This window comes from Rissa tridactyla, chromosome Z (assembly GCF_028500815.1).
Source record: "Rissa tridactyla isolate bRisTri1 chromosome Z, bRisTri1.patW.cur.20221130, whole genome shotgun sequence".
In the NCBI taxonomy this organism is placed as follows: Eukaryota; Metazoa; Chordata; class Aves; order Charadriiformes; family Laridae; genus Rissa; species Rissa tridactyla.
In genome coordinates this window covers 62,726,066-62,870,244 of record NC_071497.1, presented here as the reverse complement: position 1 = coordinate 62,870,244, position 144,179 = coordinate 62,726,066, and the positions used below count along the sequence as shown (strand labels likewise).

At 42.2% G+C, this 144,179-nt stretch overlaps 1 long non-coding RNA gene across 2 annotated transcripts; it reads right to left on the bottom strand.

Moving 5' to 3' along the window:
* Positions 1 to 66,007: 66,007 nt before the first annotated feature.
* Positions 66,008 to 126,380, bottom strand: LOC128902188 (uncharacterized). Of its 2 annotated transcripts, none has more exons than XR_008463676.1 (4): positions 126,280 to 126,380; positions 124,252 to 124,343; positions 123,249 to 123,351; positions 66,008 to 67,495 (listed from the first exon to the last, which is right to left on the bottom strand). It is a non-coding gene; the product is annotated as an uncharacterized LOC128902188 (long non-coding RNA). The 2 variants fall into 2 exon arrangements; XR_008463675.1 differs by lacking the exon at positions 66,008 to 67,495 and adding an exon at positions 119,289 to 119,657.
* Between the last annotated feature and the right edge of the window lie 17,799 nt (positions 126,381 to 144,179).

Sequence of the window (144,179 nt, the reverse complement as noted above, 5' to 3'; positions counted from 1 at the left end):
GCGGCACTGCTGCCTTTAAAGAGGACAATTTGAGCTTCCTAGCCCTTGCTACTTTCCATGAACCCTTCATTTTTAGTGAAAGCGTTTCCCTCTTTCATACTCATGTTTCATCAAAAAGCTATTTTCTATTGCAGAAATGGAGAACTGGGGTCAACAGTGGTGCTCGTACAGTCAAAACAGGGTCTGTCTGTGCACCACGACACTCTAGTACCAACCAGGGTGCTCAGTCTACTTCTGTGGGACCCTGCATGGGAGAAGGGGACCTCTGATGTCCCGTACCAATGCGATCCATGTTCCAGACGCTTTTGCCCTGTGAAGAGGAGGAGGAGGGACTGCCTCCAGCAGGCAGCACCCGGCTGCTTGGCTGCTGGTCAGCACTGTGTCCCTTCCCTCGGGCAGCAGCAGCTGCCTGTGCCCCAGCCCACTGCCAGCAGCAGAGAGTAATTCTCATAGAATCATAGAATGACTTAGGTTGGAAGATTGTTTAGTTCCAGTCCCCCTGCTGTAGGCAGGGACACCTCCCAACAGACCAGGTTGCTCAAAGCTCCATCCAGCCTGGTCTTGAACACCACGTTGTACACGAAGCTTTGGAGGCTGAGCTGTTCTGTAACAACTCTCTCTCTAGCACAGAGAATCTGCTTCGCCTCCACTGCACAGATATCCTGTCCCTCCCCATCGGTGGTGAAGGTCTCTGCTGCTCCAGGGATGCTCCTGGTGTGCCATGGTGGGCGGGGGCTGTGGGGACAGGTCTCAGGGAAGAACTGTACCTTATGGCTCCCACATGGTCTGCTGGTGTTCCTGCCAGCTCCCAGGGCCACTCTGCATCCCCAGGAGGTTGGGCTGGGCATGGAGCTGCAGAGAAACATAATTTGGACAGTAGCTGAATTATAATTCAGTCCCTAGCTTGTCCCAGGGAGTAAATTGTCCTTCATTCTGGGCTAGAGGGTAAATCCGCAGCCTAGTCCTCAGCGAGACCAGAGAAGGGAGATAAAGCAAACCAGATGTGTGATTTCCTGCGTCTCTGGCATAAACCTCACATACAGAGGGGTTGCTCCTGGAGGCAGTTATTACAGTTATACTGCTGTTGAGAACAATTATGTTTTCATCTTGATACAGCCTGAATTCTGTTGCAGCACACAAGACACCACGTAACGCAACATGTCGAAGCAGGAGCGGTGCGGCGGCCGCACCGGTGTGGCAGAGGGGGGCAGAGCAGGGAGGAGTGGTTCTTCTGTGGAAGCCGGCCACAGTGCTCTGCAGACCTCACCATCCTGCCCTCACCCTGGGCCTGCAAACCGTCCCATGGGCCAGTGTACATCTTTTCCAGCCACTCTGCCAGCTCTCCTCTCGGGACATTGTCCTGACCCTAGCGTGTGCCGAGCTGCAGCAGGAGTGCTTGCCTCGTGGAGGTGTCAACTGCCAAGCTAACGGCATCTTTCTCACTGGGTACTTTGAAGTGGGTGTGATGTTTTTCTACAGCCTCTTTTTACTTCTTAATTAGGTTGTAAACTTGTTAGTCAGTTCTTCAGCCTGGACCTCCACCACTCCTAGCAGGACTCTGGCCTAGGACTGCCACATGTGCTTTAGGGGACTGGGTGGTGTTTTCTCAGATAGCCGCTCTCCAAGTCCTACAGTCATCCATTTGTGAATCAGTCCAAGCACCACTCTTTCCTTCACTTTATCTGTCTGGAACAGAGGAATCTGACTGCAAATCATCAGAGCAAGCAAGAATATGCTTGATTTTAAGCATGGGACAAGCACCAGTGGAGTGGAGCTGACAATGTGACTGCTCCCATGTTCTGCCTCTCAGAGAGCTCTATGGGGCTTCATACCCTTGCATCTGTCCAGGTCCTCAGCACAGCATTTCTGAGAGGCTTCATAGCCAGCCCGTTCATCCAGGTGCTTGCAGGTGAAATGCACAAGCCCAGCTGGAGCTCTGTGCCTATGGGCGACTGAAGGGTACCGAAAGGAGCATTGATCCCTCACTCCAAGTGGCACATTCCCACCCACTGCAGTGGGAAAGAGGAGCTGGGAACATCATAAGCCCCAGGATGTACATGATAAACATCTCCATACTCCTCTGCCTTTCCCCTTCGCTCTCCCCATAATCCACTAGACACCCCTCCCAATTATTTGAAGATACTGTTTTGGGCCTGGTGAACGTATCAGCTGAACAGAGAAATACACTGTGACTTACTTATTTGATTTGTGTTTAACTCAGTGGTAGTATAAATCATTCACCATGCAGTTCCAAAGTGCAGTTATCAAAATTTATGTGTCCATTTCATGTGCTTGCAATGATTGCAACGCATATGCCACCATGGTATGGTGCAAGTCCACAACAACCGCACTTGGCAGCAAGCATCCTCATGCATTTGTAGGGCCCCTTGTGCTGTGGTTGTTCACCACACTTTTATTTCACGGGCTCAGAAATGGAGTTCTTGTGTTTTGGGGTTATTTTTTGTGGAGAGACTAAAATTTCAACTTTTTACAGGGAATGTAGGTTTTACTTCAAGGCTGTGTTTGCAGGCTACCAGTGCCATACTTACAGTGTGGAATTACAATAAATTGATTCATCATTATACTGTACTCTCCTTGGAGGTGGTGTTTTGTTGCCCTCATTTCTTGGCTTCCTGGAGTAATTCTGACCCTTGCACCTACTTCCTTAATTGTTAATAGTTGGTCAGCATTAACTACAGCCCAGTAACACAGTGATCATGAATAATTTTTGTGTATCTCGAAAGTTTAATGTATTTCAGCATGATGGATTAGCCACCTGAGACTTCTTATCAGAAGCATGTGGTTTGGATTTGCTATCCATCACCTATCTTTCTCTCTCGAATATTTGCACTAGATCAGCAGAACAAAAATCATCTGTAGGAGACAGAAAAGATGAACAATTCTTGAAGAATATTAGCAAAATACTCAATTAAAGAAGATATTTCATAGTAGCCAATTTGGACAACCCATGAATCTTTGAGTTTTAGCCTGGAAAATCTGTGAAAAGCATAGTCGGCTTTGACACCTACGATCTCTGTGGCTTTATCCAGTGCTGGCTTCTTGTGGCTGTGGTATAAACAACAAAACTCTTTTGTTGCACCTTGTTGTACAGATTTTTTAGCAGAGACAATGTTTAGTCAGCCACCTGTACTCTTGAAAAGAATGATTTTCAGTAAACATGCTTAAATAATGTTAGCATCTATCATAAAATGAGGCAGCATGTAAAGACAGATTAGAGCACTGCAGAAAGAAACAGAACCATATTTTGCAAAAAGTAAATTCTGCACATACTTAAAGCCCTATCTTTTAAAGACCCCATGTGCTTAAAGCTAACGGCTCGTTTGAATTACTTGTGAATATGAGCAAACCAGTGAACTCTGTAGAAGAAGTTATTTTGGCTTTTAGCTCCCACTTCTTATTACCTCATTTCCAGAGGCTAATGAAAAACTGTAAATATTGCCTGGCTGGGTAATATGTTGTTATGGATTAGAGATTAGCCAAGTGTATGGCCAGATGATTATAAGTCATCAAATTACTACTTGCCTGTTTTTAGCCCACCCTAGTTGTGAAGCTAAACTTGTTATTTAAACCATGAAAGTGGCTCCAGAGTTTTATCCCCTATGAAAAATGGAACAGCAGTGTTTGGGAATGGTCACTGTTCCCCAGGGAGAAACAGGTCCGTAGCCAGGGAGCCAGGGGGCAGTGCAGCAAGGCAAACTAGAAGGCTCTGACCATGGGGAGAGAGGTTCCACAATGGCTTCACTAGCAATATTGGGAGTAGCTGAAAAGGGGAAGAGAAGGCAGGCACTACACCATGGGAAGATTGATGGGGCTTTGCAGGGGATTTGGTTGTTAGACGTGAATTTTCCCTGGTTTAAAAACACCCCTTCAGCCTCTCACTTACATATCAAGAACGTCTCAGGACGTGGAACATAGAGACCAAACAGCCATCACCAGATGGATTTTCCCTAAGGGGCAAAACCCCGAGGCCTGTCATGTCTCATCCCAGAGCTGCAGCTCAGAGGAAACTGGGCACCCCACTGTCTGCAATGCTGTGAGAGACCTTCAGACAGACCTTCCCAGTTACTCCACATGGGGTTCAGACACGGGGAAAACACCAGAGAAAAATAAATGACTGCACTTCATCTCACCCCTGGTGGCCATTGTCTAACTGAACTTCACCAGTGGTAGATGGGAGGTGAAACTCAACTTGCTGGACTCTGATTCTTTGAGTGTTTTGCTAAACTAGCTGAAATTACCTCCCTTGTACTGTGGGCTAAAGTCTTGCTGGCTTTAAAATTAACTAAGTGCTCAGACATATTTCTCTGACTTTTATATTAACTCTAACCACTTCTTTAGAAGAAAACCTAGGACTGTAGTCAACTCTTAGAATCATAGAATCATTTAGGTTGGAAAAGACCCTTGGGATCATCGAGTCCAACCATCAACTCCACTCCACAAAGTTCTCCCCTACACCATATCCCCTAATACCACATCTAAATGAGTCTTAAATACATTCAGGGATGGTGACTCCACCACCTCCCTGGGCAGCCTATTCCAGTGTCTGACCACTCTTCCTGTGAAGAAATTTTTCCTAATGTCCAGCCTAAACCTACCCTGCTGCAGCTTGAACCCATTCCCTCTTGTTCTATCACTAATTACCTGTGAGAAGAGACCAGCGCCAACCTCTCTACAATGGCCTTTCAAGTAGTTGTAGAGAGGGATGAGGTCTCCCCTCAGCCTCCTCTTCCTCAAACTAAACAGTCCCAGCCCGTTCAATTGCTCCTCATAAGATTTATTCTGCAGGCCCTTCACCAGCTTCGTTGCCCTCCTCTGCACTCACTCCAGCGACTCGATATCTCTCTCGTATTGAGGTGCCCCAAACTGGACACAATACTCAAGGTGTGGCCTCACCAGTGCTGAGTACAGGGGGACAATCACCTCCCTCCTTCTGCTGGTCACACTATTTCTAATACAAGCCAGGATGGCATTGGCTTTCTTGGCCACCTGGGCACACTGCTGGCTTATGTTCAGCCACTTGTCAATTAGAACCCCCAGGTCCTTTTCTGCCAGGCAGCTCTCCAGCCACACTTCCCCAAGCCTGTAGCGATGCATGGGGTTGTTGTGGCCCAAGTGCAGGTCCCGGCACTCGGCCTTGTTGAAGCACATTCCAGTATCTTAGCGCTTCTAGATAGCATCTGGTACTGATCATGGTCAGGTACAAAACACTAAACCATTTAGACCACTGTCTGATCTGAGTTTGATAGCTTTTGCTTTGCTTAAAACAAAAAATTCCAGATAAACCTTTTCTAAGCGTTTCCATATTATGGTAGTTGAATTGTTCCTGGAAAAATTTTGGGTGGTGATCTTCCTTTTTAGTATTCATACTATTGTCCAGCAGTGAATGATGGCTGATTGCCACTTCCATGTTCATTACAGCTTCCACTTTTACTACTCACTACTTCTGATTCATTGTTTAAGTTCATGTGTCAGGCCATCACAGAACCTGTCAATTCACACATGGCAAAGGCATCAGCAGATAGCAGCTGGAAGTAGACATGTGAAAGTACAGTTCACTGAAGTATCTCATAGCTTGCAAGTTTGCTAAATGAACATGCAAGCTCTTAGTTCGCAATGAGCTCAGTGTGGGTGTATCCATGTGATGCCTTGTTTCAGCAGGAGTCTCTGCTTAGATCTATTTCTGAGGGTTTCTTTTCAGAAACCCTGGGCTTATAATTTGCACACAATTCAAATCTTCCTGCAACACTTCATCTGTTCCGTTCCTTTTACAGCAGCCATTTGGCCAGTTCCTGCCATCACTTTGTCATGCTCATTCTTACTCACTAAAATGCACTAAATTCCTCATTGGGATGAACCATGCAAGATGGAAGGATTTTTAACCTACTTCATTTTGATCATAGCCAACAAAATCTGTGGATTAAGTCTAAAGTAATCAATTTCTTCTCTGTGTGACATCATATAGAAACTGTTATTCCAGATGTGCAACGGCAAACGTTTAACAAAATGATATTCCTGAAACAGACTTCTTGTGACTTTGCAAATGCATTCAATGGCAGCCTTTTTTCAACCTGCTTTATCAGCAAACGAAAACAGCATGGAAGTCTCTATGTTTCGGCCAATATTCCTCTCTGGAATCTTCCTTTAGGCCGTTAAGTGTTTGTTTATGACAGATATGTGCAGCTTGAAAATATTCTTCATCTTAAAGCCATTCTGTGTTACCTTTTCTGCACGTTGCCATTGCCTGCAAAGCCTAATGAGCTATAATTTTCTTGAACTGCAGCTTGCCGCCTAAGGTCTGGTATTTCTATCTTTCCCTCTCTCCCTCATTTTGGGTTCTTCTTTGATGGTTGCACTTTAGTCAGATTAGCAAAAAAGATAAAGCTGCATTTCTACTAATAAGCCTCCTGGAGTCCCAGCCAATTGGCTGAAGGGCTGAGGATGTTGAAAATACATATCCAATTATGATCTGGCTGCAGTCCCCATTTGGCTAATGTATCAAATGTCAGTTCCAACTGAAAAAAGCACACCCTGTCACTAATGTTGTTTTATACATAGCACAAAGTGTACTCTTGAGAAACAGCCTCGTCTTCTGATACACTGCAAAGCTTTGTCAAAAAGCATGGAAGGATAATCTTTCCAAAATGCAAACCTAGACATACAGGAACATACAGGCCAGCATATTAAAAACCATGATTGCATCCATGGCAGGGATTTTTCAAGATATGCAGCAACATGTGCCTGAATATCACAGATTAGCATCAAAATCAACATTGAGAACTGTTTTCTAATTGCAGAAAAAACACTAATGGCACACATGTGTTTTATGCACCAGGGAACAAGGCAAGAGTTCAAGAGTATAAAACTATGGACTGGGGGAACTGTGGTTAAGGTAAGGAAGCTGTCCAGGCAGTATGTACTATTTTATTCCTCTACTTCCAAGACTCTCTGTTCCAAGCTGGGCTGGTGCACTGAATGCTAAAGAATCAAAGTCTTTTTCAGTCCCTTAAGATGCCGTGACTGTTTGCTTTTCCATTGCCTTTCCCCCTTTCTACTGCAAGATTTCTATAATGCACTGGAGTTCTGTGTAAGAGTGAGTCAATATTATTGTTTAGTTTTCCAGGATGAAAGACTGCTGGATAGAAAAGATCCTCCCCTCGATCTGTGGGTTGCGCTTAGTAAACATTTATTTTATTTTTTTTTTTTATGTCTTGGAAAGGAGACAGGGCTGTGGTTAAAAAAGGTTCTCTTTCCTTTGGTTGCTGGCAAAAAAATGATAAAACAACTATAAGCTGAGGCAGGAGAAACAAGAACATGTGAACATGTTCCAATATTTTAGTCCCAAATCAGTCAGCTATAAATAAATGCATTAAATCTTCAGAGAGCTGGGCTCTTTAGTCATTTGTATACCTCATAAGCATAGTTTGCTTTTGCAAACACCAAATCTCATGTACTTTTCTGTTTGATATCCACTAATACTTGAGCACACAAAGTACTTCATTCCACAATACATTTACGAGAAACACAGCACATTAACAGAAGAGTGCCACCACCAAAAAAATCCACTTTCTGGCCCTAGTAATTCCTATGCATACATTCATTCAAAAGAAAAAAAGAACACTGCTTAACATCAAGCAGTGGCAATGTCTTCCTCACTCTTGAAAAGACATGTTATTCACTTAAGCCCAAATATTTTGTCACCTCCGAGTGCTATTTAGGACACGTGCCTAAAAATTGTTGTGGGCTTGCATCCTACATGGATTTCCATGCATAGAAAACCAGCTGTCAGAAATACACAGCCCTTTTAAAGTCCTGGCTTTTGAAAATCAGTCCCTAGGCAAGCTGGCTCCCAGACAGCACATGGGATGTGAGAGGCAGGGGCGGTGGTGTGTGCTGTGAAGATGAGGGTGACCTGGGGGATAGGAACAGGTTGCAGGACCACATCCAGAGGGACACTGGTGGAGACTAGGTTCTGGGTTAGTTTTTCTCGCATGCTGTCTCCCAACTGTGCACTTGCACCACTGCTGGATCCCAGGGGCCTTGTATTCTTCCTTTTCAGTACCCAGCAGATAACCTCCAGGACACACATAGGGAAATCCCAGAACCTACTACCATCCCATCCCTCTGGGCAGCCTCACACAGGAGGAGACATGGCTGGAGGGTTGCTCAGATTTGATTCTATTGACATTTCCCTGACTTCTTCTGCTACATCTTTTTAGAGCCATTGGCAACTATTTCAGTACCAGAGGTTAGGCCTGGCCAGGGCAGAGTTTTGTCACTCTAAAAGGGTTTGAGGAGAGCTTAGCTAGCTAGTTATGGTTTCAATTTGTCTTTCTAAAACTAGGCCACTAGGGCCTGGCAAATGGCCTGGAAAAGTCTATATAGACCTCGTGCTGTCAGCTCAGTTTTGCAGATCTCATTTCTGTCTGGCAGATTTCAGGCTGCCCAGGGAGAACTTTGGCCGGTGGCTTGTTAGTGCTGAGGACATTTTCCAAGTGGGAACAAAGCCAAGTTATCGTGAACTTTACTAATGGAGGATGGAGCATATTGGCTGTAGGTTGGAGATATTTTTCCAAAGGTGAAACCAAAATCCTGAGCACACGAAAGGGAAAACATTGCGACAGAGAGCATGAGATCTAAACACGAATGCTTGGTCAGGCCTCCGGTTTGTTGGTGGCACTTTGCACCAGGATGAGGGAAGCTCATGCACCTTTTTTTCTGCTTCTGGTTCTCATTGAGTTGGCCAGGCAGAGTCTCTACAAGCCCCAAGTGGTGGGAGGGTGCTTGGGTAGCTGCTCGTCGTTTTGGCAGCTGGTGGCTGATGCTGCTGAGATGGGAACCAGCAGCAAAGGGCCAGCCTGGCTGTGACTGGGTAAGAGTCAGACTCACAGACTTCTAAAGCCAGGTCTCTGGTGAGCGGCAGCCTGCCCCACAGGTTGGGAGCAGCTCTAACGGAAGCCATGCTCGGATCTCCATGCCTGAAAGAGTGGTCAGTGTGACCTTACCTCCTTTCTGCATTTTTGTCAGCAGGAAATTTCTCTTCCTTGTGGCGATAACACACTGCACTTCCTTAATTTTCCAGTGTACTGCCATAAATTTACAATGAAATACGTATATACGATGTATTACGTTTTTCTTTGACAATTAGATGAAAAATATGTTGTGCACATCAGTCACTGCAGGAAAAACCGCTTGTTTCCTCTCCTGAGTATGAATGCATGTTGTAATCTCCACAACTAGAGCTGTACACATCCATACAGGAGTTTTGTGAGAAATTCTGAGGTTTGAGCACCAAGGGGCAAGCAGAAATTATGCGTGGAAACTGTCACTGGAGGCGGTGTGTGTTATACACAAGCCTGCACATGCAATAATTGAAATATCTATGACAATAAAAAAGAATTCAACATTGAGCTAGAAGCAGAACAAAATCCCCAAATTTTCTTAGTCTGGGATGACACAGATTTAGAGTTTGAATTAATTCATAATCCATCATTAAATTCTTGACAAATGTGCTCTAGGGTAGCCCAGAACAGCCCTGAACTCCCATTACTAAAAAAAAAAAAAAGAAAAAAAAAAGAAAACAAGAAGCAGTTGTACATTTTTTGCATTTCTGGCTGCAAGTTAAATGTTGGTTACTTCTCAGAGTCCTGCAGGTCCATCTTACTTCAAGCAAACAAACAAACTAAAATGCAGGTCTTCGGAAAGATGTGAACTTTCCTATTCAGCTCCATAACTGCTCATTATTTCTGGTATGTTGTTGTGGGAGCTATTAATGACCCGTTGAATTAAGTTACCTAATACTTCAAAGATAATGTATTTAAAGACTTTTTGAAGAGGTTGTGACATCTTTACTACTGTCAAAATACCTTGAAAGCCTGTGGGTGAAAGAGCTACCTTTCATTTGTTGCATGAAACTCCTTTCAGGAGTCGTAAAGAAAAATCATGCTGCGATTCACTATTAATCCCACTCTCACTTGTGTTCTCTGGGAAATAATAAAATAGACTTCTGTGAAAGCACTGAACAAAGGAGGAGAAATAGTCACTGCATTTATATCACATCCTGGGCCCTTATTCCTATGAATAACATTGTTGAGAATGTAATGGGAATGAGCCAAGAGGGTTCAACAGAACCGAAAGGGGATGTTATAGAAAGGCCTCTGAGACACTTGCACTGTATTTTAATGTCATGATATAGAGAGTCCTGAAAATCTCCAATAGCATTTGCTAGGAAATTATATATGTGATATAAGAACAATTATAGTTACCTAAAGAGTACTTCTGGAAAATTATTGGTTCCAGTTACATTCTCCAGGACACTTTATAACTGAGAAGGACTCACAGCATCTGCTCCAAAGGTCAAATATGGTCACTGAACTTCAGACAGGGACATATTTATATACATTTGTAAGGTACATAAAAGACATTTCTCCATCTGCTTAGGCTGAGGACACAAAGGAAGGTATCGTGATGTTATGCTGATCAAGACATGAGCATGCCTGAAAATTAGCAGTGTCTGTGATTCTGTCTGGTGTTCTAGGGTATAAATATACTTTGTGTACTATTTTCACATGCAATTTTATACATTTGAAGGCTATAATTAAATTTAAAAATAATGAAAAACTTATTTGAATTCAAATTAGATAGAAACCATACCTTAGCCTTGAGCTTTTTCTTCCTGAATTTTCCTGCTTGTGGGTTTTTGTTGTTGTTGTTGCTGTTTTAAAGACAGAACAAAAAGACAGTGGAAAAACACTACATCTGTGTTTTAATGGTAGCGTTTGGATTTCAAAAGGATTTGGATGGAATAATGATGGTGTCAGAGATGTGATGTCAGGGGCATAGGGAGAGAGTTTTTAAAAGTTCCCTGCTTTAAGGAATGTCTCTGTGGAGAAGACGGAGCCTCTAGTTGGGCCAGTGCCTGGGAGCTGGGAGAAAGATTCTGCCTCCTGACACTGCCCCAGCCTCCCCATCCGAGCTGGGTGCGTCACTCGGAGCAGGCGCCCAGCACTTAGCTGAAGCCATCCTCCAGATAGGTATCTCAGCTAAGCTCGTTATTTAGATCTCCTCTATCATTCAGGCAGACAGACAGGCATCTCCAGAGTACGATTCAACCTATTTTAGGATAGTTGTCCAAGAAAGGAGGAATGAATCATGCCCTGGACGTACCTGTCTTTCTTCATTGACTGGAGAGAGAGCCTAGATGACTAGCTCTGATTAGATGCCTGATGTTGGGGGGTAGGTGAAGTGAGGTGAGCTCAGTACCACCATTAACCTTTCTGCACCTCCATTCGTATGTCTGTGAAACAGGCCTGCACTCCTCCCACAGTGACACGTCCAGGAGAAGTCCTGGAAACATCGTGTATGGCAGTCATGAGGGCCACATGAGCCTCTGAGAGGGCTCTGATGGGAGACATCTCTGATACTTAAAATGGGGAACACCTTTTTAACCAGTGAAAATGTCCCAGGTGGGAGGAACTTTCAAAGCACAACAACTATCTCTGGAAGAGGTGTCTATCGGAAATGCATCTCATGCACATGGAGAGAAATGTATCAGCCCTTGCACACAGCATCCATATTTCTGTCTGGCAGGTGACTGTTGCATTAGAAGTAGAAAATTATCTGAAGTAGCTTAACAAATGGCCTTCTGAGGAGGAAAGAAACCATATTCTGGAAATGGGAGAGGCGAGAAAAAACTAACTGCTCAAAAATGTTCAACCTATAGTGGACTGCATAGAAAAGTTTAACATGGGGTCCCACAACCAGGAGGAGAGGCAAAAGAAATGTTCATCACTAGTAAATAAGGACAAAGTGAGGTGCTGCCCTGTGTAAGAGATTTAGCATTGCAAGGAACTGCCATCCTTTGAAAAGCCATCGAACTTTCTGCACAGCATGCCAGGCTCGCAGATGCCCACTCCCATGAGAGTGTTCAGGGCTTACATACTTTGAGGGCTCTGTTCACAGCAGCAGATAACAGGCATAAAAGATGCTGAGATATGTCCTTGTACCTGGAGAAGATACATCTCTTGTGTTAAAAGGGACTGTGCTGCAAGGGATGCTTCTGTCACAGTCACCCGTGACAAGATCCCCATCCTCCTGCACACTGCCATCATGTTGGAGATGTGATCACGTGGACTTTCACACTTCCCATGCACACCATAGAAGATCTGAACCTGCAGGACATCCCTGGTACTTCTGTCGATCTTGGGCTCCTTTGTAATGAACACCACCAAAGTGTGGTAGGAGCCAACCCTCCTTTCTTGTAATTGGGAGATGGAAACTGCCCAAGTGACAGAGCTGGCCAAAGAGCAATTTGGAAACAGGCTTCCAAGCCTTTTGATTTCCAGTCCATATAATCATACTGGAGAACAGAGTATTGTCTTTCTTTGATGTGGACTCATGTTTTTACTCCAAACTATGGATCCCAGTTCTGGTGTAAAGTATTCTGAAATAAGAAAGCACTATAAAAGTGTCAGCATGAATTAGTGCTTCTCTTGCTCAGGCTAAGACAAGGATATTGAAGAATGGCTTAACGGCTCACCAGTTCTGCCTATCTTTTTCACCAGGTTAGCAGAAATAATTGTTGAACTCCGAAGCAGAAGTGCATAGGTCACATTCACTTTCAGCACATGGTGCAAGACAAGGCCCATGCTAGCTGTAGTACTTGTGTAGCAACAGCTACAATATTTCTGTCTGTATTGCTTCTAAAAGACATTGAATCTGTACAGTTGGACTCCATTTGTGAAGTTTTACAAGGCATTGGGCACTTTTGTTGCAACAGACTCTATGCCAGCATGCAACTTGTTCATTTTATGTTCTGAACATAACATTGTCTGCATGAGCTTCACAGTTGGTGGCCACCAGCAGCTGTTTTTCTTTATTCACCAGCTGGCATACTGAATGCACTCAGCTGTAATTCACTTTTTCATTTCCAGCCATGAATACTGATGCCGCTTTAGAAGCAGAGTTTGCATTCAGAGTGCTAATTTTTACTAGACCTTGCAGGAGCAAGGGAAAGAAATACCATTTATTTCAGGACTGATCCTATATGAAGCCACCTTTCACAAGACAATATTGGAATCAGTTTATATCTACTTTCGTATAATGTATGTATGGCTGTGCTGTAAGGGCTTTGAAATCACCTCCAAACTTGTCACTCCTGGGTGCAATTTAATCAAAAGCCTATAGTATGTGTTCAGAAAAGCTCTCCCAGAGTAATTGTTACTGTATCTGACAAACGATGTCAACATAGGTCACCTTTTAGTGTGCTCTTTCCTTTCTTTTTTTTTTTTTTATATATTGCTTTCATCTCTTGCCCCTCTGCTCCTCCTTTTTTCATTGACACTTGAATCTTACTGATGCCAGGGCTGACATATGATGCTTCTCGGTGCCACCATTGCTCATATGTTTGCTTTTCTGCTACAGTGATTTTATGTGCTCCCAACATGTGTTAAACTCATGCTCTTGGCATATCAGTGACAGCAGGAGTCCGAAAGAGCAATGTTTCAAAAAAAGACATTTTAAGCCACCAAGTGACATAGACACTTGGAGTTTTAGGCAAAACCTTTAGGTCAAAGATGAATGTTGCATGTTACAAAGGTGAACGTTGCATTTAGAGTCTCTACTATGCAAAAGGTTTCTATTTGCCTGATTGCGGGTTTCTGGCTTTGCATTGCAAGCGTGTAGAGTTGACATATGTGCACACTTTGCTTAGAGCTGCCCTGTATTCATGCCACAGTTGGAGCTTGGATCCTGTGACCTGGCAGACAGAAGTGGCATGTGGTTTTCCAGAGAATGGGGAGAGAATCTTACCCCTCACCCAAAACCAGCCTCCAGGCAAAGAGTAGCCCAAACTCTGTACAACAATATGCAGGAGAACAACCAATGTGGCAAAGGCAAAGCCATGTGCATTCTTGGTATGTTTTGCTCATGATAGACTTCATGTTTATCTCTTTTTAGAGTTTTACTTATCTGCATCCCTGTTTTTGTTTGCTGAATATTCATTAAACACAGTTCTCACAATACAACTTCCAGTTCCAAGATGGATAAATAAGCTCCAACAAAGAGAAAAGTCATATTAAATACTTCAAATAAGCTCTATACAAAATTTCTTGTGTCTACTATGAAACGGACAGATAAGAGACCAATTGAACTATAGTGTAGTCATTGCTCAGGCCTAAGATGCTATTAATTGGGAAGGCACTAGGATTCCATTAAAATTACTGATTTGTCCTTGTGAATCTGAAAAGAGTGCAACACACAAATGATAATATTAAGGAACTTTATGCCAATATTAAGTAACTTTATGCCAACTAAGTAACTTTATGACAATAGACATTGAAAAAGTGTCTATTGTGTATATGCCCCTGCCCAAAGATAATTTAGGCCTGTCTGATAGCATGAGAGAATTTAGGTATCAGGAAATAAATTCATTTCCTCTCGTAATACCAGGAGGAATTACAAGAATTACGGCAGGCACTAAGTGTTTCAGGACATTGTCTGTCTGTCTGTGTTAGAAAGATGCTGACTTAAAGGACAGCATTGTTTTCTTTCCCTTTTTTTAACTCGAGTCTCTCCAGATGGATCAGGTTATTTCACATAGAGCTTCTTTCTCAGAGGAACTAGTTTCTAATGAACCGAGATGAACTGATCCTGCTCACAGCCTGAAGTAAGATTAGCCAATCCAGATCACAGGGAAGTGCCATATGATCTTCATTATGTGTCTTGTCTCATATTCTGCACCTTGGTGAACCATGTTCAAACCTGAAAGATAAAGTGAGTTGTAGCCTGCAGCTGCTAATGAGTAGCCAGAGCAACTGTGAGGTTTCCAACCGTGGAGGCTTTGCAGGAACAAGTGGAGGCTCCCTTTCATTAGTGTGTGATCCTGGAGAGGATTCAGGCTCAAAACAGGATCAGGTGGAGTTTCCCTGCAATGCAGGTCATGAAACAGGTAGCAGTGAATTTCTCCAGCCTGATAAACAGCAGATAGATAGACAAGCCACCGCTGCAATGCTCAAAGAAACTGGTGTATCCCAATATTTCTCTTCTCCTGACTTTCCTTCCCTATCATCACCCACCACTCCTTCTCCATAATCTCCTTTGAAGGTCTCAGACATTGTAACTGAAAATAAAAGGGGCATACATTGTCTAAACGTGGTTAGCTGTTACCATGCTGCCAACCAGTAGACTACACTTAACAGCACTCAAGATAGATATTTGACTATAACAAATGTACCGAATCTTCATCCCTCCTTAAAGTAACCCAGAACTACCCCTTTACAGAGACACACAGCTTTTGTCTCACCAACCTCAGCAAAATGCGTAAAGAAGGGCAGCCCAAGAGAGCCTGATGAGATCAGGAAGGGCTTTCCCTCCCAGGAAAATGACAGAGCAGCACAAACAGGCAGAGGGACCAGGAGGTGAGTGTCAGGACGGCTGATGGAGAAGTGCCATGGCTTCATGGAAGTACCAGGCATAGTGGTTACTTAGGTATTCTTACACATTGCCAATTTTCTCTTTAAACACACGTGGAGGAGGACATATAAACACACAAACAGACTGAATGCAGAATTATTATTATTATTATTATTATTATTATTATTATTATTATTATTATTATTATTATAGTTTCCTGTTTCTGCATACAACTGCCAGTCAGGTTTCTTCTGCTTCTGCAGCACTCAAAATGATCTAATAATATCAGAATTGTTTTCTGTGCCAAACCTGGTACAGTTTTGTTCACACAATGAGATACTTTTAATAAGTGAATCCTGTTTCACTCCAGGGTGAAACAGCCCTTCAAATGGCACAACTGTGCACACAAACACACAGAGGGACTGGAATGGGTCTCAAGAGGTTGGTCATTTAGTCCTTCCCCCCCATCCCAAAAGGCAGAAGCAATTACGCTTGCATCATTTCTGACAGATGGTTGTCTAACCTGTACTTGGAAAGTTCTTACAGATGGAACCTCATGACCTTCCTAGGCAACGCAGTGCCCTGCTTCCCTCTCCTTACAGGTAGAGAAAATAAACTAAACACTCTCAACCTGAACTTTCTTTGTTGCAGTTTAGGCCTTTCACTTCCTATGCTTTTTGCAGCGGATCTGGAGAATGGTTTATTGGTGACTGCTGCGCGGTAATCTTTTATAAAGTAGTTAGAGACAGTAATCTTGTGTTATCTGCAGCCTAAAGCACTTCTACTTGAATCTTTAACACTATATTTATCCATACTGATGATCTCCTTTCTTATTTTCATATATAACATCACAGGCAATTTACAGAATGGTACTCAAAAAAGGTGTGGAAAATGAACAGTGGGAAATTTATGAAGCATCTATACCAGGAAATATCCTTGACATAGGTCTGTGCCCTGCAACTTACCTATGTAGAAGTTGGCCTGGAAAATTCCTTAAGAAACACTTGGCCGTGAGAGAGTGAGGCTTGGCTGCTGCTTTAGCAGTAGGGGATTCCTGAAAGACCAGTTCTTTGACTCAACAAGTCAGATGATAATTATGTTGCTGCTCAGGCTAACAGTGTGTGTATATGTGAAGAATTCTGTTCTTTATCAAAAGACACAATCATGATACTGATTATTGCTTGGTTATTGTGAAATATACCATGAGGAATTTTATGGGAACTCCGGGGTGAATGGAGTGCATGAGACCTTTTGAAGAAACAATAGAAATGTGTAGCACAAAGAGATTTATTTGGAGTTGTTAACAGACAAGTCTGCTCCTTAAGTGCAGCCAGACCAGTGGGGCCAAGCTCTCTCCACACCCTAAAATAAAAGGTTGAGGACCCCCATAAGTATCCATTTTGTCCTTCATTTTGGAATGTGAGCCAGACTCCACAAAAGAAAAAGACACCCTTAAAAAGTAACCTGCTTATTAAATGCAACTGGGAAATAGAGATGGCATGTAAACAGCAATAAAGCGGAGCTGGGAAATGAGCTAAAAAAATCTGCTCTAACTGGAAACATAAATCAAATGCAATGCAACAAAGGTTCTCTGCAAGAATTTGTTTATGGCTGCAGGCTCCAGAGAGCCAAAGCCAGTGTGTGGTTGGCTCAGGGATACTCCACAGAAGTTCATCAGCCTGGTTTGGTGCCTTGCTGGGAGACTGGCCTCGAGACTCACATACTTGAATCTTTCCATTCAGGGGAAGGATAACAACGGAAAAGTAGTTCAACATGTGTGAGGAAGGCACAGAGCACAGAAAAAAAAAAAAAAGGTAAATGCATTCTGCTGGTGTTTCCTTCATTTCTTCTGGGTTTAAGAAAATAAAATGCTGACAGCAATGCCCTCACCAGAGCTAAAATGCAGCAGAGCTGTTCACCCACCAAAAAACTCAGGCTTAGCACTTGAGTCACCTTCTCTCCCCATTTGTGCACCACCCGTATCTATTCCCACTTTTCTGGCTCCTTGAAAGTTTGGGATTTTTAGTGGTCTGAAGTTCTGGCTATTCAGACTGTTTGTATTCTTCTGCAATTTTGAGCTAGGTTTCGTAAAACTCAATGGAAACCACAGAGGAAAGACCTGAAAATATAAGTTCCAGATCACGCAGCCCCGGGCCTTTTGCTGATCTCCGCTGTGGTCGCGCTGCAATCCATCTTTCCCATTTTGGCAAAGGTGGTACTTTGTAGACATTGTGGGACTTGCCAAGACTGCTTGAACTCTGGGTTTGGAGAAAGAGTAAAAAATGTATTTCTTTATTGACCCCCAAATACCCTGTGACCTCAAAGTATGCAACTGCTGAGAAGAACAAGACTCTTACGCTTGTATGAAGAACACAGAGTTTGGTACAAGTGTCCCTTACCAGCATTTCCCCTGGAAACAGCAACATAGTCATTGCTGTGTTCTTCTGCCATCTTTATGTAGGAAAGGAGATGACTAGTGCAGGGGACAGTGGGGGAATGAGGAAAAATCCCTTCTCACCAGGAAAGCAATGGGAGAGGTCGGACCTTTACAGGAGCAACATTGGTGGAGGAAAAAAGCACACAGAAAATGAACACGATATATTTTGAAAGTGGAAATACCTCGTTTTGCTTCTGTGGCAACCATGCCTGTGTAAACCATAGGCAAATAATAGGTACAGAGTAGCAAGTGACAAGTTGCCTTTTATTGGTGGCTTCCAATTGTGATCATTGTGTAAGAGAGAACGGATTACGGACAAAAATTGAAAAAAACCAACAGGTTAACTAATGGGTTAGTCCTGGTTGAACTAGAGCATCTGGTCAGGTGCTGCCTGGTGACATGAATCCATATCTGCATGCTGAGGCATGCACAGATGTACCCGCAACAGCACTTTGCCAGTCCTAATCAGTTCATTCAGTTGCAGCAGCTGCTGTTTTCTACCTCTCTAGTCCTCTACTGCAAAGTTGAGGTTGGGAATAAAAGGCAAAGATTTTTATATCTCAGGATTGACTTGTATTTCTCTGTAGAAAAGAATGCTCACAATTAATAATGGAGGATAAAATCTAGCCCTCAGCAGGAGATGCTAAACCTAACAATATTCCCCTGACATTCCTATGACAAAGTCTATGTGTCTTTGACAGTGTCTTGCAAAGTTCACAGTTTTCTATTCATTACCTTATTTCAAATGAATTAATCTTATATTTGTAGAGAACGGAGCTTTCTCCAGGTTGCCCTACCCCACCTTCTCAAGTGCCCTTGTATAATAGGTATGAAGCTCTGCAAGCGGAACAGAACACTAACGAGGATGGTGGTGCAGCTCGGTTGGAGGTGTCACCAAGGTTACAAGGTGTCACAAGGTTAAGTCAGCCTATGCTTATGCCCTGCGTGAAAACCACTTCCATAGATTAAAAAAGATGTGTCATTGTCATATGATATTCTCTTCTGAGGGGAACAGAAGGCCCAATATGCAGACTAGACCCACCCAGCAAGTCTGCTGCCTCCCTGGGGCCTGGGTGAAAGATGTGAAGAGAAAGCTTCCTTCCCTGGCACAGCCCTTGGATTTTTATCCATTATTCATTTTTCAAGTAGGCAGTAACGAAGTTGCAATAAGAAGTCTGAGGGCAATCAAGAGAGACTTCAAGGCCTTGGGACAACTGGTTAAGGGATCAGGAGCTCAAGTAGTGTTCTCCTCTAACCTTCCAGGTTAGAAGGAGATTAACCAAGGAAGCAATTAACCATTGCTTCCAGGCAATGATGAGGAAAGAAACAGGAAGAGCCAGCAGATCAGTACCTGGCTCTGGGACTGGTGTCACCAGCAGAATTTTGGGTTTTTTTGATCACAGGTCAGTCTACAAGACACCACACCTGGTGGCGACAGACAAGGTAATCCTGTGTCAAAGTGGAAAAAATATCTTTGCACAGGAGTTGGCTGGGCCCATTGAAAGAGCTTTAAACTAGATTTGAAGGGGAAAAGGGATAAAACCAGGCTTGCTAGAGGTAAACCTGGGGGCAGCAAGCCAATGTTTGAGGAAATGTGTGCTAGCAAGGTCCTTCAGTCTGCTCCACAATGTGCTGAGTACACTGGAGTACATTTGAAATGTCCTTATATTAAGGTGCGCAGCATGAGAAATAAGCAAGAGGAGCTAGAAGCTTTGGCCCAGTACCAGTGCTATGACATCTTTCGCATATGCAAAACCTGGTGGGATGAGCCCCGTGGCTGGGTGCTGTGATGAGCAGTTATAGACTCTTAAGGAGGGATGGGCAGGGCTGGCGAGGCAGGGGGTGGCACTGTATGTAAGGGAAGTTTTGGGTTGTATGGCACTTAACAGTTGGCGACAGCATGCTTGAGAGCCTCTGGGTAAGGGTGAAGGGGAACACAAATAAAATGGATGTTGTTGTGAGAATCTACTATTGACCACCCAGCTAGGATGATGACACCAAGAAATTATTCTACAGGGAATTAAGGGGTATCTCTAGATCAACTGCCCTTGTCCTTATGGGTGATTTTTACCTCCCAGACATCAACTGGGAATATCTTACAGCAGACACAAAGAAGTCCAGGAATTTTCTGAAGCATGTTGAAGGCTACTTCTTGGTGCAGGTACTGAGGGAGATGACTAGGAGAGGCACTCTCCAAGATTTGTTGTTTGTAAACAGAGAGAGGTGGGTGAAGTGATGAATGGTGGTTGTCTTGGTCACAGTGACCACAAAGTAGTTGAGTTCCAAATCGTTGGTGATAGGAGAAAAACTGCCAGCAATACTTCGACCCTGGATATGGGGACAGCAGACTTCGGGCTGCCGAAGGAGTTAGTTAGGCAGGTATCTTGGGAATCTACTTTTTAAGGAATTGGGGTCCCTGAATGCTGTGACTTTTTAAAAGCTATCTCTTAAGAGTGCAGGAGCAGGCAATTCCAAAGTATTGGAAGTCAAGCAAGTGGGGCAGAAGGCTGGCTTGGCTGAGCAGGGATCTTCTAGAACATAGGCAGACAAGGAAAGTGTATGGACATTGGAAGCAAGGACAGGCAACACAAGAGGACTACAGAGATGCTGTTCCCCAATGTAGGGACAAAATTTATGTGTCCAAAGCTTGGTTAAAGCTCAAGCTGGCCAGCACTGTGAAGGACAACAAAAAGGGTTTTTAAAAATATGTTAATAGCAAAAGGAGAATCAAAGATAACATCGGTCCATTGCTTGACGAGGTCAGTCACCGCACAAAGAGGGATGTAGACAAAGTGGAGATGTTTAATGCCCTCTTTGCCTGTCTTTTACACCAATGACGGGCCCTGGGAAACCCAGAGCCCTGTGCTGGAAGACCATGACTGGCAGGATGATAAATTCTCAGTTGACCCTGAGCTTGTTCGGGATTTGCTGCTCCAGTTGGATGCGCACAAATCTATAGGTCCTGATGGGATTCATTCCAGTGTACTGAAAAAGCTGTCTCATGTCATTGTGGGACCTCTCTCCATTATTTTTCAATGGTCTTGGGAGTCTGGAGAGGTCACAGTCAACTGGAAGCTAGTAGATGTTGTCCCAGTTTTCAAGAAGGGTAAGAAGGAAGACCCTGGTAATTACAGGCCTGTCAGTCTAACTTCAGTGCCTGGTAAAATTACAGAGAATGTTATTCTGGGAGTTACTGAAAAATACTTGAGAGACAACACAGTCATAGGTCATAGCCAGCACGGGTTCATAAGGGGCAAGTCCTACTTAACCAACTTAATTTCCTTTTATGACAAGGTCACCCATCTAGCTGACCAAGGGAAGAAGCCAGTAGACATGGTGGATTTGGGTTTTAGCAAAGCTTTTGATACTGTCTCTCACAGGATCCTGCTGGACAGAATGCCCGGCACACAGCCCAACAAGTCCATAATATGCTGGGTGAGAAATCGGCTGATGGGTTGTTCTCTAAGAGTTATAGTAAATGGGGTTACATCAGGCTGGCAGCCAGTCACCAGTGGGGTTCCCCAGGGCTCAATTTTAGGGCCAGTGCTCTTAAATGTTTTTATAAATGATCTGGACACAGAAGTCAAATGTACATTTAGGAAGTTTGCTGATGATACTAAACTAAAGGGAGTTGTGGATTCCCTTAAGGGTGGAGAGGCCATTCAGAGAGATGTGGATAGACCAGAGAGCTAGGCAATCACCAACCATACGAAATTTAACAAGACCAAGTGCCAGATTCGCTGCCTGGGACAAGGTAATCCTGGTTACACATACAAACTGGGGAATGAGAGTCTGGAAATCAGCCCCATGGAAAGAGATCTGGGGGTTTGGGTGGATGGCAAGTTGCATATGAGTCAACAGTTTGCCCTGGCAGCCAACAGGATCAATCATGTCCTGGGGTGTATCAAGAACAGCATGGCCAGCCATTCGAGGGAGGTGATTGTCCCACCCTACAATGTACTGGGGTTGTCCCACCTCCAAAACTGTGTGCAGGGTGCCTCAGTGTAAGAAGGACATCAAACTATTAGAGCGTGTCCAGAGGCAAGCTACCAACACAGTAAAATGTCTGGAGGGCAAGACTTAGTAGGAGCAGCTGAGGTCAATTGGGTTGCTCAGCTTGGAGAAGGGAAGGCTCAGGGGTGACCTCATTGCAGCCGACACCTTCCTCAAGGTGGGCAGTGGAGGGAGAGGTGCTGAACTCCACTCTGGTGACCAGTGACAGGACACGAGGAGGTGGAAGGAAAGTGTGTCAGGGGAAGTTCAGACTGGGCATTAGGAAAAGGTTCTTCATGCAGAGGGCGGTCAGTCACTGGTACAGGCTGCCCAGGAAAGTGATCACAGCACCGAGCCTGTCAGAGTTCAAAGAGCATCTGGATGATGCTCTTGGTCATAGGGTTTAGTTTTAGGTACTCCTGCAAGGAGCAGGGAGTTGGACTTGATGATCATTGTGGTTGCCTTCCAATTTGAGATATTCTATGATTCTATGGGGTTTTTTTCAAGCAAAAGGAACTTAAAATTACTCATTAGGACATCTGAGTCCCAGTGGGGATGTGAAAGTGGGGGGCTGAACTCAAAAAGCCTAGCATTTTCCCACTGTGGGAAAGCCAAGCTCAAGGATCTCTATGGAGATAATAAAATGTGCTCAAACTGTGATTCTTTACAAGCCTAAAAAGAGTGACGACCTATTTTGGCGAGCTGTCTGTACAGATGGATTTATTTTGTGAGTAACGCACAGAAGAGTGCCCCTTCTATTCCTCCCCTCGGTTTCTTTTGCAAATATGGTGTGTCAGAGCGGTGAATTACAGGGGCTGTTATTCCAACCAACCTGGTACTTGCAGATAGTTTCCACTGTCCCAAAGTATAGAATTTTTCCTTAATTAATGAGCTACAACTAGGGATTTACCAATTCTTGCACAAAAAAAGTGCCACCCTTTGCTTTATAAGACGTGATTTAAAGTTGAAAATAGATATTATTCACAAGACTTGTAGCTGTGGCTTAGTTAGGACTCCCTGTCTCTAGTAACATTAGAGCTCAGTCCACTGCTGGGGGATTGATGCTCCTTTGGGACATGTGCTGGTCATACTGTTTGGACCTGTAAACCATCTCTGAAATTCACTCTGAAATATATGGTCCAGGACCCTTGGTCAATAAATGTTATGGCTAAGCATGTTTCAGTATGAAGCCACATTTCATGAACACAGCGGTTCACAGGAACTGTACGCTTCCCCCAAGGCATCTGCTTAATTTCTCTTCAAATGGGCATCCCAAAGCCAAAAAGGTTTCAGTCCTCGGGAAAATCATGGAAGTGTCAGATAGTTTGCTCAGAAAACTGACCATGAAAAATTGCTCTCGCTGATTTTTTTTCCCAGGCAAAATAGTTTCTGAGCAGCTTCAGTGCAGATGCACTGTGTGCTCCAGCCCTGCCTCTGCTACAGAAAAGTCAATATTTTATGTATGAAAGTGCTTCAAAGCAAGGTCAAGCCCAGGCAAAAGTCACAAAAACATGTTTTACTCCTTAAAACATGGATTAATGGGAGCTATTCAGTGGTGGCAAGGAAATGGGCAGTTAAATTCACAGCCTCTTCCATGCACTTGCTTCAACGCTGTGCACAGAGGGAGAATGGTGTTTGGAGAAGCCACTCCTCTCCAGGAAACTGCTTTGTGGCCACTCCAGGACAAAAGGGGCCTGTCTTCCAATGTTGTCACATCTTGCCATGGAGGTTACCCTGGCAGGTGTAATTCAAGGGATGCTTCTGATGGCAATTAGCTTAGTGGTGGCAGGAGAGGGCCTGATGCCAGCAGCATGCTGGGCAGGTCTGGATGGGGCACCATGCTCATCTTCCTTTTTCAAAATCCTGCCTCTTTCCTTTGCAGGATGCTGGTCTGCAGATCTCCAGGGGAAGTCATTCCAACAGCTGTCCTGGGACTGACAAGCAAACACAGGGCAAAAATTGAAGCCAGTGTTCAATTCGCCCCAGCCTGGGGTTTGGTCAGGTGGGACTCTGCCAACGCCTGGCTGAAAAGGCTGTAGCCATGTCCTCTGGTGGTCAGCCTGGCTGGTGGGGATGCTATGACCAGGACTACAGAGAATAAATACAGAGATTATGGACCTCAGACCGTCATCTCACAAGTGGCCATGCTATCTAACACACTACCCAGTTAACTACTGGTCACCACCTCCGGTGTGGCTTCAGATACATTTGCCACTATCAAATAATCCACAGTGGTGCATCATTTTACTAAAAAGAACAAAAGAAGAAAACTAATGAAAGCAGAAACTGAGCCTAAAAATGCCATCTATAAACAAAGGCCCTGTAACTGTTTCAGTTTCAGCTCTCAGGAATTAATTAAAGTCTGCCCTGAGTGTGCTTTCACCACTCAGTTCAACACAATTGCAGATCTTTCCCCCAGTTCAAAACTCTGTGTCTCACAAAACTCTTCAGGATGGTTTCCATCCCTCCAGTGTGACAAACCCTCGGAAACTGCGTCACTTGTCACAAACTGACCAGCGCATCCTTATTTCTGCTTCTTGTCTTGCTGGGCTTTGGAGCTTCAAAGCTGCAGTTTAGGAACAAGAAATAATCTGGAATAAAACTGATTATTTCCTACTCCATTACATTTTTGGGATTATTATCCTAACCGCATTTAAATAGAACTTCTTCTTCATCAGGAATAAAAGAATTTCTGTGATTTGCTGCCTCCATGGGAATTAGACCCTTTTGAGCTTTTGTTTGGTTTCTTCTCTCCTCATCCTGATATACTTATAATGACAGATAGACTTCTTCTTCATTAACTTCACAATGATTCCAAACACATGATCCTGGCTTGTTTTTTTATGGTAGTAAATTAGTTCCTTTATATACATTTGCAAAAAACATGATTCGTAAATATAAAATAATTCATAACAAATATTAAATAATCTCGCAACTGTTCTGTGAACATGCCAGCAAAACAGCTGTACTGAATCAGTCCACAGATCTATTTAGTCCACTGCTCTGCTTCTAACACTACTGGATGCTTATACAATTATAAACAATGGAGTACCTGTCCCTAGTATCTGAGAGCTAAAAGACCTACCAAAATTAAGATTGCATGGGTTTTGCTTGGTGCCTCCTTTGTCTAACACTTTTTCACTCTGTTTATGCTTTTTTGTCAATTATCCTCCGATGATGAGTTTCGGGGTTTGACTCTGTTCTGGCTGAAAGGGGATTTGCTCCGGGGGTATTGTTCTTCCTTTGTGCTACTCAGTACTTGTGCTATGAGCCACAATGAATTAAATGATCCCTATTCTCCTTCTCTGCTATTTCAGAGGCCTCTGCCACACAGCCTCTTGTGCTGTTTCTTTTCCAGGCTGAAAAGCCCTTCATCTAACCTCTCTTTATGTGCCAACCACTCCTCGCCCCTGACCACCTCATCTCCCTTCCTCCTTGCCTGACTCCAAGGTGTAAATGAAGCCCCCCCGACATTGGTACTGCTGCATCCCCTGCTGCTGCTCTAGTAACTCACGGGTCACAAAGATGCAGGCGGCGAGGCCAAGTGGAGCCAGGAGAGCAGGCTGCACCTTTGTGCCCAGCCCGTCCCAGTTCAAATAAAGCTCCTTTCCAGAAGGGCCTGGGAGGCAGGGGGTTGAGGGGGGCTGGGTGCGCATATGGCTGTGAGCAGGCGGGACAGCTGGCTGCTGGAAAGGGCCGTTGCTGAGGCATATGCTCTTTTGATGTCCTTCCACACTTTGTGGGTCCGAGGAGGAGCAGCACCACATCTGCGCGGCAGAAGCCCAGCACATCCATGGTGTGCCGTGGCACCCACAGCTGCGGGGAGCTGCCGGCACCGGGGCAGGAGGGGGTCAGAGGGACCCCACCGGGGCAGTGCCTGTTTCACTCCCGCCCAGGTGCCTGTTCCCGGTCCCTGGTGGCGGGAGACCTTGGCTCCTTGCATGGCCCCCCGCCCATGGCATGGCCCTCTGATTTTTGGGAAATCCTGCAGACCAACAGACAGCAATGGGAGCCCTGTTTACTCCACACAGCAACCTGGTCAGTCCCCCAGAATTGACTGGCAGAAGCAACGTGCTGGCATCATCTCAGAGGAGGAAAAGCAAGTTTATGAACTACTTGATGCAGCCACCTAGGAAAGAAATGGGTGCTCCTTGAAAGTTGGGGAAATTGCTGCTGGGCACATCTCTGCCGCCTTGGCTCCAGCCCAGGCATTGTCCCCAGCCAGGGGCAGTATGGCCAGGCATGGGACAGCATTGCTGGTGCTCAGGACTTTCCCTGCTGTCTGACTGCAGGGTAGGTATTTTCTGTTCTGGGTCTGTTTTTACGGCAGACAAGGGCTGAAAGTCCTTGTCACATTGTCTCTGGCACCATCCAGGCAGGTTCTGAGGCTGGACGCATGCTCCTGACCAGGTGGCATTGGCAACCGGTCCTGCATCACGCTGTGGTATTGCCTCAGCCCCAGTAAGCCATGGCCAAATCTGGACTGGGGGGGCAGCAGACACCCCCCTCAGGCTCCTTGCACTACTACAAATTGAGATTTTAAGAGCTCGCTTTGTCCTGCTTACAGTACAGGCTAGCTCAGCCTGCACTGAGTTTTCCCTTCTCCATTTTTCATGACCTCTGACGTGTACAACAGAACAGAGGAAATAAACTGAGCCTTTCAGAGCTGAAACATAGAAAGTCCTGAATTTTTTTTGAAGAAGAAACAATGTAAATTAGCCTTATGCATGTGCAATTTTCAAATTATTCACTGAAGTCCAAGCTACAAAGTCATCAAGATATGCAAGCGCTGCAGATGTGGTCTCCCACCCTACTCTGAAGGCATCAATATGCAGGCAGCTATAGCTAACTAATGAAAAACAGCACTTCAGTGTTACTGGAAGATGCAAGAAAAGGTGGAGTCTAGGAAAAAAATAATCTTGTGCAAAACCAATGTTGAGAATGAGGCACATTACTTGCCAGCTCACAGTGTGATGCAGTAGCACACATTTTACAGATTTTAAAATTTCTCTCAAAAGTAGCGGGAAAATATATTCAACAAAGCAGTATCTAGAAAATAAGAGATTAAAAACAATTTCTAACTGAGGATCAGGACCCATATACTATTTAAAGCAACACTTTCATTATTATTCATAAGAAATCACATGAGAATCAAGCTGGTATGAACACAATAACATGCCAAGTGGCTTGACATTTTAATTCATAAATATATATATTTTTTTTAAAAAAGCACCCTACTGAACAGCCAGGAAGTGTCCTTTGTAGTTCTAAACACAAACACATTTATGAGCTGAAAGTGTGTTTCAGATTGTATTACAAAGCAGGATTCCATATGGCAGCTGAGGTCCAGAGCTGGGATGACTCAGGAAATCGAGAAGATGAAAAGATCAGCACAGTTTATTGAACAGGTCTGACAGTTCCTGAAGCACCCTCAGCTTCATGGGTTGAACAGGCAGACTTACTAACTGGCAGAGCTGGAGACACATTTTGCAGTAGCTGGAAGTCAAGACTACATTTTTTGAAGACCGGCTTTCTAGTAAATAAGCATATACTACAATCCAGCCCCTATTAAGGTTTTTTGTATGTGGGATTTTGTATAAGAAAATAGGCAATAGGACATCTGATTGATTACAGCTGTAAAATGTCTCTGCAGAAAGCAGGTAATAAAAAAAGGCCAGAAAGTGTGCAAGAAACATATATTTTTATGAGACTTGTGAGGTTGGAAGCAACTTTTCAAACAGAGTTTTTTTAGGTGACAAAGGAAGCAGTAAACTCACCTTCTCCGCATACATGAAAAATAGGTAAACACAGCACTGCTCAAACTGGAAATTACTCGCATTTACTCTTGACTATATTTCTCCTTTGACAGTTGTTTTCCTGTCTTTGCTTGCTGGAGCAAAATCTGACTTCTGTGCAAACCGCCTGCAGCAATGGCACAGGGAGGAGGCTGTGCCTCCCCTCCGAAAGCCCTCTGTGATGGGCTGCAGAATGTGGGGACCTCAGCCCTCGAAAAGGCAGCTGTGCAGTACAAGTGGGGCTTTCTACCTCCCTCATGGGAGGTAAGCCCTTCCTGGAGGTGCCCGCCTTTGCCCACAGCAGCATCCCATCCCATGCGGCCCAACAGCCATCGATTACTGCCTTGCAGCTAGCTACTGGTGAATGAGAAGGCACCTGCTTTATTTTGGGGTATTGAGTGGAAAAACCATGAGGCTTCTAGCTCTGCTCATTCCTGTGAATGTCTCTTTTTGTAGTGATTTGGAATAAATTAATTTCTTTCAAAACTTGAAGAATATAATACAAGGGACCTTTGTTTTCACAAAGAAGCTCTCATCTCCGCCTCTTCTTTCACAGTCGTTGCTTATGCACAAAAGATCCTTCCCAGGTTGCTCTGTGAGATTAAGAGGCAATCTTATTCTGTATCAAGGCCGGATGATAGGATCTAAAAGCAATCAGCCTTTACACACACGTCTGAGTGTAGCCAGGAAGAGATGTCAGACTACCAAGCAAAACAGCAAACAAAGGTAGGTCTGTGAAAGGTGCGTTTGACTGCAGGCCTATTCATCGCTGTCCTCAGATCACTGGTGAGCCATGACAAGGACCAGTCTGAACTTGAGTGAGGTCTTTGGGTATTTCTGCAGCATTAAGTATGGGTTGCATTACATTCTCCATGCAGTATCCAGGGCAAAGACAGCTCTCTGGAAGAGGCAAAGGTTTCCTCCAGCCGCCTCTGCAAGTCCTCATTTCCTACAGACGGTCAACTCACGTCTCCTTTGGCTACCCTGCCCCCCAGCACCCTGACATCTCAAGCCACGTTAGCTTTCTTCTCTGCTCAGCATAGGTACAGCGTGCCCTCCGTGGCACTTGAGGGGCAGTTGCATAAGCCTGCTAATTAAGGCATGGTGAGCCGTGCCTGGGGCCGGCATGTTGGGCAACACCATCCCCAGCCCCAGGCGCAGAGCAGACAGCACACCCCAGCCATGGGAAAAGCAGGTCCCCTCGCCTCGCAAGAGCCACAGCAGCAGATGACGGCCAGTCCATCGTTGCCCAGGTCCAACATCAGGCTTGCCATTTTCTGCAGCACGTGGGAATGGAGGGGGCGAGGTGGCTGAGCTCCACGGGTGGTGGCATCAGCTCAGCAGGCGGGCTTTGAGGGGAGGGTAGAAAACGCTTCAGCAAACAAAGGGAAATGGTGTACAGATCAGCAGAGCAAATGAAGAAACAAAAGAGCACAGACATATGGACTTATGCCCTCTCAGGGAGCCAAGAGACAAATGCAGAGGGGGATGCAGAGGGAAAGCCCAAGAGCCTGCAGGATGCCTGAGCCAAAGCAAAGCAGAATAAAAGGAGCTTTGGGGAAGCCACCAGCCTGTCTCAAGCAAAGTCAAGCCCCTGATTCAAACCTCAGGGTGTAAAGAGGGAGCTCTTGGGGAGCATGTATAAGCTTTGGTTGTAGCATGCCAGAAGAACAGAATGTGTGGCCCTTGGTAGAGGAAGGGGGTGGCTGAGTGACAGTCCAAAACCTAACAAAGCCACTGTGTCTGCCCCATCTTGTGTGAATCCGTAGTGCTCCCCAGAAGCTCCCTCTGGCAAGATGATTCGACCAGCGTGGATGTGTGATGATGAGTACTTGCATTTCTGCTTCACTGTGGGGAATCCAGATGGGGATGGTAATAGCTTGAGCTTTAAGGGCGTTTTAAAATATCTGTATTTTTACAGTGTGTGCAAAGAGCTGTTGATGTGAAAGCCCTTGACTTTTTAACATTAATACTAAGCTTTAAGATTCAGCAGAATATATGTCTCTGTGTGTTCATAACGTTTCTTGTGCCAAAACACACAGAAAATTAATAGACTGTCATTGAAGAGTCCAAGCCTGAGTCTATCAGGAAGAAAGGAAAATGTACTTTGTTTCCTCTCATTTTCACAGTTGTTGCTTTATTTCACATTGCTCTTGGCATTTTAGCTGGCGATCGAGATATCCAAAATCCATTCTTGATCCTTTATTCAGTTCCACAATTTTTATGTGCATTACATCATCCCTCACTTTAAGTTCTCTTCCCGGCAAGCTCTGATTAGGAGATTTCCTTGCAAGCTTTCCTTTATACCACTAAGCTTGGAAGCAGACAGCTCTCGGTATGCAAACCTCATGGAAACGTGCGGCTGGTGGAAGAGAAAGACAGAAGGAAGTCCCAAGCCCACAGAGGAAGGAGCTGCAGTTACCGCCTTCTGAAAGCCTTTTCCTCCTCCCTTGGTGGGGAATTTACATGAACAAGAAGGGCAGAAAAAAGCCCAAGGGAAGGGACATGGAAGAAGCAAACTTGAAAGCAGCAGAGATTTTGGTAGAATTAGGAATCTCAGACAGACATCAGCAGCCTCCAGCATGCCAAAAGCTATCTTCCTACCTGCAGCTGCACGTGTGCCCCTGTGAGTGTATCATGCCTGGGAATCACAGCGAGTGTTTGCATCTCTTCCAATTTTCCATTTGGACTAGCCCACTGAATGCTTTCCATAACCTTTCCAGATCTGCATTCCTGCCTGGGGGACACACTCTCACATCAGCTTTGGGAAAGGGAGAAAGAGGCGAGGGGAACCTGGTCCCACATTCGGCATTGTCCCTTGGTTTGTCACAGGTGGAGAAGGATATTATTTCCATGAGCTGCTCTTTTCACACACTTTTTGTTTTTCCCTTTTCCTGTCTTGTTTTCTGTCTGAACCAGGTCCAGATCTTCAGCTAAAGCAAAACCACAGGGCTCTCTGACTGCAGCAAAGCTTCCAAAATGCCTATTTGTATCACCAGGCTCTTAATTACCGTCTTCTCCTGCCATGTTTCTCCAAGATACGCAGATTGCATACAGCCGTCTCAGGGCATGGGAAAGCACCGCCGAGTTTCCTGGCAGTTGCTGCAGCGGTTTTTGTTTAACTGCAGCCTGACCTGGAGCCTATAATTATGGTGTTTTAATATAACAATATATAGACAATATTGTACAACAACAATGTGACAATGTGGAGGCAAAGCAACAACAGAGAGAAGACCGTATGAGGAGGGGTGAGAGGTCCATGTGCCTGGCCTGTGGGGTTTGAGCAGACAAAGGCATGGGCAATGTTCACTCCCCTTCACCTGCTGCAAGTGCCTGCTCCAGCTCAGCGCAGCCATGTAGCCACTGTTGGGACATGCCGGTGCTCAGGATCTCTACACAGCCAATGGCAGATGAGTCCAAAAAAGGCCACAGTGGTGGTGCGAGGGATATGCCTGTCTGCTCAGGGAGCACTGATGCCATGCTGAACCCCCTGTCCTGCAGCTGGAGGGCAGTGGGGTGGCCAGGGTGAGCACAAAGCATATAGATGCTGGCAACTGACAGGCTCTGGTCTGCTCCAGGAGGTGCCTTTTAGCTCCTAATGTCTGAGAAATTTGCAGTCAGTGGATGCCCTTTTTAGATTTTGCCCCAAGGGGGTTCTCCTCAAATCAAGATCAGAGGATGCTAATTCATCTTCATTCCCCTTAGATTCAACAAGATGAATTTATTGCTCACAGTCTGTGATGCAGATACGATCTGGAAAATTACATTATTACCATTCTTGTCTTCTTCACAAGGGCAGAATTATCTTCTAACGTTTTATTTTATTTTATTTTATTTTATTTTATTTTATTTTATTTTATTTTATTTTGGTTTATATTATTTAATCTTATTTATTTTAATTTTTACCTGTGTGTAGTGTTACTGTGTATTGAATATAGCAAGGACCTTGGCTGGCTTTCCGTTGTTTTTTCCATTTTCCTTTTAGCAGACAGACAGTGCTCAGCAGGAAGCTGTGACCAGAGTAATCACTGCTGCAGATTGAAGGGTGTCCCCAAAAAGGGATCAAAGAGAGAATTCCTGCCATAGCAACCATTAGCACAGGAAGTCTGGACAGCTGAGATGGCGGAGTATTTTGAAACCAGATTAGGAAAGAGATGCAGCTTTTGACATTGATGCCCATGTCTGGGTGCTAATTAGCACCCAGGGGGAGGAAGGACTAGCCACAGGGTGCCGACCACATATAGGACACAGAAAGGTTCTCCTGGTTTCATCTGGTCTATGAGGACACCTCTTGTTGCAAGGCTGGGTTTGGTAATTGTTAAAACATCCCAGGAAGGTCTTTCCTGACACGGTATTTTCCAGCATCTCTCTGGGCAGCCAGAACCTCTCTCCTCAGCTTTACCTTCCCCTGTCCTCACAAAAGAAATGCAAAAACCAAAAACCATCACAGTGCAAGCCTAACATTTCCAGATGAGTCGCGTCCATCTAGCTGTCTGACCAGCTGACTGTTATGGTTTACATGAACTCTATACATTAATCCACTTCATCAGATCTTTCTCTACAACATATCAATGTTCGATGGCATTCTCCTAGTGTGCTGTTTGCATCAAGGCTATTAAATTGAAATTATTAGTATCGCAGACAGCTTAAAGCCTGATCTTACAGAAAAGGTGGGACATAGCCATAAATAGATGCCATAGGCTGAAATGGTAACCAGTGGATAAAATATTCCTCGTAGAAATTACACCCTTTCAGTGTGCTGAAAGGTAGCACAAAATGCACTCTGCAGATATATTTGCAGTAGATGGGCATCCAAATCTCCATCCAAAGCCAGGTCAAAGGTAAGTCTCATAAATCTAAATCCAAAGCCGGATTTGCACAGCTCTAAATTTAATTCACTATACCAGCAAATGCTCTCAAGAGCTCAGACATCTTGAATCCACCGCTGTAGATTTGAACTCCAGGGCACCGACTGCTTTTCCCACACGGCTCTGCAGCAACGGCAACAGTAAATCGTGAGCGTGTGATGTTGTGCACCTTTGGCATTTTTTTAACTATCAAGTTATTCTTTCTGAGGGAGAGGCTTTGCGATACTGGTGGTCAGTGTAAAGGGCTTCACATTTAACTGGCTACGTAATGACCAGGTGACAGAGAGATAGGTGATAGAGAAAAGGTGATAGAGAGAAGGTGATAGAGAGAGCTCAATACAAGCCATCACAGCCAAACAAGAAGGAGGATATATTAAGCATGCAGGAAGTTTGGATAACCAAGGTACAGCAGAGATACCACATGTATGTGGAGCTTTGGCCAGAGAGACAAACACTGGAAGAAAAATACTATATGACTTATCCAGTTCTTGTGTTCCTCCATTATTTGGTAAAGGGCTTTTCACTCCAACAGCTTCTGCTGCTATTACAGAGCTGCAAGAATTTCTTGCATGATGAGAGGGCTAGATGATTCAGGAAATTACTAATGGGTTATGAAGCCTTTCACCTTGTAGGTCATTGGCTTAAATACAGCTCATTGCTATCCAGCTATTAAAATTTGCCTTGAATTTTTACAAGTGAAACCCAAGGATCTGTCAGGGCCAGGTAGCACCAGTTACACTGCGCTGCTTCCTCTGCCCATGTACAAAGGCAATGAGACCCCAACTTCAACAGCAGCATGATGCAGAGGGGAGGATCCTAGCATGCAATTTTGGCATGGGAAAGATGGGAAAAAACATCACGTATGAAAACTTTGGACTGCTCAGAAAGCAGAAAGTCCAGAGCTCAGGCACTGGGGGATATCGCTATGGAGATCTGTTGCAAAGGAATTGCGGTCTCTTGGGGTAGCACAGAAATGTCACCTTATTTTTTCCAGCAAGTGTTGTATTCAGTAGGGATGGTCAAAATGAGATCTTCTTATGCTCAACAATTTTGATGCTACATCTGGACTGGATTTTTTTCATGCAGTTGGACAAAAAGTTGAACTTCTTAATGGAATTAGAAGTGCCAAAATAGCTGGTGCCAAAATAGCAAAAGATTTTGTTCAAACTTTTCAAGCTAAATAAAATCATTCAGAATATCTGAGACAAAACCTCTGCTTTCTTTTTAAATTTCTTTTAATCTGTGATCTCAAATGAATGAGCCCTGACTCCCTTGCATTATCATGCACAGTCCTTCCCAAAGGCTGAAAACTCTTTTAGCACAAGCCTGGCCACAGAAAAAAATCAGGGTAAGGTGCACCTTGGCCCTTGCCGTTACTTCACCCCCCAGTTGTCCCCAAAAAGGGGAAAAGCCATTCCAAGCTTCCCATCCCCTTGCACCAGCTCTAGCACCTGCAGGACAGAAGAAATACAGCTTTGACCCTGGCCTTTGCTAGCGTTTCTGTAATGGTGGGTGCGCAGGCAATTGGCCTATCTTGCAACAGCCTTAGAAGCCAAGTACTCCCTTTTATGTAAAACTAACGTTACCAGGACATCACTGCTTAGATGGGAGCAGCTGCATTATCCCTTTACAAGGCATAAAGTGTTTTTATTGATCGACTGTCAAGCACAGAACGTCCCATTTTGACGTACGTACTTCCAGCCAGGGAGCATGCAAGGAAAATCTTGTAAGAAACCTGCCCCTTCTTCGCCCTGGGTGGGTAGGATGGGTGGCTTCCCTCAGAGGTGCTCTGAGTGCAGAAAAAAAAAAGATTTATCATGAAAATAAGACACGCTTTGACCATAATCTCTGAACTACTGAATATGTGGCATGCTGCTAGAGTCTTTGCAAAACTGGATTGGAAGGAGACAGATGTTTGGTAAGAATAAGTCTAGGAAAAAAAACGGAAAACAAGTTTCTATATGGCCTACATCTGACTATCTGACTCTTCTCATAGATGTTGTCCCACCCTTCCACTGGGATATACATATAATTAATCCTAAGAAAATCTGGCTGGCGTGTTCATTGTGTGTTGCTAGAAGATAATGTGCTATATGAGTCATGAGAGAGTGGATAATAAACACAGTGGTTTTTCCTAGTATTTCTGGTCAACAACTTACTGATACTGCAGCTTATACTCAAGAACATTACCATTTTATCATGCAAGAAGCTTGCTTGAACTTCTGTCCCTCTAAGTGTGTTTTCTTGATAATTTCCAATTACATGTTCTTGATAACTGCCTAATTCCATTATTATTCTTCAGTGAAGTGTTTGTCATTTTCATTTCTTCTTATCTTGAAAGGTCCAAGGAAATTTGCAACTGTCTTTTGGTTTTTATGAGGTAAAACTTTACTGTCTACAAAAAAAATCGTCAGTTGTAATTATGTCTTTGCTGTAACATGTGAGTTTTTGTTCTTTCGTTCACTTCAGACTTCTTCCTTGGTTTTGCTTCTCCCAGACTTCAGGACAACTGTATTTCTTTAAATATTTGTATTTGAGTCAATATCTGAATCCAAACTGTAAGAGGAAGGAAACAGAGTGAAAGGAAAAGATGCAATAAATGCCTCCAAAGGGCAAGTGAACAGCCTTGAGAGACCCCCAAGTACTGTGGTTTCTGTGTTTGGACGAGGCACTGCGGGTACAGCAGTTTGTAAATAGCACAGATTTTTCATCCACAATCCAAAAGGCAAACAGATAACAGACAACAGGCTCTGAAATTTGGAATAATGAAAGGTAACAGGTCACCAAGAGCCTCTGTAAGGAGATGATGACGACTTTTAGAGGACTTCTTGGTCACACGTTATTGATTAAAGTAGCAATATTGTGGGGCTCCTGCACACGCATTTCTTGACCTAACACAAAATTTGGTAAAAATCCCCATTTGGGAGCACAAAACTGAATTCACCTCTGCAGTTGCTGGGTGCAGACAGCCTGTTGCAGCTTGCAGCCATGCTCTCAAGCATCCTCATTCTGCAGAAAAGGTTCTCGGTCCGGGAATGGGAAGGGTGAGGTGTTGTTTCACCACACACACGATATGCGCGGCCTTACAGCTATTTTGGGCTGCAGGACACACTGAAGCCATGGGAATGAGCACTGCTGCAAAAGAAATCAAACAACTCAGCACTGCAGATGCTGACTCTTCAACTCCTGTGACTTTCCGCCCCCGTGGGTGTCACTGAGGAGGAGAAGGGATGTCCGCAAGGTCCTGGGACCCTGTCCAGCTGTTGCAAAGGAGCCATGGGCTTAGTTCCCGAGGGCTATGGGGAGCGGGAAGGGACACTGAAGTGAAGCACTGGCAGGAGGTGTCTGGGGGTGGACAACATGGGTGAGGGTGAGTGAGTTCTGGGACAAAAGGACATTTGACACAGGGATTGTCCTGCATGGTAGAGAGGGAAGTTTCCCCTTTCCTAGCTCTCTGCTCGCATGTTCTCCACTCAGCTCCAGGAGGACTAGGCATGGGGTGGAGGAGGGTTCTGGACAGGAACTGGCAGCTCTCAAGCCCTCAGACACACACATCAGTCTTCTGCCCCATGGGGCTGAGGAACACCACTGGCAGAGCATCTTCCTCTGTGCCACTTCTGATTTTTGTTGGTACAAAACTATCCCAAATCTCCACAGATGCCTCTGTAAGTACCATCTGGCTAGCCTGATATTTTTATCCAAAGCCCAAGGATTTCTATCACAAGACATTTTAGGATCATACTAAAGAATTTTTCTTTCCTTAATTTTTAGTGTTTTTCAAGAAACAATTCAGGCACTACACTGATGGCCTAAATAAGAATCAGATTACTGACCGGTTGCCCCTAAAAATTCCAGAAGGTCCTAAATCATGTCTTGAAGAACCATTGCCCCCAGGCACGACAGGGAAGGCTGCATGGGAGATGCAGCCAGCTCTGAACAGGAGAGACAACACTGCCTGTGACCACCAACATCCCGAATAGCTTATGGACCACACTGCAGATCAGTTCCCACTGCAGTCTGTTGCACCTCAGATTTACACCAAATCATTCCAGAAACTGTCCACTCTTCCATTGATTTGGGGTTATTTCACTATTTCCAATCACCCTCTGTGGCTACGCAAAAGAAAACAAGGTACAAAGTAGCATAAGTAGATGTTCAGTTCACCAAAGGATAATTTTTATCTAAACAATCCTGATTATTATTTTAAAACATATATACCCAAATGCGATTGGACTTATTCTTGACAGCAAGAATTTACAATATCTTCAGTCATACCTGAGGGATTTTCTTGCCAGATTTCATACAGAAACAAGAAGTGACAGATTTATTCTGTTGCTTTTAATAGAAAAAATCTCAAAACTCATGAGCTACTGTCTTCATAAAAATTTATTATGAAGTTCCTATTTGAATGTGATTAGATGTTAAATAGCAGTATTCTGAAATACCATCCTTGGCTATGGAAAATTTCAATTTTATGACAAGAGCAAGTTTTAAAAGTTGCATTTGTCTTTTCCTTTTTTAAGAAGGCAATTATAATATTATTCAGAATCAATGCCTTTCTATCATGTTATTTTTCTGCTTCGGTTTCTCTGAGCACACAGAAATTAGGCTTTGGGGGATACAGTTTGTGTTGTGAAGTACTGACCCAGTCTGTTTTGCAAGGTGGGCATAATTTCATTGAAGCTTATCCTGCTTAAATTCTTATTTCAGTTTAATTTTCTTAGGTATAACAGTTGCTAATAAATTGTGGAAAAGAATCTAAGCCTGATTTCCCAGTAGCTCTTAGTACTGTTAATGGTTTCTACCATATTTATTGCTTCTTTTTACTGTTGCAGATCCCAAAGGCTCTGTTCAGGTGACATTTTGGATCTGGAGGAGTGAACCACTAGGCTCACAATAATTATTCCTACAGATACAGAGGGTGAAGTTCCTGATCAAGGTCTAAAAAGACAATAGGTAACATGTGAGTCACGAAGAAAAGAAATATTCCAAAACAGAGACATATATTGTATTGAAAAAAGGACAATCTCTTTCTTAAATTTAAATTTCATAATACATGAATGAATCTCAGTTTTCTCAAAACATCACTATTATTGGCTAGTCATGCTTTTGTAGACGTAGATGGAAAAATTTCACACATATTATATATTAATTATCACTGCACAAAGAGTCTGGAGGAACAAGAGGAAAGACCCACACAGGACAAGTTTTCAAAGTCTTCTCAAATAGTATAAAGGAGAGACAAGAAAAGAATAAATAAATACAGACATGTTGAGGCAAATGGCCATCTCAGTGCTGTTTATATAAATAATGATAATGCAAGCCCTCAATCGCAATGGTCCTGCAGATTCTAGCTAGAGGGAAAGCATACTCTGAGCAGAATACGAGAGAATAACAGCTCCAAGGGGAAAAAAGTATGTATGGTTTGAGTTTAAAACCAGAGCTCATTTACATTAAGAGATCAATCAGTGGGAAAATCCATTCTGCAGTGCTAGCCCATCAGCGAGCAAGCTAATTGAATGCAGAGCGAGCGAGAGCATGGGTGGCCCCTTTCCTCTTTCATCTGAATGGCAAAGCTTGCAGCAGCTCCCAGATCCCCCTCTCTGCAAACGAAGCACCTTCAGACAGGGCAACCATCCGAGTGCGCCTGAGGAATTTTATCTGCAAGTGCGTAGCATCTTTGAAACCCATTTGCCTGCTTCTGAGCAGGGCTCGGCCATCACAAAATCGGCTGCAGTTCACAGGCACCCAACTGCTCGCTGCCACGCAGGTCCGGTCCCCTGGCCATGCGGGGTGGGAGCCGGGTGGCCGCGCTGGAGCTGGAGCAGAGGTGGCTGCGTCCAACAACGCACGGTGCTGCGGGCTCCCTAAATAAACATGCTTACGTCGCATGCAAAATCGTCCCATCTTTCCCCTAGGTTCTTTTGGCAGGAGCACTCACAGGAAATATCCTGTTAGTGGAGATAAAAGGCTTGATTTACTCTGTTCCTGATAATGCGTAATTGCTTAATCGCAAGCACATAATTAAACTCCATTGGGAAGGTTACAGTGACAATGATTGCCAAGCAAAGATGAATTCCCCTAGAGAGGCAATCTCTGCATCAGCTGAATTTTTTTATAATGGGAACAAGGGGAAATGCACTAAAAAGCCTGAATGTTTGGCAAGAGCTGTGGAGGCATGGGGCAAGGGAGGCTGGACACAGCCGGAGCGGCACCAACAGAGGGAGAGGAGATAAGCTTTTAAATTAATCCCTTCACTAACTGAGCTGCTGGTGGAAACAACCTCTCTGGAGAAGCACTGTTTGTGCGCTGAGGAGGCCACAAAGCTCAGCAAGCTCCAGAGAAGAACGGTCCAAGGCACCAAGCACCCCCCTGCTCAAGCCAGCATGGGGACTTACCTGGCCCCACCACCCCAAGGCTGCGCTGACACTGATGAAGGTTGTTCGTGCACATGGCAAAGGGATCACTAAACCCAGTGGGACAAGGGACCACCAGTGAGCAGGGCAACTGTAGTGGACCCACATCTCAAAAGAAGATTTAGGGGGGAGCCACAGCTTCCCAACACAAATTGACCACCGGCTCCTGTGGTGCCCAGTCTTGCCCCCGGTGTAGGAAACAGCCTGAACGGAGCAAACAGAAACCTGTTCCTTCCAGTGACAGGAAGCAATTTTGAAAAATGGTACATGAGTCACGACTCCTTTTATTGAAACCTGCTCTTCAGTCATCTGGAAGCCAGCGCTAAAGATATTTTTTAATTCCTTTGTCATGTAAATTCTGTGTCACTACTGCATTAGACACCCACCACAAAAGAACAGTAGTTCGCTGAGACCGTCGGAGCCTTGTGTGCATGTCCACAACTCCGAGGCTTCCTTAATAACTGCAGAAATGAATGAAGTCCTGTTTGCACATGGAAGAGCACTGCATTCGTTTTCATCAGTGATGACGAAGGAAGTCTGAGAAGCTAAAAAAAAAAACCAAAACCTTCAGTACACAAGAGCTGCTGTGTTCCTGACAGAGAGAAGACAGTCAGTTACAATTTGGGGGAGCCAGTCTGTAAGTGCAAGTAAAGAGCGTCACTTTGCAGCCTGCAGAGCAAAGAAAGAAAAATCTCTGCTTCAGAAAACGGTGCTTGCTTTGAGTTTGGCAAGAAATATTTCAATAACAGGTTGTGGAGAATGCAACTTCAAAGTTTTGAAGTCGATGGAATTTTGGAAGCAGTTGCTGAAATTTGTATCCAAAAGTGATTTAACTTCCCCAGTAAGTGATGTGTACAAATGGCACACACCACTAAACCACATATGCACGCAATGTATGAATTCCCACATTCTTGACTTCCTATTCCAGCTTCAACATTTTTTCCAGTGCAAAAAGAAATGAATCAAGCTTGCAATGGGATATGTGTATAAATGCCAAAGAAAAAAATTAACATCAGCTGTTATTTGGAAATTACTGAGCCTGGAGTACTTCATTTAGATACTTAATGCCATTGTAAATCCTGTACAACATTGTGGGTAACCAGCTAAAGGTAGAGCTCTTTAAGCCAAAGCTATTCTGGGTTTGTTTGGCTTTTTTGGTAGTTATGACCTTTTATAGTGACCCAGATGGTTATAAAATCATCAGGATCCGTGGGACAAACTGCTCTTCTGTGAAATGATTTCTTGTGGTGTGGTAATTCACCAATTTTAAAAGCATTTTCATTGCTCGTGACAAAGAAGTGGTGTTTTGGCCAAAAAAGAAAAAATTCAGGGATATGCTGCAGAATACATTGCCCAATATTTTTGTTTGCCCCAACTTGCTCTGCTAAGAAAGTGAGAATTGCTGGGACCATATGGAAGCAGAATGGCAACAGCCTGCGGTATATGAAAGGTTTCTGCAGCAAAGCAGAATTTCTCTCACTCAGCCTAAAAGTACAATCAAAGCATCTCACTCAAAGTTTTTAGGACAGATCTTTCTTTTGAGGGCTTGTCAGCATAATTATGTCAGGAACAAATTTACCAAAACAAATCTTCACTTAATGAATGTTGGTAGCTGTCATCTTTAAAATTGTTTAGCTACAATACAGGAAGAGAATGAGACAGAGAAGTGTTACATCTTGTTTAATACCCTAAAAATAACACCATCACCCTGCTAAATAAGAAGGGACATAATGCAACACTTGGAAGAAAAACAGGCAGTCATTTTTCTCTTGATACTATTTAGAGTGAGTTCATCTGCACCTGTATAAGGACATTAAATTGTAGTGCAGGGTGTAGAGGCTTGAGCTTCATCTCAGCTGGTGGGGAATTCTCTCTGTTACCTTTCTTCCCCCTCCTTTTTTTTTTTTTTTTCCCCTGAATAGCATCCTATCTTCCTTGGGTATATGAGAAGGTGCGTGTGTCCAGTCATCATGAAACGTGTAGAGGCCAGGAAGGTAAGAGCAAGCCTGCAAGCAGAGCTAGAGGAAGCTGCATGTCACCTTCTGCATTGCAAAAAGTAGCATAGCCATCTGCTGTGTTTCATTTCCTTGACCATGTCCTTAATCCTTCCTTTCAAGGGGAAAGGCAGTGCTAAGGGTGGGTACAGGCTGGCAGCTCTTAATTTGCATCAGGATTTGATCATCTTAATTTCCTTCAGAACTCGTCCCAGCAGTGAGGTGAGGAAAGTGGCATGTGCTAGAGCCAGTGTCTACCCGGCCTCTGCCTATTACAGGAAAGCGGATCTGAGTGTGACACTGGGAATGAGGCGGAGAAGGACACAGTTTTCAAGCAGAGATGCATATATTTCACTCCTTCCCTAGTTCCCTCACACTTGTATTTCTGCAGGCTGCTACCACCTATTGCAACATAGATAACAGCCAGCAAGAACAAGCACCTTAGATATTTTAGACCCAGTAAGCATACCACTGGCAAACAGGGATGCTGTTATTCAGTGATTTATGATGCTGGGCATGGACCTGAACCTACCTGCAGCCTGCCGGGCATCTTTTTGATGATAGGCCCATGGGGTAGTCACAAACCATTTTGAGGAACAAAACCCTCCAGGGAGAAAATGCAACAGCGCTGCAGCCAGTTGCAATCACTTACCACGGCTTTTGCTCCTAGGGAGATGGGAACAGGACCTGAAGTCTCAGTGTCCACTGAAATACCTCATGTTGGATGTCATTGATGCAAATACAATTAATACTTCTGCCTGGTCTATAATGACTCTGTTCCCCTAATGCAGTAGAGTGGCTAGAAGAGCAACCTCTCTAATGGCACATAAACACTTTCCAAGTGGCTGTCCTATTAAGGTTATGCAAGACCCAGGGCAGTCCTCTGCAACGTGATGTCAGCTCTGGCTCCTGGCCTGACACGCAGTTACACAACAGGACAAGGCGAAGGGAGAAAATGGAGATGCTCTGGAGCTGTCGATTTTTTGAAATACGGTTAAAGCACAGAGTTTCTATTGTCATCACTAGCAAAACGTCAGATGGGTAAACTGCGGTGGGGGGAGTTAAGGCTGATCTAAAACATGCTGGGGTTTTTTGTTTACTTTATATTATTATTTATTCTTCTTTTCATGTATCTGTCCTGATTTTCCCTCTCAGAATCTTGGCAGGGGAGCAAAAGAAGCTCAGAAGTACATAGCTTACGACTGAGTAATGCTCTACTGAAGGCAGGGAATCTCTTTTTTTTTTAGTTTTTCATGGTTTTTCTTACTTAGTGCGTGAGCTGTTAGCCTACAAGCCCTCCTGATATTTAGCATTCCTTCCACACTGTTTAATTTGTGCTGGTTGCAAAAAGCACATGGTGGGGATTTGGGGCCGGCATTGGTGGAGACATGCTTGTTATCACAAGCAGGGAACGATATGTCGTTGTCACGTTGCATGGCCCAAGTAAAGGGAACAAAGGAATCAACACAAACCTTTTTCTCACTGCCCACATAAGCCCACTGCAGTGTAGCAATGAGTGCTGAACAGATGTGGAAGTGTGTCTGAGGTGGAGGAGACCCTCAGGTGCCACCCTTGCAGAATAGGTTGTGCTGCTCTCTCCTCCCAGTGCTGTTTGGAGAGATCAGGGCTCTCAGCCAAGAGTAATGGTAGTCTTTCCCACATTGGCCAGCCATTTTGAAGGCTTTTTTTGTCCTCCCTCAATTTGAAACCATGTAGGTGACCCTGGCTCAGGAGGAAATTGCTCAGGATGAGTGAGGTCTATGCACTTCTCCATGCACAGACGAAGCCTTGCACGAGGATGTCTTGCCGTTACTCAGAGGACCAAGGGTGCGTGGAGGAACCATGGATTCTCTTTGCTGCTGTTGGCTAGTGAGGAACAGCTCTCCAAGGAGAGAGTGCAAGGCCTGTACTCCACATGGGTGGGCACATGGGTGGTGGCTTTGCCAGCATATGTCCATACCTCAAGTTGGGCAGAGAAGTGGACTGGCAGCATGACCATGGGCAGGAGAACCGCAGCCCACAACACACGCTATTTGAGCATGGGGAAAGACAGAGAGAGAAGAGGGGATTAGCATATCCCGGCCTCTGTGGTCCAGCTCTTGGACTCACTACCCAAAGAGAAGTTCTCTGTCCCACCAAGGTCTCTGGGAAACTCCTGATATCTGAGAGCCACATGAAGCCCAAGGCTACGCAGTTCCTCCCCAGAATGCTCCCAGCCTGGTACTTAATTCCTTTATTTTTCCATCAGTCTGTATAAAAAGCTTGACTCGTCACTCAGTCGCTCGACCAGGAGACTGCATTTGGCTGACGTGTCGGAGTCTCATCTACTCATACATGTAGCTGTCCTCTCCTTTTACACCCAGATTAGGACTTGTCAGACAAAACTTTTCAGACAAAACTAATATTGGTAATGAAAGTTTGAATTGTAAGCACTCATAAAGTTCAGTCTGAACTGAATCTTTTGTCTACAAATACTTCCCAAGTTTTCTCTCTTCGTTTATCTCTGATACATGCCAGCTGCAGGAATTTCTTCTGGTGGTATCTCAGGAGAAGTCACCACAGGAAAACCACTGATCCAAAGATTTCCCTGTAGATGAAAAAAGTCAGACCTGGAACCCAAATCTAGCTATTCTGTATGAAATGGGAGAGAGCAAAGCCCTGGATCAGAAAACCCCTGCAGTTTTGTGGAACTTCTGATCCTGATCTGACCCGTGTGGCTCAAGCCTTTGTGGCTCATTGTATGTCTTTTTATGAGGGAGAAAATACACAGCAAAACCAGGCCTGTATGCTCAGGATCCCTGGAAATAAATGCATTAAAACAGAAAAAAAACAATTCAGAAAATTGGCTGTCTTCTTTTTTTGCTCCAAGTTACTTCCTCAACATCTGCCTTTACTGTCCTCAGTAACAGAATTTTTCCGCAGGGTATGTATTTTATACTTTGACAACTTGGTACAAATATTTTATTGTCAGAACTGGGACACAGTTACACTTGCAATCCAGCTACCTATTCTGAACTGCATGTGTCTGAACTTGTGGATGCCTATGAACAAAATTAAGCTTTCCTGTTTCCCCCTCTAGTCCTCACAATTCACTTGGAACTAGCAGTGTCATTCAGGCAAAACAGACCTTATCAGAGAAAAGCAGCTTTCTTTCTCCTGCTTTATAAAAAGAACTTGATTTCTCCGAAGCAATACAAATTCCTTGCATTTAAAAAAAAAATCCCTTCCACATGAATGTTAATGCTACCTCCAAATGACGCGTGTGTGTGCAGAGTGCCTTTGAAAGAAGCCCTCCACAAAATCTATTTGCATCAGGGGATGCAACTGGTAGACTTCCATCTGAATGTTGCTATTGTTCTAGTCTCCGTCACATTTGCTTTTCCAGTCAGTCTCAGATGTAACTTCCTAACCACAAGAAATTGTTTTGAGTTGTTGGCAGTCTAATTCATCTCGATTTTCTGTGTTTACAGCAAGATTTTAGTGTCCAATGAGAGGAACGGATTTTATTGCCAGCTTTTAGTCACTGTGTGGCAAAATGCAGGCAAGAGAGCAGATTTCTGCAGGTCAAGGTCCATAGGAGAGAAGAACTTTCTGTTCAGGTTACTGGCTTTAGCCTACCAATAGCTTCATGATGACGTATCCAAGATGTGCTTGGAAAGAGCAGAACTGAAGTAATCTGGTTCTATGTCCTCAGACCCATTTGTATCCCATTTCTTCAAACTACATGAGCAGAAGCCTTTGTCCACCCTCCTGCCCCACGGCAGGCTGAGGCACACCTATGTCTGCCAATCCTGGCAATAGTTTGTCTAACATGTTCTTTAAGATCTCTGATGTTGGAGAGGCTATACCTCACCTTAGCAAGCTATTCCAGCTTTTATCTGTCCTCACAGTCTCCACTTTCTAACCCACATCTCTTAGGCAGTCTAAGATCCTCAGCCTGTGGGAAATGAGATGAGCTCTGCTGACATCAGTGAAGTTTCACCATTAAACATGCTTTGAAGATATGACCTAGTACTGTCAAAACTCAGTCCTTTCACTTCCCTCATAATTTTTCTCTGTTCCTACTCTTTATCTCTTGATAGATTCACGATGTTCCTTACACTCACTTTAACATCTAAGCAGTGTGAAAGTTCTGACGCTCACTCCTACATACCGTCATCAGCATTCAGCTCTCTTTTTCTGTTCATATTTCTAAAACTTTCAGATCTTCGTCTTCACACATGCCCACTACAGCATTCTGCTGGGGATCTAAAATACACATCAGACATATAAAGAAGCTTCTGAGATCATCTTGCAGCCTTGTCTTTCTGAGCAAATAAACCTTCTCTTTGTGACCCTCACCTGTCTTGCAAAGTTCAAATTTTCATACACTACCTTTAATACCACTCATAGTGCAAGTGCTCAGCCAGTTCCTCTGTCATTATGTGTATCCTCCCATCTCTGTAATGACATCAGTCTCCGGTATCCATTTGACCTATTGCCCAAAAGATATCTTCATGTTTTCTTCACTTTGTCCTTTTTGAATGCACAGCTTTCCAGAGGTGTCCTTTAAGGCTGTTCTGTCTGATGTCAGGCCTTTCCTGAAAGCCCTCTCTGACTGCAAATGTCTAATTGGAAGATACGAGGTACTACTACCTTTTTTAACTAAGTTAGTTGACAAGTTTGAACACAATCAAAGCACAAATCATTGCCAAATGCCCAGGTGCACGTGTGCTAACTTTTGCAAGAATGACTTACCTATCACGGCTGTTTTAATTTTTCCCCTGATTCTTCTAATTCCCTTGCTCACTCATTTATTAGGTCTTGTCTTGCATTAGCAGCGTGTGCCACGTAGGTAATATCATTCACTGTGTGCTTGCACAGACGCTCACATGTCTGCATTATTTCCTGCCTCTGCCTGGGTTGTTAGTTGTATTAGAAGTCCAGCATGTCCTAGGAGCTGGCTAAAACCCACATACCTCAGCCTGCATCTTGTCATGACATCTCTGGGATGTTCTTTCTATGTGTTCCTAGATTCAACAGTGCAGAAGAGTATGGCAAATGTCATCATGGTTCACATTTTATGCACCATCAGTGGTGCACAGGCAGACAGTGCTGGCACCAGCAAGGCACCCTCCCGGGGAAAAAGGCTGCCTTTATCTTCTGACCAGTGGGTAAGATACAGGCATGATGAGCAAGCCTTCCTTAGGTTTGCCCTGAGGACAGCTGGCAGTGGGGTCTTGGCCCCTGACAAGGTGAACTCTGAATCATAGAATTTGCATTTGATAGCAGTTGCAGCCTAAGTTTTCCTGTCTTGGAGGCCTTCTATGAAGACTGTTTATTTGGTTGTTGTTTGGTTACTTTGGACTTCGATTAAACGAAAATATGTTAACATTCAGCACTTATCCAGAACTGCTTACAGGTAGCAGTCTGCAAAAGGTTTAAAGGCAGAGAAATCAGAAGCTTGTCTGAAAATCTGGTTGGTTATAGTCCGCATGCTCTCCAGGTATTTTTAGGTTTTGTTGTTGCTGGTTTTGCAGTTTATTTTTGTCCTAGCTGTAGCTCTACATAGTCTTGCCTTGTCCATTAGGTTGTTATACACACCTATTGTGAATCTGCCATAATCTGTACCTCTGCATGCCTTCACTTGCTTTCCTGCTTCAGTGTTTCCTGTGCCTTCATCTGATATAATTAATCACTTCACCAAAAGAAATCTGACACTGATACCCTGCAAATGCTTAGGCAAGTACGCTAATCCAGAGAAAGTACCGGACTTGTTGAGAAGGCACCCACAGTGACAGGGCTGCTTCAGTGGCAACGTTTGCCTTCAGGGACTGCTGGAATGACAGGAGATTACAGAATGGGCCAATGTTGGCAAGTATCATGAAGGAATAGCAGATGTGCTCACTTGTCTCCCTCGAAGATGCAGTCAACCTCACATTGCTTCCTCGATCCATCTGAAAAAGCATCTCTGCAAGGCATCCACAAGCAGTTAAACATCAATGAAAACCAGGCTTGCCTAGTCCTTTCAACTCTTGCAGGGAAGACACATTCAGAATGCTACCAAAAAAGTAATGAAAACACTTCTGCTTTGTAGGCCACGAGCAGAGAAACCTGTAATCAAAGCAACAAAGCTTCTTTCTATTTTGTTCTCTGCCTGCAGAATCAGTGGATGTCTAAATGAGAACAATATGTACTGGCAGCATGGCCCGCACGCAGGCATGGCTCAGGGCAGAGCCGAGCCTGGCTGCCATGCCAAGTAGCCTCATGCACCAGTGATCGCTGAGATCTGCTCCCCGCAGGAAGCTGAAGGCCACAAAAATCTCCTCCCCCACACCCTCCCCACATTTCTCAAGAGCAGGCCAGATCCACCTAATTAAACAGACTGTCTTCCAGGAACATCAGGGTTTACCCTGAAAATGGAGGAAACTGGAACTGCCACAAATACCTTGTTATTTGTAGCACCGCTGGCAAAACAGTAATGCATATACAAAAGCAAAGCAAAACGTAATCATTTTCGTGCCCCATCTGATTGCATCTGAACATGCTGGTGGCGTTGGCATTTTCTCATCATACTAGGAGGAAAAAAACTGTGAAAGTAAACTAGGCTTGCCTCACTGTCAGTGGAAGTGTGTTATTACCAGCACAAATACAGAGAAGAATGTTTTCATCTGCTGACGTTAGGTTCGAGAAACCCTGGCAAAAAAAAATAAAAAAATCTCTGTGGCCGGTGCCTGCTACTCAAAGAATAATGCTTGACATGTTAACGCAGGTAACCACAGCATTATGAAAGAGCCTTATGAGCAGTTAGATGGATTTGGCTGAATTCAGGGGGTGTGTAGGGGCTACAAGTCACTTCCAGAAGACATGAATTGAAGGTGTTTGATCCTCCACTTAGACAGTCACATATAAGAGAGCCAGGGTAAACTTGCTTATTTCAAACATACCTTTGAGTTTGTCCCGCTGTGTTAATTTACTTTGGCTCTTTCCTCAGGGCGGTTTGAAGACTCATCATGTTTTGTAGCAGGGCTTCATTTGCAATGTATTACACTGAGAAGGTCAGAGAAGTTGCAGTAACACCTAGAAGTTCCTCTCTGGGATCTCTTCTTAATGCTTTCCATGCCCTGCTCTTCAATTGTGCAGGCGATTTGCACAGGCCTTTAAAGAAGCAATTATACTATTGTTTAGCAAAAGCACAATGCCAGAAGTGAATAATAAGCTAAACAATACCACCTCTTTATTCCAGTGGAATATGCATTTATGCCATTTCAAATTTCCAACTTCTTATTTTCCATTTTTGTAGTGTTACAAAGCTTTGGAAACTGCACTGTAGCTTCTGAGGCCCATGGGCTGCAGAAAGCTTTTGCAGTAAAAAAACTTTGCTTGGCAGTAGGTTCACTTTCCTATAAAATCACTCAGAGCACTCACCAAAATGTGACCAGTTCAGGAATGTCCTCACTCGCCCTGCTGTCACACAGAGCATAAACCTTTTCACTCCTTACCGTGCCAATTGCCTGCATGCCCATTACTCTTTCTAATGAGCTCTTAGGTGAAGAAGACACTTTAGGGTTATTACCCGTGAAATCAGAGTCCCAGATCCTCTGTGGTATGAAGAAATGGACTAAATCCGCGCTGTTGGGCTCTACCGATTCCTGTGGCACACAATGAGACTTAGAGTGATTGGTTTAGACTTTCTTCATAGTGGTTTTGCAAATGGTTCAAAAAAATGTGGTACAAATTTCCTGTCGTTCTTTCACGGCTTCTGCACTTGCGTTCATCTCATTTTTAAGAACCAGCTACATAGCTGAAATTATTAAGCTGTTGAGTAATAAAAGTACAAAATCATCTCCAGGTTGGGTCAAAGGTTCTCCAAAAGGATCACATTAGGGAACAAAGTGACAGGCAGGCACTACAGAGAAGGTAAGTACAGGCAAACAAGAATCACCAGCTTTGTCTTTTTAAACCTTTTCATCCCAAGATATGCAAGTGCATCTGGTCTGTGTTTGGGTGTTGGAGTACTGCCTACAGGCATGAGCAGATACACCTTGAAATGCATTCAAGAACAAGGACCAGTGAGAGGTTATGAAGAGTTTTTAAGTGATGTATGGATCTTAGACTTAAAGCAGGGGACATTTTCATTTTTTCTTTTCTTGTCTATCCATCTCTTTTTTTAACTCACACTTTCCATGGAAACTAAACCTTGCTGAGACTTAAGCACTGACAGAAATAAGCGTGATTTCATGGAAGGTAGAAGATGCTTTATTATGCCAGCTCTGACTCTGACACCGTGGACTTTTTTTTTGGAGGAAATGACAGTGAATGGAAAGACTTGCTCGCCCTTGTGCAGAACTCAGCTCGGCTTGTGCTCTTGGCCTTTTCCTGGGAGGAGAAAGGCCACTGCTTTTGACCTTTCTGATGCACCAGGAGGAAGAGAGGCAGTATAATATGGTAAAGAACCATAAAGGTAATAGCTGGAACCTCCAGCAATAACCTTCTGAGTGCTGGGACAAGAAAGAGAAGGAAGAAGCAGCTGAGTTACCCCCTAAGATCTGGGATGGTTTGGGAGCAACAAAAGAAGAAATCTTGTCAAACCAGATGCAAAGTTGTGAGGCCTGGGGAAAGAGGTCAGGACTGGAGAAGGGACTGTGCAGGGAAAGGGTTTCTCGCTGTGTGGAACAAGTTTTGATGATATAGATCTGTGACCTGCTTGAAGTGCAGCCTTTCTGTATACTTCTGCAAGACTGTTGATCTTTGGGTTGAATGGGAGAAATTACTGCAAATCTTGACAACCAACAGTCACACTGCTTGGGTATTTTGATGTGCTTGGGCTGTGGCTTCTAATGCTTGAAGAGCTGTGGCCTTCACTCCTGGAGCCAGACAATGTTATTGCAGAGGTGGGAGAGGGACAGTTGGGTCTAGTGCATGCAAAAAAAGAGGATATTACTCACTGACACTATGAAGCAGAGACATTTTTGGGAAAAGAGTTGTAGAGACTGTGAGCTATTCCGTTCCCCTGAGTCTTAGGGCAGGAAGTTATCCAAGGATGACAGAATAGTAGAATAATTTCTGCCTTTCATTACTATCACAGAATGTTTTGAAGAGATGCAGAAGACAATTAAAACCTGAATGGATTTCCCTTATTTTGCCCTGAGAACTGAAATGCTTATACAATACAAACAATATGTGTATCAAGCACTGATTTCGCTCCTCCCTGCCATCTTCCTCCACCACATTTCTCATGTGTTTATAAGAACAGCTTGTCCTTGTGAGATGTCTCTGAACCTGGCAATGCCTAAGAAACACACTGCTCAGTTATACAAGTGACAGTCATGAACACCAAAGCTGGCTGGATACATTACACACCCAGTTTATCCAAAATGTAATTCAAGATAGGCCATTTATTCAGTTCAACTACATGTAAAGCAGAGTGACTCTGTGCAGGAATGCACGGGATCAGGAAGAAGGCCTTAAGAAGTGTTCATTCATGTTTGCACATGTCTTTTCTTCTTATAGGGAAGTACAATATGCTGGGATTTTCTTGGCCAACTGCTTTAAGTTTCTTCAACTTACTATCTGCTAGATAAACACAATAAATCACAAGCTTGTTTAAAGGTAGAGCAAGCCAATTTCTCTGATAAGCAAACCAGCCTCTGCAAAGTTATTTCCTTTTGATTCAGTCTTGTTTGCCCATTGCAAAACCAAATTATGTGGCATTGAATGAAAGAGCAGGATTAGGAGTGAATAGTACAGCAGTTTAATATTCCTTCCATCATGCATAGATACGGGCAAAAAAAGCACATGTTGAGCTATGTGCTCGACTACCCAAAGACAACTACACCATCCTTGGTTGGTATGTTAGCTCCTTCTCCTTGCTCTCACCTCATTTCTGTCCTTATGATCTGCTTTGTTTTAGCATGTACCAGCACATTGGTCTGTAGGGCAGGAACCATCATTTGTAACCCTTTGGGAGCTACTGATCTTGCACAGATGATAACAACCTCCTTTGACTAAAAACAGCCAAGGAAAAAGAGAGTTGAGTCCACCATGGAGGGAAGGATGGGGCCACAAGGCAACATGGAAGGAGTCTTCTGTGTCCCCAGGCAGCAGAAATGGTCAGATCAGCCACAGAAATGGTTGGGTAAGTCCAAGGGGCACTGGGATCAGATCAGGCGGGAGAGACCTGGGCTCAACAGGGAGCCCAGGTGGTCCCTTTGCAAAGAGGCAGAAACAGCCCTTGCCCACGCTGCCTGCCCGGGTGCAGGGGCTCACAGAGACTGGGGCCTCAGGACTGCTGAACACAGCCCTCAGGACTTCACGGCTATCGAGCTTCTCTCAGCCTTTGCTGCCAGGTACTAGATCCTCTGCACTTGAAGATTTTAAGTTGATAATTAATGAGAATTTTAAGCTGTTCAGAAGGCATAAAACCCCACATTAGAAAGCTACTTTATGACATCGTTCATTAGGCAATTGCTCAACATCAAAAAGCAGCAGCCCAATGTGGCATTTCCATTACCTGGTTTTATTATACTGAGGATTTTATAGAGCTTGTACTCCCTTCTGGGAAATGTGACTTTTGAACAGCTTCTTCACCCTCCAAGGGTGTTACCACTCTCTCAGGTTTCTGGAGACGAGTCTTGCATTCAGAGCATCTCCAGAAAGACTTTGATTCGTGCACCTACACAGGAAAAAAAGGAGTTTTCGCATAGCAGAGGAAAAGACATCCTGAGCCCTAACATGATTTTGAAGGAAAAAAACATCCCACCAGTTCCCTTTAGCACTGAGTTCCTTAATATGCCGACACTTATATTCATTTCCATACTCCCACCATGATACCTTGGATGCCTTCCTAGAGGCAGTGTGAGAGCCAAGGAAGAACTCATGCTCACCATCATCACCCACTAAAAAGGAAGATGTGGACAAAAAGGTACTGTGATGTTGAGCCACTTGTGGGCTCAAAGGAGCATTGCTGCCCTCCTGGGAGGAAGGGACATGACCCACCAGCAACACTGACCATGCACAAAATACACAAAACCATTTAAATCCTTATGTATGTATATATGTATATGTATATGTATGTGTATGTGTATGTGTATATGTATGTGTATGTGTATGTGTATACATATATGTATACGTATATGTATGTATGTATACGTATATGTATATGAAGTATATGTATAGACATGTGCTACAAAACATGAGCTACAGCTGAAGAGACTTAAAAGCAGAGGAACAAACTATGAGGAAGGAGAACAGGTAAAGGAAAACTTTGAAAGGGGGCAAAAAGGCCTCATTTAGGCAACTTGAGCACTATAGAAGTGTCTTGTTTTGTCACTTTGCTGGAGGGAGGAGGATAAGAAAGCAAGCATTATATTATTCAATTGATAACAGTTGCAAATGAGAAACAGATTAAAAGAATGAGTCATTCCCATTCTCATGGTCAACTACCAAAGTCTACTGAGGTGGCTAACACTAGAAGTTTTGTCAATGCAGTTTCACTGGCCCATAGTCCTTAGGGTGACACAAGTTATGAGCCGTCAGAGCTCAGCCCATCACGTGAGGGAGTTAGAAAGGGATTTCTTTCCCTCACCCAGCCGAGGGGCTGGGGGTGATGGCGGTGCTGCTGCCTCGCTGCCTTCGCTGTGCCAGGGCAGGGGAAATACCGGCTCCATTGTGAAACCCCAGTGTGTCAGAGAAATGTCAGTCCCACTGCCCGTCTTGTTTCTTTGGAAGAGGGTTATGGAAAAGAGATGGAGTACAATCTTAACTCGGCTTTGAGCCCTTCTCCTCCTAGATTTGGATGCTTCTGAGTGTTCATGTTTGAAGTTTTCCAGAGCAAGAGAAGGGAAGGGGTCATCAGGAACCATAATTTGTTTTCTCATCCTTTTTGTCTTCCATCACTAAATTACAGGGGCTTTTGGGCCAGTTTCTCAACAGGAACAGGAATCAAGACAGACATCTCAAAATATTTCCCTGTGGTCACTTGGGTATCTGCAGTGGTCTTGGTTCCTTGGAAGACCATATAGGTAATTCAGAAAAAAACCCTTCAGAAAAAATCCCAGTCTTGTCTTCACTGTGCCTCTCATGAAGGATCACCACTCAGTCATGTCTATTCAAGAGCAGTTACTTCCTCACAGCCCAGCAGCTACGGAGGCTCATCTCCTTTTTCTGCAGCTGCCCGGGACCAGTGGAATTGAAGAAAGACTGGATAGCACAGACAATGCAAAGAGAGTGTTTGCACATACACAATACCCTTACCAGCTAGGAAGTCTGGTTGCCCTTTGACAGCTTTAGCTCCTTGCACAGAGAGTTTCATCATGGGTGCTTTTACACTGAGGACCTTTGAAGTGAAAGTCAGTAACACTTTTGACTGAGGCGTATTGCAACACCATCTCCCTTAAATAGCCACGAGCCCTTATCATTCCCATCCCTCTATTTTATTCTAATGAGGCATTACCCCTGTACTCCTTTTGCACATTTTGGCAGGGAGGGGATCTGTTAATTAGCCAGACATTGCATTTTTAGTGGAAGTCTGCTGCAAAAGTCTTGTTTTTCTAAATCTGACCTGTTGAGTGATTCATGAGATCCATATTAATATATGGCACAGTACAGCTCCATTGGTTAGCATCCTAAATCTGCCAGATGGCTCAGTAAAAAGATAAGCAGCAGGAGAAAATTCAGTCTCAAAAATAGCATTGTGACAGCAGCATCCATTATCCTGAACTTCGCAACACAAAGCTACCATGCTACAGCTTTTTTGAGTATGCTGCACTCTCAACCAGGATGCAGGGAAAGATCAAATTTAGAAAAGAAGGACTTTAAATAGAAGTTCAGTTCAAAAATAAAGTGTACCCTTGGAAGTTATGTTCCTGTAATAAATTTAGAAACGAGAATAGAATAAAAAATTTACTAGCATTCTCAGGTGACAGGCAGTGTAGTCAGGTGGACATCCCTGAATATGAGATGCTGTTTCAAATACAGACTTCCAAGAAAAACAGGGGCAGGATCATGTCTTCTTTTTCTGTTTATTATACAGTGCTAAGAACATTGGAGATGTGTGAAAAACTATAAATCTTCATACATAGGCCATCTGGCTCGAATGGCATGACAGCTCATATCAATAGTTTCATGTACCCACCGTTTGTCTCTTGGTTTCCAAGTAATGAGTATCTCTGTGGCCAAGTTTTCAAACCTCTGCTTCCAACAAGGCACGTGAATAAGTGCCTATTCAGATGTATTCTGCCCATAACAGCTTCAAGTCTGACATGCCTGGACAGATTTTTAAAAGCATTTGGCAGTAATATTCCATCATTAGCCTGAAGAGAACTGGGTGAGATATTGTGGCCAAAACCTTTCTGGTAGAAAATGTCCAATATTTCCAACATTTAAAATTAATTTCAAAGAAGCTAAACTGGTTTATATCTGAATCCAGGGAAGAAGGATTTGAACACGGAAAGAGAAATAAAAAAGGTTGTTTATATTTGTTTTGTCTGCAAAAGGGAATTATTTTTTTGTTCAATGGTATTTTACTGGGGAATTCCATCCAATGTTTTGCTTAATTCTGAAAAATGTTCACAACCAAAATGCAATATTGTGTGAAATATTAGCAACACATTAGCTCGTGTGAGTTGAAACGACAATAAAAATATTTTATGCAGTCTTTCAGCTTGTTGAAGATGTTGAAAAAATATATTTGCTGTTGACCTAGGCTGATTTTTTTCACAGCTGTTGGAAGAACTGCCACAAACCAGAAAATAAGCTATTCACATGGTTTGAATACTGTTTGTTTGTTGTTTTTTTAAACATATCTCAATTTTTAGATGAGTTTATGATTAGATAGAGAAAATTTAGTCCTATGCATTTCCCTGAAAATGCAATTCACTGGATGAGCTGGGGAGAAAGAACTTTGCACGCCTGCAGGTGATTATCTCTGTCAGGAAACATGAGGACAGACTGTCATTTTTACACAGATAAAATATAAAATATATTACTTTATCTCCATATAATGGAGACACTACTTAAAGGTGTCCTGTTCTTCCTACTGTATTTAAAGAATTTGCTTAAGGAAAAGAGGCAGGGTAGGTTTGTATATTGCATTTGTCATATCATGTGACAAGATACATCGCACTGCATTAATCATATTCCTTATTTGTGACTTTTTCACTAGTTCATCTCGCTGATTGTTTAGACTATTTTTTACAGTTAAAAACTTTCCATGTGTATTCTCTTTTCAGGAAGAGAGAGTAACAATATCATGAAGACTATTTTGGTAACAGAAATGTGATGTTGAATATAGTAAAAATATTTTGTGCTGCATTATAATCATTAAACTTCTGCTAATCCTAGTAATAGTTCTGACAATTATTTTTCCAAATATTGAATCTAGCCTAGGTGCACATTTAATTTTGTAGTAGACACTATACTCTTTGGGTATAATCTGGAAATCTACATAGGACTCTCTTTTTATTTTAATTTTGCATTGACCTGTAAGAATAAGGAATATTTGAAAAAAATTAGCCACATCTCCTTATGGGATGTCTGTGGATTCAGCTGCAAGTCAAAAATCTGGAGACCCAGAAGCTGGTGAAACTGTGGTCCTGTCAGCACAACACCAAGCCTGGCGTCCCATCTCCTTGGCAGGTGGTATGGGAGCCCTGGCAGTCTGGAACTTCGGAATCCTGGCAAAAATTCAGTAGGAAATTGTCAAAAACACGACTCAACAGTGTGCCCTGGCAGCCAAAAGGAACAGCTGTGTCCTAAGGTACATCAAACACAGCATAGCCAGCTGGTCAAGGGAGGTGATTGCCCCACTCTACAATGCACTGGTGTGGTCCCACCTCCAAGACTGAGAGGTGACCTCATCGCAGCCTACACCTTCCTCAAGGTGGACAGCAGAGGGAGAGGTGCTGATGTCCTCTCGCTGGTGACCAGTGACAGGACACGAGGAGATGGAATGAAGCTGTGTCAGAGGCAGTTCAGGTTGGGCATTAGGAAAAGGTTCTTCATGCAGTGGGTGGTCAGTTACTGGAACAGGCTGCCCGGAGAAGTGGTCACAGCCCCAAGACTGTCAGAGTTCAAGGAGCATCTGGACGATGCTCTTAGTGATAGGGTTTAGCTTTAGGCAATCTTGTGACAAGGAGGGAGTTGGACTTGATGATCCTTATGGGTCCCTTCCAACTTGAGATATTCTTTGGTTTAATGATTGTTTGATTCTGTGGTCTCATCTCATCTATAGTAAAAGCGTATACTGCATTACGAGTAAGAAGACAAAAATTTGAAAAGAAATATATAAAAAGGGAAAATAACAGTAGAGCTGAAGAAAGAGGAAACAGCAACATAACAGCTTGCATCTCCAGCTTTTGATATTCTTCAGGATTAAGCAGACAATCCACTATGAAAATACACATAACCGGTGTCAGAAATCTGTTGGATCTACGTATATGCCAACATCTTTGACTAGAATTAGACTTCAACTTTGTTGAAAGTACATGTTTGAGTGCTATTTGAAAATCCTGCTGAAAGATAATTTTGGTGATTTTTTTTTTTTTAAAGTTGGGCTGAAAGACAAGGTCACATGGTTTTCATTTACAATTTTGAGGATTTTTTTAAAAAAGTTGGTCATCTTTAAGGTCACTTGATTTTCATTGGTAGATATGGCTTCTTAGCACATTTGAAAACTTAAACAGGCTGAGTATGGAGATAAGAAACTCATCAGAAACCATGGGGGTTATTTACAAAAGTCTTTCCATTGAAATAGGCAGCTGAAGGAAGAAGCAGCAGTCACGCATGCTACACAAGAGTGAGAGGTAAAAGCTGATCCACTTAAAAGTAAAACCAAACCGACACAGAGATACCACAGAGGGAATTACATCTGTCCAAAACCAGAACGCAATAGGTAGAGCATCTGAGTTTGAGCAGGTACAGTAAGCATCAGAGGAGATGCTGACTAGTTACGCTGCAGTTCTTTGACTGTGAATCATCCAAATAAGGTTTATTCAGGAAGTGCTGCAGAGCATCTCCCTTTGAGCCAGCAACTTTGCCTGTGAAAGGGACCACAAAATACAGAAGACGCACAGAAAGCAACAGCAAACACACAGATGGTGTACCGTCATAGAGGCTGAGCATACTTGAAAATCAACTTGTGTGTGACAGAATTTTACAAAGGAGAATTCATGTTCAGGCTGAGCAAGGCAAAAAGCATGCATTTTGGAAGAAGTGTGGAGATCAGGACTCGAAAGCAAAACGAGGTATAAACCAACTTGACATTACGGACACAGCCCAGCCAGGCACTGTCTCCAAAGAAAGTGGCAGCACCTGAGCACTGTTCCAGAAAGCACAGCTAAATTGGAAAGGTTAGCTTGTGTTTTCTCAATGTTAGCAGCTTCCCCTCTGTATGATATTTGAAAATTAAGGCAGAAAAAAAAAATCAACACAAAAAACCACAAGTGGGGATAGAAAAAGAGAGAAAGAAAATACCAAAGAGAAAAAGCAGAAAAGCTTTGCAAGAAAGCAAAGTCAAGACTACACATGTTGCCTGGCTAAAAAGAGAACTCAAGATGGCACAAGAAAGTCCTGATAGCTTTCCAAAAGCAAGGGTAAAAAAGGGTGTTAAAACATGCAGAGATGAATAGAGCAAGCAAAGAACCCATGGCAAGCACAGACAAAGAGAAATGCATTGCCAGTACATCCTGCCTTCTCTCCAGGGGCTTTCAAGGACACCAAAAAAGAGAAGAGGACAAGTGAGTTCATTGAGGAAGAAAAAAATCCACCAACACCTCATTGATCCAGGAAGACTGCTGGTGGCAAAATGCCTTTGAAGCGTACCAGTCTGTATGAAATCTGTCCAAAGCAGAGTAACTCGACCCCATTACTGACACTGCCAGGCAAGGAGACTTTTGTATGTGGTCAAAACGTGGGGATTTTAATGGGTTTCACACCTGCTGTGGAGGTGGTACCTTTCAGGCCATGGTATTAGGGAGGTCCAGGCACAGCTCTGCTGCTAAATCTGTAAAGCAGGGAACAGAGGAGGACATTTCTGGAAGGGCAGCAAGAACTGGCTTACACTAATCTTCATGGCCACTTCAGAGATTTTCACTAAGCTCTTTCTTCTTCTCTTTTGCCATTTGAGCTATTTATGAATCTGTCCCAAAATAAGACCTGACTGACCCACACAGCTTCTTTCTCCTGCATTACACAGTGTGATCCCAGCCCAGGAGAAGCTCCTGCCTGAGCACGGAGCTGCTGCTGAAATGGGTCACATGCCTTGAATACAGCCCACGTCTTCAGGGCTCATCCTTGACAGATGTAGAGAAGACAGGGATTTGACTGTCCCTGCTTCAAGAGCTGTCTGGAGACGGGCTCCCAGCAGATCTAGCAGAGTTGGTGATACAGTGACAGGGATGCTGCTTTGCACGCTAGTGTTAGCTAAGCCATTGCCAGCCTCATGACACCTCCCAGCGATGGGGTATCCAAGCCAGTTTTCCTCACATGTAGTACTAGGGTCTATGAGCTCTGAGACAGGAGGTGCTATGAGCAGCAAGCCCGAAAGAGGCCAAAGCACCCCATGTGTGCAGCTGCTGGGCCTTTTGTGGGCTGCATTCTAGTCATTTTGCCTGCAAGCCAGAAGGCTGCAATACCATCAGGAATCACCTTTATATCCCTTTTAGAAGGACAGAAAATACAGGGATCATTTTAATTACATTAAAAGCTCTGTGTCAGATGGCTAACCTTGGGCAGTCGCTTTTGCAACTTGGATGGATTCGAATGGATTTAACTTGCACTCAGATTCGAATCTGGGATTACAGCTTAATCTCTTCATCATTTCATGTAAATTCATTCCATGCAACCTCCTCAGCAAGAGCTTGTGTCATGATATAGAGCACACTGGATGTCACTGCGCCGTTCACTTCACCTGGGCTCTGTCCCAAGACCAAGGATGCATGGTTTGTTTATTTATTTATTTATGTAGCCAGGCCATGAAATCCAGGTTTTAGGGGAGGACACAAACAGCCTTTGATCTTTTGCAACCATCAGCAATAAGGCTTTTGATTCCTGCAACTGTTTACGTCGATTTGCCGTAGCTCACAAGCTCTAGGCTGTCTTCCTAAGGAGAAGGACAAGAAACATCTTTTAAGATGACAGTTTAGGCTTTCTTTTTAATTTTCAGGTCCCCGAAGCCGGTGAGGAGGAGCTGGGGAAGCAGGTGGCTGGGGGAGGCAAGGGGGTGAAACAGAAGAGGTTGCATCCTGGAAAGGATGCAAAGACTCACTCTGATTGCTGGTCATGGGACTGTATGGAAAGGCTGAGACCAAAAGGTTATTCATCGCTGCAGCTTTGATGATATACTTTTGGATGTCCTCTGACTTACTCAGATCAAGATGGCAGAATGGAATTCTTCCCCTCCCTACCTGATTTTTACTTTAAAATCCATACTGCATTAGGTGTTAAGAAGTGTTTCACCTAAAACTTGATATATCATCTGGCCTTATCCTAGAAGAAGCTGAGAAACAGTCAGTTACAAAGGCCTAGCTCATATGTTTTCTTAGAAGATAATTTAGAAATTTCCAGATGACTAAGACTGTGCTCAACTCAAGAGACTAATTAAACAGCAGCAAACTGAAGGCTGTGACCCCGTTGCTGTCAGTTACATTGTGTGGTTTAAAAGAAACAAGAAGGAGTCACACGGTACATTTTAGTATCACTTCTTCACTGTGGGATCTCATGAAAGCACCAGTTCCTTGGAGCATTATAGCACATGAAGCAAATGCCAGTTAGCTAAGTGCCTGCTTGGTAAGGTATAGAGATTGCATTTGTTTCTTACAGCTGCGATGAAAATAGAGTGCTTTGTTTATTCATCAACAGAGTAACAGAATGGGAAGGGATGGGGAAACACCACCGAAGGATCACCCAAAGCAGCAGATTTCTCCTCTTCTTAAAAGAAATAACATCAAGTTGAAAAAGAAGTTACAGTTACAATGGAGTTACAGCACAAATCAGCCCTCCTGCCCCCACAAACAGCACAGCATTGCTGCCATGAGTCTCCTTCACAGAAGTTGTCCTGTGCCTGTGTAACAGCTCCCCCCAGGCTGCAACTCCTGTCTCCAGGCTGTCCTTGGGTATCCTTCTCCAGAGGCTGCTGCACTGCCCTGTTCCCTGGAGTTTTTACTCCAGTCTTATGGCTTTTTTCCTACCTCCACAATCAGACTCTTTTTCCATTTTATAGCAATGACTGCTCTCAAATAGTTACCAGACTTTATTTCCTAATTAGAGAAGCGTAGGCAGTGCCACACACACAATGCCTATAATGTGGTATTATCTATGGCTTATGGATGTTTATCAAGTATCTGCCAATACTGTAACTTTTTTCCTGCCTGGCATAATGCTTTGGAAGTCTTTTGACATCAAAAAGAGAGATAGCTAAGCCTCATCTATGCCTCAATGAAAATCAAAAGATCACACTCCTCTGTAAACCTGAACAGTCATTACCGCTCAATGCTGCACAGAAATTACAATGCAAAGAACAGGGCAAAGCGAAGATCAGATTTGATTTGAAAGTTCTGCCTCAAGATCTCAGAATCCCATTCCATCCATGCATGTGTATGTGATGGAAAGGTTGTAGCAGCAACATGTTTTGCTAAGTAAACAACAGCAAGTTAAGACAGAAAGAAGAAAAGTATTTCCATTCCACTGACATCTAAACAGCAATAAGTTATGCCTAGCAATAAGTTATGAATAGTTTTCATGTTCTGAAACTTCACAATGCTCTTAAATTTTAAGTTGCTTGTATTTCAGGAGATTTTTTTTAAGCTAAAATGAGACTATGAAAGCTGCAGAAGTGACCTCGTGCTTTTCGCTATGTCTACAAAAATATTAGTGTTCCATTTTTACAATCACATAGAAGTTTACTTTTGCTAACAAACATTAGCTTTATGAATCCACATGAAAAAAATAACTATTTTAAAATAATTTCTACCTAATTGATTAGTATCTTGCAGTTCTAAAAGTTCAGTTTCAGTTTTTAATTTTTTTTTCATCCATCTAAAACTGAAGTCTCAGAAAAATTCCTAATGTGAATACTGAAAAAGGGAAATAGAAGCAATAGAGACATTAGTCACGTCTGCTTGTCAAACTGTTTTCAATTTTGAATATACATAGAGAAAACAACACTCAAAATTTCCAGTTTCAGGTCTTGCAATACCTTTTACAAATGTGCCTGCATGTTTCAGAGTAGAGTGGAGAAGGTCATAAAGATACCCAGTCTTGAGGTTTTGTTCTTAATGGAAAGTAATGGAAATCTTCTGGACTTGTATCTGACACGAGGACTTAGCTTTCAGACTGTATATGCACAGCATTATCTGTGTGCTTCAAAAAATATGCATGGTAGATCCTATGTAACAATATATATAAAACAATAAATACATGCCGTGACAAATCTAACAAGCATTATGACAAAAACCTGCTCATTCACAGCAGAGTATCAGAATAAGGGAGTTTCAGCCAAATTGTATCCTCATCAAGCACCTAAATCTGCAGCAACATTGAAGTAGGTGAAGATCTTAGGACATTTATAGAAACTGTCTCCTACTTGGTGCGATGTTTCTGCCTCTTTCCTACAGAGCTACCACATGTGGGCTGGCATGTAGGAAAGGAAAGGGATTGTGGATTCTAAAAAAAGACCTCCCTTGCACACAAATAAGCATAATTCCAGCTAAAAGGATCCCTGGGAGAGACAACAGAAAAAATACCACAGACAGCATACCAGCATGCATAACCTGAGGTCGTCTCAACAAAACTTCTGAAGATGTTGGGTATTCGATGGCTGTACTTTCATTAAATAATGAAAATATTCTCAACCCCAGCCTTTCGCAACCCCAGCTGTCTAGGTAGCTTAACCACTCCACTTGCATGGCTCTGCAAGCCCACACTGCAGATGCTCCTTACCTGATTTGCAGTGGCACTATCGTATTTCACTGGTGCAAGCACGAGGAACAGGAACTCACGTGGTTGTGGTAATTCCCACAAACTCCCTGGTGCCTATTTCAGAGCCGTGAAGTATTTTTGCCATGGTTTTTTAAAGATCTGCTACTTGTGACCTGCAAACCTGTGTCCCAAACAAGGACATGTCCTGAGCGTATTTTAAGAACTGTCAGGAAGCATCTCATGATTATACCCCTTTCAGCCACTTGTCCTCCTTGGCATTCAACTTTCTAGCAAATTATGTTCCGATAATATTTCTGTGTGAAATTTCTAGTATCCCATATAGAATATTTCCTTTCTGTTTGAGGGTATGGGAATCTTAGAAAGTGGATCTCGTGGATAGTTAGGGATGGAAGATATGTATCAGATCAAGCACGCAGAGAGGGACAAGAGGTACCAGTCACAAGTTGTAGCAAGGGAAATTCCTGTTGGATATAAGGGAAAAAAATCTTGCCATGCAAGTGGTTTAAGGACAGGGTAGATTGCCCAGAAATGTTGTGCAATCTGCATCCTTGGAGACTGTCAAGATGTGATTGAACAAATTCCTGAGCAAAGTGAGCTGGCTTTGAAGTCAGACCTCCTTGAAGCAAGAAGGCTGAACCAGATGACCTGCAGAGCCCCTTCCAGCCTCAGCCACCCTGCGGTGCAGCAGCCCCAGGTCCTTCCCACAGCATCACCCCTCAGCGCAGCTGAAGTGCCAGGCTACATCCCAGAGCAAATCCTAAGAATGAGCTTCCTGCGTGGCACTGCTCAATTCAAGGTACAAAGATTTTACTAATACTCAGGCAAAACACTTGACACCTGAATTTCACTCTATTATTTTATGGTAATCCATCATGTGATGGTTATCATTTGATTCAAACTTGAGCTTTAAAACTTTTAAATATACGAAGCATTCCCATTCTATATCTCCAAAGTAATCATTCATATTTAAAGCTTAATCTTGCCTCTTAAAATTGATCTAAACCACAAAACGATTTTATTTTGTCTTCTATTATTTCTGCTTCTGTAAGGGTAAAATCTTGGCCTCCTTATGTTCAATGGGATTTTTAAAAATTTATTTTGATTAAATAAGATTTATCTTATATCTCAGAGCCCTGCAAAAATGATCCTCTCCCCCTCCACCCCCCTAATTTACAAGACAGCACTGTGTACTTAGTACTGTACAGCTAATTTTTAGACAGTAATGCTTGCTTAATTTCATGTCTACATCTAGATTTGCCATACTACCTGCATAACTAATATCTGTATCTGGAATTATTTTTTCTCATATGTTTTAGTTAGCTTTTTTTGAAATTATCTTAGTTTATTATTTTATAACTAAGATTGCAAAAAGATAGTACTTCTATATCTCTGTATGCATGTCTGATTTCTCCGTGCAATTCTGTTCACAGTTCTCTTCATTTGTCTCTCTAGAATAAAAGATGTCCTCAACCTCTGCATGTCTATTAGCTAAGACTGGACTTAGCCCTATTCCCAGAATCCAATAGTTTTATCTATATTCTGTGTCTGGAGTCACAACTATATGGCCTGTTGTGCAACTATTCACAACTTCTGTCAGTTAATTATTTGCTAGCAAAAAGTTCTGTATGTCCTTAATCATGAATCTTCTTCATTCTATTAGGGAAAATGCCAAGTTCAGAACATATGCTAAAATATGTTCTCACAGTATCTCACTTCCCCAAAGGAGGACAGGCCACAAGGCCAGTCTTACTTCCTTGGTGATCTGCTTTTACCACGTCTGACTTTCTTTTACTAGATATATGCAAAATTAGATCTGTAATTATGGCTCCTATTATCCCACCCTTTTTAATCTAGTGACAGATATTCCCTCTGGCATTTGGTAGTTCTTAGGTACAAGATAAGAAAGATAAGTTTAGGAAGGTAAGTTATTAACTTGGATTGCCAGCACGCCATTGCCTTATAATGAGTAGAAAGGCTAGATAACCAGCAGAAGTGGAAAAGGAAATTGTTATAACCATAGACACTGTGATTCTAACAGGGATGAAACAGTACATGTGAGCACACATACGGAAAACCAGCATAGAGCAGCCTGATGTTTCAAGGTATATGCTCAGCTGCATTATTTGGAAAAATCAAACCGGCTGTAAAAAAAAAAGAAAAAAGGAAAAAAGCTTACGGCAGGGGAGAGGGGAGAAAGCAAAAAAATGGAATTTGTTCTTCACATCAAACAGCTTGTTTTTCCAGAGTTTTTCCATCCTTCCTAGATTTCTTTCAAGCTCACTTGACACATACTCTTCCAAAGGTAACGGGTTTGTCTGAAATTGCCAGGAGGCATGAGTACCCTGTCGTCTTAGGAAACAAGGTTCTGTCTTCAACACGGGCAGTTTAGGTCATTCTATAAGGTGTATGTTTAGGATCATACAGAAACTCCTGTATGTGATAGAAGTGATACGAAGCTACAGAAGACTCAAAGGAGAACATCACAGAGCAGAGGTTATTAATATGTGATTATTCTAGAAAATGTGGAAATAGGGCTCTACTTCCAAGAATAGTCAGAGGCAGCAAAGAACAAAGCAGGGAACGTGGACACATGCTGTCATCTATTTGGCTTTAGCAATCAGAGTGAGCCAAACACTCACACATCAGTTTTGCATATTGAAGCTGGACTGCTCATTCGAGTATAAGAGGAGAAAGAGCAGGGAAGATAAGTAGTATTAAGAATATTTTTTTCTGGCAGTAACACTCCGTAGAAACGGAAACAATTCATAAAAATTCCTACAGCAACTTCTTAATAAAACAGCACACAACTGACATAAGAGCCCCTAGAGTTAAATCAAGCCTTCTGTGAATTGAGCCTCTAGGCTAAACTGCATCTTCTATGGCCAGTACAGATTGCTGTCTGAAACATGCTTCTCCAGCTGGCCTAAATTTTCTGTGCCAGAATATGTTTCTGAGTAGACTAAGAAAGTTATTTACAGGCTTACCAGACCGCCATCCAGGCCAAACTTCAAGCTTAGGCTCCTTCAAAGCTGGGGCAAACAACATAGCTCTTTCACTCCACCTTTTAATAAAACATCAGTCATCAGTCACCGGCAGAAGCCAACCACACTAAAACACTAGTTCTGGGCAAAACAAGACAGCACGGAAGGCTTAAAGCCTTAAAGCAGAGAGACTGCTGTAGACCTGCTGGACCCACCTACGCCTCTTTTTGAGCTTGCCCTCCTGGTCCACCCTGGGGCTGTAATACCCTTGCTCCCTCCCTACTGTGGGCCCTTAGGGCACATCCATAGCATCTGAGGCATGTCCCCCCTGCAAGCTGCCTTCCCACTTCAGTCCCACAAGCCACTGCGGCTCGTTTCTAGCCTCTCACAGAAAAAAAAAAAAAAAAAAAAGGAAAAGAGAAGCAAAAAGGGGGTGCAAAGAGGGAAAGGGAATGTGAACCAGAGACCAGTTCTCCAAGCTATCAACCACTCATTCCCATGGCCCCTCTCAGGCAGTACCTGTTTGTGCCCATAACGTGGCATCCCACACAGGTCTGGTAGGCTGGCACCCAGTCCCAAAGAAATGTGCATTTGCGTGCCTATGTGCACATATGCATATGTATATATGCGTATGTGGAAGGCTAATTTTATACAGAAAGTTCCTGCCTGGGTGCTGAGTCAGGAAACAAGCCGCTTATTGTCAGGTAAACTATGCTTCGTCCCCAACAGGAGGTATAAAAAAGGTATTGCTCTCCAGGATAGCCCATGTTTAATTTCGTCATTTGCAGAGGACATCGGCAGAGAAGAGGTGCCAGAGCCAGCCCCTCTGCAGCCCCCATGCTCTCAGAGCCATGTGGAGTGCCAGGGAGGTGAGCTCTTGCCTCAAGTCCCCCACTCCTGCATGCTGTGGAGCTCGCACTTAATGGGAAGCCAGGTCCAAACGCCTGGGATCGAGATGGCAATAGAGGAGAGGCAGCCTTTAAAAAGCTGCTTACCTAGTGCTGGACACCTCTAAATGAAGATGTGTTGGAACTAGCAGTGTTTTGCACAGGGAAACGCAAGCCCCTCAGAAAGCTGTGTGTCATTGTGTCCCCTCAGATCAGCTTCCAGATCAAAATGACAGCTCTGGGCCTGGGAGACCCAGGCATGTGACCTAGAAAGAAAAAGGCAGCGTAGTTTCTACAGGGAAATTCTTGGGAAAAAAGAACAAGACAATGGCACAGTAAGTTCTCTGTGGCTGCCCTGCCTTCCTGCAGCTGCTGCCATCACCTGCCTAATGTTCCTACGCCTGGGACTCCTGGACCACTGTATGACCAAGCCAATGGGAAACCTAGCTCAAGAGATGATCCAGGGAAAGATGGGAAGGACTTTTTTCAAACACAGCTCTGGATCTAACACTGATGAACCCCCACGTCCTCTGAATCCATCTGACTTTGAGGAAAAGGGGTGCATCCCCCACCTTCTCTGGAAGGGTGAAGAACAAAATGAGAGTAAACATCAAGCATCTTGTGACAAAGTGGTTTGGGTGGAAGTCCCTAGTTGTGGCCCCGCGGCCTGGCGTGTCTGCCTGAGCATGGGAAAGGTGTGGACAGGGGGACGGATGCTGCTTGCAGAGCTGGCGGTCGTCCATGCAGTCGTGTCCTCCAGCTCGCACCACAAATGCACGCTGCAGCATGTCAGCTCAGGGAGTGCTGACACAGGAAAACGAACCTGTGCACAGCACAAAAGCAGGGGTGCAAGAGGGTTTGTGTCTGTGTGAGATGATATACACCTGGTTTTAATTTTGAAGAGCAGAGGTATTTTTTCAAGGGAAGGCCAGTGTGATTCCATCACATCTCTGCCTTAACTGGAGACCTGTTGGGCTGACCCCCGTGACAAGCCAGAGCATTGTGGGTTGCACACTCCTGAGCTGTCCCACCCATCCAGCAAAGCAGCTCTGCCAAGTGAAGGGGAGAGAAAGGGTGGCCAAGGAAAGGCCTTCTGGGGATGACAAGGTCTGTGTGTCCTGAAGGATGTTTGATGTCCTTGATAAAACCACTGGTGCCTGGCTTTCCTCCATATGCAGGCATGTCCCTTCTTGCGCGGCCGCTGCTGGCAGCCGCGCTTCTGGTTCCCAGCTGGTGTGGCAGGGTCTGCCCTGCACCGCTGCTCGTCAGAGCAAGGGCAAGCAGGCAGGATGCTGGACGGCTCTGCGGCAGCAGCCCTGTTGGTGACAGCAGCTGGAGGGAGAAAATGGGGTGCCATGAGCATAGGTAGTCATCAGCGGCTGCTTATGACTGCTGTGAATGGCCTGTGCTGGAAGCTGGAAGCTGAGCAGAGCCGAGTATCCCGATCACCACAGTGTACTCTGTTTCTCTGTTCCATGGAGACTTCAAGGAGGGCAACAGAGACTCTCTGGGGTGGAGATAAAGGCTGTGCTGAGTGTTTTGTTGGATGCATTGGTAAATCATATCCTCTCTGACATGGCCACTCCCAGGGGTGATGCTCAGGGGGACTCTACATGCCTGGAGGTTTCTGCCCAGAGTTGCACATGCCCTGGGTGTGACCCAAGACAGGACTTCACAGAGCTGCCAGATGAAGTTGTGAAGCTGTGGTAAAGCATTCAGGGCCCCATCACCTCTTTTGTGACCTTGCGCCACTTTGTTCCTTTTGCCTCAGGTTCTCAGCTGTAAAAGAAAAATAAATATGGCTTATGTCTCAAGGGTATTTTTAAGTTAAGCCTGTTAATTACTATAACGTGTTCAGTTATTATGTAATGGAGCCTATACAAGCAGATAAGAAGTTCTGCTGTGCTTTAGCAGAGGAAAACACCGTTAAATAGTTGTCAGTAAAAACTGTAAATATCTTGGTTTCTTCACAAAGCAAGGCACTCAATGCTGTGATCTAAGTAAGTCTATTCCACGTGACCTCAGTCTACCTTGCATGGAAATAAGCCCTTTTGCGAGACTATATGTTTATACACTATAGCATGGGCAAATGGGAGCTCTGTTTGCTCCTACTCCAAGCTTAAAAAACAGTGAGCCTGTATTAGTGCAGATAACAGGAGGTAAGCGCCACAGGTAAGCTCCAAGAGCAAACTGTGTCTGCCTGCACAAACCGATGGCTGAACCATTCTCCTGGCCCTCACACCCATGGTACAACAGCTTCCTGCAGAAAGCCCCTGCGTTCCCTTCTACTCCAATGCAACAACAGCCGATTCGGGAAAAGTGTTTTGAAGCAGCAAAAAAAGAAGCAAGCAACAGGAGGGAAGCATAGCTCTCCTATGCCTATGATGGCTGTTTGCTGACTTCTGTTCATAGGAACATGCAGTGCTTTTTACTGAAGTCAGAGGAAGTCAGCTTTAAAAGAAGAAAATAATGTTTAAAGAAAGGCTGTTTGCCTTCACACTAGACTGATTTTTCAGAGCTCGTTTCTATATATCTGAAGCCAGGCATTGACAGTGGGAGCCCTGGCACAGAGCGGCTCTCTCAAGTGAGCGGCACCAGCAGCTGCTGCTGCTGTGGACCCCACAAACAGGGGAGCAAATCCTGCAGCCTCTGTGCAGCCACGGCTCCATTGCGACAGACTGACGGATTTGTCCTAACTTATTTTTTCGTTTTCCTCCAGTGTTTCAAAGTCCCAAATGTTCCTCAAAAGATTTCCACTTTTGAAAAGATGGTAACTGATTGACAGAAGTCTGTAGCCGACAAAGTATATTTCTGAATAATCTGCTGGCATTTGTTCAAGAAGAAAAATGATCTGATGTAAGTAAGTGCCTAAGGAGGTTCTTTAAAAATATTTCTTTCTCTTCCAAAATCTTTACTGCCAGTGCATTTTATGAGAGAAAAAGTCCTTACTCTTATTAAAGAAAGACCTATGGTTAGACCTCCCCTTTTAATCCAGAAGATTTCTGACATAAGGACATTTTCTTGTTTAATACGTTGCTAAAGTATGCTGCTGACAGATACTCTGCCAGTAGTGATTTCCCCTGGGAAAGTGAAGTAGTATAGACTTCCTTCCTCATGTGAGAAAAAAAAACACACTGAAATGTGTTTTTCCAGGCAGCTGGTCAAGGAAGCAGGTGTCAGGCTCATAAGAAAGTCTGCACATTCTGTATCATAGCCCCCTTCTTCCCCTGCTCAGCTGATGGCAACACCCGACTCACACTGAGACCGTTCCTTGTGTGAGTAAGAAAATACTTCCTTGTTGCCCTAAGGCGCATTTAGCCTATGCTATATATAATTTGACGGTCATTTCTGCTGCAAGTTGTGAGAACAACTTCCAGTTCATGTTGGCTTTATTTCCTGCCACAGCTATCTGTCATTCATGGAAGGTAATGTCTCCCTGCAAGTTGTCTGGCTGTGTGGTTTGGATACTTGGCAGGCTTGGCTATATTTTCTAATTTCGTAAATCTCCTTTCCAGCCTTCCTCCTCTCCTTTCTCCCCTACAGCATTTACATCTATCCTTCTGACTAGTCCACTACTCTCCCCCTCTCATTTCCAGATCAGTACCAAAATCCCCATCCATTCATGCATTTAAACCCTCCGAGGACTTGCCTTCCTTACACACTGGGCTCCGTTATGCTCGCCCTCACTACGCTCCTCCTGCTCGTGTGGTACCAGCCTCCTCTCTGCCCCAAAGCACAATCTCCCCTTGTTGAAGCGGCCACCGCCAGCTCGCCTGCCTGAGCCATCTGGACCCGCAGCCCTCTGCTCCGCCAAGTCCCGCGGCACTCGGCTCTAGGAGCTTATCTGCACGCGCTTCCCTTGACAATTAATTTCTTTCCTCCCTCTGTTGTTTTTTGGGCTGTAAATCAAGGATTACTATTGCGCTCTGAAAAGCTCTCAGAAAGCAAGCTAAATCGGGCACTCCATATATTGAGATGAGATCATGTTGTATTTCACTCTCTTAAGAAGTGTTTGGCAGGCAGGTACTACATTGTGAACCATGGTAACAGCTGACAGAAGAGAAGATGTTATAAATACACACACCACACAGAAGTCACTTGAAAAGTTGGTATTTGCAAGGGTTACTTCACGGCGCTATATAAGACATCATTTTTTACTTCCTTTTATTATTTCCTTCTTTTATATACTCCAGCTTTGCAAAGAGGAAATAAAAAATGGCAGCTTCTCAAATTTCGGTAAATTTTGGCAAAAGTCAGATTTATAATGGTGATTATTGTATGCAGGTGGTTTTCTTCAGTAAGGGTTCAGAATGCCTTTTGTTTTTTGGTGGATAGTGTGAGGTAAATCTCTAAGAATACAACACAAGGAAATAAAGATGAAGGGAGAAGATCTCAGAGAAACAGATTTACCACCACAAACAAAGCATTGAAACCCTGTCAGTGGCCATGGCAGGTGCCAGCAATAGAATAAAAGCTCAGCTTGCCGTTTTGTCCTTAGTTCTTTTTTTTAAGGTGCATTGCTCAAGGAGCTACTTTAGCCTGTTTTCCTGCAGGAATGTGGCTTTTGTCTCCTAAATCTTCATCTACAACCAAAGAAAACCAGCCTCCCCCAGGCTTGCGGGCATCCTCACCAGGTAAGAGCATGCTCAGCGCTTGGTCCAAGCTGGCCCTGGAGTGGCACTGGAGGCTCGCTGCTCAGCTAACAGGCTACTGCCAAATGCTCAAGGGGACCTCTTATGTTTTAACTCCTGGATGAATCACTAATTTTGTTCTCTCTTCTATCTGGCTACCCACTTTCATAAAATTTAAAATAATTTATTTATCTTTAGGACTTCCACTGCTCTTCCAAATAAGTCTGCAACTGACCAACTGGCTTAAAACTTACTAGCGGGAAAGCGGCAGTAAAATGGACAGAAAGGGAGTCAACGAGACCCTTTGCTCTGGCAGGAGGCCATGCTGCCACTTTGGTAGCACCACCGCTTCATGCTAATTTTAGCCCTCCTCACTGAGCAGGTCTGGCACCCCAGCAGTTGCACCTTCCAGGCACAGCTGGAGTACAGGTGAGGAAAGGAAGGCAGATGATCTTTGGTTCATGCAGCGAAGGGAGATATTGGAAACCACGTCTGGGTCTTGGCTGTCGGGCTGGATCTGAAAAACGACTTACATTTTAAAAAAGATGTAGGAGGACTTTTCTCCCAGTCTGCAGTCCAAAGCCTGCCTGGTCACTTTAAACTTGACAGAATCCCCTTGACTGAGCTGCCATTTGCACAGACGCCAGCCTGACAATCTGCAGGGCATTTCTCAATCCAGCTGACCTGAATGTCAACAGCTACATCTGTTCTAGGAAAACTTCCCAATTCTGGGACACTGATGGATGACCCAGCCATTTGCCTTTGTGGTATCGGGGTAAGACCTGGTCACCCCTGAGTCCTGCAAAGAGAACCAGCGTGTGTGCCACGGCTGGGAGACACAGTACTCCTCGGCTAGGTGCCCAGAGCTGGGATTTGAATCCCTCTGCTGGAATACAGCATGGCAAAAAAAGCTGGAGACACTATGTGCTTCCTTGGATCAGCGTTTTAACCCCTCTGTTCCTCATGTCACCCTTTACAAAACACAGATGCCAATAATGCTTCTGACTCACCATTTCTTTCTCACCCAGAAAGCAGCAGGGACTGTCTCTAAGCCTGTGTTTTGACTGTGCCCAGCACAACTGTACCTTGACATCGTTTTGAACCTTTGTGTGCTACTTGAATAAAAAAGCATAGTAATAGAACATGTTAGTGACAGAAAAGTATCTGTATGCTTGATGAGCAGTGATTCAAAACCTAATTCCAGCTTTGAAACCCATTGGTGTAGCTGTGCCTTGCACAATTTCCAAGCAATAGCACTTTTCTGACATTGGTAAGATGGAGGGGAGGATTGCCAAGGTCAGATGGCAAAGTGGGATAAACCTTGCTAAAAGGCCAGGCAGACTCCCTGCTGGTCCCTTTCAGTTACAGTCAAGGAAAATCTGCTGAGCTAGGTAAATCACTAGCAACACGGACATGTGTTCTTCCCCAAGAACCTGTTCATACATGTGACAAAGCACCAGGAAGCAGACAGCGATATTCTTCTGCCACAAGGGAGTCAGTGCTTGCCACTCATTTGCAACTTGAGTACATATAGTAATCGTAGCTGGTATATACTTGGTCTTCTTCCAGGACCCTCTAGAGAGTAACAGAATTAGATCTCCAGTGAGCTAAAACCACAAACTTCAGCCAATATTTTGTGATACTGTTGGCCTGCTGCAGTGTATATCCAAACGAAATCCTGCCAGTAACCTGGACAGAACTCTAGCATGTCACGTAAGTGGTTTGCATGACGTTTGCACAGAGCCCAGAATGGGTTTCTCATTTATTAGGAGGAAAGCTTATGAAATGTTCCATTTCTTACAAGCATTGCCTTTGACATGTGATTTTCAGTGACAGTCTTAGGCTTCCTGTTATGCTGTTGATTAGTGTGTGAGTAACAAGCCCTTTAAGACATCAGAGCATTCATTTGAAGCCATTGCTGCAAGTGTGAGTGAGAGCTAGTAGCCTGATAGAGAGGAGACAGAGATCTCTCACAGTTCCTTACGTTATTTTCCTTGTAATTAAAATAAAGAGTCATCCTAGTTAATAAGCTTTGAGTCAAAGTTCCCTTTAGCCCTGATGCAAGAACACTGCTATTAATTAGCTATGCATGTAACCACCAGTGAAATCCTGGAAATTGCAGCTGAAATAAGGAGCAACACTATCTGAGTGTAGCAATATTTTGCTTTCCTGCAATGTAAATGCATTTTTTACAAATATGTTCCTGTATAATGCAAGTTTTACTTCTACGGACTTAATTTTGATGTAATCAAACTTACATTCAAAGCAGATTCAAAATGCTGCCAGTATACAAGCTGAGAAAATACAAGGAAGATTAAAGCAGAAAGTGCACCATCTAAAATTATTTGAGGAAATTAAATGAGCTGTGCTATGAAAACTAGAACTAAGCAAGATCCGTATTCTATGGATTCGTATGCATTGTCCCATAACCTTCCCCTCAAGCAGTCTCCTTGAAATAAGACCAGCTCCCTACAACCCACTCCTCCTCTGCCTTGTCCTACACACCATGAAGAGTAGCAGGTGTTGTACCCCAGACAGCCACTGCCAAAAGCAATATATAACAGTGAAGCTCTGCCCACTATTCCCTCCATGGGGTACTCATTTGTGTCTCTCTCTTCCACCCAGATTTCAAAAAACTTGTAGGACTTCCCTTGCTCACTGTTCAGACATCTCCTTCTGTGCTGAACTTGCTTGAAATCTGTGAACAGTTATTGGGATGGAGCGAGGGAGAAATGCCAGCAAAAATAGATAGACAGGAATGTGGTCAGTGAGATTGGAAATGTCATCTTCCATTTGAAAGTCTGGCTAAAACTGAGCAAAAGTTAAGTTATTCATGAGCAAGTGCAGCAGAGGCACTCCCTGAGGTAAGAGAGAGTTCTCAAACCACACGTTGAACAAGAATAGTATTGCTGCTTAGCCCATTATTTTATCCCTCACTGTATGATGACCCCTCTTGTTTTCCTTTCCCTGACTTGCTGCCTGGAAAATTGGGATGTTGACTATAGGATCATTCAAGAACTTTGAATGTAACATAGCTTTTGAGGTTAGTGAGAAAGGAGGCAGGGCTATTTCCATATCTTTAACAGCTACAATAGTCTAACAATTTACTGTTAATAATAGACCTTCATTTATAGGCTTAGTTACCTTACCAGAGTATTTCTGATATGTATTTGCACGTCTTCCGTGCTGCTTTCAGCTGTTGCAGTCTTAAGTTAAAGATGGGCCAGAAGTATTGCATTCCTGAGAAACAGCCCCTGTGATATTTTGCAGTCAGGGTATCTGTGTTGCCAGGCATGCTCCATAGTGAAGTGATAGGCATATAACAAGCTGGTTGTCTGGCTGCTACATACCACAGATTAGTTGTCATGCCTCGGTCAAAACAACAAAGCGTGAAATACTTTTCCTTTACTGAGAAATACAGCACGTCATAATAAAAGAGAGGCTCCTCTCCGCTTTTACAGAAGCAACTTCCATTATGGATTTTTCTTAGGAAACTGTCTAAACAATCAGACAAAATTAAGAATATCTGCAGTATCTTGTGTCCATAATTTGTCTTGAGTTGTTACGTGAATTAAGAATATCACTTGTGTCTCTTCTGTCATAAGTTTAAAATGACCAAAGATGAATGCAAACCATTCATTTTTATAGACTCCATGTTCAAGAGAGTTTCATCAATGTCACCGCATGCTGTAATTTGCATCTAGATATATTTCAGCTGAAATAGGGCTAAAATCACAAGTAACTAGGCAACCTCCCCTCATATTCTGGGGGTTTGTGCTATTCCAGTACACATATAGAACATGTTGGGCTTGTGAATGATGGTAGTAGGAGTACAACTGTAACAGAAAGACAGCTAACACCTTTTCAGACTTCTTGAATGTGGCATTTCCTAATCCACCCTCAGAAACACTCGGTACTCTTTGCACCTTTTCCCCAGATTTTTAGAAATGTTAATTAGGTGATTAGGTGCATAACTGATCTGTGGGAGAATTCTCAAAGGTCATTTAAAAGACAAGCTTTGATGGGAACAAAAAATGTTCAGTACTAAAAGGGCTGTTTACATCAGTTCTAAAAAAAGTCCAAAAATTTCTCATCCTATGGAAACATAGGCAATTTGCCTCTCTTGGTACACCATACATGAATTGTAACATCAGAAAAAAACTCCACCTGAGATGAATCTGCAACAAGGAAAAAGTTAGACAAATTTTTCACAATCAAACAAAAAAATGAAGAATCCAGAGGACAATTTACAGTTCAGTGAATCAGTTCTGTGTGTAATTTGTGAGCCATTCTTTATACTAAGTGTGGCATAACAGGCTTAAAAAAATTGTTTTGGTCATTATTGTGCCATGTTTTTCATATATATTCTCCTGTTCATTTACTGTGCAAATGTAGCACAAATCCTTTTGCTATACCATTTGAACGATGCAATAGGATAATGGTAGGTTTGCTTTGGGCATCTTACAGTAATTGTCACTTCTTATCTACTGAGTCATTTTCCAGGTTATTAAAAGGTGACAGTCACCAAGGAGTGCCTTGTAGAAACTTGCTTTGTCTGTCATTGGTGGAAAGCCCTATCACAGTGGTAACTGCAGTGTTGCAGCAGCTGTGGTGGTCTAAAACATAGATGAAGGCAGGTCTGCGGGAAGGGAGAGAACTGCTTTTAACAGGCCAACTAGTACAGCTGTAAAAGTAGACTAAGCTTGCAAAGTCCCATACCCTTCTCTTCAGATCAGAAACATTAGGAGCAAAATTAAAATCTAAATACAGGTCAAATAAAAGGAAGATACCTAGGGAGTAGCAAAGGTTAAGATTCTCACTGGCCTTACCCTGGCACTTGAGAGAGGTAAAGCAGAGCAGCCCCAACACTAGGAATATCTTCCTGACTCTGGTTCATACTAGGTTTCATCCGCGCCTGCTTTCATCCATACTTCCTGCCTAGGACTAGGTTTTTGAACTCAGCAGACACCCACTGTCCCGTCTAAAGCTGAATTCATACCTGAGCATGCCACTGGCTGCATCTCCCCATCTTCCATCAGGAGAGCATCTTCTTATTAATATTGGATTTCCACTTAGTTTTAAGCATCTTTTTCTTGAGCTTTGTTGCTAACTTGCAAGGAACTTCTGTTACATAGAGAACAATGAGCGTGCACCACCAGGGACCACTCAAAAATCACAAGTGATGCTTAAATGGGAAATGTGCATGCATGGAGATTTTGGCAGTTGATTTGAAAAGAGAACAGAAATAGAATTATGTATGAAGCAGCAAAGAAAGCACTCGGTGTGAAGGAAGACTGATGGTACAAATTTTAGATAATGTGAAAGAAGTAATAGAGTTCTCTGTAGTTCCCTTTAATTTTGCCTCTCCATGGGCTTCGCTGCCTTATTTTTTATGTTTATGTCAACAATCTGCTGATTGTTTCAATAGTCTGGGTTTTTTTGTGATCCATAGACTCATACAGTACTTAAAGGCTCTTCAGACACTAGTAAAGAAACATGAGCTAGGGAAGCTCAGGAGCTTACCCATGTGCCAGGGTGGGGGACGTTCCGGGGCAGAGCTGTGGCAGTCATTGCACCTTACAGAACTGGCTTTTGCAAGAGGGACAATGAATGAGGAACTAACTATTTTCAGAACAAAACATAAAACTTGTATTCAGCTTGGCTCACATGCTCGAAGCTAAACAACACAACCACTCCCTCATGCAAAGAGAGACTGCAACACTCACAACTGGAAATGCACTCACAGCCCCTCTGCCACCTAACCGAAATATTCTCCAAAATGTTGGGAAGGTGACCAAGAGAGAGACATATTAAGGTGATGGGGTGAGAAGCAGCCCCTGACGGACACACGACAGACAGAGTAGACACAAGACAAGCCTATGAAGAAATCCTCTGTGTATAATGCATGAGGCTACTGTGCACGCATCTCCATGCTTCATGATGAAGAATTTCAGTCACTTTTTAGGTGGTCCTGGCATACTCCATCCCATTTTCTATGCCAGTTCACGTGGTGCTTGGGGCCTCTACAGTAGAGATGAAGCAGTTCATTTCTCTTGGATCCACTGGCTCTTGTTTTTTGGTTTGTTTTGGTTTTTTTCAGAAATACATAAAGAGTAAGAGAGTGCAGAAAACCCTCAAACCTTGCCCAAACATTCAGAGTAATTTTACTCAATAATGAGAGCTGCCAGGCCCAAGACAAGTGTGTTTGCTCAAACCCATCAGATTCACCATTCCGAAGAAATGAAAGCACCCAGTACTGGAGTATGCTTCAGCAAAATAAACCCCCACTGAAAGGATATCTTTACCCTCAGCACACATCCACCAGCTCCTTTGTTTCTGTTTCTGCTGATGTTGTGAGGACAGAAAGCACATAACAAAAAAAGCACAACTGCTATTCAGATTCTCATATTGGGATGACATAAAATCCTTCCTGGACTGTACGATGAAATTGGAAGATGCTATTGCCGTAGGTAAGAGAAAAAGAGGCATGAGTTCCAGATAATGTGCAAAGAAGCCTATGAAATATGTAGCTCTCAAATGAAAAGTTTTCGATTAAAAGAGAGAATTGTTAAAGGATTGATTACAGTTCAGTTGTTAAAAGAAAGAAAAATCTGACATTTTATAAATGATGTTCAAGCCCGTCTCCAGCTCATAAATCTAATACTTGCACTATAAGATCACAGCAAAAACTTTTGAACAATACTCATGTTAGTGCAAATCTCCTTGAAATGGCAGCCATACTTGGCCAGTGAGTCCTGTGAATAGTTACAGCTTTCTTCAATTTCACAGGATTTGAGGAATCTGTGGTAGTGCTTCAGGAAGAACTTCTGAGTCACTTTGGGTTTCAGCAAGTGCAAAGGGTGTAACTTTTTCCCTAGTGTGAGAGGTACTTGCAGCATGATTAGAAAGAGGTTCTTCACAGCTCATGGTTTTCAGTTCACTACGAACATGAGAAAGAAAGAAGGTGTCACTCTGTATGAAGCAGCAAGTGCTGGAAAGCGCTGGACTCGAGGAGCTTCATTAGACGATGTGAAATTTCACAACAGGCACAGATCTAATTTAAAAGTGATTATCCACTGGAATGAAAAAAGATCAATTTGACATTTACCAGCTGCACGCTAAAATCGACTGTTACTGGGACAGTTCACTTTAACAAAGTTAACCATCAACAGATTCCTATACCTAAGAGCACTAGTGTACAGGCAGTAATGTGCCTTTGTTGTATTTTTTCCTCTGTAACTTAAAGTACTATAAGAACCATGTGTTTTGAATGAATGTTAAGTCAGAGAGAAGTGGATGTCTACTTTTTAAGGAGAAACTGTTTTATCATTAAACCTAACATGTAATTGAATTGTTTTCTCCTCTTAAAAATAAGTGTAACGCCTCTTAAAAATAAATGTAACTAAAATTGAGTGTGAAATTATGGCAACATTAAAGCTTAAATATATTTTGACTTAAGATCATATTTAAGATTAAGATTCAGGCAGTACATAATTACTACCAATATTTTAAAGAAAATAATAATAAAAAAACCCCAACCAAACAAACAAGCTAAGAAAAAGCTACTGGAGTTAGAATCAGTTTGCTGAAGTGATATCTGACTTTGGACAGATTTATCCTCCTCAGAAAGTGCAGAAAGACTGTATTCTTCGTTTTCTTTATTCAGGATGGGTCATGTCAATGAGGTGTTCTCTCAAAGCCAAGAAACTTCAGGTTAAAAGAAAACTATGCTTTCCCCAAAACAAAGTGTGGGAGTCAGGTATCTATTAATTCTACCATCTGAAAGAACACAGGCCCTATGCCAGCAAATGTCCAGATCAACAAAGTATTTATGGTTTCTAGAGAGAAGTTAGAAACCTGAAGAGGAGTTAGAAGCTTAAATTTAATTAATTCAGTTCCATAATGTTTCCTGTATTTACGAAATTGTTCTGCTTTAAATGCAGAAACAAAATAACATTCAAAATGAAACCGCAATGTGCAAAGAAATGTTGAATGGCTCAGAAGACAGTGCATGACAAAGCCCGTCCGGAGAGCCTTCAGATCCATCCTGGGAAAATGGAAGGGCCACAGTTCTGAAATCCTGGATGGGACATGCTTGCTCATAGTAAAGAACGGTTTCTAAAAAGAACAGGATTAAATATATTAAAGTAGCACAAAGAAGGGCAGGCATACTAGAGGAAAACCAAGGAGGAGGTGAAGGGCCAGTGCCCCTACCCCTCAGGTATAACCATTTGAGATGATACAGGAAGACATGTCCCATGGCAAGGCTGCGTGGCTATGCAGAGACCTGCCTAAGTGCTTGGTTAACGTTAAAGAGACAACCTTCCTTCTTAGTAATACAGCTAAGGGAGAATGAGTTTATCTTGGCCTTCTCCCTAAACCTCATTCCATCTCATGCTGTAGTAAAAAGCTGTGTGACAGTGTACTGTAGTTCTGATCCGGTACAGTCTGACACGTAAACGTTAGAGGGGCATGTCCCACAAGACATGCCATGATTCAAAACCTTTGGAGAGATTCAAGGAGCAGGTCAGTGTTGATCAAGGTTGCCCTCCATCATTTTCTCTTAGCCATGGATTTCAACCTTCCATCTCTCAGACAATGTAAGTTTGACTTCCCTATGTGCTTTACAACAGAGTTGTGCATTCCATGACCCAGGCCATGAGCCTATGTATATTAAACCCATCATCCTTAGCTAGTTAATTAATTAATTACCTCAGCCATCAGAAGAGGAAAGACATGCAGAGTGGAATTAAGTTATCCGGTGCTCATTTAGTAATATTACAATTTTGCGTCTCTAAACAATCAACCAACATGATGATGAATGCAGGAAAGTGGTTTATGAATATTCTGTATTTTACAACTTCAAAAAATACATATAGTGTAATCCTGCTTCTAGTATAGAAATAACCATTACCAAAACGTATGAAAAATTCCCAAACCTCCAGTGTCAACATGCCATAAGAAAGCAAAGCTGAAAGCAAATATGAGTATGGCTTACATCAGGAAATTTTCTGTCTCATTTTATTTCCTTTATTCGAATTAAGCGAAGATCTAATCAAAGAGATTTTAAAAGAGTGAAACAGATCACAAATACACAGTTTCTGTTCCTTGTTAAGTGGAATGCATTTTCATTGCTACATTCAGATGACAAGCAGCTTTGATTTTCCCCTGATAAGCAAATAGCCATCTCTTGGAAAGAGCACATTTTGAGAGATGAATAGCTCATGTGCATATCTTATCTACTTTGAATTGATTCAGTGTGGTTTCTTCAAAGCAGATTTAAAGCTGAGAAAACGTTAAGATGACCTAGTTGTACAAGCCAGAAGTAATTAATCTTGATCAGCAAAGTCTCAGCAAAGTAAGAGATATTAAATGAAATATTTTGAGCCTCTTCAGTTTATTTTGAAAAAGTGAACTGAGTCACCCTGATAGAAGCAGAGCATTTAAACACTGTTGAAACAGAGTTGATTGAACATCTCTGTGTTTTGAACGTGGGTGGAGCTATTCTCAATCTGTATCTAACTTTAATGCATTAAGATGATCTTTCATTCATACCCATCAACAAAAAGAATGTAGCTGTCAATCAGAAATCCCCAGCAGAACAGGGAGGAAGCTGATCAAAACCAGACTTATTTCCCTTAAAACTAAACAAGGAACAATGGCAACCCGCTCAGAATGGCTCTGAAAGGATGAGGCATACAACAAAAACCCAAATTTTGTTCCAAATAAACAGCACTTTATGCCATGTGAACTCTACATTATATTAAGCAGTGACTTAATACAAATAAAACTGATCTGCAGAGAGTTATGTAAACATCCTACTACAATTAGCCATCATATTTTTCCATTGTGAATGTTCATAGGAATATCCATTCTTACCACACTGGCTGGAGGCCATCTACCAGAAGTTATACAAATGCATTCAAGACAAGGAAATCCTAAACTATTACTTCTCAGTAATGCATATTCCCACTGAACTTGATGATACCAGGACTTTGGCTCCATAGCAATGAGGCCATGTACGTAACACTCACTAGCAGACTTCATTTTTGTTAGAAAAGCCTGCTTCCTGCATCTTTCCTAGCAGTAGCACAGGGTTAGCACATCAGGGCAGTTTGAACTTTGCAAACTTTCAACAATCCATATTTTTGTTACAGGCATATGAGAAAACACTACATATTGACAAGCAAAAAAAAGAACCTATTCTTTCTGGACCATTTTTCTCACATATACTCCATCCTTTTTCTCTGTTTTGTCAAGTGGTAGAAAGGCATTTTACAATCTTTCCTTTTGTTCACTTCGCATGAGCAGACACAGACCTCTGGGTCCTATGGTCCTCTGACTAACCTGCTTCTTCAAGGATATCCAGGATCTACCAGCTCTGCAGTTTGGACTGCATTTAAGTCCAAGAAATTATTTCCTGTGGCAATGATGGATTTGAAACAGACTTAACAGTACATACTTGCCCATCACTAACAGCCTCTCCTTAGTGTTGGCAACCACTGCTGCCAATTCCCTCCCAAATTATTTGCTACCCTGCATTTCACTCTCCTTTTCTGTGTCTGCCACCAAGATAATGCTCCTTTGTTTCCAGTCTTCCCTCTCTTGCATTTCTCTCTTTAAGCCTGTCCCAGTGTTGCCGCCTTTTCACTTCCCACGCCACTGAATACCTTCTTTAATTTCTTCAGTGGGTTTTTTTTTCTCTTTTCTATACGTTCGAAGCACCCTCTCCACCTGCACAGTTCTCTGTCTCTTCACGTCCTATTTCTCTCCATGGTTAGTAGAATATTTTATCTGTTACAAAGCACCACAAATGCTCAAGCTGCCATATAAATTACACAATGTGCCAATGAAAATAAAGAAAATACTGCAGCCCAAATATGCACTGCTCAGCTGCCAGAGCTTCCCTTGTTCTTTTAGAGCTGCTTCAGATGCTGACTCCCATTTATACCCACTTGATTGACCTGCTGGCACTGCCAAAATGGTGTAATGTGGTTTAGACATAAATCTGAGTCAGGCTGTAATTCTGCAGTGCAATGCTCTCTCTGAACAGAGTCCTATTCAATGGGCTTCGGGGCATTCGGGATCCGCGAAAGGGTTACGCACAGGAACAGTAGTGCCGCACCAGGCCCTTGGTATCGCAGCTGCAGACGCTTGGACAGGACGGCTGTGCCTGGTCTCAGCCACAAGCTGTTCCCCTGCGCACTCTCATAAGCTCTTCTCCTTGTCTTGGTGATGGCAAAATTGTATTTCAGTCACCGTACAGCAGCATATGGCAGTATCAAGCAGCAGCTCCTTCAAACACGTGGATCTTTTTGTTCTATAACAGATGTTTTATAATATTCCCTATCCCTGCCTCCCCATCTTGGCTCTTAACATTTTCTCAGACAAAAGGACTCATGGCTCTGTCCTCCCAGTGTCCGGCAGCAGCACCTTCCCACGCGGTAGCAACACAACCCTCTTGCAGGATAAAACACTTCGGTGGATAGAGCTAGTAACACCTCAAAACATGACCAACAGAACCCCAACCAAACAGCACATGGCTCTGACCGATAAAAACATGCTTGCAATTTATATTCTCATTGAAATGTATCCAAAAAACTCTCAAAAGCAAACATGCCATACAAGAATAGTATACATTTTTGCTATGCAAAAATGGTACACTCTACTTCCTATTTTTATGCTATTGAAAATCATCACAGCTTAATAACTTATCTCACAGGGTATAGATAGTGGGAAGATAAGTTTGCCATGGGATTGCTTCTGAGGCTGGCTTTGTAAGCTTCAGAAAAGGATTAGACTTTTGAATGGGAAATAAGGGTCCACAGCTGAGATATCTAGTGCCCTAGATCTAACAGTTCCAGGGTGTCCAGGAATGGAAGATTTCTCTGGGCCTTGTGCTTGGTGTGCCCCTCCTGATTTGTCATTCAATGCCAAAGCCTTATTCTTCCCTTATTCAAGTTCCTCTTCCAGACCTGTTTTCTTTCTGTGCAGCCGCTTATTATTTACCTGGCTCTGAGGCTCATTTACTTGGTTCCACAATAAAACAAACACACTGTACCTTAAAGTGTGTGTTTCGTCATAACACAAAGGGAGAATTGCCATGGTTTTACCATAAGGTGCAAAATTCTTATATTACAAGCACTGCTTCAACATTTTTTTCTTTTTTTTTTTAAATTTTCTGCTGATGACAACTATCTTGTTATTCCTCTCAATGGCCATTCAGAGCATGCAGATTTACAGGATATGTATCATATATTTTTATCTCTTGAGAGACATCTAGAAAGCTTTTGTGTCTTCATGATTACTAGTAACTAAGCAGGTCATATAGCCCATCTTCCTGCAAATGAATCTCTTTCACACTTACTGTTGTCTTGTCCATTTCAGAACACATTGTGAATCCTAAAAATAGCCAGAAGTAAATGTCACCAGGATAAAGGCTTTTACCTCGTGTTTAGGGAACCTATCTGTCGATGCAGTAAAGCTTGCTGACAATATTTTACTATAATTTAACCCTGCGTTTTTCTATCTTATTCACACCATTGTTTCTAGATCTCTAAAAAAATATGCTAAATAATTCTCATGGCAACTGCATAACTCTGGAGTACCTCCCATACCAGCCATTCCTGTGAAGCTGTAATTACTGAGATTTCCCTGCAGAAGTTACTACTTCTCCTGTAGGGCAGACACTGCCCTTGCAGCTCTACCAACTGGCAGGATGTGAGCCATTGCTTGAGCTCTCAGCTGCTAGTTATCACCGCTCAGCTCAAGCAGTTAGCATAAGAACTTCTTTCCTGTTTCAGTCCAAAGCCAAAGAGATTAGCTTACCCACAACAGGGAGGCAGCATGAATTAACCTGACTGCCTTGCCCCAAAAGGGATTAGGCTCACTCACAAGATCAGCTGTAGAGACTAGGCAGTGCATGAAGATGGTCTCTCCCCTTCTGCTCTCTGCCTCTTAGCTGTTAGCTGCTGCATCTTAGCTTGAGTCTCCGTGTGATTTGCATAGACCCCATCTGCCGTCTAGACAGCACCCAGGAACTCGCAATTGCCCAGTAGAGCGGTCTCTCTCTTCACCCTTGCCTCCAAGAAAGTCTCAGCTATTGGAAAGGGTGAGTGTCAGAGAAGCGTCAAAGCCAAGCATAGATGATGAGTTAGAAGTCCAGGTTGGATGCAAGCTGTGCTGAACTAACAAGGTGAAAAACTTGATAGGGAATACTGTCACCTATTCACATTGAGCTCTTTAAAATCTTTCCTTGTAAAAGCTTTGCAAAATGTGACTTTACCATAACACCCATAGAAGTGCCGAATTTCAGCATTCATCAAACAGCAAGCTAAGATTTCCAAAGGGTTCACGGTAGCTTCCCAGTAGTAGATTAGGAACATTTCAGAATAAATAGCAGCTCAACACTAAATTACTTGCAAATATACCAGTGCTGTGGAGGTGCCACCATTTTTTATCAATATCTCAGTCAAGGGACACGCTGATACCTCAGCGCCTGTCTATATTGCATGGTGGAACACAGGGCAGAAGATTTCAAACTAATATCAAACATGATAACTGCAAAGAGAGAGCTGCATAGTCACTTCAGCATGTTAGGTCAAGCACAGAAAATACACCTGTTTCCAGGACTGCTTTTGGTAACTGAACTGGTGTCTTTTCTTGGCACTGAACTGCTTGCACAGCTTCCAATTGCACTGGGTAGACATGCCCCAAACATCTCTTGTAGTAACTGCTGGTAAGTGTGGTCATTTTAGTGAAGATTGATGTGTCCCCTGCATCCAAGAGTATACTCCTATAGCAGGTGAATCATCACAAATGACATCAAATTCCATGAGACGGTCGATGTGCTGCAGCAGCCACCACTGTCACAGCCCTGTCCCCCATGATGCCACTAGCACCCCCCCAGTGATACCAGCCTTTGGCTTAATGCTGTTCCTGCTGGGTAACGAAACATCTGTTCGCTCCAATGGATTATGAGTTAGATTTTGGGCTGAGCACTTACCCAAATTCATGAGCTACCTGTTTCCACTTGCTACCGCTGAAATGGAGGGCTCTGCTGGAGTCAGAAGTGGAACATCTACTCCTTTTACCAAGGTTTGCTTGCTTCGTGTTCCCAACGGAGCCGAAGAATGGGTCAATCACATCGTTATTTAAGAGCTATGCTGTCTTGCAAAGAGGTTAGTTATCCCTCTGAATTATGCCAGGTTCACCTGGATGCTGAAAGCTGCTTAGTACCCCACCAATGCTAGCTTTACTAAATTCATCCCAGTATTCACTCTAGTGGGAATGTAGCAAGTTACACAGTGATATTGTCAGCCATCGAGACATGAATAATGCAGGGATTTTAGTTGCAATCAGCACATCTTAACTTCCTGAGCTAAGACATTTCATAAAAAGTGTTAAAAAGCACAAGATGGTTAACTCCCTGATTTTTATACAGACTCTAATTTTCACTAAGGCTCAGCCCTCACAGAACAAGTCATCTAGGAAGGATAAATCTCTGAATCTGCTTCTGTGCTTGAGAAAGTTTAGGGACTGCTCCATCAGTTTGTTGCTGTGGGACACGTAGCAGGACTACATCCCTGTTGATGTCAGATAGAACAGCCTGGCAATATCAGGCATTAAGGAAAGGATTGTTTCTCTTTCTCTTCAAGGAAAAATCCTTGCCTGATTGCTCATGAGTAAGTACCATCTGTCCTTTCCCCCACCCTAATACCACAGCTCCGTGCTGTGTCAAATAGAGCAGTGCTCAGTTGCCTCTTCACAGCAAGAACATCAATATCATTAAAAGGTCTGCAGTGGCCTTTTAAGCTCAACACCAGACTGACAAACTATACCCTGGATTAAAAACATGCACAGACTTCACCGTATGTCAACAGGTGGAAGATTTTACTGTTTCCAGACCTTCCTCACAATGGAGAGTAATTATTATGATTACATGGCAGAGATACAGCAGCACAGAGAGACACTACATCTGTGAGTCATTCACAGCAGCAGAGTCAGCAGAGGCACAGCCTGGATAAAGGGATTAGCAAGGCAAGACAGATACACGCCTTGGGAGTGCACACACGTGTGTGTGCTCATTAGGTGTCAAAATAGATAATTAAGGATTACATTGTATTAAGAAGATCAAGTAGGACTTAGGGCACATTCATGTCAGCTGCATGGGTAAATTGATCACAGCACCTACAAAGTACTTTCCTCTTTTTCACCCCTCCTCTCCATTTTCCCTGTTGTTTAGTTAACTGAAAGGCTTCAATGCCAAAAATAGAAGCTTAGGCAAAAAGAATTTATCTCAGTACATTTCTAAATTTCATAGAAGTATTCAAGACTATTACAGCGTATTAATACAGAAACACGTAAGGCAGTGCTACGCATGTCTCTCTTCCATTTCCTAAAAGCCAGCATGATAAAACTTTCCTACCTTCCCTTCTTCTGTCCTGGAACAGTTTTTTCCTATTAATAATTGTATGCCCACATGGGGAAGGAATTAATGTGACTGAGGGGTCAGGTATCCCTTATGGCAACTGCACATTGGAATCACTAACCATGCAAAGCAAATTCCCAAGAGAGGGACAGGAATATGCATGAAGGCTCTTACTTTTTTGATACATACAGCAAATGGCAGCTACGACAGGGCACTCAAAAATCTTTGCTCTCTGTTTCATTTTTGCTATTCTTTGAGTATGACTGTGCATTGCATAGACTGTGTGTTGGAACTGAATAACAATTCCCCTCAGGTTTTTCTCCTGTTCTGTTTTCTAAAAGTCTCCTTTACGTAAACTATGCTTTTGCTCACCTTTGTTATATTCTCCTCTTGCGATTAAAAGCCAACTGATAAAACCAAGGCTGTGTCTATAAGGATATCAGTACTGCACAACAAAATGACTGCTGTCTTCCAGACAAACCTAATACTTGTAAATAGTGTGCATCTCCCTAATTTCAGTGTATTTTCTGTTTTTTACATATCCTACTGCTGTATTCAGCTATAGTTCAGTGGTCGTGAGATGGAAGCAGTGGTGGTCAGAGACAGTGCCTGTGTGGAGGAAGAGCAAGGAGTCTGAATAAAATCAAATGAGATCAGCATCCAGTAATGCTCTGCACTGAATCTCAGCGCACGATTCTTTGTGCTTTCTCCTATCAGTTTTAAAAATGCATGATGGTGTTATTTGGTACATATAGTGTATGTTCTCAGCTAAACACCCATAAAGCTTTCACATCACCATATCGTGCATTTCTTATTCGCTCTGTCTTCGACTGATCAGCGTGCAGTGTCCATACCAGTTGGGAGTGTACAGCTGTTGGTGCCTCTGGCACAAAGCAATCTCATTAACTTTTCATGCCCATCAAGAGCTGCTCTACACCTGCATATCTCCTCTTAGGTGAACAAATACAGCAGTTCTGATTCTAATCAGAAACTCAACAAGAAGGGACAAGCTTTTTCCTCCTGAAGCAGGAGGTGAGCAAATACAGCCTCTCAAGAGTCTGTGGGGATGTACAAGAAAGTTGCTCCTCCTCTGTGGACCATCTTATGCCTCACACAGTGTAATCCACAGAGTAGAGTCTCTGAGATGAATTCAGCATTTGTGCACTCTTTCATTTACACAGGTAAAAACTGGGAATGACTCCACCTGAGAAATGTAGTTACAGCGGTGTAATTAAAAGAACCACCATGCCCTGAGCCACTCCACACTGACCTGTATCCCCAGTGCAGGAAACTGCTGGCCTGAGCCGTTGTGCCAAAACTGAACGCAAAGCTTCCGGGCAGCAGGGAGGGTTTGCTGTCTGCCGGGGGCAGGGGCAGCCCACTGGCAGCCAGCAGCACGGGGGGGCACCCCCGGCACCCCACCCCCAGCACCACAGATCTCATCCAGCTGTGGCAGCTGGGGGATGGAGGGAGGAGGCAGGCAGGGCCTCTGCACACAGCCTTTTTAAAATGTCACTGAGTAGGTTTCAACTGAAGTGAACAAAAATAATCTAATTCCACTCCTACTCAAAGAGGATAGCATATATTGTTCTTTCTCTTCATCTATTTCCCCTGAAAGCTTTCTGCACCCAATTGCATTAATGAACGCTGAACTGATGGTGACGCAAATCAGATCAATATGGATGTATGCAGAATTAGGTCATTCTGATGGAGACCAGGCCCAGATGCCCCAAGAGCAGTCTGACAGATGAGAGGCAGTGAGCCGTGCCCTCATCCCTCACTTTCGCTTCTCTTATATGATACGCGTGAGGGTGAAATCCAGCATGGTAGCCGCGCATTTTGCAGAGACAGAAATTGCTTCTGAATGCGAGCTTAAAACATGAGTACCTTGTAGGCTAATGTACCAACACTTGGCCCCTGCCTGCAGCTTTTGGGACCTCTAACAGCTAGGTAGGAGCAGCTCTTTACAAGCAAGCAAGAGGGACAATTCGGGAAGAAGAGACAAAGATCTGTTCATATACTCTGTGAGGGGGAAGTAACAAGTCTTCAAGTCTGAGAGAAGAGGAAAAGTGAAGCCAAAGGGATCTGTCCCTGACAGATTCACTGTTAATCCCATCTCCTGCCCTCAAGTGAGCTGAGCAGAACAAAATGGAAAGTGCAAGGGAGTCCCAGAGGGTCAGCTACTGAAGAAAGAGATATTCTAGACGGAGCCATCTTAGGGCAGAGACATCGGGAGCAGCCAGGGTTTGAAGAGCAGGTCTGAGGTAAACCTTGTTTCTTCATGATACTTTAATGCCAGTATCTCAACCTTCCAGAGAGCAGCCTGAGTTTTGATATTAAAAGCTATGAGCTTTTTTTCTGAGCAAACTGGAAAAGGCATGCTCCTGGACTTTACCTCAAAGAGTTACACTAAAAACTCCCGGAAGATATCTTGTGCTGAGGGTATGATATACTTCATTAATAATAGAAAAGATACGAAGCCTGAAACTGTTACCCAGCAACACTGCAAACATGTCAGGTATTATGGCACGTAAAGCTACTGTTACGCTGGTAACAGCCACCTCCTCATACGTTACAGTAGCAGTACTGAGAAGAAGGAGGTAACTTCTTGGAGCACTACAGGAAGAATCATAGAATCATAGAATAGTTTGGACTGGAAGGGAGCTTTAAAGATCATCTCATCCAACCCCACTGCAATGAGCAGGGACATTTTCAACTGGATCAGGTTGCTCAGAGCCCTGTCCAACCCAGCCTTGAATGTTTCCAGGGATGGGGCACCTACCACCTCTCTGAGAAACCTGTGCCAGTGTTTCACCACCCTCATTGTAAAAACTTTCTTCCTTATGCCTCGTCTAAATCTACCCTCTTTTAGTTTAAACCATTACCCCTTGTCCTATCACAACAGGCCCTAGTAAGAAGTTTGTCCTCATCTTTCTTATAAGCCCCCTTTAAGTACTGAAAGGCTGGAATAAGGTCTCCCTGGAGCCTTCTTTTCTCCAGGCTGAACAACCAAAACTCTCTCAGCCTGTCCTCACAGGAGAGGTGCTCCATTCCTCTGATCATTTGTGTGGCCTTCCTCTGGATCCGCTACAATGGGTCTGTGCCCATCTTGTACTGGGGACTCCAGACCTGGATGCAGTACTCCAGGTGGGTCTCACAAGAGCAGAGTAGAGGGGCAGAATCACCTCCCTCAACCTGCTGGCCATGATTCTCTTGATGCAGCCCAGGATACAGTTGGCTTTCTGGGCTGTGTGTGCACACTGCCAGCTCATGTCCAGTTTTTCATCCACCAGTACCCCCCAAGTCCTTGGCAGGGCAGCTCGCAATCCCTTCATCCCCCACTCTGTATTGATACTGAAGGTTGCCCCGACCCAGATGCAGGACCCTGCACTTGACCTTATTGAACCTCATGAGGATCACATGGGCTCACTTATCAAGCTTGTCCAGGTCCCTCTAGATGGCATCCCATCCCTCATGTATGTCAACCACACCATTCAGCTTGGTGTTATCTGCAAATTTGCTGAGGGTGCACTAGATCCCCATCTTCAGCAGTCCACTGATGAAGATATTAAACAGTACTAGTCCCAATACGGACCCCTGAGGGACACCACTTGTCACCAATCTCCATCCAGACATTGAGACATTGACCATTGCCCTCCGGATGACACCATTTCCAACCAATTCCTCATCCACCGAACAGTCCACCCATCAAATCTATATCTTTCCAATTTAGATAGAAGGGTGTTGTAGGGGAAGATATCAAAGGCCTTACAGAATTCCAGATAGATGACATCTGTAGTTCTTCCCTTGTCCACTGTTGTAGTCACTCTATCATAGAAGGCAACAAGGTTGGTCACGCAGGACTTGGCCTTAGTGAAGCCATGCTGGCTGCCTTGAATGACCTCACCGTCTTCCATGTACCTTAGCATAGCTTCTAGGAGGATCTGTTCCATGATCTTCGCAAGCCCTGAGGTGGGGCTGAGAGGTTGGTAGTCCTCAGGGTCCTCCTTTCTACCCTTCTTAAAAATGGGTGCAATCTTTCCCTTTTTCCAGTCACCAACCATGCCATCTGACTGCCATAATTTTTCAAATATCATGGAGAGTGGCTTGGCAACTACATCAGCCAGTTCCCTCAGGAATTGGATGCGTCTTGTCAGGTCTTATAGACTTCTGTATGTTCAGGTTCCTCAGGTGGTCACAAACCTGATCTTCTCTTACAGTGGGAAGGACTTTGCTCCCCCAGTCCCTGACTTGTGGTCCATCCACTCGAGAGGTGTAGGGAGTGAGGTTGCCAGTGAAGACTGAGGTAAAATTTGTTGAGTACCTCAGCCTTCTCCTTGTCTGTTGTTACCAGTTTGCCAGTCTTGGTCATTGCAGAGTAGACTTTGACCTTCCTCTTCTGTATGACATAACTATAGAAGCCCTTATTGTTATTATTTTCATCCTTTGCCAAGTTTGGCTCCAGCTGTGCCTTGGCCTTCCTGAACCCGTCCTGACAAAACCAGGCAGCATCCCTATACTCTTCCCAGGATACCTGTCCCTGCTTCCATTGCCTGTGCATTTCCTTCTTGCCCTTTAGTTTGACCAGCAGGTCTCGACTCAGCTGTGCTGCTCTCTCGCCATTCTTTCCTGATTTCTTACAGCTGGTGATCAAGAGCTCTATGGAAAGAATCCTTAAAGATCTGCCAGCTCTGTTCTGCTCCCTTGTCCATGAGGGCAAATTCCCAGGGGCTCCTATTGACCTACTCCTTGAAGAGCTGGAATTTTGTTTTCCTAAAATTCAGGGTCCTGACTTTACTCTTCACTTGACCCATATCCCTCAGGACTGCGAACTCATGAAGTGCACGATAACTGCAGCCCAGGCTGTCTCCAATCTTGACACCACCAATTAGCTGACTTGCGTTGGTGACCAACAGGTCCAGTATTGCATCCCCTCTGGTAGGGCTGTCTATTACCTCATTTAAGAAATTATCCTCAACACTCCAGGAGTCTCCTGGATTGCCTAAAGCTTGCCATGGTACTTTTCCAGCAGATGTTGGGGTGGTTGAAGTCCCCCAGCAGGATGAGAGCCTGCGAGCGTGATGTCTCATGTAGCTGGAATAAGAAGGCTTCGTCAATAGGCTCCCCTTGATCAGGCAGCTTGTAGTAAGCACCAACCACAGGGTTCCCTTTGTTGCCTTGGTCTCTAGTTCTTACTTATACACTTTCAACCTGCTCATGGCTATTCTTCAGAGACAGCTCTTCACACTCTATCCATTTCTTGATGTAGAGAGCAATGCCTCCACCCCTCCTTCCTCGCCTGTCCCTTCTGAACATCCTGTAGCAATCAATAGCTGCCACGAGTCATGGGATTGGTCCCACAAAGTTTCAGTAATGACAGCTAGGTTGTAGCCTTCTAGCAGCACAATGGCTTCCAATTCCTTCTGTTTGTTGCCCATGCTGTGTCCATTGTTGTAGAGGCATTTCAGCTGGACTGTTGGCCATGTCACGATTCTAGAGGAACATCCCTTAATTCCTTTGAGGTATTTCACTGGTGTTTCCCTGGTGGCTCCTATTACCTCAGTAGTCCCTGGCTCATCTCTGTAAGACTTCAAGTGTGCTGCAGTGTAGCCAGCACATCTCAGAGTGACAGGTTGAGGGCCCTCATTAGTACCCCGTCCCTCTAACCTTAGCATGTCATCCCACAGCGTGTCACAGGCAAGCCTGATATTACCCCCCTCCCCCTTTAAGCCTAGTTTAAAGCTCTGTCAATGAGCCCCACTAGTTCTTGAGCAAACACCCTCTTCCCACTTTGAGAAGGATTAATCCCACCTGACACCAGCAAGCCTGGTGCCGTGTAGGCCATTATTGAAAAACCTGAAATTGTGGTGGTAACACATGTATTAATAGATTGTGCCTGTCTCTTTCTTCCAATGTCGCTGCCTGCAACTGCAAGGAAAGAGGGAAAGATAATCTGTGCTCCAGATTCCCTCACACCCAGTCTCAAGGCCTTGAAGTCTCTTCTGATTGCTCTTGGACTACGCAGACAAGCTAAGGGATCTTAGGGGACAGCGGCAGTAATGTATCTCTATTGCCCTGACCACGGTCCCACCATAAACTGCAGACTATGAACGAAGTGCCCGCCAGCGTTTGGGAACTCCACCCCGTCTAAGCTCTCAGCAGTGCAGACCAAATGGGAAGTTGATATGGACTACAAGGGCTATCAGAAGGTCATCACCTATTCAGGCCCTGAACTATGATCTTACAAAACTAAGCAATGAAATTTGAAAGTCTTGGTTATTCTGATGAAATGGTAATTAGCATGATAATATTTCAGTTCCCATAGGGTCTACTATTTAAATGAACACAGACAGACTTCTCCTGATATGAAGAATGAGAATATGAACTGCATACTGGTGTATGATGAGGAGATGCTCCCAGCAGAGGCATGCATGTTGGCTATCAAGACAAACAGCAAAACATTCCTGCCTGCCTGGAGTGAGAAACACAGCCCATGCAGTATTAAGTGGCCAGTATGAGACTGAAATTTGGTTTTAAAAAAGCCCATCCCAAGGAAGAATGAGGGGGCTGGGATTTTTCATTTTAAAATAGATCTTTTCCCCATTTGTAGGTTGGTTTCATTTTGCAGCAGCTATATTCTGCACCAACATGTGCTAGACCAAAGATTAAGTCTCAAATTCCCAGACACTGGGTTAGAAGAGGCCAAGAATGTCACAGAAGTGACAAGCTTAGTGTCAGGAGATGGGGATTAGTTGCCATACTTTTCAGCACTTCTTGTTACTTGAACCTTCCAAGAACCTTGACATTCATAACAGAAGTGGCTAATTCCCACCTCTCTCTTCCCTAGTAATCATGTCCCAGTGGGAAGCTTAGCTAAAAAGAGACATGTATTTTTTTCTAGTGGCTGTGGCTTACGCCCTCCCACTGGCAACATTAATGCCATCCTTTGCTTTTTATGAAGTGGTCAGGACTTCATCAGAGTGCACAGACTTGGAAGCAGGAAAATATCAAAATAAATACGACAGTTATTAGCCAGAGTTCAAATATGTGCTAGGTAGTCATTCAACTGCTTTATGAAATGCACACTTTGTTTTAAAAATGCTTGTAGCACATGTGCCTGAATTCTTTTTCACTGCAGAGAAAATTATTATGTGCATTTTCAAGGCCAAAATCTTGCTGGGAGTTAGCAAATACAAACTAGGTGCATAAAAATATAAGAAAGATTAAAGGGATATAGCTACACTACAGTGTGAAGGGCATTTCTAGGACACCTTGCAGCCCATAAATCCTCTCCAGACATTCGATCACAATCAGAGCCTGAAGTATGGGCAGGGGCTGCTCTCAAAGGGACGTGGCTCTGCTGGCACCTGAGCTCACCTGGTGTCTTGGTACGTTGCAACTACTTTTTCAGGTGCTTACGCGAAGTTCCCATTGCCTGGAAAATATCAAAGTGTACAGGACACATGTAGATGTGGGGATCACGTTGTTCTGGAGGTTCATGGGAGCACTCCATAATGGCAGAGAAGGTACAGCCCTCCAGGATTGTTTAAGGTTTTTTTTAAATATCATTAAAACAAGAGTTTATTTCTCAATATCAGAAGAGATATATTTTATCCTTAGCTCAGAAATTATAAACTTAACTTTTTTGCTGTTCATATGAAGTTAGGAAACTCCAAAATCACCCATTTTTATCTGCCAGTGCCCCAGGATGGAATGTTATCAAGGCTCAGTTCGGGGGTTTCTGATTATGTGCTTCGTGCTCAGAAGCAAAGGGCTGAGATATGCACTGGCTAAGAGCCTACTTCAAACCACTTCAGCAGAAAACCAAGTTCAGTTCTGGAAGAGGAATATAGGATAGTTTTCAACTATGGTTTTCCTGGATTGACATACTCTAGAGTTTCTGGAGAACCAAAAGCCAGCTTTAGATCTCATGGGAGCTGGCAGAGGAATGAGCCCAGAGCATACCTTTTCCTTTTACAATCCAAATGCGATAGCAGAAAATAACATTTAATTTCACTCACATCTCTAAAGGGGAATTTCCATTTTTTTTCAAAATAAATGCTCATCTATCCCCCAATAAGTGATCAACAATGCCTTGGAAAGCCAAACCTACGGAAGTCGCAGTAATGTCCACCCTTCTTTCAGACCAGTGAATTTTTCCCAAATCATTAAACAGAGTACTGATGCTTCAGCCTTTTCTCCTGATACTCACTGGTCCTCTCTCCCAGCTGCAACAGCCACTCCAGCCCACACCATTTATCCTACTGTTCACATCTCACCTCTGTGCTCATTAGCACACTGTGCTGTTGGTTTCCAGCAAGGCTCTGGGTATTGCAGCTATTTCAGGCTACTGTCAGCATCACACTTGCAGACTCTACCTTATGCCACCATTTGGGATGCTCTGATGTTTACTAAAGACTACAGAAAGCAGAAATGCAGTAGAGCAGCTCTGGTGTCTCCCTGTAACAAGTCACAGCATGACAATAGCTAGATTTGCGCCTCCATTTCAAAGTAGGGTAGCCAGTAAAAGTTAAATTTCCTAGCTGCTACAGCTGCTACCTTAAGGCCTAGTTTAAAGATCAGTGAAGGTAATGGAAAAATTCTCATTGACATTAGCATTCCTCCAAACTAAGGAACCACTTTCCATAACTACCAGTTAGCCCATCACTGTTCTCATACTGGCTATGCTATGCACTGGTTGCCATAAAAGTGACCAGTAGACCGCAGCACCCCTCCACTGTATGTTTGTATTTCACTTGTGAATTGTCTGTGAACAAACTAAAATTTCCCCAAATCCATTCTCTCTTCAGCATTCTTCTTTGTTTTCATAGCCATTGTCTTAGCCTATAGATATTTGTTGTTTGTGCCTTTGTGTTATAGCTGCCGTTAAAATCTCAAGCTGCTTTGGCGTAACATGTAGGTCATGTTCATTGATAGAGTAATAACAATAAAAACAACAAAAACAACAACATAATAATAAATAGTGCACATATTTTCAGTGCAGATTATCAGTACTATGTATTGAAATTTGCTCTCTCCGAATGTTCTCAATAATAATTTAAAATTCACTACTTTCAAGAGTATTCCTCTGTACAAATTTGGCTGCCAGATCATTAACAAAAAATACATAGAAAAGAGGTATAAAGTAAGCTGAAGCACACATTAAAAATTGGAAAGGTTATCTATGAATATATTTTTTATTGTACTCATTGAACTTCATGCATACTCAAATGTGTATTTGATCCAAACTGCCATCTACCTTATTCAGGAAATAAGTTAAAATCATGAGTTTTGAATATCAAGGAAATATAAAAATGACCATGCATTTATTTTATATCATGTGTGATTTCCTGTTCTAATAACATTTACCTTTTCCCACTCCCAGATCGCAATTGACTTTTGAGCATATGGTGTACCAGAAGTATCCCAGGGTGTACTAAAAGAAAGGGAAAAAAATTATTCAGTCCTACGTGGTTTAATAAGGTCGATGTGAACACAAATATTCACTAGTTTAATAGCTGAGCATCATAGTTCCTTTTGTCTCCTGTGCTGACCTGCCTTTTTGCATAGTTTTACTGAAGTTGCACCAAGTTTTGTATTTCAGCATATTCCCACTACATATTAAAAAAGTGGAGACGCACTATGTGAAGTTATCTGATCTACAGCTAGAGTTGGGCAAAACTTTTTTGGCCAAAATATTTTTCCTTGGCCAAAATGTTTTTCCTGAACAACAGTGATTCAATTACGTCCATTTTTTGTAAGCTGCTTAAGGGGGTGGGGGGTGGGGGTGGGAGGTCTTAAAACTGGAAAAATGTCAGCAATTTAGTTTTGAGATACTTAGATTTTTAGTTCAAAGCATTTGGAAATCAACTTCAGTTTTATGAAAGAATGAAAAGGAAATAAGTAACCTCTCCCAAAACCCAGAACTTGTCCTCAGTCTAAAATTATTACTTTTTTCTACTTTTCATTTGGCTGAACACTTCATTCCAGGTTGATACCAAATGAATTCTTGCAAATCTGCCAGTGAGCCCCCCAAATCAATTATTTGCCCAGCTCTGGATACAGAAGTCTAGTTAGGAGCTTTTCTTTGGCAAAAACATCAGCTGTAATTTTTGTGTGAGTGTCAAACTCCTAGGTTATTTTCAGATAGATGAATGGTATGCTTTCAAGTGACTGTTCTTCCAAACACCCTCTCTGTTTGTTTGTGCTTATCATGCATCAGTAGTTTTGCTTTCACATTGAAAATGTACAAAGATACAGCTCATGGTCATGAAATTGTGCAAGAATGATGCTAATACAAAGCCAAAAAGGAATATCTGGCTTTGAATCTACAGCAATGCAAATATGAAGGCCTTGGTGGCTTAAAGGAGATGCCAGAATCTTCTATTTTACTGTTTCGAACCCTGGATCCAGCTCCTCATTACATAAAAGGTGAATGGAAGAATTTGCAAATAAAATTTTTGGGGATTATCATAATAACGTTGGTTGAAATAAAAATCACGGACAATTAGGTGCCTGAGGCAAGATATGTACTAACATCTCTGTTACATAAAATCCTTGTTCTCCTGTCAGATGGCAGTGGGAGATATGCATGTTCTCCTCCTCTGAAAATCAGGACAAATCCTTATACAATGATACTAACATGCCAAGCGCCTATGCCCTTCACTTTTCCAGGGCAGTGCGGGGAGATCACGAACAGCGAAGAGGGAAATACCACCTCTCTACACCAGCCATGAAGTCAGCATTTGTGAGAGGCAAGTCACTTTGTGAAAGGTGAGAAATCACGACCATTTGTGAGAGATAAGAAGGGTCCGGACAATTTCTAAAGTCACCTCTTCATGAAAGAGAGTTGTCAATAATGCTTTGAGCATTACTCAAGCAGTGCAGACCTGAATCTACTGCTCTTTGCCTCACTGGAGAAGATGGCAAGCCCTGATGAGATATTAGGGGTGGAAGAAAAAACAACGGAGGTTCTGCTATTCAATGCAAATGGTGGCAAAAATCCAGTCCTGCTGAATTCAAACCCAAATTCTTTTCTAATTGCGATAGAAAGCAAAGTACTGCACACAGCCATGGCCTGTAACACAATACTTCGGACTAAATTGTCTTCATGTTCCCAAAATACACTAATCTTTTGCCAAGTACAGAACAATCACTTAATCATTTGTAATGAAAGCTGTAGAAAATCATTCTCACTGCATAGTAAGTGTTTTTCACCCACACTAAGTTATATGCAGCCAAATACAATTAACCAGCAACATCAAGTGTCACGCCTTCCACTGAACTCCCTGAATCATCTTTCAAAGGACTATCAGAGTACTAAAGTTACTCGAAGAACAACTCCTTCCTGTGCCAATCTCAGAAAGATCAGATTGATGGTTTCTAATGATGGGACTGACTTTGTCAAGGCTATAAAGACGTCAAGTTTACCTGTGAATTCTGTTTGACCCACTGTTTAAGATACTGGTACAAAATGTTTTTTATACTCAAGTCCAGGCAACACCTGCCAGGCATTGCCAAGAACCTAGCTATTCAATTTCATTCTCTTCCTCAAAAGTAGATGTATTCTTGCCAGTCCTTTTTTTATTAAAAAAAAAAGTTCACAAGAGTAAAAGGGAAAAGATACACAAGTAATACAAATGCCACTTTGCAGAGAGCTGCAGCTTCAAAACCTGGAAAAGCTACTGCCCCTTGGGAAGCAATGTTCTCTTTAGCACAGTAAATAATCCACTACCAGGGCTGAGCTCTGACATCTTTCATCCACCTAACAAGGGGTGCACAGTTCTGCCACCGGGATATTTCACCTGAAGGACACCTGCTTCTTTCCATCTTTGAATGTCCTCAGGGGGACATGCAAATTTTCACACAAGAATCTTAAAAGTCTCCAAGGTTCATGTCTCTAGTGAAAAAACCCGCAAAACAACCAAATAACGTTTTTATAGTTTTGGCTTCATAATTCCATCTCTTTGGTGTGCATGAAGTACAATGAGGAGGATACCAAGTCATACATGAAATGCAAATAACCTGATCCTGAAGTGTCAGATGCCATTTGAACGGTTTCCTGTGTGCTCCCCATTATGCGCAAAGTTCACAGCTATGTAATTCATCTCTGTGCCAGAAAAGCACCAGCATAATGGAAGTAATTCAAAGACAGGCAAAGGTAATTATGAGAGAGGCAAAAGAGATGATGTGCAAGGTGAGTTGAGAACAACTGGATGAGGATATGTCCAACAAATGACATTTAAATGCCTTAGGAGACTGCAGACCAGAGCAGCCCATGCTTCACTGGGAAGTGGTGGGAAATGGCGAAGCACGTACTGGCCCCAGGCAGCCCAGCTCTGCCGCTCGGGTCTGCGAGCTCAGAGCTCTCCTTGCTCTTGCACCATGTAAGCAGAGTGATTACCAGCAGCTTCTGCACATGGTGACCAGGGAAAGCATCCTCACTCTTTTGGCCCTCATGCACAGGCTTAAGCAGATGAGTAAGTGTCCAACGCCAACCCTCATGTACCAGCCACAGAGACCCTGCACAGCAATATATAATCAGGGTCCTTTTTCTGTTACAGGACTTTGAGAAACTGAAAGATGATTCTTCTTTTCCCTCTCTTCATACCTTTTTTGTTTGCTTTCCTTTTTGTGAATTAAAGCTAGATTTATTGCCTTGGGTGAGTTTTTCAAAGCACTCACAGTTGGCCTAATCCTGTTGCTGTTGAAGCCACTGGGAGTTTTGCCAATGCTTTTAATGAGAACGGAGTTAGGCCAGTGCTGTCAGCTTTGAAGCCCCCGCTTTTTGTGTAGTCATGTGAAGGTGGGGAACAGGGTGCAGATAAAATGAGAACCAGTCTAAACCTGGATCCAGCAAGGAAAAATAATGCAAACAAAACCTTTCTTGTGGTTTAAAAGAATCTCTTCAGCCATTTCTTACACCATTCCCAAAAAGCATCAAATTGATTTTGTAATCAGCACTGGGTCTGTGGGGATTCTCCACTCTGTGGGGCTATAGCTTGGTTTAATGGTGATTTAATTTACATTTTGAGGCTAGCTGTTTTTCACTTTGGAAAAGTGTGCAGAATCCACCTTTTCTCTTCAAGTGCACCAATGAACAGTCTGCTAGTAATCCACATTTAGCCACGAATTTTAAAACCAGAAGGGACTATCAGTCATATAGTTACACCTTCAGCATAATAACAGTTTGTAGCATTAATAATTTCAATATTTACCCACAACTTCTGTTTGAGTTATAATAACATATAGAATATTTAAGTGTGTGTGTTTTCAGTGCTATAAATAGGGAAATACAGACATAACCTACCTGCGTTGTGTGTGCCACAAAGAGAGAAAGCATTACCCAGACTGAAACAGGTAATTAATTGTGACAGATAAACTAAAAAAAAACAGTGATTTTTTGTTGTTATTTCAGAACTGCAGTAATATTTTCTTGTTGCCCCTAAATGTAAAAAATGTACTGATTTCGACTGGCATGGCTTATTAAGATTGCTAGATTGGACAAAGATTACACTTATCAACACAAAATGCTTTCATAAATTCAATTTCTTCATCTGCATCCAAGAGTAATACTAAGAACAGCATTTCTCCAGAATAGATTACTACATTGCCCTGACTTAGGCATTGCCAAAAGAGATGACAAACAGGCTTCAACTTGCTTGAAATAGTCTTGCCAGTGTTAGCATTTCATGCGAGAAAACAATGACAGTTTTTACAGATTGTAGTATTTTTCATCAGCTATCAAAAGCAGTTGATTGTAAGATGTTATTGTTTAAAAGCCCTCAACCCCTTGAGAATCTTTGCTAAAAAAATAGCAGAAGAATAAAGTGCTGGAACAACAAACCTCTGAATTCGAATCCTGGTCCTATGGTCAGATGGTCTGTGGCCTACTCAGTGTGGCCAAGTCTTATGATAGCTCAGTTAACTTCTTAAGGCCTTTGCTGCTAGAGTCAAGTGATTGCATCAGAAATACAGCTTGTAGGTCAACAAAATAAAAAACCATAGCCTTCATGGCAGTGGAGGATATCTTCAAAACAAACTCCCAGGGCTCAACATTGCACAAGCAGTTAAAAACTCCGTTTTTTTTATTTTATTTTAAAATCCCAGTAACCGTATGGAGTAGGACCGGAGTATCATTTGCACGTATTTAGGCAAATCAAATTTCATGTTCAGTTTCTTGTAATTATAGACAAGTATTTGTGTCATAGAAGGAAACAATCTCCACCTCAGAAAATCCTTGAGGACAAAGTATTAGGGCATAGGAAGTGAAGTATCACTTTGATCGGTTTGCATGTTCTTATACTCCTGCTTCTATATTCTTAGCCAAAGAAGCTGGGTGCAGCGGTTCTGGTGAGTACTGGGCTGCGTGGACCTTCACCTGACCCAGCTGGTATGCCTGTGCAACTAAACACAAGAGGCCAAGAGAACAATGTCAAGGTTTCTGGAAAGAGCACCTGGGACTGTGTAAAGTAATGTGAAGAATTTGCTATGCCAGACTGGATTTTTATAGACTGAAGGTAGTGGCTGCATGCCCCGGGGTGTAGAAAGGAGATATGAAAGGACGTTAGGGCATGCAAAGGGCTGACACCACCGTTTAGGGGGAACGCTCCCTGAAGACACCATCCCAAGGTCCAAGAGTAGCTTCAACCCAGACAAGGCCAGTCAGGGTGGCTCAAATAGAGCAAAGGAGAGAGTTAGTAATCAATCTGCCTCAGCAATCAAGAGTCCAGCCTTCTTGTTTCTTCCTGGACCCTGTTTATTTAGCAGTGTAAATGTAGCCTATGTGGCCATTCTTACAAGTTTTGGGAAGAAAATGTAATTAGCAATTACATTGTGCTCTAGTACTGGACAGAAGTACTTAGTGTTATGCAAAATCAGAAAAAAAAATGGTTTCTAAAAATGGTTCTTAGAATTACTCTTACAATGTTTGATGGTTTTATTGTCAAGACTACTCTCAGGTCTAACTTGCAGGCATCTTCTCTAGCACCATTCAAGATCCTGGAAGGGTGTCTCTTTGGAATGTGTTTCCTAGTCTATTTTAAACCATGTTTTCACTTCTGCTTTAAATGCAATATTTGGCTGTGTTTCTTTAAGGGGTTTTTATGTACTCTTACTGTAAGGGCTTTGAATGTGCCTCTGAAAACCACTAAACAACAAAGCTGTTGTTACCATTGCTGCTTGATCTTTCTGGGAGGCCAGTCCCACACAAACCTCCTTCTCTCTCCAGAATACTGCATATTGTAAATACAACAACAACTTTCAGTTTAGTCAGAGGAGAAAAATGCAGTAGCTTTCTCTTCTTTCAGATCGTGAATTAATTTTTTGTTTCGTGAATACCAGTTTCAATGGCTGCACAGCCATTTATGTTAACCAAAAGACCTCAGATATAATAAAAATCAGAAGTGATGTGGTGAGATGCCATTTCAAATTTGCCATTCTGGAACTGAAGAGAGCATTACATTGAGACGTGCTCCCAGATTTTCATTCCTTTTTATAATTTTAGAGTTCTTCATGTGCTGTAATCATAGGTATTTAGTTGAGAAATTACATAAAAAGGTTATTCACAGCATATAGCAGAAAAATGTATGCTTTCTGTCTGAGTCAGTGAACTCTGACACTTCATACTGTGATAGCTCTAGCCCTATTCATGTGACTGAAGAGAAACTAAGGGAAAAGCAAACTAAAAGAAGAGGAAAGAATAATATTATTCATGTTATAACTGCTCTCAAATTTAAATGGAAAATTATCCTCCCATTCCATAAGAGTTTTTGAGATTTTGCAACTTTTTTCCCATGCTGAAATGGGAGGAGGAATTGAAGGGTAGGAAAATATCATAAACTCATACACTGGGGAAAAATAATTTGGGCCAGATGAACTGTATCATTTTATTTAGGCTTGTTAGAAATCTTTCATCTTGATTGTGGCCTTTTTAATGTGACTATTTATTGTTATAAGTGAGTTAAAAGTTTTAAGGAAAAAATGTAAAATTAAGGGGTAAATTGAAATGACAGTGTGTTTGAAATGTTTGAGAATGGTGTTAATAACTTCCAATAAATTTGGAAATTCAGGATAGCTTTTGAATCAGAAGACTTGTGGAAATAGCTCCCTTCTCCCTGTCAGCTTCATTTTGACTAGCTGACATGAAAAAACATTTGAAAGTTTTTAACTAGCTCTACTGGTGTCTTCTTCCTGTCCTCTTTTCTGCCATTTGCCACCTCTGGCAATTTGGCTACAAAAAGATGATTATTTTCAGAATTGTTCTAAGCTTTACAGCTGTGCTGTTCCTTTGAGTATCAGTCTGCCTGCCCTGCTGCTGCAGGCACAACACTTCTTGACAGCCAGGGAGAGGAAACATTGGCATGCAGCTGAGATCTGGATGGGCACAAGATGGTAACAAGGCCACCAGGTGAACACGGAGGCACAGGGCAAGGAGTGAGCCATAGGGAACATCCCTGTGTCACTGTTGCTTATTTTGACACTTCGCCCAGGCTACAGATAGGGAAATGGAAACACAGGAGGAGGCTAAAGTGGGATTGGAGACGGGGTGGCAAGTAGTCTGGGACAGTGAACGAAAATACAAAAAATTAGATCAGATGTTCATAACAGTTTGCAGAAGACAGCTAAGAATGAGTCCAAATCTGGAAACAGAAAAGGGCAGACACTTCCAATTGCATCTCACCTCCCAGTCTGCACATTTCTGCTCAGCTAACTGTTGCTGCCTGTTCTAATGTATGTTTAAAAGCTAACAATGTTTTAGCACGAAAGATGGATAGCAGAGCTATTGGTGCTGTTACTTCAGGTTTTTTTTTAGCTCCAACTCAACTAGACAATTAAGGATGTTTTCAATATGTTAAGGTTATCTGTACAAGCCAGAAACGGCTGCAAACCTCAGACCAGAACTGCCCCATGAACTTCACTCAGTAATGCAAACGAAAACATCTTGATTTTACACTGAGGCAAAAGCTGGACTTCTGACAAGGCAAGAAGAAAGGGAGGAAGGAGGGAGGGAGGGAGGGAGGAAGGAAGGAAGGAAGGAAGGAAGGAAGGAAGGAAGGAAGGAAGGAAGGAAGGAAGGAAGGAAGGAAGGAAGGAAGGAAGGAAGGAAGGAAGGAGGGAGAGCAAAGAAAACTGCAGTTACATAGTTTGTGTAATGTGTTATTGCTTTAGGCTGTACATTAGGACATCCTGATATCCTTCCATTCTCCAGTCAGGTGGAGAACTATATTGCAAATTACACTGTTGTCAGAAAAGGTTCCAACCCAAAAGATTTCATAGAAATATAGATTTGATACATTTCATACATAGGATTTTCAAAGAATTCAAATGTTAAAAGAATCTCCTTCCAGCACATCCAGTCAGATTCTGAAGACCTAAGGTCCTGCTGATGGGATGGGATACCATGCCCATCACCCAGTGAGTGCCTGGGGATTGGCACTGCAGGGCAGTCGGACAGCCTAGCCATGGAGCTTCCTTAGGACCAGGAATTTCAGGACCTAGAGCCTCTGATTCAGAGCCCAAAATGTAGAAATCCAGGGCTTCTAGTGTCAGCAGCTGTAGGGCAGCCCAAATGTTCAGACTGTGCACATGTCCAGAATTTCTAAAGCCTGGATTGAATCCATCCTGTACACTAAGCCATTTACCACTGTTGGAAGAGTTCTTTAGTCTTTCAGATTAAAATGGATTAAAATGGCTTTTAAAAGAAGAAAGGAAAAAGACTCAGATCACCTGAATTAAAACATACTTTTTACATCTCAAAAAAATGGGTTTTAGTGACAACACTTTATTATTGCTTCTTGAATGAGGGACAGCCTCCCCTTATGTAGGAAACTCTCTATGCATGTTGCCTTTCTTTTACTTTTTATTTTGTTTAGATTTCTAAACTTGTTAGCTCTGTCAGCTACTGTGTGTCTGATTTTAGTTATTTACTGAAGGCTGAGTACTGAATATCCTATCATCACTGGTCAAATCCCCGTAACATAAAGATGTTGGCATCATCTGATCCTTCCACGTGTTTTGGCTTAGAGTCAGAATGAAGCAGAAAAGGTGTATTTGCTATTATAGAGGATACAGATTTACTGGGAAGCAGAATGAAGATCTTGCAGAGCAAATGGAAGAGATGTAAATCAGTATCTCTCAGTACAGACAAGCAATGTGTAAGTATGGTTGCTAACAAACCCCCAAAGGGAAGAGTGTTCCTTTCTTACAAGAAAATGCTTAGCCCCAATCAGGGCAATGAATAAAATCTTGGGGTGGGGGGGGGGGGGGAACTGGAAGTTTTTGAGTAAAAATAAATTCCAAACCAGACTGGGAAATTTTTTGTTTCATAAATTGAAATTTCCCACAAGAAACAGATTTCACTGAAAAAAGTCTAAACCACCTCTTGTTTCCCTGTTTAGTCTTCATTAGCAGTACATGATGGATTTCACCTCCTAAGGGCTGAAGCCCAGAATTCTATTACTGAACACACTGAAGTGATCAGCAGTTTAGGGGTTACTTAGGTGATTTGCTCCACTGCTCTGGTTGAAAGGACCCCTTAACTTAACAGCTATGAGCCATGGCTACACTTGTTCTGCCAGCGTAATCTGCTGTTATATACAACTCTTCTTCCTCCCTGCTTTAGAAATGATGATATTCCTTCATAGTTTGTGTTTTATGATGTAAAGCAAACTAGGCACTTCTAGTGTCTTGGGGCCTCCTCTAAGCTCCTCTCTCCCCTCCATTCCTCCCTCATTATACTCTGAACTAATCTTTCTTAAATATGACACCCAAGTTTTAATTTAAATTGTACAAAAGAGGTTTCTTGTGTTCTTTGTACTCTTGACTGTAACAGTATTGCATTTCTGTTGGAAGCACTTCTCCTAATACACACTAGTATCATGTTTGCCTTTCTTTCTGACTGCATCACACCGGCAGCTTCTAGCTGTTCTTTACTCAACTTCATACTAAGGTTTTAACTCCTCAAAAGTAATTTCCAATTGGTGTTTTTGTTATGAGTCACTACAGGGTTAAATTCTTCATAATCCAAGTACAAAGAATTTCCGTTGGGCAAAAAATGATTTTTTTCCTAAAAATGTGGAGTAGTTTCATTGCGGTGTTTGTGACAGCATAAGGTGCTAAGAAGTTTTAGCTTGGACTGATTTACAGTGCTCTGAAAAGTACTGCGTGGCTTTGCCATGCACAGAAAATGCTGAACAGTTGTGCCAATAAAAGTCTATTGCATATCACATCTTTAGTATTACTAATTGCATATCATTCATTTGGATCTTTTTACATCTGAGTCAACACCAAAAATATGAAGTGTAACATCCAATTTAAACTAACAATGAACTTACGGAATTTCAGAAGACTCTCTTAAAGTTTAGCTCTCTAAACGTAAAAACCTTAGAGTAAATTCACAAAACCATTTTTTTGCTGTTACCATTGATCCTCCATCCTATCCTATTCTTTCTGATGATTGACATGAGACTTGCAAACAACTGCATAGAATTGCCTTGGGTGTAAGTTTTGCAAAATTCTAAATTGTAATGCAGAGAAAATGTGCTATATTACTTCTTCCACATTGAGGAACAACCTTTACAATTGTATTTGTAACACCATGGCACTGAGAGGTCACTTTGCCAAAGGAGAATGACTGCAGTATTTGCCTAGTTTTCAGAATTGCCCATAGTACAATAATCTTACTTTAAATTAAAAATCCCATGCCAAGGAAAATAGCAGTACCTGACGTTATGCATATAAGGACACTGCAAATATAAACGTATTTTATAAGCAGAAATTGAAATTTGCATATTGAAATTTTTTGCATTTGTCTCAGAAATGAAAATTGCTCTTATTTTAGGTACATCTGGTATCTTCTGTTGCAGGTATGTGTAACCCAATATATTTGCTTACCAAAATCCAACTGTACTCCTCAGCTTCTGTTTCTCCATCAAATATAAAACAAAGATATTGATTCTTAAGCAGTACAATACTAACAATTCTGAAACACATTTATGTGCAAATTATGTGGGCATCTAAATCTTGCTACTGGATGACATTTTTTCAGTGATAAAACCAGAGAGTTGGAAAATCTTTAGAATTTCTTGCCATGGAACAGCATGGTGAGTTTGCTCACCTCAAGTGTTCAAAAAAGGGAAAAAAAATCCGTTTCACAAAAAGCTGAAGTTGTTGGTTTAAAAACAATGAGATTTTAAATAAAAATATATGCTGGGCCCTACTTTTTTCCCCAAAGATGTTTGAACCTGCAGAGTTTCTTTTTCATGTTTTGCTCAATAGGCCAGTTTATGGAGTGTTATTAATTTATGTGTGTATTTTTTTAATGAAAGATTAGATTCTGATGTAGTCATTATCTCCCTAAGGGACACGTTAAACTGTGAGAGCTGTCAAAATGGTGTGTAATTATCATTGACTTGAGAATATTTTATCCAATTTTGAGGGACTTCTGTCATTTCAGTAACAACTGTCTCTGAAACTTGTGGTGCCAGAATTAGAAAGACAAGTACGCAAATATACCCACTAAGTAGCACACTGACATTGCTGTGGAATGCAAGGCTACTTGAAATGATGCACTTAGTGGCTCAATATGATGCTAGGCTTTTCCTTTTAATAACAGTATGGTTATAGTGAATATGGGCAATTGACTTGGCATTAGAATAGATGACCTCAGCTACTGACACAGAAGAATTACTTACGGAGATTAGAAAGCATACCCTTTAAGAAAGAAGAGCCTCTGAAACAAGTGGAATAGTCCAACACAATCCAAAGTTATGAGTCTTGCTAACAGAAAAGCTGATCAACAGTACTGTTCCAACAGCAGTGAAGGAACACAAAAGAAAACCGTTGGAGTTTGGCTGCTTCTGGACAGCTATGCAGCAGTTTCTCAAGAACATCTTACATCATTTGTGGAAGCTAATGAGTCTGCCAGCTTCTCCCTGAGCTGCAGATCTCTTCACACCTTGACATACCTTTGTCTCATGGAGGTGGATCCTAAGTGCTGGATGATCGACTTCCAAGAGGCCCACGTGCACAAGGACAAATTCTGGGAATCTCCAGGAAATTATTCTTGGTGGTGGAAGCTAACAGAAAGTGCTTATGCTACCCCTGATTGTCACAGTACAGAGCATGATTAGTTAGCCCACTGATTTTAAGCAGTTATTTGAAGTATTAATTTGTGTATGAAGCCTTAAATTGTTTATGACCTTACTAAACGAGAAGTTCCTCCCATTTCTTAGCTTAGTTGAATTCATGTTGAATTATGTCTGCTCATCTGACAGCTTTGTTTAGTTTCTTCCTCCTTCCCTCCCTCTTATTGTAATTTGACAAAAACTTTGAAATGGAAAACAATTCTGAAGCAAAAACAACTTTCTTTTAACTTCATTCTGACAACAAAGGATATTTTAGCCAATTTGTGAATCAGGAGATTTTTTTAAAACAGTTCTACTATCAATTTTGGTTTCAATGAATGGGTATCTTGACATATGGAATTGGGAATTTCCCAGCTACCTACTTTTGCGAGAATTGTATTTTTATATCTAAAGTTGCTGAACTGCAGTTTCAGTGTAAATGTAGAGAAACTGTAATAGTGAGCTGTTGTAGCCAACTATGACTAATCAGTAATGGAGGGATTTTATAAGGAGACCCCTTGTAAGACAAGACTGATCATGGAGAGAACATGTTATATTTTGTTACATCGGTCAGTGATATCATAAAACATATGCAAATCTCCGAGCATGTTTTGTCAACATAAAGCCATAAAGTTTAGCTTTTTTCTTCTATAGCAGCATGGTTTGGTAATTACAAGATGTACTTCTAGTGATTCAGAGGCACACCAAGAAATGAGAACAACTGCCTTTCTGAATAATTATCATTCATTCTGGAAATGTTAGCTAAATGACATTCACCTAGATCTACTCTACTGCGTAAACCAGGACTACCTTAGATTTAAAACTTAATATTGTGTAAAGAACTACTTAAAAATATCAGCACAGTTAGTCTGCTCAGAGACAAGCTACTGCATAGCATTGATAGTCTGGAGTATTCAAATTACACCAGGTACTGGCACTTTGCCAATACGATAATTATGTCAGTTGCAAAACAACGACACATATATTTTACGTGTTGTATATAGCCATTTGGACAGGTGGTTATATTAGTCTCACATGCAAAATAATTAAAAATACAGAAGATTCCCTGCCTGCATTTCTATGAATCCTGCCTGAGGGACAGAACAAGGAGTGGCGTGCAGGCAAGCTTTTTTCAGCCCTCACTCTTAAGCTCATTGACACTAATCATGGAAGGGCACCAAGGAGATAGATGATGAAAGCTGTTTCCAGGCTCTTTCAAGCTGATTTGCTTCAGAAACCACTTCAAAGAACGTGGTCAGGTGCACACCTCTTAGTTTTACATCTGTGGAGCTGCATCTGCAAGGAGTTTCTCTCCTCACCTTCTCAAAAAGGCTCTCTCCTGGGCTGACTAGTGCATGCTGTAACCTGGCTGCACGGCTTTTCACACGTGAATCTTTTATAGATATACCTTTTTTTTTTCTAGGTACCATCTTAAGAATATTCTAACCAGCACTACATACAGCTTCCAAAATACAAAGCCAGCCAATCAGAGCAGATCATCTAAAACTTGCAGTACTAGTATTTTAAAAGGGAATTCCCATCCATTACAACTAATGGATGGGAACCACAATCTTTCGATAGCTCAGTGGGCTATATCTGGTTTTACTCCATAAAATTCCAGCTGTCTGCAGACTTCTTATGCACATCCATTTTGCGCATTTGGAATAAAAAGCCAAGTATGACTCTGAATATGTTTCCCTTTGGGACATGCGAGACAGACTAAATCGCCTGCTGCGGCTTCACTCTGTCTGCGGGGTCTGTGTTGTGCACACTCTGGATTTTCGTAGTCTCTGACAGACCTGGAGGTTTGTGGGTTGATACTATTTCAAATTCATCTGGAGCCCGATATAGCTCTGCAGTTAAATGCTAAACATTTTTGTCAGTATATGGGACGGGTGGGTCTGAGAATATTGTCAGAGATGAGAAAGGGTAAACTGAGATCCATTTACAGACTTCTATTTTAGTGGAAGGCTGTAAGGATTCTATATTTCACCTTGTTTACATTAGTTCATTTCTAGGACATGGCGAGTAAAAAGTAAGGCCTGAGAGCACAGGATCATGCTCCACCTTCAGCTGCTGACAGTTTTGCCTGATCAAGAGCAGAATGTCACAGTGCGCAGTAACAACAGACACTTCTCTGAGAGCTGGTCAGATTTCTGCATACATAGACATTAACCAGAATTATACACACAGAATGTTTAATTGTCACTTTGCTGCATGGTAACAGCTGATACCACTCAGCCCTTCTCCTCTTCTTTTTGGAAATTTCCCTTGAGCGCACAGTGTCTAATGTAATGGCCAAATACGGCTTAACTGTGTCTGACTCTGGTGTGGGTTGGTGACAATAATATTTAGGATATAAATATCTAATTCTGGCTTAACCTTGGGCCACCAGACTGCATGACAAATATGCAGAGGACCAAGTATGTGCTTGGAGGACTATAACTTATAGCTGCCACAGTTGACAGGCGTTCCCATTCAGAAGGCCCCTAAGGATTCACACACAGCTAATGCATCGCCCCCTGAAATCTTGCTGGCAAGGACTTATGCAAGTTTAGGACCACTGATCTTTCTCAGGACAGTTGCACATCTGTCTTTTTTTCCCACCAGTACTTGCCCTTTTTATTGCATAGTACTTGAAAGTGTCAGTACTGATAGCCCTTTAAAATTCACCTATGGTTTGCAGCAGAACAGACAAGCTTTGCACAGGATTAATGACTTGAAAACTGTTGATCAATCTCATTAATAATTATCAGGAAAGTAACCCTGATATCATTGGTTGATCCCAGACAAAAAGAGTAATTATACTTTGCTTCTTAGTTAGGAAGCTAGATAGAACTAGTAAGGAAATTACTCAACCCCACAAATACCTACAGTTTAGTCTGAGAAGAAATATCAGAAGCACCCTGATATCTATGAGGGACCCTAATGTGTCAGAACAGGATTTCGAAAATGGATCACTTCTTTTAAATTACCCATTTTAGGCCCACGAATAACTAACTCACTCTAATTGCATCTGCAGCTAACAAACTGTAGCAAGGAGGAATATCCTCCGAATGCTGGAGAGCAGGAACTGTTTTAGCTCTAGGAAAAGCAGCAGCTGAGATGCACTGCGTGAATATGGCCAACACATGCAAACCAAACATTACAAACCAGACTAAATATAAATGGGGTTTAAGAAATGGCACACGCGCAGACTCTTCACAAGTACTTCTCTAATTCTGGAAACCCCTCAAAGACATGCACAAAAAGCACACACTGAATGATTAACAGGGAAAACTCATCTGTCAATGGATTTATTTGCAAACATCATGCTTCATTGTTTTTGTCTTACAAACTTACACATTACTTCGCCCCACTAATATCATTATAAGGTTGCATGGTATTGACCAAGGTTAAATAGCACTCGTTTTATTTCAATCTATAAACCGAAACAAATCAACATGCCTTGATATCACTACTCCAAATTCTCAATAGGACTGAATAATAGAGAAGAGGTAAATCAAAGCTAACTACTTTAGCTCCAGCCAGTCTGTCTCCACTCAAAGCATCCATTCAGCTGGGAAGCACATCAAAATTTATAGTGTAGACATTTACTGTGAAAGGCTTTAACACTATGAGGAATCCTATACTCGTGCCTTGAAAGCCAATAATATGACACAGAGCCTATATTTGCACTGTCCTACAGGAGTGCTCAGCGTCTGACTGCAACAGCGAACGAAAGCATTTATTAGCCTGTGAATCTTATTTCATCTGTGTACACTGACACTGGATTTGTTTTCCTTGAAGCTGAAAACAACAAAAAATTAGAAATAGGTAACAGCTCTGGCCTATTTTTTCTACTTCCAACTGAGAGTCCAGAATCAAAGAATACTGATACAATTCTCTATCAAAAAGCTGGACAACACAGCCCTGTGTTTCCAGCATCACAACTAAGCAACACAGAACATAAAAATTCTTGCACAGAGAATATAAAGCAAATCTATTTTCCTAGACAGTGAAACTAATATTCTTTCAGGTTCATAAAAAGAACCAAGATTGCAAACATTATATTGCTGGCAACTTCATGCCTTAATTCTCAATATTACCAGTGGTGATGTGGCAGAGATGAGCATCTGAATTCCCCTCTTACTTTGAACTGATAATATTCTTTTAAGAAAGACCCTTGAGTGGATCAGAGACAGCAGAAGTATATCCATCCTTGCGTTCTCTTTTGACCGTAAGTTTAATTTCACTGCATATTCCTCATGAGAAACATAGATGGCTAAAGCAACGCATAGGATATAAATGTTCCACAGTGTTTCCCTTTATGTTTGGACAAGTGGAAATCAGGTTAATTAGTCCCACACCATTTTTCCAGATTGGGGTCCAGTCATATGCAGAAGGTAATTGCACAGATGTTGGAGTGACTGTCCTTTGCAATATCTGTATTGCTTACAATCTATTTGACAAAGCCTGAATGTTAGTAAAAGAGATTTCCCTCATGAACGTAACAAGGTACTGTTTGGCAAACAGGAAGGACATGAGATAGGCTGATCTTGAAAGGCTCTTGATTTCATTGGTGACCTATGATTTCTTTTTACTTTGAAAAAGAAGGATTTCTTTTAGACCTTCAACTTTCAGATTGTCCTTCTAACATTCTTCACAGACAGAGAGGATGAAAAGCCATCACAGCTGTGATCTACATTTTGTACAACACTGAAACATACTGCTGCTTGCAGAACATCGATTACATAAGATTGCAACCCAGAAGCAAAGAAGGATCTCTCCGATATCACTAAGTAATAATTTTATCAGGCGTTAAAGTCAGAAGTCCAACCTACCGGAAGGATGCTCAAATGATACAGACTTCTCCAGATTATCGGTGAGCATACAAACAGGAAAACAACCTTGCGTTAGCGTAGTAGGAACCTTCATGCATTCATATGCAATCAGCTCACAGCATATTATGATACGGACTGTATGACTTCACCACAGAGAACTATGATAGTTTCCAAAGGCTTCTTTTATCTTAGCCAAACCAGGATAATGTGACAGATTATATGACATATTTAGGGGAGAGGCTTCCAGCTGTAATTATGTTTACTCAGCATTTCACTTGCTTTGTATTTTTTATTCAAAGGTTCAGTATTTAGATCTGTGAAACTCTTCTATGTTTTGTTGATTTTTTTTTAATAATATTTACCCCTTTCCTCTTCCCATCCAGAAAAGTTCAGAGGTTCAATCTCCCATTACCTTTTGCTCTCTAAATTTGCTTAAGTAAATCTAGGAATGGAAGTTTTGCTTAGAACTTAAAAAACATACTAGCCGGTAGTGGATAAAAAGTTAAAGTTTGATAAACCATCATAGCATCCTTTCAAAAGCAACTTCTCTTCCTGGCCTACATTTACCCCAAACAACTCACCTTTTCCCCATTCTGGTGCCTTTGTCTTTTCTTGTGTTTGTTAATTGCTTGCCAATGGCTATGCATTCACTTTTCAGGAAAAAGGTTTTTAATCTGACATGACTAATGCATATTAAGGAAAAACCAAAGTAAAAAGTGGAAAAAACCACCATAAGGCAAGGTATGTGAAGTCAAGCATGGCCCGTATTGCTAACCCTACTAAGTTTATCTTTTGATATAACTCATCTTTGCTGCTAAAGCAAGCGAATGGGGGACTGTTGGCCATTCTGTTATAAAACTGCTAGACCTGAGGAAAGTAAGAACTTCCTTTCCATTAGATATTACAAAATTGGAAGACAAAGATACTCCACATTGTGCAAAAACGTCGTCAGAAATTTCAAAGCTTCTTTGCAAAGGGGAAATTCCCACCACATTTCATTTTGAAATCATGACAAGCATTTCATTTCAAATCAAGCTTCTGCCACCAACAGAAGCAACCACACCTCTTAGGTGCCACTCAGCTGCACTTAACAAATCTGAAAACCCCTGGACTGCTGATCTCTAGGGCAGCACACAGGATGGGAGCTTCCAGGGGTGTCAACCTATTAAAACTTAGGTAATGAACCTGAGGCTGTGTTATAGGTGGGTAGCCAAGCATACAGTTGAGCAAACTGGCAAACTTCTGATAGAAATCTGTCTGGCAGGCAACTTTTGCAGCTCTCCTTGTAGGAAAAGTTCCCAGTGTGTCCCCATATTCCCAGATCAGTATTTTCATATGAGTTGATTTTCTGCTATTAATTTCACGTTACTGAATAGAAAAAGAAACTCAATTTGGAAATTACTGAGGAATTTTAGTAAAATCGGTTACATAAATCAGGTATTGTTCGCATTTCTTTTTATCTCAAATTCCCTTGATTTTCTCTTGGGTGAATTAATTTTCATTGTAGACAACCTATTAGATTCTGTTACCTCTCACAACCCTTAGTTCATTGCTCCTATTGAGCTTGAGTTCTGAGTTAGGTCCTTTATATCGCATCCATTTCCTCGGTCTTTACCAACCAGTGCTCTTTCCCTTGCTAATCTTCCAAACTATTTCTGCTGCTTCTTGAAAACACTAACCTTCCTTACTGTTGTGAAGAAGTCTTTGGTATTCTCTAGGACAGGGACATTCACCTCCCAGTCATATGTTAGAGCAACTAGTTCAAGCAATGCTAAAAAAGTTAGGGAAGACATAGCTCTCAGCTGACTACTGTGCACTGTGCTATGTAGGACCATGGTCTGAACTGACTAGCATTACTAAAAGGCCAAGGCCACCTTAGAGTCCTCATAAACTATTTCTGGTTATCAACAGGTTGTCAGTGACAACGATGGTGTGTGCTGTCTTTACATGTTAATACTGAAATAAGGTGAGGATTACTAGAAAAGCCACAATCTCACCACATTTGAGGCAAGTTTCCTAGCTGCGTCCCAACACACCTCATACTGAATACATGTGAAACACCAAACACAGATTGCTGTCAGATATGCAGTTTTTCATGTGACACAAATTTTGAGCTGAAAATTTTACCTCATTCTTGTTGAAACCCCTTCCTACTCTGAAATATATTTCAGGCCAGATGTGCACACCTATCATTTGTCATGGATGACCTCTCAGAGGCAGCAAGATTTGCTCAAACATATGCTTCCTCAGAGGGCGCACCACATACACCACTTCTGTTTTCTGAAAATATTAACTGGAGATATTTTCAAGACTAAGTGTTACTCTAGAGATTGTACTTTCACTCAAGAAATGTCTTGGCCTTCACTCTCTGTGAAAGAAGCTGGCTGGCTATATGTATTCATAACATGTATACATCAGAGCTCAAACACCTGCAAATAAGATACTTAAGGTTTCTGGATAATCCCTTAATGAATCTGATTTCATAGGGTAAAGCTGAGCTACATTTAGTCTAACTTCCATATGCTGTCTGACAATACTACTTCAAGAGAAACTCTTCTCACACGTCTTAGATCAATGTTTGAGAAGCAGCTCCACAGGAATCCATAAGATCAGAAGAATAATTTGGTGTCACCTTGAGAGCTGTCAAGCACAAAGGACGACCAAAATAGATACAGCTCTCCCAACACATTATGGTTACCATATGTGATATAGGAACTGTATTATAATATTCCACGAGAATGTCTAATGCAGCACAAGCCACAGGAACCTTTCCCACCAATATATTATTACAACTCATTAACTAATTTTTCAGCTGCGTTTGCAACCCTTGGATGTTCTCACTCCATGAATAATCAAACCCTTGCCTTCAAGAGCATAGATATTAATTAAAGTGAATCTATAGTTCATTTGCTGAAAGTATTTGCTGTCAATGCTGTTTTTAATGCTGTTATCTAATAATAGGATTTCAAACATGGTACAGGCTTGATGAGTTAACTATATGTGGCAAAGTCTATTGCCAGGGCATGACCAGAGTGAAAGGTTTTAGGGCTATAGGCTGGAGAGGCAAAGGCCAGTTGGCAAAGGTCATGGTCACCTGGGGCTCATTAGCCTCCTAGGAAGCAGCGTGCAGCAGCAAAAAAGGAGAGAAAGGAAAAGGCAGCTCCTAAGGAAATTCAAAGGGTAGGTTTGACCTTATGTAGTAATGAAAGGTTTCTACAGATTTTTTTGTTTCATACTATACCTAGATGCAAAATCTTTAAACGGAGTCCTTATCCTGCTGCGGCTTTCTAAGAACTCAGCAGCAAAGAACACAGAGGACGTTTTCTGCACGGACAGGAAAATATATGGGATGTTACATGTTTTGGATCATTACTCTGCAATGTTACTCTTTCCAAATTGGATGGAAGAGAACACAAAGATATTTGTAGCTATGATTAAACAGATAGGGGAGGTAGCATATAGCAATCATATCTTGCAGAGGAGATTCTGTGGCTCTTCAAAGAATCAGACTGAATGGGCCCCCAAAGACTGAAGGGGCTAGTGGACTCTTAACTAGATTTGGCATGTACGCTGAGGTCTGGGGATCACTTCCTAAGAGGAGAATGGATGAAGGCATTTCCTAAGAAGAGCAGATGCAGGAATCTGCATTCTGCCTGGGCCATAGATCAGAGATTCTAATTCCCTGAAAGAATTTGATTAATTAGCAGCAACTTAGCTAGTGCGTAGCACAGGTCTGTAGCAAGCCGCATTATGCTATCGTTGAAAGCAGGAGCCTGAAAATCTCCTTACCACAATGGTTGTATTACATGCAGCATCTTGGCTGCCTGCTTCAGCTAGCTTTGTACCCGGCTGGAGGAAAGGCATGTCGTGCTTGTCATTCAACCACATTGTGCTACCAAGTAAATTACAAGGGAACACTTACTTTGATAAATGCCAGGAGGCTGGCATCTACCAGAAGCACAGCATAACTCCTGCCTAAGGTATGTTGTAAGAACTGGAAGAGGGGAGGAAAGGAGTTGTCCCCATCAAAGTCTGTGTCTTGCCTTGATATGGGATTAAAACATGGCTGAGGGGCTTCAGCCAAAAATTGTTCCCAACTGTGTCGGTGTAGATGCAGTTGTAGAAAATATCTGCAACTATTCCTGTAAAATATATTATAATATTGTTGTGACTATGATTTTATTGCAGTTCTACCTGTAATAATTACAGGAGAACTAGTGTGCAGCCTCCTTATGAAAGACAAAATGTCTTACATATACAGTCTGCACCCACCTCCACAAATATAGATCCTTCTTACTCACCCCTTTTGGAACCTAGGCTGTTTTTCTGGCTTTAAATTTACTGTCGCTAAACAAAGACTTCAGCAAAAACTCCAGTGGCCACCTCAAGTCCTCAAGCGAGTGCTTCTGCAGACACACGAAACAAGATCAGAGCCTGTCTACACAGCAAGCTGGGGGATGTAGATGAAAGACGAAAAGTAAGAACCAAAAGTTTTTATTATCGCGCTGGCAGACTAGGAAGGACCATGAATTGCCTGGGGCCCTGCCGCCAGCCCTCAGCCTATGGCAGAGACAATATAGGTGTCCGTCTGCATACTGTGATCCTGGACAGAAGGGTAGTACAGAAAGAGTCATACAATATATGTTAAATCAAAAATTAAAGACAAATTTTATTCAGGTGAGAAAACCTGATCTCTGTGTCTGACTTCAAAAACATTAAGGTTTTCTTATTTAAAGATCAGATTGTTTGAGGAACTAATTGGTCCCCCTTAGAGGACAGACTGAGAGAAAGACATTCAATCCTACAGGAAGCTTTCAAGGAACAAGGACAGCTGAAGAAAAGGATCAAGGAATACTTCTTACTGGCATGGAAAAAGAGCAAAGGTAAGTGGGGGAAGAAGGATGATCCAGAGGGCAGGTGGATCGCTGGGGAAGCTGCAGGAAATACAGAAAGCAGGATGGAGCTGTACGCGGGGATTCACAGTGTTTGGGGAAAAAAATCACCTTGCCCTATGGCACAGATACCAAACAAGGAAAAAAGCAGAAGCATCTGCAGGATCTGGCAGCCATTAACTGCCATATTTATAATACCTGATCAATGACCCATTTGATTGCAGCTGGATTGTGAAACCAGCGGCTGTTGCTGCCAGCTGAGATAAGCAGTAGTATTCGCGTGCAGACACATGGCTGAGTACTGGTGAGGTGTGCTCTGAGGCCAGTGGGCAACTGCTGGCTGTTGATAGGAAACCCGCAAAATGAGAAGTGTTGCTGCTCAGATATCATCATAGCTGGCACACAGGGAGCTCCCTTCTGTGCTGAGCAGCAGTGCAGTGGGAACCAAGACCACAGCAGAACATCAAAACATCTTGGGGAGGAGGGTATTGCTTTAAGCTCTGTGCAGTATGCTGTCAAATAGCAAACTGAAGTTTAGGAGGAATGATAAAATCCAGAATTCTTAGTTTGGGTTGATATACCTAAAGCCAGTTCCAGTTAGAGCTCCAGCTCTCCGTAGAGGTTTTCATCCTACATGCCCAACTACCTGATAAAGGAACTTAGTGTAATTCATACACTTGAATCACATGGAGACTGATTCCTAATGTTTTTAAATCCCCTCTCAAGTTGTATGCTTAACTACACTGCATGTAATTAGCATTATCAGCTCAATAGGAGTAAGAAAAGTTCCAGGTAAAGTAAGGTGCTGAACTAAACAAAATCACTGACCTAAGCAGGGAAGACAGTTGCTAGTTCAGGGCAAAAGCACTGACTGTGCAATATCAAGTGGTTTTTACACTCTGCTTTGCAAGTATTGCTGGGTACACTGCCAGCTTGGAAAGCATTACCCCACAGCAGGCTTCTCCTCAACCACATGGATCTGCCACTTGAGTCGCTGAAATAACTGACGGACATACTAGGTTGGCATTTGTCCATGTACAGGATGACAAGGGGTAATGGTGCGTACTCTACCAGTGTTTATCACAAATGCCTGCTGATGGTAGAGAAATAGCAATATACCATTGCCTTTTGGGGTTTTTTTAACTTTTTGGGGGGGGCGGTAGTGGGGAGGAGTAGGATAAGGGAGCAGGAAAGGGTAATCTATGATTTAGCTGAAAGTTCAGGATTAGGGCATGGTTTTTACTTCCCGAATAGTGTATTGAGTTGGGTAGTGGAATCAACATTATGCAATATAGAATAGATTGGAGAACTTGGGTCATTCTTCAAACCAAGGAATTTTATTGTACTTGCAATTAACTGCTGGCACAATCCCTCCCTTTTGACAGCTAAGTCCCTTACTGTGGACTGCATAAAAGGAAAGCATTAGAAAAATTACGAGTCTTCTTGCATTAACGGATGACTGAGGGAGAGAGAAATTTTTAGGAATGTTAATAATTTATGTGTGACATGAGGTGAGGAAGAACACTTTGTGTTCCATTGGTTTCTGCCTGAACAATTCTCACATTGTCATCCTGCTCCCTGCTAAAATGAATGCTAAGCATTTCTAAAGGCCAATAAACTTCATTGCATTGTTCAGGGCATTTTTGAAATCCAGTTTTTACTCACATCAGGAAGCGATGTTGTATTTCTTTCCCAGGAAAAAAATCCCAATGGTTTTCATCAAGAGAACACCTCAAATACTGTTTAGCTGCTGTTACTACAAAGCAAACAAAGCTAGGGAATGTATACTGGTGATGAATTTTGTTAATAAGTCACCAAGAAATTATAACACTATGACTGGCTGATGTGATACATCATTCATGCTGTTTCTGCAATTCTGCATTAAGAGCAACATGGAGCAGACAAGGAATGGCGAGATGCTGACAGTACTGGGTTACTAAAGGTTTATTAACTTCTTCAGCGTAAGTAAAAATGAGTGAAATATTTGGAATTAGGACTAGAAAGAGCTGTGTTGGCTTAGAATTACGATAAGCGAATTATATTTTATTGCTGGCCTTATTTTATAATTAAAGATCAATTTAAAATGCCACAGCATGAAAAACAACGCATTTGAAAGTTTCAAGTATACTTTCTATTAGCTAGCTTTCAAAAGTTTCTTGAAGAGAAGTTGGGTAAATTACATTTGCCAAAGTACCTTTTTAATAAGAGATAGTGAGAAAAGGAGGTGAAACCAATATCAATAGGAAACTTGAACTAGGTCAATAACTTTAAACTTCTGGTCAATATATCTTTGGGCTTTGAAAACTTAAGATCCTGTTCTTTTTTAGGCAATGAGCAACTTTGGCTGATGGCTCCAGTGGAAGACCTAAAAGTGTTTCAAAGTACTTTTGCTTTGAGTATTAAAAAAAAAAAAAACTTCATCTCAAGCCATTTACGGTTACAGCACAAAACCCCATATGTAGCATATGGAAAGGCTACTGTCTGCACTGGGACAAAGGCAGTGTTTAGAAGGAAACTAGCTAAGAACCTTACACCTGCACCTCAAAGGTATTTTAATGCTTAACTAGCATTGCCTCTGTCCAGGGAAAAAGAAGTTGATGTGGATTTGCCCTGTGTTAACAAAGTAATTCTTAAATCATGCTACTAAATTAATTCAATTATCTGCATGCAGGTTACAAAGGCTGTCTCCCTTGATTTCAATCGGGGGAAGAAGATGTGCAAATACTAAAGTCATTTAGTCACACCCAAACTGTACCAGGGATGGAAGCTATAATAACCTACTTGACGTAGGCTTTGTGCCTTAGTTACATATGCAGCGTTTGCTGCAACTCCCAGTTTAGATGACTTAGGCATGGATACCCAGAGCTGTAAGTAGTTCACACTGACAGAGGTGACAGGAATTTATGTAAGTACCTGCAATCCAGGATTTCTGTAAAGATGTATAGCCAGATTCATCCAATTAGCCATGTAGGTCCTGCAGATTCGATCCCCAAAGAGTTGTTCATGGCAACTGAATTTGATGTAGCTGTTCTTTAATTATCTATGGACAGGCAGGAAGAGCAAGCTAAATTTGGACATTACCTCAGAACTGACTAAGCCAGGGACTCAAGCCATTCATTGTTATTCATTCAGTTGGGAAAGTTAAATACGATACATAGTGTGCTAGATGGTGTCTAGTTGTACTTTCTCCAACAGCAATCGGATACTTGCCAATGACTTCAGTGGGTGGGGACTGGACCCTGAATCTCCATTCTCCAGCTCCAATTTCTGCAGTTGCATTTATGAGAGCTACCTACAAATGAACTATACAGGTTCTCACTGACTACTCATTTTTCCAAATAATGGAGATTATATACTTTATATCTACAATTCCAATTAATTTCCAAATGTATTGTGCCTTGCAGATGATGGGAGTTCTCTTTCCTTTACAAACAGGGTTTCAGGCATTGGAAACATCCAGAACTAGAAAAAGATATTTGTTGTAGAGCAGCTACCATTCTGGAAGCAATTGCTTCTGATAGCTGGTGCTACATAGGGCAACTACACTGCTACAAAAATCACTGCAGTTGGAAGGCCCAGTGTTCGATATTGTTGAGGGAACTTTTCACCTTCTGCATCAATTTGCTATTGTGTTACTGGTATCAATAATAGCTCAGTGACGAAAGACCTTTAAAAGCCTAGACAGATTGGCTTTCAAAAGTTATGCCAGCTAAGGTAGAAATCAATTTATAAAATGAAGTGAAAGAAGTTCTGCTTTTGGACCTTGCTATTCACTGATGCAAACAGTTGAAGTAGTCTGATGCAGAAGAAAGGAGACATGTTACACATGAAGCCACTTTTCTGCCTTCTGGCTTTTAGGGTACATAAGAGAAAAATGACTACTAGTACAGCGGCTATTACAGAAGATGTGAAACACCCTCACTGATTTATGATCTGTCAAAACATGTCAATTAAACAAAAGCATTCATTTGGAGTTCACTGTGTTTCTGCAGTTTTCTACTGTAACTGGATTTCATGTTAAGCATCCTATTTTCTATTTAGCAAAAGACCCCAAATGAAGCATTGTGATAATACTGAAATTAACACAGTGATAAAAGCAACCTTTTGGGTATTAAAAATTCTCCACAAGAAATTTCATGTGTTTTGTATTATTTTATTCTTCAGTCTGATTCCCACCCCTCTTGATGAGCTGTGCTTCTGGCCTCTGGCTGTCATATTTTTATTGAGGATGTTTCCAAACTCAATTAGAGAGTCAGCATGTAAAAAGACAACTTTTAGTTGGTTGGTTAGTCATCTTGTCTTGTCATGTGTTCTTCAGTGGATAAAACTCCACAAACTTACAGTCGTCCTGTTGCTAAAAGGAATAGGCAGTAGTCCACTGTACTTTGAAATGCTAATTCCACATTAATTTTATTTTTCAGTGCTAGTATGCTAGTAGAGCATAGACATTTTTCAAAAAAAACTTTTTATATAGGAGCAGCCGTTTTTATAAGTAGTATTTATAGCATCTATTTAAACCTATCAAAGCCCCATTCTTCCACCTGACAAGCTCGATGGATTCACACATTCTACGTGTCCTGAAAGCTGAATATATTTTGTGGCAGCCTTCTGTACAGACTGAAAATGAAAACTCCTGTTGCTGGGATCAAAGCCAGTGGAAAAAAATCTAAACAGAGAAGTATATACTTAAGAAATGGTAGCAAATCTGAGGCAGAAATATGGTCAGCAGTAGACTGAGCTTACAGTGCCCTGCAGTGCGAGCTGAGATTTGGTGTGCTTCCATTGCTGTGGTACCCTAAGGAAGGCCCTGTGGTCTTCGAAGGTAAAATAAGGTGCATCCAACAATTCAGATTAGAGCAAACACCTGCTTCTAATAAAAACCCACCTCTCTGTGCACAAAGCTTGAGTGAAGAGGCATGGGATTTACATCTTCCTGTACACCCTGAAACCTGCCTGGCACGCAACCTACACAGTGGGGCATGTGTACAGCTCGCCACTTTCCCAGATCCAGGATATTCATTCTGCCTTACCTGTGCCCTGCAACAGGATCACAAAGACCTCATGTAGTAGAATCTATAGTCATGTTTAGAAAAGCAAACCAAACTGAGTAGATTTGTCATTTGACATTTCTGACTTAAAACAGCTGACTTAAATTCAAACAGCCCCAAAAACCACTGAACAAAACCCCCCAGCCTTGGCACAATTTAGAACAAAAAAGCTGTCCTTTATCGGAAAAAGAGAGGCTTTCTCTTTGTCCAACCTACAGTGCATTAAAAAAAATCTGTTTATCACACAGTGATTATTACATCTGCAGTTTTGACCTCTTTTTTTCATTTCCAAAGCCATAAACTGGCTTGTAAGGCTGAAGTAGTTGTGTGACAGCAATTAGCTAATGAGGAATATAGCAGTTCCTAAATGTCAGTTCCTGCACCACTGTTGGAAGATCTGTATAGGTTTAAGTGAAGATGCTTGATTGAGATTGGATAGATAAATTTCTTTCAGCTCTCTTTTACTAAAATAATTTTTAAACTGAACATAGGGCAGTGAAAGTAACATATGACTCTCTTCCCACCAGAAAGCTTGTAAAACTCTTTGGGAAAAGCTGAAGTCTCATGTAGGCATGTTCTCGCCTACATGGTTCCAGGCGCATCTGCCAGTGGGATTCCAAATGGTCTTTGCTAAAATGCAGAGCAATGCATGCTGTGAACAAAGTTTTACACTAGTGGCTTATTCACCTAGTTGGTGGATCAACTGTTTAAAGAAGTCAAAAAGAGATGGTAAGGGGTATATATCTGTGCATGCCTACAGTTAGTGTTGGCAAATACCCTTCTAAGTATTTCAGATGAGACTATTTTAATTTATTTATAAACCTCACATACTCTGGAATTTTATTAGTCTGCATTCCACTCCCAGGAACAAGTTCCAAAGAGCTCCAGGAGTACAGAAAAACATAAAGGAGACTGATGGTTTGGGACTAGCTATAAAGTCATACCTCTGAATAAGGGGTGATATCCTCTGCAAGAGGAAACAGTGTCGGGTACAGGAGAGAGCTTTGCAATTAGAGGTATAATGCAGCAAAATGTACATGAGAGAAAGGTGAAGGCCTATGCAATCATTAAAACTAGATCTGAATATGAGAGATAGCAGTCACAAAGTCAGGTAGTAAAAATGAATGCTAAAAATTTAGGAAATGGCATTTGTGATCACTCTTAGGACGGAGTGAGACTGGTTCCAGGAAGAACCCAAACCTTCTGGCTATTGTCTCTCACCTCTGTGCTGAAATCCGTCTAACAATTCAAGGACAAAACCCAATGTTTTTCCTGTAACTTCAAGATATATTGGAAATAGAGAAGAAAAAAAAAATTTTCTACAGTTTCTCCTGTGCCACATTTCCATGCCTGAGTTTCTCTCTGAGACAATCTAAAATTTCCATACCTGCATTTACTTCTCAGTACAGAGTCCAAGGAGTAGAACGGTAGAATTCCTTACCTAACAAGGAAAAAATAACTAGTGTTCATTTTACTCAGCTCAAAATTTCAGGCTACAGCATTATTTTCTTTTTCACATTTGAAGAGTGGTGACAAGATCTTTTAACTGCTATTGAAAGAACAATACATAGACCCACACTCACCTTTCTTTCAGGAGTTATGTCACATTTATCTCTGAATGTCATTCTTCCATACCTTTCTACAAATGTTTCACTCTGAAACTGTCCTGAAGCCTTTAATTGCCACCTGTAAGTGAAAGAGTTTGAATTCAAGAAATCTGGATGGTAACTATTGATCTAGGACACCTGCCTTTTCAAGAGTTGTCTATAAGAAACCTGGCACTCGGCAGTATGTGGAAAGGCTGTACACATTGAAATGCCACCGAAACCTTAGTCTTCCTTTACCACCATATGGAGCAGCAGCACTGGAAAGAGGAGGAGTAGCCTTTGCTCTCTAAGAGTATGTTTGCCTGCAGAATGCTGCCTGGTTTCTGTCTACCACATGTATTAAGCACTCAGCAAATTTGGCAGGATTTATAACTTATCTTGGCATTTGGTGACTTCAAGATGAATTCATGTTAATTTGGTGTTCCTTCTGAATAGCTGCCAGATCTTGGACATGGTTTCTTTTTTTGTAGATACTTTGCAAGAGGATGCCTATATTCCATAAGCAAAAGGTAGACTAAACAAACTGAAACAAGTCTCTTATCTTGGAAATTACATGCACAGCACAGAATTCAGATCTGGTGCCCTGTTCCATGTCACAGTATGAACTGGTCTTGAATTTACTTAGCTGCAAATATGTCACATATCAATTCATCAATCACCTATCACTGGCAAGGGAGAGCAAAAGAGACCTGAACTAGGATTTGCACTGGAGAAAGAAGAAACTGCATCTAAACACCTAGGAATTAATTTGTTGGCAATAGAGTGATACTGATCTAAGCAGAGGGGAAGAAGAAAATTCCAAGGCCCTTTTTTCTGAATGTATTTGTGGGGAGAAGGACAAGAAGGAAATGTTAATTTTATTTATTTCCTCCCTTTAGTTCAGAAGACAAACAGCTGTGTTACCTATTGCTACAACCAGCTTGATAGCAGAATGCTTTGTTGGTTGGTGTGTTACTACCTTTAAGAAAACTTTACTCACTGTCTGCTATTTCAGGTCTTCTGGATCTTCTCCCTGGGCTCCAAAGAAGTAGGTTTCCTTCAGTATCTTCTACATCCCACATGATTTAAGCCCTACAATTTCATCAATAAATAAAACATTTAAAAAAATGCATCAAGCCTTCTGAAACTCGTCTCTCTGGCATTGTCTTTTTTAAGTTAGCCACACACACGCACAGATCTAAAACCAGTAAAAGCAATTGTGTTGCCTTTAATCAGAAATCTAATACTCATCTAAGTTGTGCTCTCACAGAATGCAAACAAAAGTTGCACTAATTTCTTCTCCCCGTGTGATTATATATTTTCTTAATTGTTTATACATCTGAATGCCAACAAACATGTTTATGGCTCTCTAGCCAAAATGCAGTACTATAACAGTCGGATAGCTTACCTCTTACTATAAAGTTTACCTCTAATTAGGAAACCAAGTGTGTCGTGATAAGTTCCCCCTTGTCACATGACTGGATTGGGAGAGAACTTGCTAAGCTGTCTGTTTTTCAGAAATACAATACTTTCCATTAACTTTATTTCACCTGTGTTAATGCTACTGGTGTCAAATAGCCGGCAAATGAATTAATAAGGCACAATTAACTGAGTACCTTAAAAAATACCAAGAATATTAAAGTGAGGCTAACAATAAATATCTATGAAAACTAAAAATTATATGTTCTGCCTCCATTTTCTCATCAAATTCAGAAAGAAGGCACGGAAAGAGTTGTGCTTAGACAGAGAAAAGTTTTGCAACATTTTCCATTGAAATATAAATACTATGTAAAGTCAGCCAGGCAAAAGAGAACTTATTGTATGTTATGCATTTGAAGCGATACTATTTGAAGAACTGCTGCTACTCCTAGTAAGTAAGAGTGAAACCTCATTACTTCTCTACTACTCAGTGAAGCAGTGATAAAACTTTCAATGTGATAACTGATGCACGTCCAGCTAACACATTTGTAGTTACACATCTATATATAGCAGCCTATTAGCAGTTTAACACTATTGCAATTACTATGCATCTCAATGAAGCTGTTTATTTTTAGTCTATGACTGAATAATTGGTATAGAAGTCAACGGAACCAGTTCAGACCTGACGACAGCCTGGCCCAAAATTTCTTGATCTTAGCTATTCTGGTAAGAAATCTATTCTCAGCAATAAGTAGACTGAAAAAAAAGAATCCTTACAACACATAGTGGCTATATTTAATCAAAAGCACAAATAAGGTAAGTGGACAATTATTGACAGCCCATGCCAATATTAATTTAAAAAATTGTCTCGGTTCTGCAATGCAAAGCCTCACCAAACAGTACGAGGGAAATCAGGGTAATAAGAGCATAGCAAGAGGGTGAAAAAATTCTGTTCATAAAAATGTTCAGAAGTAACTGTTTACCTCAGCGGCTCTATGTTGCTGGGAGTAGACAAACCCAGAGACCACCTCTTTAAAGGGATTTGTAGCTTGCCTTTCTTTGAATAAATGTAATTCACACTTTATCTGTCCATCTGTAGGATAATGCCCAAAGCTGATCTGTGCTTGATGTGCAAATGCTAGGTCTATCATTTGCATGCACAAGTGATATGCAGGGACCCATTTGCACTTACATATGTAGAAGATGACATTTGAAAAACTGGCTCCTAGAATCATTCCTTCTGTGAATGTTATGCAGCCATCTGTACAAAAGAAGCAACCCAATACTTTGCCATCAGCAGAGTGTTAGCCTTTCAGACATGATTAGTTGAGAGGTTTTTTTGTCCGAACTTCATTTCAACAGAAAACTGGTTTTTTGACTGATACAATTTTTCAAATAATGTTAAATACACTGTTGGTTTTCAGCTCAATCCTTCCTTTTGTCACCATTGCCAAATTTGATTGATCTGATAGATACTAAGCATGTTCATACCCTGGGACTTCAGTTTTCTCTGTGGTACTATGATTGGGATTCTCGTGACACGTCCTAGCAACTCAGCAAGAGAAGTGTGATCTCTTGAGAGACCATAGCTTATGAGAAGAAACATTACCTCGGATAACACCACAGCATTTTCAGGGAAGAAAAATCAAGGTTCTTTTTCTTATGCCACTTCCAAAAGCATTAAGAAAACCCATCAAGGAAAGAACTTTCTCTCCAGTCTATTCCAGTGAACCTGAAAATTCAAACTTGCGACGTAGTGTTGCATCGTTCTTCCAGTTGGGAACTGTTCCAGGACAAAGGTCTGTTGCAGAGAAAATGATAGTGACAAATTTTGATAAAGATTTCTTTGCATTAAGATCAATGTAAAGTTAACTGCTCAAACCACGTACAAACTGGTCAGCGTTCTGTTTTCAATGAAGTATGTTGCCACCTGATCAATGGAGTGGATGGACAAAGTACGCACTGAGAGAAGCACAAAGGGCAGGACCTCGGACGATGAGAACCACATATGGAATCCACGGGTCGTGCACTATACAAAATGCTCAGTATGCTAAATCTATCAGGGGCTACACTGTTTACACTCTGCAGTATACTCAGTTACAGATATTAAATACACATGCTAGATGTTAGATTACATCTGACTCAAATAACCTAAACGCAGATGATGGCCAATTGGAGAACCCATCAAAGAGTCATGAAAACAAGAGTGTGGCAATTTTCCAAAATCTGCTGAAACAGCATACATGCCAGGACAGGTGTTCTCTGCCTCCGCACACTGTACCAGAGAAGTTAATTAGAAAAGTGGAAGAGTGACTTCTGTTTGTCATACTAATCTGTGTAAATACTCATTCCATGTTATCCCTACTCAGTATTTCACATGAGATGGAGATCATGTGTGCACACGTACATACAAATCACAGACATGGATGGGATTTTTTCAGTGAAGAATAATCAGTTTTATATTCTTTCATTCTTCCGCTGGGGAAACGGAAAAAAAAAAAGCCTTTTATAGTTTATCTACATCTTTAGGACAAATTTTGCTCTAACTTACATAACTACTAGTATCTCTTGAACCAAACAGAAACATATCCATGAACTGGAAAAAGCAATTACTCTTCCTAAGGAAATGGTGCTTTAAGCCAACACTTTTTAGAAAGACGTGGTGCATTGGACTTTACTTGCAAAACGTCTCTGGAGAACCAAGGTCCCCAATAATGTCTTTGCTTCTTTTAGGAGGACATGTTTAAAATTTGCCATTTTTTAATCCCCCCTTTCCTTCACATCTTGCCTTGTTCTAAGCAATTTTATCCCACTTTGGTAATGCTTTAGTCTTCCATCCTACTTTCATAGTGTTTTATACACACTTTCTGATGTGCTGAATTATTGCACAGGATGCAAGACAATGACAAATCAGGACCCAGTAGATTTGGGATTTTCTTTTGTATATGTTTGAAAAATGCATTTAGGTGCCCAGTCCTCAATTAGCAGATGAAACTGGTTAGCAAGGCTTTGGTTTTGCTACCAGAAACCTTTCTAAGTCAGGTTTTAGTGAAAAAGGACATCAGGTAGGTGACAGCTTTTATGAAGCATATGTTTAAAATTATTCCTCCCTCTCCAAGCTGACATCCATTTCCATAGAAACAGAGGTGGAAATGGACCATTAGCATCCATGAGTCAATTTAAACTACCAGCGGTCAATTTCTATCACTGAAAAAAGAGCTTGAATTAATGAAAATGGGAGTTTTAAAATGACCCTTAAAAAAATCTTTTAATGTATTTTTCTGCACTTGCTAGGCTGGGTCTCTGTGGAACACAGTCACAAAGCTACTCAGAGCCAGCAGGGAAGCAGAGGAGGAGGATGAGAACTCCAGATCCCGTGCAATAGCTGGAAGTAAAAAGGAAAACAATAAGCAGATGAAACTTTGGGGCTCTAAAGCCCCAAAATTAAAATGCTAATTTAAAATTGCATAGACTTGTTTTTTAAAACAGTGACTTTTTAATATCTTTGTTTGAAAACCAAATTCTCAAGTCCCTTTAACAAATGCGACTATACTTTTCAGAAATTCACTTTCCTTGGAAAGGTACAATTACAGGAGAGAAGCAGCTATCTAGGTCATGGGCATATTTAGTTACTAATCATATATACTTTGATATGTTGTTTTACCAGTGCAGTCTACCCCCAAAGACATGAAAGAAGGAATTCCAAAGTATCTTTTCCTATGTAATTGCAGAATGCTGAGCTGTAAGAACACTAGACTTGAGGTCTCTTGAGATTATGGTTTAGCAGCATGGTACAGATACTGAACCTCACATTTCTTTTATTGTGGTGAAGCTCCATTGCCATTAATGGCATTACTCCTGCTTTCTAAGCATGAGAAGCTTCCTTTGTGGGAAATCAGGGCAATCAAAACCAGTTTTGCAGTGGCTGCTTTCAAGCCTAAGTGTGCATGGGTTGTGTTCTATTTGCACATTACATCAACCACAATATTTGACTGCCATTTTTAGTCTTGTGTCTTTGTATACAGTTAAAGTCTACATGTTCTTTCTGGAGTTTGTACCCACTGCACAAGACTTTAAAAGCATCAACTAGGAGTCTGTGCTGCAAAATCGTACTTCTATTTGAAGACAGAGCAGCAACATTTCTGCACAGCAGTTTGGATGCCTAGGGCTCAGTAGCTTCTCCTCTTTTTGGATGAGTTTCACTCTCCCCGCAGATGGTTAAAGGATGAAAATTACATGCTTAGTATTTTTTTTTTCTTTCAGGAATTCTGCCTGATTTCTACAGTGCATTGATATAAAGGTCAAATTCCATCAGCTTCTGCCAGAGAATTCTCTGAATTTTGTTCTTTTCTCCAGGACACACAATGAAGCAGTACACTTGCCTTAAAAATGTTCAACTTTGGGGGATTTGTTAATTTCTTTTCTTCCAAAAGAAGGGCTACCTTTGTAAAGTATTTGTTGATTTCTGTATTTAGCTCCATTATTTCAGTATTTAGTCTTCAGCATTGGGCTGAATCCTTTTTTTCAGTCTCCAAAGCTCTCAGAAGCGAAAAAGAACATCATGTTCCTGCGGACTGCCCAGGACACATGCTTCAGAGCTGTGCCAAGTTTGCAGCTGACCAATTGGCCTACGTTGCAAGAAGACTCATTTTCAAAATTTACAATCGTTTTTTTTAATGTGTGCCAGATAGGCCGATTCACTGTGAGACTTCTTTGATTTTATTGACGTTTAGAGCCTCATCCAGTTCCCAGTGAAGTCAATGGGTGTCTTTCCAGTCCTTATAGCAGGACTTGGATGAATCTCTAAGTGGGCAGAACTGTTTCCCGTCACCTATTTTGCCCACTGAAACATTTAGAAGATCACTGACCCCCATTCCGTAACGTTGTATAATACCCTTTATCTTGGAATTTAAAGGAATTGCATGATCTTCAAAGGTAGCTACCAAATTAAAGGTGACAACTGATAAACTAACAAATTCCCCAATGTTAGGCATCTCATGCAAATGGTAATAGTAATGGCATTATTTTCTTTGGTTTGTTCCAGAAAAAATGAGTGCCTTTTAGTGTCCTAAGTCCTGCTCCCTGAACATGGTGGCTTGTCTGGTTGAAGGAAGTGCACAAATAAGCAAGTGTTAGGCATCTAATCCGAAATACTACAGTGCGATTTCACTGGCAGAATTTTTGTAACAGTGGAAGCAGGCATAATTCAACCATAAAATGTTTTGATTAGAGTTTAATGTCTGAAACTATTTCAGACTGAACATTTCAGTTTACAGTGCATATAAACAGACTTCTGAAAATCAGCATTTGCAAAGATGAAATCATAAGCTGGAAGACTCCAAACCCAGATGACATTTGAGTCTGTAGCCAACAATCGCATCCACTCCGCAGCGTAAAATCAACAGGGCAGCAGCAATGTTCATGTATATACTTTATGTGTATGTTAGTATACAAGCACAAAAAACTTGTACATGTTCTGTACCTGTTCTGATGCCATTTTTCTGGCGTGTGCAAAAGGAAAGAAAACAAACAAACAAACAAAAAAACACTTGGACAGTTTAGTGCTTTTTGTTCCAATCACTCACCAAACTACTGGGGGGAAATGAAAGAAAATGAAGCTGCATAATGCTTCTCCACAGTTGCTAGGGCAATTCTTTTCAGCAACCTGAAGTAGCACGACATCAGTATGGTATATGTAGGGAGGGAGGAAGGAGGCAAGACAGCCTATTTGCGGAAAGAACTGGACTTTTTGATACCCTACTTTTCTCTCCCCCATCTCAGTGTCAGTCTCCATCTCTGGAGTCATTATAAGAAAGCATGCAGAAGAGACAGAAATTAAAATGATAAATTGTTCTCTATTGTCAGGCACAAAGGCATGTGACTTGTCTGAAGTGAAGGTAAATTAGGGTGACATATCAAGAGAAGTTTTTAGTAATGATGTCTACAGGAACGTGAAATGCTACACCAAAGAGCGGGAGAAACACTTACAATGGTAAGGTGCTTCAGAATAGCCCATATGGAACAATTTTAGTATGAAGAGCATGAACTAGAAGTATAATGGGTCCTTTCGATCTCCACTTTCTCCACAATCTAACATAATTGAAAGTGTCCTGTTAGAAAAACTGGTAAAAGGTACAGAATGTTTTTCTACATTTCTGATAAGAGAAGGGAAATGCTATGAAATCAGTTAAGAGAAGCCCTGAAGCTAAACCCAAGCAATTATGGAAGAAGTGATGTTAGACTGCAAGAAAGGAAGAACAGACTTTCCTCCAAAAAGCAAGCAAGGAAAGAATAAAACTCTATGTCACTGCAAACAACATTTGACAGTTTTCTCTCTAAAATAGTTTTAATTTCCAGTTGCATTGTTTTCCAAAGAAGAAACAAAGAAGTCAGTCATAGAAAGCTGACGAGATCATGCTACCTCAAAATGAGAAGGACAAAACTAGGAAAAGCAATAGCCTAAGACCCCTGGACAAGTTTCTTCCAAGGCAGCTTAGAGTTATACATGGATGCTAAACCTATTTTCTCTTTCCTTTATTCTGCCTTTGCTTTCCTTGCCCCGAACACGTCATTCCTGCCCTTACCCCACCCGGACAAAAGAAGATCACTATTATGAGAAGAAGCAAGAAATGACTTTTCATGAACCACTACATCTGGGGATCTCCAAAGTCTGGATTTTGTTACTATACCAGGAATGCAAAACATGAAAAGAACGGAAATCTGCCTCAGCTACTGGCGTTAGTCCAGTGGCTAGCTAAGGTAGCAGTCCTCTTTCCTGGTTTTTGCTAGGAAGGTTTCTTTGCTGTTTCCTGCATTTCCTTACTGAGCACTACAGTATCATCAACAGTAGTACTAAAACTATATGAGGGGCAGTATTTTAAATTAATTAGCTTCTGTATGCTGTGTTTCACCAGGTGAGTTAGGTAGTAGATCCAGAATTAATAGGCTTTACTTATTTCTTGGAAATATACATGTGGGAGAGTGGTTCTGGGCTGCACACCCAGCAAACAGAGAGCTGAGACTGTTGGAGCTAAGGAAGGCTTCATTCTTCCTTTCTGCCTACCAACTCCCATGAAAAGGGAGGCTGCATAAAAATATCCCTAGGGCACTGCACCACGGAGTGCTAGTGGTGAAGACAGAGCATTGATTTGCCACTGCAGCCACCAGGTTTGCACTTGCAGTCACACTGATGATCTTTAAATGGAAGCATGAACCTAGCTGCAGAAAATGGCCCCACAATGCAACAAGACAACCGGCTCTTCTGAAAAGCAGCCGTGACGTTTATAGACATCATGAAATCCCCTTTTTAGGAATACTTGTTAAAAAAGAGCCAAATTTCTCTCTTACCTTATTTGTAACAGCAAACTTTTGAATCCTACAACAGAAGCAGATAAATGCTCAACTAATAAATGAATGGTTATGTTTCTGAAATAATACTCAGTTCCACATGGGCTAACAACTTGCTTGGAAAGCGGCTGATAAAAATCTTAGACACAGAAGAGTTGCTAGTTCCTTGCTCAATTATTTTTACTTTCAACACTGCCTCAGATAATATTCATACATTGCCCACTGAAGAATTCCATCTCTCTTTCTCGGAGATAAGCATACCCACAGCCAAGATGTTCTCATAAAAGATTAAAATTCCTTCCCATATCAACAACAAATTAGTCATTCATTTTCACAATGTTGCACTCTGGAATCAGAAAAATATAAATTATTAACTATTCTTATACTCCACTTACAAAAGCAACAATTTTAGTTAATTGCTAATTTGAGCATGGCTTAAAAATAAATGAGAAAATGGACTGTAAACGTTAGCACTCAAGTATATAAAGTGGATTCTACCATAAACAACCATAAACAATATTAGCACTTAGCAGCGAGATTTTGGGGAATAATTCTTCGTAGGAATAACTCTTAATACAAAAAGGATTTCTGAAGACTTAGTTTTTCTACATGGTAGTATAAAAATGGATCAAGGTATTTACAATACTATTTCTGTGTTACGTATCACTTATAGCTAAGACTGTATTTTGTTCTCTACTATAGTGGAGAGTACTTTTACTGGTAGACACAGGAATATTGTTACATGCACTTGTGACTATTTAAGAAACCTGTGGGGTAACATAATGATAAAATCCAGTGAAATCTTATCCATTGACAAGGTAAATAAATATGACAAGAATATTTAACACTTTAACTTCATAACATTCCAGAAAGGGAATCCTTTAAGCAGATCTGTCTGCATCACACCCTTTTACTAGCAATGAAACCATATACATAAATAACCCAGTGGCATAAATAAATACATGCTGGTTCACCTCAGGTGAGGACTGACAAGCAGGCTTCAACAGGGCTCAACGCAAGGACGTGGGACCATGTGATTTGGTTCCTTTGTGGGACTAGATATAATAACGGTTTTCTAAGGAGTAAAATATCTTTTCACACAGGTAGGGTAGGTCCTGAAATTATAAGGAGCATTCAGTGGAATCTATTCCACTTGGAGTTATCATGCAAGGTAGTGGACATAAGTAAATAAAATATCAGTCAGAAATATTCTGGCATGACAGAGCACTGTACTTGCCTCTTAAAGCTTCAGTTCTACAAATTAAAAAATATATTCAAACATTAAAGCCATTCCAGAGAATGTTTTTTTCCTTTCTTATTCATAAGTCAAGTTCCCATTGGATTGCATTGGTTATGCATCACAGTGCCCCACCAGGATCTTGTCCAGCTCTTCTGCAGATGAGAAGGCTGTGAGAAGCACACAGGCTATGGGCAGGTGAGTTGGACAGAACAGACTGCAAGAACAGAACTTTATACTTTCTGCTCAGACTATAGTATAAACAAAGGTTAGTGAGAAGCCAGAACCATTGAATTGGCAAAGATGTAGACCTACTACCCCAGGCCTATGCTCCATGGGAACATATGGGAATAAGGAAGTTGTACACTTATTCTGCTGCTACAGATCAGGTGCAGGATAAAGTTATCCTGCAAAGTGTGAGCTCACCTGCCACAAACTAGGCTATGCAGACTCCTAGCAACTCTCTCAGCTTTGCACTGCTCTCCTCCAGTGGATTTGTGTGTTGCTTGATGCATTATAGAACAGTGCTCTACCACACTGCACCATTGAATCAAGGTCACGTGTACAGGTCAACCCCAACAGCCGTTTTCAGGGAAAACAAAGCCTCCAACAGAAACAACACTGCAATAGCTTCCAGAACTGGGCACAGGCAGTTTCTGTACTGAGCACAGAGGGAGGCATCAGTTGATGTAAGCCCTCTACCTACCCTTCACTACACAGTTCTCCAGAGTGGGCCTCTTTTTGCCATGCCTGATGCAAAGATAAGCAAAGCTGGGGCTTGCATCCCACTGATGCATGTATGCACAGGGCATAAGCCAATGAAAATTGGGGGCTATGGATCACATTTGTTGCTGTGAAGACACCCCTGAAGCAAAACTACTGAAGGGATCTGTCTTTTTACTTGGAAAAGGTAACAGAAGAGAAGTTTTCTCCTTTTTCTATGATCACACCAGCTTCCTCACCCAGCATAAGCTACCTCAAGGAGGTCTCCTTTAGCTGAGACAGCCAGGGCAACACACTGAATATCTTGCTGTGTTCATGGAGGGAGGGAGGACTCTTCAAGAAATACTGAGGCTTCAGAATGAATACTGGCATGGGAAGTGAAATCTATTTCAGAGTACCTCCAAAAATTGTCTCCTTTCAGCTTTTTCTTGCCAAGGCTCACTAAGATTCCATGCAGTGCTGATATGATATGAAATACAGCACTATGTAGGAAAAGAGCTCACCGGGCTTACTGGAATCACTTAATTCCCATTTTAGCTGTTACATTCCTGTATGGGACCCAGATACATAGATCAGGCATCCATCCAGCGTGTCCCTGTTCCCACTACAAGTGATGGAAGAAAAATCAAGTTTGTATTATATGATCACAGTCCTTACAGAGAATTGTAATGCTTTATTAAATCTCCAACTCAAAATAAGGTAGGACTCCCCACTCACTGTGAAGAATATCTGTAGATTATAAACTCCCTGACTTTTCTTTTGAATAAGGTTTTTTTTTTCAGTTCATTACTCCATCACTGAAATGCTATTCGAAGCATTCTCTGCATTATTTTGTAGACCATTAGCAACCACACACACAAAGAAAAAGAAAAAAAAAAAAGAGACACAAGCGAAACTTTCAGTGATTTAAAAGTGGGATACTGGGCTGTGAATTCACTAGGCCCTATCTTTTCCCAGCTCTCCTGAGTGTAGCACCAAGGGGCAGCACGTGCAACACAACACACACTGTTCACCCAGACCTCCCTCTGCCTCTCTCTACTGAAAGAGGAAACACTCTCCAAGGACAACTGCTTACAACTTTTTCCAGAAGTGAATATACCACACATGCCCCTATAACTCAGCTTCCATGTGGCTTATGTTAGCCACATTTTTGCTCTCCAGCTTATTCCATTTCGCTGTTACTACAAGGAACTGAGAGCCAGTTGAGGCTAGACTAAGGCACAGAACTCAGGCAAGGCATACCATAGGCTCACCCACCTTGGAGTTTCTCTGGGTGACACTTTAGTTGTGAATATCTAAATTATGTTTATTACCTAAATACCTAAACACTTCCGTGTTGAGTGCTGTACAAGCACTGAAGGAAGCCAACCTTGCAGGTAGACCAGCCCTCCCTGGACTACTGTTTTCTGTCTTCTGGCCTTCCAGAAAAAACGGATCACAGTCCTCAGGTGCTGTGGGGCAACATAAGATGGGGGATTTGCTTCCTATATTCCAGTCCCTTGGCAGTCTTGAGTTCAGTCACATACAAGAACAGCCACAGTTTCAGAACATGTCACACTGCTTTAATAGCACTTCCTCTCATCAGCTTTCCAGAAAATGTTTGCTGTACCAGCAATTCTTCTGTCCTGCCATCAGCATCTTCTGCTTCTTTTAAGACTCTCTCTCTAGAAGCACTCATGAAAGATAAACCAACTTTTTTCTGTGTGACATTCAGGACTTCTTATGTTGGCTACTGTGTCAATCCATTTCTGTACTGAGTTCAGCTATTTCTTACATCTACAGGGCTGTCACAAGATCCCTCTGAGATCTGACTTATGATATGACACAGTTGATGAATAAGTTCCTCTAGTTCCCCAAATTCCTTTACTTTAAAAGTGACGCTTCAGGAAACAAGCCAGAGGGCAGTTCTGTCCCTCAAGAAGCTGGTGACTTACCATAAGCCACAGTTGCATCACATCAAGAGATCTCTTTTCAGTAGCAAGTTGCATGAATAAACTGCACTTCATAACATAGTTTCTGCTTCAGGCAGCGGGCACAGTCAAACAAGGGCAGTGAGAGACCAAACCCTGCTCTGGACAATATAGCTCACTTCCATCATGATCTGAGGGGATCATGGTGTCTTTGCACCAGCCACTGATTTTTGTTTGCCATTCAAACCTATGCCCATAAAAAAAGAACAAAAAAACGAACACAAACCAACCCCTTACATGGGTAAAAAATACTGCTTGGCTCTGTTCTAGGTCCCTTTCCCTCTCTTGTGAAGGTTATCGGGAGACATTCCTTTTGTAAAATGCATTTTGCTTCCAAAGTCATACAGAAGTGAAATACTTGTTCTTACATGAAATGTGCAACAATGTACAAATTGGTGGGTAATGGACAGACACTACCATCCTTATCTTTGAATTACCATTCTTTTACTTAGACCCCAAAAGATTACTTTAAAACTGTGGTTTTCTCCTCCCCCCTCCTTTTTTTTGTGGTTTAACAGATAAAGTAGAATGGGAGGAGGTTTCACCACTTTTGCTGCATGTAAAAGCATTAAATTATTCTGTTATTCTGAGGCTCACTGATAGTATGAAGATGACAACTGAACACTAAGGATAGCATTTTCTTCTTCTGCTAGTAACAGAGGGCTTATTTGGTTGGGTTTTTCAGTTTAGCAAATTCCTGATGCAATTGTCTTGATATGAGTTCTTCAAGTTTTTACCTCCAATTTTTCCCCAAAATAACTTTCCTCTTTTGCCTATTTTTTATTTTTGCAAAGAAAGTAATTTCTAAACAACTATTCATTTTATACTGAAATATACTAGCTCACATGCATTTGTCAAATCCTACTTTTCATCTAATTAAAAAAGGTGTCCTAGTAGCACATACCAAATAAATATTCTCATAGAAATGTCACATGTAACATATTGACTCCACTACATTCCAAATTAAAATAAAAGCAATTCGAATTTCATAGAATCACAGAAAACTTTAGGTTGGAAATGAGCTCTGAGGGCCATCTAGTCCAGCCTCTCCAGTTTGCTTCAAGCAGGGCTAGCTTCAAAGTTAAATCATGGATCTAACTAACAGTTAGCTGGAGCACCCCACCTATGGAAGACAGGCTGAGAGAGCTGGGGTTGTCCAGCCCAGAGAAGAGAAGGCTCCGGGGAGACCTTATAGCAGCCTTCCAGTACCTAAAGGGGGCCTACAGGAAAGATGGGCAGGGACTCTTTATCAGGGACAATAGGATGAGGGGTAACAGTTTCAAACTGAAGGAGGAGAAATTTAGATTAGATATCAGGAGAAAATTCTTTATTGTGAGGGTGGTGAGACACTGGAACAGGTTGCCCAGGGAAGCTGTGGATGCCCCATCCCTGGAGGTGTTCAAGGCCAGGTTAGATGGGGCTTTGAGCAACTTGGTCTAGTGGGAGGTGTCCCTGCCCATGGCAAGGGGGTTTGAACTAGGTGTTCTTTAAGGTCCCTTCCAACTCTAACCATTCTATGATTCTATGTAAACAAAAAAAGACTTCCAAACACTAACTGCTCATATAATAGCTTGTTTTACATTGACATTCATTTAATAGTTTCGCAACATTTTTATTAGACAACATAATTTCCTGTAGCAGCTACATTATTGCCATAAAATGCCACAAACACTCTACTCAGATGACAGGCGCAGTTAATGATCAATTAATTACATGTGCATATGTGTTGGTATACACGTGCACCGAGGAGATCCACGATGAATCATCCTGTCCTATAGCTGCAAGGTGGAACTGGCACTGTTAGTTCCACTTGCTGTTCCTGCCAAGGAAGAGGAGTAGGTAGGAATAACAAAGGCCACTTGCTGCCATGTATTTCCCCTTGAAAAAGTGAGATGCAAATATTCTCAGCCTTCTCAGCTAACTGAGATTTAAGGAAGCCTGACTTGCAAAGCTGCAGCACACAGCATGTACATTATCATTTCGGGCTTGCTAGAATGACAGCTGTCATGTTGTGTCACAGTATTTGCAACAAACCAGTGGAAGCCTTGTTGCTGCGCCGTCAGGTAGCCACAGACTATCATGATACAGCTAATTAATCATACTGCAAATTTGTCTCAAAGTTTAAAAAAATTATAGCTCTGGCCCATCAGATTAAACAGCAAAGATTCATTCATTTATTGCTGCAATAAAAAAGAACTACTTTCCTAGCCCAAGCAGCAAAAGAAAACAGAATATACTTTTCTTCTTGCCCTGAACTCCTACTAACTTCACAGGATGAGCCCTAATTTTATATTTGCTTCCTAGTACTGTAATTGTTAGAGATGTCACTCAAGATGTATTTTATGTAGGAGCAACAGCACATGTTCCTGCCTGGCAGAATTTGGATTATTCATGCCCATATTGCAGTGAATTTCGCAGGCTCTACAAAAACACATCTAAATTGGCAAGCTTTACAAGGCTTGGTCTTGCATCTGATGCACTTTGCAAGAGAAGGGAAGGTGCCATCTATCAAGTACCCATATTGAGACTTACTGTGATGAGTGACTCCTATGAATAATTGATTTAAGGGTCCGGTATATCTCAGACAGTTGATAATAAGTTGCGACCTCTTCCACCTCAATGTTATTGGAAGAAACTAGACAGCTCTTACTCTATAAAAACTGATACAAATGACCAAACAGACTCAACTTAAATTAAACTGCATCTACTTCTCAGGCTGAGCTCACTACTGCAGGATGCAAATTTCCCTGTGATCAGATGTCAATACCAAAACCTACAAATGGCACCTTCAGGGAAACAGTCTCAGTAGAAAACACATCTACAGATGGCCGTGGAAATTTAGATATATTATTACTCATGGGAGTCTTAATACTCCTGGTGATCTTAATCAGGTGGTGCTGATAGACGTTAGGTGCACAAACGACAAAATGCAGGTGAACACTTCCAAGATTTCTGTTCATGCCACACCACTTGTCTACACAGAAGACATGAGTCTTGCACGGCTGTCAAGCCTAGACTTTTCTATCACTTACCGTACAAGCACTGAAAGAGCAGAGGAAGAATTACTCATAGATTTCATAAAAAGCAGAATCTATGTTTATGTAATTTTATATGATTGAAAGATAAACACAGATGTTGCATCTGCAGATACAATATTTATAACACTATTCTATCAATTATGCTGTGCTTCAGACATGGAAATACACTGTCTATTTATTTATCTTACTAGTCTGTAGATAAAAAAATCTTATAGATTTTAAAAGGTTTCTAGACAAAATGTAAATTTTCATACATTTAGTTAGTCAAAATTATGACACTAGAGAAAAAGATTACATAAAAAGTCAACTTTCAGATGACTAAAAATGGCTTGGGATTTTTAAAGTAAAATATTTTGAAGACTTTTCATGAACACTAAGTATTTTCTGGCTATGATTTGCACACAGAAATCTTGTTTTCCTTTAGTTTTGTGATTTAGAGATGTGCTCCAAAGCAAACTGGAGCAACTCTTTGCTAACAGATCATATTGCAGAGCTAAGGCCCTCTGCTTTTACAAGTACAGTCATCTGGCTTTCTGATACAAGGTGGGAGCAGGGGAGCGATTTTTGGGCCCCTTTGTTTCTGGTGGGGAAATTTAATTAAGGGAACGTATGATTTCTCATGGTTTGTGTCTTTTTCTGATAATTCATACATACATGCACTTACAGAACCATAAAAGGCCTCCAGCGGTCATCTATTCTATCTCTCTGGCTGAGGCAGGATAACCAGTATCTCTTGCCAGGCAGCTGTTTGACTAGCCTTCCTAAAAACTTCCAGTGATGGAGATTCCACCACCTCCTCAGTTACCCAGTATCTTGAAGAATTGAAAAAAGTCGTATATGTCCACCATAGTATGAAATGAATCATATGCTGGAAATGCCTATAAAGGGAGATTTGTCTGATTGGCCGAGATACTGACATTTATTGCTGTGTCAGGTTTTTGGCCGGATAGAAGCCATTCTATCCTTCCCACAGAATTGAAATAAATTCAAATTAAATCACGCAGTGATGCCCAGCATGACTGGCATGCTGCTAATCAGCTTCCTTCCAGTGTTAACATGAAGGTTGTCAGGCTTCTCTGATTCTTAATATGATAGCAAGCTTTGCTTCTTTCTTTCTTGGATTCCTCTATCTTATTTTTAGCTTGTTCTTCTCCTTTCTTTTCTTTTATATGCTAAAATGCTTTTAAGCAATGAAGGAACTTGTTTTTCATGCTACTGTTCTGTCTTCTGAAACACACTTAAAACCACATTTTTGGGCAGCAATATCTTCTTTGTCCTAGCTATGACAGGAAAATACCACCATTCACAGTCTTTGATGCTTGTCCTTCTTGTGATCCATTTTATTTATTTTGTATTTAACTCATGTCTACAATAACTATGGACAGTTTTTCCTGTTGTTTTCCTGACTTCCCACTATGGTCACTCCTTTGGGAATTTTACATGAGTCACTTAGCAATGTGTGCTAGTAGAGCAGCACAGTTACACTGTATGAATTCATTTTCACCTTTGGAAGCAAGGAAGAATGTTAAGTGTTGATTCTCTTTCAACTTCAACCTTCAAATCAGCTGGCTGAAGTGCTGCAGGATGGTACGATATTATGTCATGAATCACAGGATCCTGTTCCGAACTTAGTAAATGACATATGCCATTAGCAGTCATCACACCTAAGGTATATTCTGATAAACCTCCCCTGCACAGTCTCCTCAACCTTTGCCCACACTATCCCAGGAGATCAGATTCAGCACTGATAAAATTCACTAATCTATGTATCTTGCTTTAAAAATGGATTTGCCTTGATATCTTAGAAGAAACAGAAGGAAATCTCACTGCTTAAAATGTGCCAGTGAAGAAGAAAAATTGAGTTTGCCAGTTGTAGTGGAAGAAGATCTGATGCTCTGGAAACTCTGCTTTCCCCACAGATCCTCTCATGAGTGCGTTTTTTCCTCTCAGTTTCCATACTTTAAAATTTCCTTTATAAGATCAAGCTGAACTTTTTTTGCCAGAGGAAAGGGAACTTCCAGGGTAGATTCTCTCCAGTGCTGTGTGACCTTTAGCACAGAAAGCTTACCCAGAAGTAAGATGCAAAGGCTCAAACCACCTGACTGCTACTAGTACTGAACAAAAGACCTGCTCACTTTTTTATTGCATTCCCCTAAGCAGCCTCTGGCAGAAGTGCTCAAGAGATCTCCTGACAGATGGAGACTACAGTTGTCTTCCTTAGCAAGAACAAGTGTGTATACATTGTACCTTGATTATCCTGCCCTCTACCCATATTTTACCCTTCTGTCTTTTCTTCTTTCCACTGACTGTCGCCTTGACAATCTCTCTGTCTACATCTTGCCTCAACGGCTTAACCTTTCAACTGGTCAAGAATATCCTTCTCAACAAATCTAGACCTAATCAAACACATCTACATGCATTACGCCCACTGTAACCTTAATATGCAAAAGCTTTATGCAGTCCTTAAGACACCCTGGAAAGTAGCTGGTTGAAGAAGGAACTCAGGTATTCAGCTTGTGCATCCTCCTCCTTATCAAGCTTTGCACCAAAGTACTGCTTTGCGAGGTTCCAAGAGCAAACCTTATTGCATAGCTGTCACCTACCAAGATAAAGGCACCTGGGAAAACATAATCCAGGAGTGCAGCACAGGCTGGGATCTACTCGGATGGGGAGCAGCTCTGTGGACAGGGACCTGGGGGTCCTGGTGGACAAGCAGCTCACTATGAGTGAGCAGTGTGCCACTGTGGCAAAGAAAGCCAACAGGATGCTGGGTTGCATCAACAAGGGCATCACCAGCAGAGATAAAGAAGTCATTATCCCACTCTACTCAGTGCTTGTCAGGCCACACCTGGAATACTGTGTTCAGTTATTAGGAATCATAGGAAATGATTCCTGGGGATACCAGGATAATAGTGGGATCTGTGGGGAAAGGGATGTGAGGAGCTGGAGTGACCTTGAGACAGAAGTCACAACAAGCCTGACAGTAAAGCCAGCAAGGGGTGCAACAAAACAACCTGCTGCTGTTGCCTACTTTCCCTCTTTTGGGTGCCTTTCTCTCCTTGATCGACAGAGAAAGCAGCAAGTGAGGTGCTCCAGGTGAAAGCAAAAGTCAAGTTCAGGTAGGAAAACTGGTAAAGAAAGCAGACACTGAGATGCTCAGCTACTAGAGAGAAGAGGCAGGAAGGAGATACTGGACCCTGCCCTGGAGATTTCTACATTCAGTGAGAGACACCATGCCAGCAAGGAGGGAGCACAGCCATCGACTCTAGCCGTGCATTTCACCTGTGGGACAAGTCTAATCTCACCAATGGGGAACCATTACTGGAGAGGTTTTTAGCTCCCTTAAATACCCATTGTCAGGCCAGTGCCCAGGACTGGCATTCCAACCAGCCAGTCTGTCTAATCCCCTTCAAAATCCATGCTGTTTTTGCCCTCAGCAACAGCAAATGCCAGAGACAGCAGTCTGGACAGAAGAAATGGAACATTCTTTCTTAACTCTGCTTGTGCCTGTGTTTTCAATCCCACAAAAAATGTATGAGATGATAGCTGGCATTTCCCTCAACAATTTTACTATTTAGTATTTAAATTACAGCAATGCTTTTGCTTACGTACAAACACCAGCCTCTGTTCCAAAAGGAGTGTTTAGTTTAAAATTCATTCTGTGTGTTTAGATTGACAGATAGGCTAATGAGGGCATTTTTTCCCATTTTCTGGGGACTGGATCCTGCGACTCCAAGGCTGCAGCCTCGCAGTGCTCATCACACCCCAGTGGGGTCGGATCCATGCTGCCATACCAACAGGCCTTAGGAGCTGTCATCTTCTGTCATCTGCAGTCCTGAACTGAACAAAGTCCTAATGAATCAATGCAGAAATGATTACTGGGTGTCAGAAAACATCCTTCTGGTGTCTCTTGGAAGCTTGCAAAAAAGTAAAATCCTCTCCAAAGCACAAGGCCATGGAAGAGCATCTTTTAAATAAATTAAAGCTGATGAGAGATTTCCACTTTTTACCCATACTTGGTACAACCAAATTTCTTGGTTTAGAACATCTTTCAGGAAAAAACACCTTTAAAAGTCTAAGGATTCCAAAACCACACTCTGACCTATCGCACTTGGTAAAAACTAATTACACCTTCTTGAAGTAAAACTCTTGAAGAAAAAAAGTTCCACTTTTTCTCTCAGTTGTCCATGATCAGACCATAATCTAATTCTCTGTTTCAGAATGCCCAATGGCCAAATTAAAGCAAGGTGGACTCCTCTTCTTCCCAGCCAACACGTACTCTTCTTTCCATCGTAAGACTTCACCAGTCTTTACCAGTCCTACAGTTTCTAACAGGGTATTTCAAGGACCTGGTCCTTGCATTCTGTCCTGGCATATGCCTTGTTCTTGCTTTTGATGTTCTACATATCCTCATTTGGTTGCTTTTAATCAGGTCGGCCCCTGGCACTTGTATTACAAGCATGGGTCTCAGTGAACCTTTAACTCGCTTCTTGCACGGCTGCCCTTGCACTCCTTTCCCACCGCCCTGGATGTGTTATACCTTTGCTTAAACCACTTTCTCCTCTTTCACAGCGACACCTACAAGGACTGAGTCATGGTAACATATGTACGCATATTTAGTATCTCAAGATAAGCAGAGACCTGTTCAAACACAGCACACATACCTCAGCAGCACCACTCTCTCTGCTGCAACCTCGTGGTGTGGTGTCACACCCTCCTGTTGTCAGATCTACTGGAGACTGTGCACTCCTTGGGGCAGGGAATATGTCATTTTACTCTTCGCTGCATGGAGCCTAGCAAACTTAGGCACCGCACGATGGTAACTAATGCTATCAACTGAAGATCTCTGCCGCTGCAGACAGCCAACACCTGTGCCCAGGGCAGCTCCGGCTCGGCTGGGGCTGAGGGGCGTTCAGTGCGGCCTGGGGCTCCTCGCGGCACAAGGCCTGGCAGGGCCGAGGGGAGGCTAGTGGCCCATTGCCCATGGTTGCCAGCAGGCCGCTGCCAGGCCACCCCTGGGGAGCAGGCCTGGAGCTGGTGCGAGGGAGGGCAGGCTGCCATCGCATACTCCAGGCCCAGCTGGACACCCACGGCCCCGGCACTGGGGAGCAGAGCTGGCGGTTTTGTTCTGGGTACATGCCACCAACGCAACATATTACGTCAATTACGGGGGGAGGGAAGGCAAAAAAAGGAG